This window comes from Caretta caretta, chromosome 1 (assembly GCF_965140235.1).
Source record: "Caretta caretta isolate rCarCar2 chromosome 1, rCarCar1.hap1, whole genome shotgun sequence".
Lineage (NCBI taxonomy): Eukaryota > Metazoa > Chordata > Testudines > Cheloniidae > Caretta > Caretta caretta.
Genome location: NC_134206.1, coordinates 254,763,688 through 254,890,310, shown reverse-complemented (window position 1 = coordinate 254,890,310; position 126,623 = coordinate 254,763,688). Strand labels below are relative to the sequence as shown.

At 43.4% G+C, this 126,623-nt stretch overlaps 1 protein-coding gene and 1 long non-coding RNA gene across 2 annotated transcripts; both read left to right on the top strand.

Annotated features, from left to right (window-relative positions):
• The first annotated feature begins 16,528 nt into the window (after nt 1-16,528).
• Nucleotides 16,529-21,269, top strand: LOC142070675 (uncharacterized). Its single transcript, XR_012666638.1, has 2 exons — nt 16,529-16,628; nt 20,407-21,269. It is a non-coding gene; the product is annotated as an uncharacterized LOC142070675 (long non-coding RNA).
• A 22,600-nt stretch (nt 21,270-43,869) lies between these two features.
• NUAK1 (NUAK family kinase 1) lies at nt 43,870-103,688 on the top strand. Its single transcript, XM_048832079.2, has 7 exons — nt 43,870-44,298; nt 74,092-74,212; nt 87,356-87,507; nt 89,250-89,315; nt 97,861-97,980; nt 98,318-98,450; nt 99,569-103,688. The coding sequence occupies exons 1-7, from the start codon at nt 43,942-43,944 to the stop codon at nt 100,720-100,722; spliced, it is 2,103 nt and encodes a 700-aa protein (XP_048688036.1). The 5' UTR covers nt 43,870-43,941; the 3' UTR covers nt 100,723-103,688.
• The last annotated feature ends 22,935 nt before the right edge of the window (nt 103,689-126,623 follow it).

The following is a 126,623-nucleotide window of genomic DNA, read 5'->3' as shown; positions in this document are numbered from 1 at the left end:
AGATTCGAAGTAGGAAAAGTGGCAATAGGCACAGCATTATGATCTCTGGCTCAGAAAGCTAGCCTCTTTCCAGTAAGCAAAGCTCATGCAAGAATTTGGGTGTCTGTCATCTTTGCCCCTCTCCCCTTCCTAACCAGGTTAAAGCTGGCCTAACAAGGACTAACATTTTTGAACCCAGGTGGTTGGAATCCCGTTTGCTAAGGGGAGACCAACGAGTCTCTGATCACAGAAGGCTTTAAATACTCCATGAATTCCAAACCCTCCCCTCGCTGGACTATAGACACGTCCATCAGTTGGATTCAGATATTTGTCTTTACTTTTTCCCACTCTAACTTGACTCTGGAAGGATCTCCAATCTTCTGGCACTAACCCAGTCTCCAGCTCTTTTCTCCTGTTCTTAAGGTCATCTTTGATTCTATTGAATTTCCCATGCCTCCTCATCATTTGCACACGGATTAGAATAAGTGGCAAGTCCCAGCTTTCTTTGCCTCCTAAAGTTTGTGAATCCTGGGTTCTCTTCCTACTGCCCACACTGACATGCCATGACAAGTCACTTAACCACAATGCCTCAGTTTCATCATCATCATCATCCCTCCCATAACCGGATTGGTCGTTGGGTCACCATCACTGAAGAGCAATCAACCAATTGTCTCCACCACTGATGGTTGTGTGTCAGTGCTTGAATCTCTGCGAAGTCCATTCCTGTCCACTCTTTTATGTTGTCAATCCATCTCTTCTTCTGTCTACCTCTTCTTCTCTTCCCCTGTACTGTCCCTTGGAGGATGATCTTGGATAGGCCAGATGATCTTGTTACATGGCCATACCACTTCAGCTTGCGCTTCTTCATGGTCATCAGGAGGTCTTCATATGACCCAGTGCACTGGGTGATGATACTGTGGACCTCTTCATTAGTGACGTGGTCGAAGTAAGAGATGCCCAGGATTTTATGGAAGAATCTCATTTCTACTACCCATATTTTTCTGTTCAAGTTCTGCCGTAAGGGTCAAAGTCTCGCACGCATACAGAAAAATGGAGGTGACCGATGCGTGCAGCAGTTTTAGTTTGCATTCCAGAGAGATGTTCTTCGTACTCCAAATTTTCTGGCTTTAGCTTTGCCACTGCAGCTGTTGTTTGCGCAGTTCTTGCCCAAATTTCTGCCTTGGATCCTTCATCAGTGATGATTGCCTCCAAATACTTGAACTGTTTCACTGTCCCCAGCTCTTGTCCACTGACAATGATATGTGAGCTGATCCCGTCATGTTTGTTTGTCATCAGCTTGGTTTTCTCTGCACTGATTTCCATGCTGTATTTTGCTGAGGTTTCATCCAATCATTTCACAAGGTTGGCAAGTTCATCTTCGCTGCCTGCCAGGCTGTCAATGTCATCAGCGATCTGAAGATTTGAGATTGTTCACCCCCCAGTGCCTACTGTGCATTTGTGATCTTCTAGGGCATCAATCATTATGTGCTCCAAGTAGATGTTTACCCAACTGTAAAGTGGGGATGGAAATAGCTGTCTACTTTTCAGGGGTGTTGTGTGGTTTAATTCAGTGGGATCTTCAGCTGTGAAGCAGTGGGATTGTCAGCTGTGAAGGTGTTATCAGACAGTAAGGCATGAATATTGTAATGGTGTTACTGTATCATACTCAAACCCAATATTCGTCAGGGGTTACTGTACTTAAAGCAGGGCAGGGGTGTAATCTCACTGCAATGCATAGGGCGGTGCTTATGTAAACGCATCGCTGCATGGGGACGGCTCTGTGAGTAGAGTTAGAGCACGCCCTCCTCACACTGCCCCTTTTGGCCCAATACAGCTGGCCAAGTCTCCAGCTCCTCTGTTCGCTGCTCTCTCCTCCTTCCAATCAGCCTCTCCTCCTCATGCTCTCTGACCAGCCAGCAAGCAACTCCTTCCCTGCAGTCAGCACACACGACCAGCTCAAGGGGTCTGACCCACCAGGTATGCATCTGCCAGGCTCCCAGCCCAGCCCCAACCTGCTTACTTGGCAGCTGCTCCCCCTGCTTATCAGCCTGTGTCTCCTACTTCTCCCCTTCTTGGCCATGTCTTCAGCAGCTGCTCTTTCAACCTACTTCACCACCCATTTGCCTCCCTCTTGCCTTTCCCCCATTGATCTTGCTTCTCCTTGTCTTCCTTTCTGGTTTCCTGTAACATCTCCTTCCTCCACCTGCCCCTCCTGACCACACTGGCTCTGATTGTCTTCCCCTTGCCGTCACTCATCTGACATCTCACTTAAGATCAAACCTCCAGCTGGCTTCCAACATTAAAAAGAATTCCAGGGCGAAGGAGCTGAGATGAGAATGTACATGACTGAGTGTCAGAGTATTTTCCCTATGCAGTGTAGCACAAGCCTGATCAAACAGTTGAAACCTGCCATCTCGTGGCAATAGTTTGCAATAGCAACACTTTAAAAATGTGTTTTTAAACACTGGGCCTTTGCTAAGTACTCATTTAGCACTTATATAACGTTTGTCATCCATCCATAGCTCTTAAAGTGCTTGACAAAGGGAGGTAAGCATTATTCCCAGCAGTGCCTGCAAAAATGTGGATATTCCCTCGACTATTAGGACCAGATTTTTCAAGAGCTCAGCAGCTATAAATTGGGCCAGATTTTCAAAAGAATTCAGTTCCCACGAACGTACTTGAACAGGGACCAAATTTTTCAAAAGGGCTCTGCACCCTTCTAAAAATTTGGGCCTTGCTTAGATGCTCTTGAAGATTATCTTTAGGAGACAAGACACTAATAGTTATTCACTTTTTTAATTTAAATTTAACATTTATTTTAAAAATAAAAGTAAAAAAGCTGCAGCATGTGTGGGGAATCCAGATAATTGCACATCAGTGGCTGATGCCTCACAATGGACACTAATGTGGAGGTATTTGGCCTAATCTCTTATTTTGACACTGGACTGGGGATCAGGAGACCTGGGTTCTAGTTCCATCTCTGCCACATACCAGCTGAGGGACTTTGAGAAAGTCACTTCATGTCTTTGCATCTCTGTTTATCCATATATATAATGGAGATCAAGTGGCACTTCCAGCTGCTACCTTGGAAATGTATTAGGGTTCTGCGACCAGCCCCCAGGCATGTGAAATGCACATCTGGTTGCTGGAAATGGACAAGGTCATTTGTAAGCACAGAGTTATCTCTGTGCAAATTAAGATGCAGGAGGGGGGCCTCAGACAGACTTCCATAATCCAGGCAGGACATTTGGGGAGATAGGCAGGGCTTATTAGCAGGGAAAGGGGAGTGACACTTATTACTGGGGGAGCACTGATTCCCTATATTCATCTTTCAAAACAGAGTGGCATAGTGCACCTGGAAGTGGGGAAGGCTTTAATGGAAAGTTGAGGTGGAGTTGACAGACAGTGGGCACCATCTACCTATACATTGACACAGGCCTAGGGGCCACCCTGGGCACACAAACTAATTAGCTCCATCCTGTCCCCTCACACTTTATTGAATAAGTATTAAAAAGGACCTAGAAGTGACCGCAGTGGGCATTTCCTGCCTGCAGAGAGGTTCCATTCCCCATGGAGTACAGAATAGCCTCTTCATCTACAGAGCCTAGGAAGCCTCCCTAGATACTCTGAGCCTCACAGCTGTGCAGGCTCCTTTTGCCTGGCTTATGGCCCTTTGTCGCCTCTTTCTTATGTGATGAGATCCTTTTGAAAAAACTGCCTTTATTTCTGACCACAGCATTCTCTTCTTTGCCTGGAAAAGGGCCTGTCTTGGCCCTGCTCCTGCAATCAGCTCCATGCAGGTGGATCCCTATGCTTGTATTAAGTCCCATTGACTTCCTAGCAGGGTCATGGGTTTAGAAACTACCTGTAGTGCATGGAAACAACCCCAGATAAATCCCAGCTCTGGTGCTAAAGCTACATATAGAAACGACTGCTACTTATTATTCTAAATACAGTCGTTGCCTGGTGCCTGCCCTGTTTGCTGTCTCTCATCATATTCTCAGGTTGTCAGCTGTTTGAGTCAGGGGCTGTCCTTTTTCATTTCATGTGTGTACAGTGTCTAACATAATGGGACTCAGGTTCCTGGCTGGACCACTAGGTGCCCCTTTGTCCTACACCAGTGCCTCATTCTGACATCAGCGTCACTGTGTGCTGACCAGGAGCAGGTGTCCAGGTGTCCTTCCCTATGGAGGAGAAATCAGTGACACAGAGCCTGGGTATCCTTTCTTTGTAACTTCCTTTATTTACAGCCAGACATGAGTGCTGACATGATATAGTCAAACAGCATGCTGGGCAATCTCTTCCTCCAGGAATCTCAGCCCAATATCAATGTGCAGTTCCCATGGAGCAACTCTGCCTCAAAAGTTGAATCTAATCAGAGCCTAAGGCAGAAAGCAAACCCTCCTGCTACTCACACAGCTCCTTCTCTCTAGAATCTGCCACTGTACAAAATTCAAGAGTAGTTCAAATAACTGTAGAACCCCATACACACATATAGTTCCATAACATTGCACCAGGCACCTGAAAGGATGGATGCATAAACCCAACATGGCATATCTTTCCAACAGTCAAAACTTGCTCGCAGGCTAAGAAAAGAACTTGGAGGTCTATATGTAACAATGCTACCTGGTGATACCTACCATAACAATACAAACACATAAATAACAATATAATTATGAACATGGCAATTTATCAGGTGTAGTCTATTATACTAAGACAAAAAAAATCCCTTGCCCCTCATCTCTTTTTATTGATTGAGACTGTGGGGCAGTTTTCATTTGGCAAGTATGCACATTTCGATACTTGATCCAGAAATCCTTGCTGAGCCAGTGCTCTCAACAGTTTTATTTATGGGAACATTTATTCATGAAAGAGTCTAGCTTTGCTATGAAAGAAATGAACCCGCAAAGAAACACTTTTCTATTTTACTACGCATCGCTTCGGAAAAATGATTTCGAACAAAACATCAGCTGTCTCCTTCCTTTCCTACCTTCCACCCACAACTCCAGAGGAAGAAGCTAACTGAAATGGGCCGGGCCTTACTCTGCTCAGAAGGGTTTTCCCCTTGGCACTATCCAGACATAAAGAGACTAAACCCTGTGGAGAAGACTTTCTTGTCACTCCTGGTTGGGTCGGGGTAGAGATGAAATCCTACAGTTACGAGTAAGGAGGGAAAGCATAACAAGCAGACCGAGAATCAGAACTTCCTGGGACCTCTTCTGGGCCTCTGAAGTTTTGTTTTGAGATTCGTGAGTTCAGAATGAAGTTTTTTATAAGGTTTTGCTGCAAACAGTCCCTTTCCTCATTTGGTAAAACATCCACATATATGTATGTGGTTTGAGGGAGGGATAAAAGCTATATTTATGATGTGTATTACAACAGTGCCCAGAGGTCACCACCAAGATTAGGGCCCCATTGTGCTAGGCCCTGTACAAACACATGCTTAGGGACAGTACCTGTAAAAGGCTTTACAATCGAAATAGACGAGACAGACAAAAGGTGGCGGATTCTTTAGAGTAGTGCAGAGAAAGGTAATTCCATTCCATGGCGGATTTGGCTATCCCAAAACATGACTTTGTTCTGAATGAAAACCAGAAATGCTCTGCAAAGGAAAGCTCTGGCTCAGGGGCAGTTAGTCAGCTGGGCTGCCTTGGAGCCACAGAATCTGGAAGTCCTGGCGTCCCTGGCTCTTGAGCAATCTGCATGGAGGTGAGGGGTATTCTGGGGCTCACAGATCCTGGCAGCCCACCCGTCCGGCTGCTGAGGAGCCATGTGGGTGAACTGTCTGGAAACCAGCCTCGCAAGAGGGTTTCAAAACCTGCCTGTGTTCTTTCAGAACATTGGGGAAATCAGTCAATCGCCACACAACTTGTCAAGTCTGCAAATTCCAATGAAACATTGTTTTTTCAGAATTTTTCCAACCAGTTCTATTATCATCCCCATTTTACAGATGGGGAACTGAGATACACAGATTATGGGCCTGATCCAGTTCCCACTGAAGTCAATGGCCAACTCCCATCAACATCACTGGTACAAGAGCGAACTGAAGCCAAATGGCCCTCTTTACCCAATCTTTACCCTTCCTCTCATTACAGTAAGTTAGAGCCATTGGTAAGCATCTAGAAGCTGTTATCTTCCCCACTTTGCAAACCCTATGCAGGGACTGGCTACAACTGCAGCCCCTGTACTTCTCCGCATGGAAGGTGGTGTCCCACAGCCTTTCCACCAGAAGTGGGGCAGAGGCAAGACCATGCCTCCCCTCCAGGGATTGGCCAGTACAGCTGGCTGGAAACAGAGGAGAATGTATGCTGCACCCTCCTAAGGGGTGATGCTATGCTGCTGAGCACCCACTGGGGTCAACCCCTGCTCCGGACTGTGTCTTAATGGCATCCTCTGTCATTAAGGGCCAAATGCTGGTACCATTGAAGCCAGAATTTGACCATGAAATACATGCCTTAGGGGTATTTAATGCTCAAATCAGCTATGTATGTTAGGAAGGGCAGCCTTGTATTGAGAGTCTGGTATCCACATCCCTTGATCAGCTATTGACCATATCTCAAAATGCAATCCTTAGGGCTCCTTTCATGGTAACTAGTGCCCAGAGCATGAAGCTATTCTTGCTAAACCTGCCTTGGCCAGAAAAGCTTCTTTTGGCTTCTCTTTAGTGGCTTTCAACACAGAGCCAAAAGGGGGTGGAAAATGACTAATACATCCCTCTTCAGCAGCCCTTCACCTAGCTCCACCAAACTTACATTATTTTCCCAAAGGAGCAGTTCTAAACTATTTAAAGTTGATCTATCCCAGAGCGCATGCCCAACTACAAGCATGAAGTCTCAATGTTTTTGCTAATCAACACTATGTATTGTGTGGCAAACTGGCCTTACATTTTGCAGGAATCTGTGGCATTGGGGTGCGGTCAACTGAAAAATTCTGGGGCAGCTTCATTTAAATGGAAAACCCAAGGTTTTTTTAAAAGAAGTATGGAAATGAACAATGCAATCACTATAGTATTCAATTGATTTTGTGCTGTTCCCACACTTCCAATAAATCACAGATTTTTGCACTGACAGTGCATCACTACATCCTGGACATTGTCAAGGGGAGAAGTTGAGGGCTTTACCAACTGGATAAGTGACAACTGGGGATTTTGGCACCTGAGGAGGTAGTTTGCAACTGTGGACTACGCATATTAGCTGGAAGTTTCTATCAAATGATCAGTAGTGAAACAGTTAACACAGACATTTAAATGAGCATCATTAGACTCCAGAGTTAACACCCAAGTGGGATTAAACAGGATTGTTCACACTTCTCAGAGTTACTGTTTCAAGATATCTGGAAACTTTGGCAGACAATACTGCATCACTTTAAATTCAGCTCATGCTATCAAAGTTTTCTGCACAACCACAGGAGCTAGAAACACAAATGATACTGACTATTCTATTTCCATTGTCCTATGTGAATGAAGTTACTGCTATCGCTTCTTTTGTTTAGTGTTGTAGTGCTCAGAGGCCCCAACCCCACCGTGCTAGGCACTGAACAGATACAAGACAAAAACAACGAGGAGTCCTTGTGGCACCTTAGAGACTAACACATTTATTTGGGCAAAAGCTTTTGTGGACTAAAACCCACTTCATCAGATGCAGATGGAGTGAAAAATACAGTAAGCAGTATATATATCACAGCACATGAAAAGATGGGAGTTGCCTTACCAAGTGGGGGGTCAGTGCTAACGAGGCCAATTCAATTAAGGTAGAAGTTGCCTATTCTCATCAGTTGACAAGAAGGTATGAGTATCAGCAGAGGGAAAATTACTTTTTGTAGTGATCCAGCCACTCCCAGTCTTTATTCAGGCCTAATTTGATGGTGTCCAGGTTGCAAATTAATTCCAGTTCTGCAGTTTCTCGTTGAAGTCTGTTTTTGAAGTTTTTTTGTTGAAGAATTGCCACTTTTAAGTCTGTTATTGAGTGTCCAGGGAGATTGAAGTGTTCTCCAACTGTTTTTTGAATGTTATAATTCTTGATGTCTGATTTGTGTCCATTTATTCTTTTGCATAGAGACTGTCTGGTTTGGCCAATGTACATGGCAGACGGGCATTGCTGGCACGTGATGGCTTATATCACATTGGTAGATGTGCAGGTGAATGAGCCCCTGATGGTGTGGCTGATGTGGTTAGGTCCTATGATGGTGTCCCTTGAATAGATATGCGGACAGAGTTGGCAACGGGGTTTGTTGCAGGGATTGGTTCCTGGGTTACTGTTTTTGTTATGTGGTATGTAGTTGCTGTGAGTATTTGCTTCAGGTTGGGGGGCTGTCTGTAAGCGAGACTGGCCTGTGTCCCAAGGTCTGTAAGAGTGAGGGATCGTCCTTCAGGATAGGTTGTAGATCCTTGATGATGCGCTGGAGAGGTTTTAGTAGGGAGCTGTGGGTAATTCTGTAGGGGGCTGTAGGTGACGGCTAGTGGCGTTCTGTTACTTTCTTTGTTGGGCCTGTCCTGTACTAGGTGACTTCTGGGTACCCTTCCGGATCTGTCAATCTATTTCTTCATTTCACCAGGTGGGTACTATAGTTTTAAGAATGCCAGAGATCCTATAGGTGTTTGTCTCTGTCTGAGGGATTGGAACAAATGCGGTTGTATCTTATTTTTCACTCCATGCATCTGATGAAGTGGGTTTTAGCCCAAATAAATTTGTTAGTTTCTAAGGTGCCACAAGGACTCCTCATTGTTTTTGCTGATACAGACTAACATGGCTACCACTCTGAAACCTGTCACAAGACAAAAAGACAGACCCTGCCCCAAAGGGCTCACAGTCTAAGGATAAAAAATAAACAAGGGGAACAAATGGTGGAAAGTGAATGACATTTTAAAAAAAATATTTAAATTTTGATAATGAACTCTGTTTTCAGTAATGCAGGGACTGCCGCGTGGGGCTTTTCATATGATTTTTAATCCAATAGCATTTCTTTGAGCTGTAGTCAACTACACACTCATTCATTCCAATCCTGCAAACAGGCATGTAAGTATCTTTACTCATGTGCATCCTATCATTAGCGTTAATGGGGCTATTATTTGTAGTAGCTCCTAGAAGTCCCAACCAGCTCCATAGTGCTAAGCACTGGACGAACATCTACTAAGAAAAGCTGTCCTGAAAAGCTAACAATCCAAATAGGCAGGCAGACAAAGGTTGGGATTCACAAAGAGGTGAACTGCCATGCCCACAATCATGCACCACATCACTGGCAGAATCTGGAACAAACCCCAGCTGTCCTAGCTCCTAATTGACTGCCTCTTTCCTTACAGGAGTACAGTTACCTACATGTGTAAGTGTTTGCAGCAGCTGGCCCCTAGCGATGAAACATATACATATGGTTAGAAATCAAAATCATGTTAATGACAGGATGTTAAAATGACAAATGTAAAAAAGCCTAAAACATGTATTCTATCATCATGTTGTGACAGACAGTAATTTCCTGCTTTATCCCAGTTAAATCGTATTGACTTAAGTGTAAGTATTTTAGGAGTGCATTGAATTAAAAATGCAAATGTTGACTTGTTATTGTGGGATTGTATATAACTTCTTTAAAGAGAAGACATGGCTAATGTTAACCCAAGGACGTGTTATGCACTTCAAAGGACTCTTTGAAAGAATGTGCGAGACGGAGAGGGGGGATTCCTAGGAAATACTTGGGAGGAGAGGAATGCAAAATAAGCCACCTCCAGATCCATCCTTTTGAAGCTGCCCCTCAAGCAGAAACCCATTTTCTGGCCGATTAACTATTTGCGGTCTCTTCAAAGACTCAAACTGGATAAAGGAGGGACTCACAAGTGTGCTAGTTCTGAGCAAGAGCCATGATGAACTTGTGACCACAGGAGAAAACCCCGTGTGAGATTTGTTCGCTGGCCAGAGTCCTTGCTGGAGTTGGGGTGATTTCTGGTAAGCTTTTATCTTTTATTGTTCTTAATATGTTTTTTTCTGTGATGCTTTTACCTTAAGAATAAATGGGCTTGCTTAGAAAGAGCTGTGTGGTAACTATAACTGTGGCAATTCACTGTTTACCATCTCCGAGGAGACAAGAAAAGCAGGCCTGCTGCGGCAGTCTGATTTCCTGAGGCGGTCACAGTACAGGCAGGGATCTATGCAGTCTGGAAACATCCTGGTCAGGAGAGAGAAACAGGCCTCAGACCAAGAGAGGTGATGGCTGAGGAGCTGGGAGTCTAGAGCGGGTGCCCTTACTGGACCATAGAGGGAGAATACAGATGCATTTGCTCTGAACTATGACATGTTATTTTGTTCTGTCCCTTTAAAGTTTTCTACATAGTGCTCCTTAGTAAGGTAGATCCACTAACGAAATGCTTGTGAGAAAGAAACTTTTGCTGCTGACAAAGACAGAAGGTCAGTCAAAATGTCCAGGGCTGTTTTAATAAAGTCATCATTTTTTTGAATTCTAAATTTATGCTTCAGAGCTCCACTGAAGTCAACAGAGCTAAGCTGGTTTATTCCATCTGCGGACCTGGTCCTCTGCATTTCACCTCTTGTGTGGGATAAGTGGATGAACAATCAAATTCAATTTAATGGTCACTTTGAATCTGGGACATTGTCCAGACAGCATCAAGCTCTGAAGCTTTATGTTTTGACTGCATTCTTGCGCACACCTGTAAGGTCTGAAGCCTTTTTCTGCAGCCATATTCGGAGAACAGCAGTCACTAGCCAAGAAGCCACATCCTCACATTCCATCTAAATTGCATCAAACCAATATAATATCGGGCTGGTAAGAAGGTGCTCCTGTCCTCATAGAACCCACCATCACCGGATAAAGAAACAGATCTTAAGATGTCTAAAGAAAACTTTGTTTGATAACATTCTGTCTGGCAAGGAACCACTTATCAACAGTTGTGGGTGTGAAATCCTGACTTCGTTATTGTTTTGCTTTTATGGTCCCCACTTCTCTATTGTTTATCTGTACGGTCTCTGTCTGGTTCTTTGATTGTTTCTGTCTGTTGCATAATTAATTTTACAAGATTTAAATCAACTAAGGTGGTGGGGTATGATGAGTGAGTAAAGAATTATTACACAATATGTTAGGATTGGTCAAAGAATTATTTTGTAACATTTTAGTAAAATGATTGGTTTAGGGATAGCTAAGCAGGACTCAAGTTTCACTATATAAACTGAGGTCCAAGAAGGAGACCTGCTGGGAAGGAAAAAGAATGGAAAAGGGAAAAGAAGAAGAATAAGAAGGAAAAACCTGGAAGAAGAAGAAGAACTCACTCTCCCAAGACACAGCCTAAAATCAGAGCTGCTAAGAATCCTCTGCACGACCGTGACATGCAGCAACCAGAATCCAGACGAGACTGACCTTGCCTGGACAACAGGGATAGTCCACCTGTATGATCAGGATTGGTAAGCATGTCATTGTATGCTTAGCATGTGTATTTTGCTTGGTAATTGTTAATAAATAGTGGATAAGGATATTACTGTGTAAGGTTCTTTCACTGGTAAAAAGATCCTACAAACCTGCAGAGAAGTATGCCCTGAGCCCTAGGAACTGGGTAAGGTGGGGGTTCCTAAATTGACTGGGTTATGCCTTGAGCCCTAGGAATTGCGTAAAGGTGGGTGTACTAGAGTGTGTGGGTAACGCACACAGTCATTCTAACGTTACATACAAACATGCAATAGACATCACCATTTAGGGAGAAATTCACAGCTAAAATACACAGCTCTTATTTTTCTCATTTGTTAATTGAAGGGAAAGAACACTGTAAATAAGTTTAATATATAGGAAATTTTGCATACATGTGGATCTCGGTACGAACTAAGCACCAGGCTGTGTTTGAACACTGAAGTCTTCATGTTCAGTTTTGTATTGATATTTTCATGGACATGCCTGTCACAGTTCAGGATAACTGCACCTGTAATTCCGCCTTGTGATCCAGCCAGGGCGTCCACTCTTAGGCTTCCATCTCCCCAGCCACCAACTTTCTTGGGTGAAGACCTGCATCTCTCCCTCTCCTGACCTGGGTTTCCAAATTGCACAGTTTCCTGCCTACACTGTGAACTCCCCTGCCACACAGACTGCCTCAGCAGGCCAGCTTTGCTTTCTCTTCAGAGGCTGTGAACAGTTACCATACATCTGTTTCTAAGCAACCACATTTATACTTACATAAAAGCATTACAGAGACATATTAGAAACAATAAAAGAACCTACAAGCATGCTGATAACCTTACCAGAGATCACCCCCAAATCCAACAAGGGCTCTGGCAGGTGAATAGTCCTTCAAACCCACACTGGGGTTTTCTTGTGGTTACAAGTTCATAATTTTTTCCTCAGAAGAAGAACCCCCGTGACAGTCTGTACCCTATGTTCACCCCTTTTACAAGACTGTGATAAATTTTGTACAAAGTATGCCTTGTGAGGTATCATTTGAAGACTCATAATTTGCTGATCATTATTCTCCTGGCAAAATATGTGTGGCAACATTGTATGTAAAGTTTTAAGATTCTACTATATAATGTTATTAAGACATTCCAAATCTGGGGAAGCAGCCACAAACCAGTTCCTCAGAGACAAAAGGCAAACTGACACCTCAGCCAGGTGTCAATGAAATCAAATGGACCATCACCTGGTTAAGTGGCCATTCTTTGGCAGGAAAAGGGGTGTCAGTGAGACATTTACATCTTGGCAAAGGAACAGCGGGAGGCTCCCATCCCCACAGACTTCCTGTCTCCTGAGCCCTAGCTGGAGATGATTCTCAAAGAAGAGGAAAAGGTATAAGAATGGGGAACAGATGCCCCAAAATATTCTCTCCCTTTATCTCTACTCACGGCATCGACAACACTTGAAGGACAGAGGAAGCATCATTGGACTGGGGAAGGATCCTGGCTGAAATGAATTCAGCTAGTAAGACTGCCAGCATATGTGGTGAGAGAGACCTTTTGTTTTGAATTCACTTAGCTTGTTAAATTAGGTATTAGTTGTGTTTTACCTTTTATGTCTTTGTAACCAGTTCTGACTTGTATGCCTCATTACGTGTAATCACTTAAGATCCATCTTTCTGTATTAATAAACTTGTTTTATTGATTTACCTAAACCAGTGTGTTTGGACTGAAGTGTTTAGGAAACTCCATTTGAGATAACAGGACTTGCGCATATTATTTTCTATGAATAAAATGACGGACTTTGTCTGAGCTTGTGTTGTCCAGGAGATGGCTGGGCAGTATAAGACGCACATTTCTGGGGAAAAGCCTGGGACTGGGAGTTTGCTGGTGTTGCTCTGCAGTGTAATTCAAGAGTGGCTGGCCATAGCGCTCATACAGTATAGCTGGGAGTGATTTACGTGCTGGAGGCTGTGTGTGAGCAGGCCAGGAGTCATTGCTTTCACAGCAAAGCTGTGTAAAAGGCTGGAGAATTGAGGGGATACAGCTATTCAACAGTCCAGATTGTACCCTGAGTCATGTCACACTCCTATGAATCTGTGAGTTACTCCTTTATGCTCTTTGGGGCTTTGGATCCTGGGATTAGGTAATTTGTAGACAAAGGTCCCCTCCCTAGGGCAAAGCTTCAAAGGATCAGGTCTGGTGGTCGACATTTGCATTCCCCTCCTCCCACATATTTCCTAGGAAACCTACTCAACTAATAGTTCATTCTTGTCTTAGCCCATTGGTTTAGCCTGTTGTGTAAAAAAGTCCTTTGAAACTCATAACACCTCCCAAGGTTTATGTTAGTCATGTCTCCTAGACGAGTTACATACAATGCCACACCTGAACACCTCACAATCTTTTAATGTATTTATCATCACAACACCCCCATGAGGTAAAGAAGTGCTATTATCTCCATTATACAGATGGAGAACTAAAGCACAGAGGAGTTAGGCTCCCAAATACCACTGGGGATCTGGGCCTAAGTTACTTGCCCATGGTCATACACCCCATATCTGGTGAAGTAGGGAACTGAACCTGAGTCTCCCAGGTCCATTGGCCCATCTTTCCTCTCATTACATTTGGGGAACATTAAGGGAACCCTTTTATAGTTTATTTAGCACTAGTACATTTTCATCAATGCTAAGCAAAGACTCTGTAGCATGATTCCAAAAGCATCAGGCCAAAATTTCCAAAACTAGATGCATAAAGTCAGGGTCCTAAATACAGGTTTGGGCTCCTGCTGCATTTTCAAAAGTGTTGAGCCCTCCCATTAGGGCATGTTTTTATACACTTAAATATGGACTCATGAGCCTAACTTTAGGCATCCAGTTTTGCTAATCTTGGCTTTTGCCTTATACAGCTCTTCTAATGGTTGAACATTCAAATCTTGTTCAGCTTTTACGTTTATTAACATGTCTATAAACTATTTATCAAGGCTATTTACATTCCTATAACTTTTCTGTACCCCACAGGAAAAGAAATTATATTATTTCTACTGTGTTGAATGTTTTAAAACAAGCCAGGCTAGATAAAAAACAGTTCAACCCTACAAAAAGGAGAAATTTATAAAACCAGACTTGTTAGGCTTTTGTGAACATGAGATTGGTGAAAGGATAATTAATGGTTTCTACGGAATCTAGGATCTGAATCTTTATAGTTAATTAATAGAGGTGATAATAACAGTGTTCAGATCCTGGGATACTATCTCTGTACTTTACTCAAATGCTGTATTAATTTTTTACATTAATTTTTAATCAAACAACTTTACAGCATTCCAGAAGAACTAGTGGGGCTCCAGTGATTGCAGGTTGCATAGTAGGATTTTAAAGAGAATTGTATATATGTCACATATTTATTATTGTAGCAGAACAATACCCAGAGGCCTCACTCAGAATCAGGGCCCTATAATGCTAGGTATCATATATACACATAGCAACAGACAGTCTCTGCTCTGAGTAGCTTACAATCTAAATAGACAAGGCAGATGAAGGTTGAGGGTAAATGGATGATGCAGGCAAAGAAATGCACCAATCAAGGTGATAGCTGGCAGACATCATGCCAGTTAAATTTTTTTTAAATGTTGTTTTTAAGGGTTTCTGTCCCTCTCCCACTTTCTATCAGTCTGTTATGAGGCATGATCCAAAACTCTTTCAAGTCAGTGAGCCCTCTTCCATTGGTTTCAAGGAGGTTTGGAGCAGCTCCATAGGGAACAGGCTGATGCGACGGTGGAGGGGATGAGTTAGTTACATAGCACAGAGAGTGGGCGGAGCCAAAGTGCTAGCCATTCCCCCTCCACCCCAGCCCAAAACTATGGCCCCAATTCTGTAAACCACTTAAGCACATGCTTTAGCCATGGGTACATTTAAATTGAAAGTTAAGCTCGTGCTTAAGTACTTTGCTGATACCACCGGGATAGGCTTGATGTAAGGTGCTGAATGTAACAGACGGAACTTGACCTTTTTGAATGAGAACAGAGGAGCCTCAGTGGAGCGTAATCAACATATCCTTAGGACAAAATTATCATTGAAAAGGGGACAATAAATGCTATACAGACTGGGATTTTTAGTCTGCAGAGGAAGAACATTGTTCCTTGAGTTGAAAAATGACTTCCACTGAGCAATAAATGATGCAGGCCTCAACCTATGGCTTTGGGCATATCAGCCCACTATTGGTCATTTTCCCATAAAATCTTGCAGTTCTTTACTTTTCTTTTCTTACATTTTGCTGCCTCTTTACACATGTTTGTAATTAGCTTTTTTAAAAAAATGTTTCCTTATTACAGCCTGCCCTGTTCCATGCTGTCAGCTATGTGTTTTGCCATCTCTAAGGTAGTAACCATTCCTCACCAATATGCCCTCTTATGTTTTTACTAAGGGAGACCTCCCCTTTCTCCAAATTGTTTCCACTAAATTAAATGCCTAGCAAGTCTTCTACATTTAAGGAAAATTCTCCCCTGGGAGTGGCCCAAGGTATGGTTGAGGACTTTAGATTGCTGATTAACCTGCTTCCAATAATAACAGTGACATTTAGAAAACGGTTGAAGTTCTCATTTTAAATATTGATCTTAGTAATTACATGCACCCTTCTGATGATGAAAATATCCTAGTGACGGTATTTCTGATTCTCCTCTGTAGCTGGTCAAAGAGAAATGTCTGGTGTTACAACAGTTCTCTCGCAAAACTCATCAGAAATCCAAGCAGTCTATTTTTAGCTATTTTATTAACTAATTGTGGAATCTTGAGGCACACCATGCTTTCCATGCTGACAGTGAAATACTGCTGACCTTAGTTGGCACTAACCATCAATAATTAACTGCAGGAGACTGGCTACTCTTATCCTGAGCATGCATCATCTTATTACTTGCATTAGAAGTACCAGTTTTGGGAATTGGGCTCTTTTGCAAAGACAAAAATAAATGTTAAGACAGAGCAGCAGCCCTTGAGAGGGCTGCCAAAAGGATGAATGTACCACTTTGTCCCAAGATCTTGTCAGATCTTTAAAGCTGAGCAGATATGGTAGCTGGGGGAGAGACCTGCAGGGAACACATAGGCTGTGCAGGCATTGGTGATTTACATGTAATTCAGTTTGTGCATGGAGATCCTCTTATAGCCTCTAATTCATCTTTTCTACACAGCAGTAACTCAGTGATGTGGGAGCAGCAGTGCATCCTAGCTCATGCAAGTGACAGAATTCAGCTTTGGACTGGGAATTTTCAAAGGAGCCTAAGGGGAGGTAGGTATTCAAACTTTTTTGCAGTTCAGTGGGGAAACGGGTACCAACCTCCCTTAGGCTCCCTTGAAAGTCCCAGCATAGGTCTCCATACACTTCTGTAAGTGCACTGAACCCTCTGCTAGATGTGATTAGTGCAGCTGGGTTGGCACCACTCTCATAGGAGGCCACTTGCCCTTGACTGCCCCGAATAGCTTCATGGTGATAGATGTGACGGAAGAGGGAGACGAGCTTTTCACGAAACACATCAGACAAGAAAGAGAAAGAAATAGAAAAAAAGGAGGAAGTCTGCTAAGGCCCCCCACCCCCACTCCCCCCGCCAGTCCTTAGTCGCAGCCTTGGGAAACCTGAGCTAGTGGCAGAGAGTAGAAGGGAGAGCCATCAATAGAATATTTGAGAATACGAACTTGACAAGATTTAGACAGTGGTAACATGATGAATGCAAAGCTTTTGAGATACAGATTTTGAATCCCTGTGCCAAATTCTGCCTCAGCCACGCCAGTTTACGTCTGGATTAACTTGGTTTAGGTCAGTGGTATACCTCCTGATTTTCATTATGAGCAGAGCAGAACTGCAGCTCATAGTTTCACTGACCACCAGGTTCTCATTAATGTCCTTAAGTCTGTGTCTCAATTAAAAAATATGGTTTTATAACCTGGCACTAGGAAAGGCCATGAAGCACAAATCCCAAACCTAGCACCTGCTGCATATATTTTATAAGGTAAGGAGTTGATTGCCTCTACAGAGGGTTTGGGAATAAAACACATCTAATAGTCTCAGAGGGGATTTAATATTAGTTTTACGTCTTTTTTACTTCAAAGCCCAGGCCCGCGCAACTTGTATGTGCTGCTTGCCACTGTTTCTTTTTTATATATATCAATCATTCTTCTCCTTTAGATGCAGTGCCAGATTCTGCTCTCGCTTACACCCATGTAAATGCAGAATAACTCTTTTGAAGCTAGTGAAGTTATCCCAGGTTCACACTGGTGTAGCTAAGAACAGAATTTGTCCCTTACTGGCTCAGATTCATCCCTGATGTAACACCACTGAAGCCAAAGGAGCTATAGTAAGACTGCATCTGGCCCAACTTCTGAGTGACCCTAGTGTTTCCTTCAGGTTGTAAGCAGCGTAAGTTAGAGGAAAGTGTGGATAGATAGCAGAAGGCATATGCTATGTGCTAGAAACCTCTAATAAGAGTTCCGTAGTTGTACTGGGCCAATGGGTCTACACTGACTCACACCAGCTGAAGATCTGGCTCAAATTAGGCATTTACAAATGGCAAAAATATATACGCAGTGCAATGACAGCCTTCTAAACCTGTAACTGGGAGCAACGAACAGCAGCCAGAGTTCCTTACTTAGATCCCTTATCGGAATTCCATGATAATAACCCCCTGGGGGAGAAAGCCTTTTCTGGGCAGCTGCGAGGTTCGTTTTGTTCTTTGTTTAATCAAACCAGCTAAGAGCTCTAAAGGCGTGGATTTATATACAATAGAACTGGGAGGCACTGAAGCATGGAGAGGAGGCGGAGCACCAGGTGTCTATGAATGAGCTAACGAGCAACCAGTTTCTGCCTCTGTATCGTTCCTCTGCCCTATCCTCAGAATATAACACACAGCAACACAATGAGTCAGTATTAGCCCAGGCACAGCTGCAGAAGGTCAGGCACTGCCCTTTTCTATGGGGTGTCTTTAATTTAGGGTCCTCGGGGACTCATCTTTCAACCTGTTAGAATGCTGAAACTATGGCTATGAAGGGGAAATGACATCAGTTGGCGAGAGGACAGTCGTCTGAGAAAAGCAGTTCTTATTTTAACCTTTTACACCACGCCCTCCAGCGTGACACTCAGGTAGCCTATCCCGCTGTGGTTTTGTTTTAAGAGCACATAAAAAGCCAAACATGAACCCGGCTCCCTAAAGAGAGAAAAATGGCTTTCGGAGGAATGTGTTGCATGTTAAAATCTAGTAGGGGAAGAATAATAATAAAGGAGGCAAAGATGAATGTGTGTTTACATTCGCCAGCGGTATTGTACATAGAGATAAGATTATCTTCACGCCACTCTACGCTCAGGCCCATAGAGCCTTACATCTTTTTGACTTGCTCTGACAAGCCACAATGCTGTCTTTTCGTCTGGACTATTATTTCCACCTACTTATATTGACTTGGCCTGTGCAGTCTGGTTTGGCAGTGAACATTAGATTGCACAGCCAGCCCCTGCGGGTGAAGTCAGTGCCTTGCAGAGGGTTAACCCCCCCACCCTACCCCATCCTCCACTTTTGAACAATTAACAAGTGGCTTTAATGGTCTATTGAAGGGAGTCCCCATTTAGTGTTTCTCAGCTGGAATGGTGGCTGTCATTGTTGGCAGCTGGAGCTGCGGGGACTGAGCCCCTCTGAAAACCAGCCCCATCATGTTTGGCTGTTGTATGTTTGCTCCTGAGGGGTGATGGGCTGCTGGCATTTTTTTTTTAAATCAAATATAGCACCTATCAATTATTTTTTGGTAAAGAAATCCCACCTCAGATGCTGTCACTTTGTATGTGTAGCGGCACCTCGTTGTCCATGGGACTCCGCACCACAGGAACACATTGCAGCATATCGCCGTCCAGCAACCACAGCATCTGCAGCTGCTGTTTTGGAAACACTAATCCCCAAAGCTTCACCTTTGCTTCAAAGGGCCTCTTTGAGCCTTGCCTTTTATGCTGAAAACGTCCTTTCAAACACGTGTTGCTGTCATAGCGGCTCCTAGGTCTCCTGCTGCATTTCTAAATGGCAAGTCACTTCAGGCTTCTTACACTTCGTTTCAGACGCACTTCTGTATGTGGGCAAACAGAGCAGCCAGTCAGCACCTGCTTTATTAAGCAGAGGAAGGTGGTCAGGACACAGGGAGCTGTCTTTTATACTTTCCAGGGATTCTTCAACCTGGTCAGCCACCTGTGATGGGCAGAAAGTCCTTTGATTTTACATGTCGCTGGAAGCAGAGCGTGTTTAACAATGCAGTGGCAAGGGGTAACTGTCAACATTGGCCATGATGAATGCAAGTTCTGGTGGCCAATTTAAACCTATGATCTTCTGACCAAGAGCCAAACTGCCATCAACTGAGCCGTAATGATATTTACAATTGGTTAATGTAGAGATTTCAGGCGACGTGTAGTAGCTGAGTGACATGGTACATCAGAGGTGCTGCCTCTGTGGGTGCACCGGGACTTATGCACACACTAAAAAAATAGCGGGTACTCAGCACCCACAGGGCCGGATTAATCTTTTGTGGGCCCCAGTGCCTGGACCATGGCCCCGCCCCACCCATGCTTTGCCCCAAAGCCCTGCCCCTGCTTGGCCCCTGCCCCCAATGCCCCAGCCTCACTCAGCTTCTTCCCCCCGCAAGGCCCTGCCTGCTGCTCCTCCCAAGGCCCCGTCCTTGCTCGGCCTCTTCCCCCTGAGGCCCCGCCCACCACTCACATGGGGTGGAGGGGCAGAGAGGAGCACTCACTGGCAAAAAAAAAAAAAGTCAGCACCTGTGTGTTACATAATAAGCTTGAATGGATTTTTGAAGGTTTAAATGTTGTTAAAAGCTTGAGGACTTTGGCCCTGGTTCTGAGCTCACTTACACTAGTTTTCTACTGGTGAAATTCCATGGTCTGATCCATAGTAATAAATTTTATGCTCTTTTGGGGGCAGATTTTTTGGTTTGACTAAGATGCTCTTAGCACAAGAGCAAGGGGGACAAAGGCTGCTCTACATCATGTTAGAAAATGTTGATCTTGTAAAATTATTTCTTTCCAGGTTCTGCACCAAGTGAAGTGACTCAGGATGCCCCTCAATGATGACCAGAACAGTGATTTTGATTCTTCAAGGCTATCTGAAAGCACAGGTTCTTCCAGTGACTCTCAATATTCAAGGCAGAGTTTTGCTACTGAGCACAGTGGGATCCTGCTCCATGAGTGGGGCTCCTAGGGGCCACCACAATAATCATTTGGGTTTTATTATCTCCTTTCTTGACTAATAGCTGTTTTCTTTGAACTCAACATGCTTGAGTCTTCTCTCACTTACAGTGGTATAACTCAGTTGGCTTTAGTGGAGTTACTCATAATTTACACCCGTGGCAGTGACATAAGGATCAGGCTTGATGCTTTAAAATGCTGAGAAGGGTTAAGAAGGGTTGCTGTAAAAAGATCCTGTATGTGTGTGCTTTGAATCCTATACTTTCATACACAGATACTCCACCAGTTGGTGGTGCTACTGCAAGGTACATTTCTTCTTCCAGTGTGAAGAATATGCAGATACCAAACCAAACTGGGTAACACTGTGGCAGTGAACAAGGTTACTCCAGTCTCATTTCTAAACCTTATACAGCCTTCTCTATGGGAGGGTTAAAGATTCAGAAATCCATCTGAACTTTTTTGCTTGCAAATGTACTTAAAGTTATAACCTCTGCTAAATCATTTCCCATATAACAAATAATACCTAGCTCTTATATAGCGTTTTGCATCCATAGATCTCAAAGTGCTTTACAGCAGAGGGCAGTATCATTGTATCATTTTACAAATGGGGAAACTGAGACAAAGGGAAAGTAAGTGACTTGCTATTCAATTTATGCATTTGTAATAGACGTGGGAGAACACTGGAAAGTGTCCCACAAGCATTTACTTGAATTTAAAAATGCATTTGTTTCATGCCCCCTTTTGTGTTTACTTTCCACAGACATTCAAGCCACCCCTTTTTTCTTGCACCAGCGCTAGCAGGAAATGAATTCTCAGCTTGCACACACAGGTATTAACACTGGAAGTGGGAGTTGGGCACCTAACTATGCAAAATACCAGCCACATTTTATTTGGGATAGGATGGCACTTGACAGGCTGGGGAGGGAGTGGGGCATGGGGGGGGAGGGGGATGCAGGTAGGTTCCAAAGCCCCTCCTTCACATCGAAGCCTTGGCACAGAGGCGGTTAAGGTCCTGAGTCAGCAAGCACTTAAGTCTTGGATCTAGGTGTGAAGGTAGAAATGAGTGCTGCATACCTTACTTCTTCTTCCTGGAACAGGTGGATGAAGAGGGAATGAGCAGACCAACCAGTGGACCGGAGGCAGCATAGGTGGGTGGTGGAGGTTAGTAATTTGCAGTGGCCTTGTGGCACAGTCTAGCCTATTCTGAAAAGGCTAACTGGTGTCATGTGTGTGTAGGCATACAGTCACTTTAAGTTGACAAAGGGACCAATCCTGCAGGCTTCCTTCTCACAGATCTCCAACTGAAATCAGGAGATGCAGGACTAAAATGAGCAGGATTTTGCCTCATTCTGCCCGAAACCAGGCAAAAAGAAAAACAGCCTATAGATGACATTGCTCTTCTTATTAGCATTGAATACTTTCGTTTAAACAGACCTTCAAACACGTTCTCTTTAGACACTAGTGTCTAAACAGTAAATCTATTTAATTACTGTAACACAACTAGTGTCAGCTAAACATTCTGCAGGTCTGACAAGGCTTTATTTTTGTTTAATTCTTGTGAGGCAGGATAGACTATTCCAGTTCTGTAAGAGTGATAAGGAAAGCCAAATTTAAAGGCAGTTTTAGATCCTGGCTTAGTTTCTCTGCTTCACCAGATTTACACAGGCATGCATGGCTCCGTAATTCTCTGCCAGTGCAGGTTAGAGACACCTAGATTAGGTTAGAGACACTTATATACTCCAACTGGCAACAATTCTCTAGAAATTGCCCATCAGCTAAGCATAGCTGGAACACAGCATGCCCCCATCACTTCTTCTTGTCCCTGCCATACATCACCCCATTCCTGATATTCTCCTTGCATGGGCACTCCAGAGATGGTGGTGTCTGAGCCAGTGACATTGGCTCTATGCCTGCTGGGTACACCCCCACACTGGGGGTATCCCCAGCAATGGGGATTCATCTGGTGTCCACTCCCTTTGTACCACATTAGCAGCACACAGGGAGGGTAAGAGAATCTATCTCATTGCATTTACCCAGTCAATGAAATGCAATTGTTATGCATAATGACTCTTTGATCCTTTTTGTCATTTATTAAAATTGCCATTGATTAAAGAGTTAACTCAGCTAAGCAAAATGCATAAAGGATGACATTTGAGTAAGATCTGAATGGAAGATTGCATTTGATTCTTGTGCATCAATACATAAACAGATTAATTTACCATTTAATTTTTTTTCCAGCTCACTGCCTGAGATTTTTAAGAAATGTGTGCACTCTCTCTTTGGGATTTCTCTGTCTCTTTCGCCCTATCTCATTGCTACATACCCCAAAGCCATAATATCCTATTTGCCTCGCTGTAATCATGTCCCATAAAATGATTATGTTGCGATTAACAGATTTTATGACTTTATCTGATTTACAAGATGTAGGCAGCCACAGCTTTTAAAGCAGGAAATGGCTACAGACAGATGAAAAGTAAATGGAATTAAGTTAAATAAAGCAGGCAGCCTTTGCTCTGACTGATCATGAAAGTATTTTCTAATTTAGCTTTGTTTTGACCTTGACAAACTAATTTTCAAAGATGAAATCATGCAGACAAAATTACAGCTATGCAAAGAAGCCATGATGCACATTGTGTTAACTTCTAAGGTTCCCAGGTTCCAAGTATCTTTAGTAAGAATTTGGGGTGGGAAAAGGTTGAGGGAGGATTTCATAGGGCTGGACTGTCGCCCTAGGACATAGCCCATAATAAAAGGTGGCACTTTGCTAGACTACCCCATGAGCATCCTAGGGAATTGATTGTGATTCAGGATGCCACTAGTCCCTCCCTGCTCACTGAGGGGAATTCATTTGCAGTTGGCCAACCTGCTATGTGTGTGTGGAGAGGAAGAGGGAGTATGGGCCAAGGCTCCACTTCTTTCCCACCCGCATGCTCCATAAAAGGAGTAAGCAGGTGTGCGATGTCCCTTACTCATAAGAGTCCAGTGTCCAGGTGGCTCACATTGAGGTGGGGGGGCGGGGCGGGGAGTTGCTTATTTGACCACATAATTATAGGGAATGCTGGAATTTCTCCATATATGGTTACAGTGGACATTACATTCCATGTTTTACATGGTTGCTTTTTCAGTATCCATGCAAAACATGCTGATGGTCTCAAATAGACCAAAATATGCTGGATGGCTCAGTGGATAGACAACTGGTTCCATTAGGAAGTACAAGCTAGGTCAGGTGTCAGGGCCAGCCTTAGGGAAACTGGCAACCTGGTGGTGTAGCTAGGCGGGGAGCGGGACCTTCACCGACACAGCTTCCTGGGTGAACTTTCTTTGGCGCCCTTTACCTACTGCTCCCTGAGCCACGGGCAGCCACTCAGCAGGCAGAGCAGCAATGGGTGGAGCCACTGCAGGGGAGGGCAGAGAGGGGACGTGTGTGAGTGCCAGATTCCCGCCTCGCAGCCCCCTTTATCTTCTCCCCCGACTTACCAGGTGGGCATGGCTTTTCTGCAGCCTCTTGACCCCAGGTGTCCCCCCAAATGTGATGCCCTGGGCAGTTGTCTATGTCACCCACTAGTAAGGATGGCCCTGCCCATTGTGTCCAAAATCTATTATCATCCAATGGCTGTGCCATATGTGAAGAGAATTTTAGGGCTAGATTCTTTGCTCACCTCTAAAAAAATACATAATTAAAAAAGATGGAAAAGGCTGCAAACATGCCTTTTCTACACCAAAGTCGCTCCTTTTTCTAGACCTACAATTGAATTTTAAAAGAAAATTGGCTATACATATCATCACTGGAATCCTGCCGTGGAAGAATTATACAACCTGACAAAAGTCCACAGGCAAATCAAACTTTCCAAAACAAAGTTTGAGTAAAATTTACATTTTAGTTTCTCCATCAGAGGCATCAGTGCAAAGTATCTTTAGTAAAAATTTGGGGTGGGCAAAAGTTGAGGGAGGATTTCATAGGGCTGGACTGTTGCCCTAGGGATAGCCCATAATAAAAGGTGGCACTTTGCTAGACTACCCCACGAGCATCCCAGGGAATGGACTGTGCGCAATGTTTGAGTCACAAATGAATCTGGACCATAGATTCTTCAGGGATCCACCCAGTGGATATGACATCATGATTACATCAGGCTGACCAGGAAATCCCAGATTGTCTGCTTCATCTCATTTATGAGTCATCAGGATGCATGGGTCAAAATGACAAAAATTCACTCTTCCTCATTATATTTCCATACAAAAGTAGTTTGCTGACTTTGTGTTAAGGTTATTAGACTACACACCCCACCAAAACAAAGCAGAAAAGAGCAAGGAAATAAGCAATTATGGCATTGGACACCTCAGCTGCACTCCATTTCCCTTTCTGAGCTCAGCTATCTGCTTTCCACAACCCATAGGCCACATTATCTTCACCCTTATGGGGAACAACCCACAGGCACCCTTGAACTCTGCCTGGTTTTACTGGTTATATGATCATGAGTTACAGGATTGGTATGGTTTCCAGTAGTCTCACCATATATAGCATTGTATTGTCAGCAGGCAAGGTACAACATCAGATTTTAAATGGTGACTGTAAAATAAATTTATCCGTAATGTTTAGGAACAATTTTGTGCACAGGTGATTTCTGTTGTTAGTGATTGTTCTAAATTTGGTATGCAAATCTAGGCAGAATGTAAAGGTTTGAAGTCTGTGCACATGCACTAGGCAGAATGTAAAAACATGACCAACTGAGTGTGCTGGTGTACTATATTGGTGGTTGAAGGTAAAGCAGCCTGTTGTTCCGGATAAGGGTAGAACTGTGGAGGTGATGGAAGGGAGGTAATAGAGGATGAGAAAGGGAAGTGATGAGTGGAGTGTGAATGGGGTGCTGAGTGACTTAACTGCTTATTTCCTTGCTTTGTACATTTGTGTATTGATGGGATGTTGCAGTCTAGCAACCTGAACTCAAGGCTAATGACGATGAAAGATGAAATGTTGGTTTTCTGTTACAACCTGCTGATATATATGACTTTAACACTGAGGATTAATACTCCTTTGGATTGTTTTATGCTTTGTACTGTATATCTTATTTCCATTGTAAAAATAGTATTTAAATAAAGTAATAATCCCTTGTGTCGTCATAGAGATTTATAGGTATTGAAAGAACACTTAAACTGAGAGGAGTGGGAGAAGGTGGCAGTCCCACTGACTTCCGCTAGAGTTGGGTGGGCTCAGCACTTCTGAAAATCAGGTTCTGTGCATCTTCATAGGGCACCTAAAACCAGATGCACCCACAATTAGGGAATGTTTTTGAAAATTGGGGGGCCTTAACCTCTCTATACCTTAGTTTTCCCATCTATAAAATGGGGATAAAAATCCCTTTCTTCACAGGGCTTTGTGAGGCTAACTTCATGAATGGTTGTGAGGTGCCCAGATACTACACTGATACAACTATAAATAAGTACATACTGAGGCATGGGATCCTTCCAAATCCAGCTGATGACTGGCTTCTCCCATGCAGAACCTGTGACAAAAATAGTAACAAACAATTACTCGTCAGAATCAATGATAATATATTCATATTTTAATCCCCCATTTCAACCTGATGGAGCAGACTGAGACTAGACCTTTCAAAGAGGTCTCATGGAGTTAGGCTCCATCTTCTGTGGGCACCATTATACACCTATGGAAGTCACGGCCTAAATAGCCAAGAGACCTCCCTGCCTCCCAGCAACCTCTTCCCATAACCACTCCTCCTCAGCTTCAGTGGTCTTTCATGGCCCATAAATCTCTGTGATCAGGCATTTATTATTTCACTGAAATATTACTTTATTGGTGAAATAAGATACACAGTACAAATACAAAACATTCCAGTTGAGACATAGCTGAAAGCAGCACTGTGTAAGGGACCCAGATGGAGGCTGTCTTGCCAAGCAGTCACAGCTGGGCTGGTGTCCAAAAGTCATAGAGAGCCAGAAGGCTACAGTCAGCAACAGGGATCAGAATAATTGCTAGAGCTGGGATCAATAGGCAAGAGTCAGGGTCAGAGACCAGAGATAGTTACCAGGCTGGAATCAGGAGGCAAGAGTCAGGCTGGGGTCAGAGACTGGCAATCAGACAGCAAGGTGAGGTGTGTGGCATCATAGAAAACCAGGTATCTGCATGGTTACCAGCCAACTTCCAGGGCCACCCTCCAGGGTTAAATAGTGGCCCAATCAGAAGGTCACAGGGTGCTAGTGCTCTGGTTCCTTTGGGTGGTATGGTCTGTGGTGTCTCAGCTCTACAGAGCTCCTAGGCTAAAAACGTGACTTAGCCTGCAGATAGTGGTGTGGGAATAGGTAGTGTCCCAGGCGTGAGAGAGCTGGGTTCTAAGCCCATAGATCCTTACGCTATATATATATAGACACACATTGTTATTAAGAATATTGACATTACATCCTTCATCTTGAATCTCATCATTTTGATGAAGTATTTATATAAAGAACTTAAGTGCAGGATAGGATATGACCTGTCAGGGCAGATAATACACAGTAATTTGCAGCAAGTGACAGATGCCAACTACCTCTGCTTCCAAGAGATATTCTGTTACTTTAGTGTAACAGGTTTCCCTGTTTTCATTTCATCCTACCAAAAATCCATTTATTAGAATGCATTTAAATGGAGGATGAAGGTGTGTTGCTAGGTTTCCCTATTAAGAATATTCATGTTGGCATACATGTAACTCTTTAGGGGCTTGATCCCGCTTGGTGGTGAGCTCTAGCCTGAACCAGCAAAAATAATATAGTGGTATTTTAGTCTAATCCAGGTTATTTGCCTATATGTAGAAGTAAGTGAGTGGGGTTGAGCAGCCTGTTATGTACAGGCAGGCAGATTGGCTGATGTAGTGTTCCCTTCTGGCCTTAAACTCTATGATTCATGAGCATGTGCTTAACTTTAAGCATATGAATGGTCTCATTAATTTTAATCACATGGCTAAGTGTTTTTGTGGATCAGGACCACAGTGCTCAGCATCTTGCAGGATTGAATGGTAGAAGACCAGCCCATCAGTTCTGCTATACACACATCCTTGTCTAACATTGTATTGTATCCATGAATTCCCGTAATAATAATACCTACCGCTTCATAAACATTAACTGTGATTGTGGCCAGACAAGTGATTGTGTATAAATTACACCTACTTACTTAACAGGTCTGCAAGGTACATAATGTACATAATTGGAAAACACTTGGTGTTGAAAAGAAGAATTTGTAGGAAATTGCTTTGAGTTCTGATGTTTATTTCCTCCCACAGAAATACATGAGAGGAATTAAACATCAAAATCTATGCCTCTGATGTATAATTCCACCCACATGCTGTATTTTTATGAGAGGATTTAAACATTAGGTTGAAAGCCATTAGGCCAACATTTTCAAACTTGAGTGTCTAAAGTTAAGTACTAAAATAAGTGGGATGATTTTCAGAGGTATTGAGCATCCACAACTACCACTGATATGTCCTTGTATCATTAGTGTCCATTGGCCATTCTGGAAGGGTAAGTTAACATGCAGAATGGTAGAATAGGAGTAATATGCCCATTGGGTAAGATCTCCCTATTTTCTAATAAATAAATAAATTAAATAAAATCCAACACTTTTATTTTTAATAGTATGCGTATCCTTATGTTGCTCCGGAAGTTTGGATCTTGTCTAGGCTGTGTCTTCCTGTAAGCTCCTAGGGTCTGTTAGAAGACTTCAGACCCACAGTGTTGATGCTGAATGTGGCTGCCTGCCTTCTTTATGGTTAGGCTGCCGTGAGCACATCAGGCCCATGCCCAAGTCCTTCCACTGGGTCCCAGTCAGCTTTCAATGCTAGTGTAATGCTTTGGTCATAACGTTCAAAGCAAGTGATGGACCCCACCCCAGCTGCATCAAAGACTGAATTTCAATTCATGAACTGTTGTGGCACTGCGATCCTCTAGGAACTGCACTCCTCTAGGACAATGCTGATCACAAAGCCCAGGATGAGATGTGTGAGACCTGGGCACAAAGCATGTTTGATCCAGGGGATCTGGCTACAGAAGAAAATCCCAGAGGAGATCAGCCAAATCCAGAGTCTAACCATCTTTAGGAAATGCTGCAAAACCTTCCTCTTTGAAAAGGCCTTCCCACCATAAGAATGAAACAACACTGACACCCCTTTCTACCCAGTAAACCCCAACACACCAAAACCAAAGGAAATTAACAGTCTAAAACACCAAATACACACCTCCCACACCTCAAAAAAATGCACCCCCAAGTAGTGTCTCTACTTTACTATTGCTTTTGATTTTACATAGAAGGTTCTCAGATACTGCAATGATGGGTGGCAGTCTAAAACTCTTAGATAGATCTGGGGCCAAATTCTGCTCTCACACCAGTGTAAATGTGGAGTAACTCCACTTAAGTCTTCCATTAAGAGCAGAAGTTGGTCCATTAGCATTACAGAATTACCAAATCCTCTCCTGGATGAATGTCAGGAATCAGTGACTGCAGCAGAGCTAGTCTTCAAGCATCCTCATCAGCACAGCTAGCCTGCAGCAGGCTGCCTGATTGGCCACACCACCTGATTGGCTGGAGGGACCAGCACGCCAGCTCTTAAGCCAGCAGCAGCTTACGGGCTGCTCAATGCTCATGTTCACCACTGTGACTGCTCCTGTGTTACCTTGTTCTTGCTGCCTCTACTTGCTCCAGTTCCTGATCTCTGGCTTGACTCTGGTAGCCAGTTCCTGCCTTCTAGTTTGACCCTTGGCTCCAAAACCTGACTACTGACGCCAAACCTAGTCCTTGGTGCCCGATGCCTTGCTCCAACAACTAGCTCTGATGCCTGCTCTACCACTAGGCTAGACTGTTCTTGTCCCACATGGCTGACAGTATAAAGGAATTTCTCTCCTTACATTTCCTCTTTTCCCATTATAGGTCTTAAATGCTAATCTCTTTAATTTTATAAGGCACTAAAGAATATTCGTTTTGTATGGAAGCTTTTATGGGTGTTGTCTATTGTTTTCTTGCAAATTTGGGCCCTGATCCTACTCCCTTTGAAGTTAATGGCAAGATCTCCTTTGGTGTGAAGGTGAGGACTGGGCCATTTGAGAATAAGGAGATGGTACATAACAGAATATCAAATGTGGAAAAACTCCCTCTTGGTTTCTGTAGATACAGAAGGCCAAAATCATGCAGAATCATATTTGACTTAGAATCATAATTATTTGAATAATCAGGAATGTCTAAAGTGTCTAAAACAGGCATTAATTTCAGATTATCTTCTACACCCATTTTATTGCTTTCCTTTCTCAGTATCTATAACAACCTAAAGGCCTAGAAGCAGGGTCTGGGGCAACCGTTTCCTCATTACTACCAAGGACCCAGGTAAGGTTGCCTCTGAGAAATACTGAGAAGCTAAGCCCTGCAGGAAGTCATGCCCTAAAGGGGATGAGTGACAGCTCTCTGTGATACTGGCTGGCACAGTCCATATAAATCAGAAAGCCCTTTCTGGGATTTGTCTAGCAATGCCTCAGATCCCACTTGTTGTAACTCACCTGAATCCCAGACTCCCAACTTTGGCCTTGTTCCTGACCCTGACCTTGGTATAACATCTTTGGTGTAGGACCATTGCTGACCATGCTGCAAGATCCTGGTCCGGCTTGACCTGGATTCTCGCCTCACACTCTCAATTTGGTAATGGACTCTGACTCTGTGGTTTTGAGATGAGCTGCCACAGACTGATCTTTGTCTGTGCAACCCAGATACTAAGCAGCTCACCGCATGCCCACAGGCTGCCTGTGACCTGGCTCTGGCAGTATCCTCACACCAGCTGCTGCTGCTGAACAGTGATTTGCTGTTGTTTCATTACTTTCAATTTTGACAATGACATAAATGTAAAATTGACCATAAAGCTGACAATACTTCCACAACAGAAAGGAAATATTGTCATATTGTGATATTCTTCATCTTTTATGGGTACCTTCGTGTCTCTCATACTATATATTTATTCCATAATAGAAAGGCATATTCTCTATCGTCATTGCTATTACATGTGGATAGATTCAGTACACCACATCTTAGCTGTAATTTACATATCTGATTTGTTCAATGCCCCTCTAGCTTTTTGTTCAATAGGGTGGAAATTTAAAGCAGAGAATAGTATTTATGATTGTATATACTGCATCTAATTATGCCATTAAGAAAAGACATTTTTTAATTTGGAGTTTTAGTTTGGAGCATTATTACATTATATATCTGTCCATTCAGAATAAATAACAATTATTGATGACATATGAAGTCATATAAGTGTGATTATGGTGTATACTTATGGGAAGGTCATAGAGAACATTTTCTTGTGAAGATTAATAACCCTCCAGGAGCAAAACGCAATGGGCAGATTCTCTCCCCTGGAATTGGCCTCTCTGTGATGCTCAAGATGTGTAAAGGCTCTGGATACTGCCCTGAATCTGGTTAGCTAAGAATTCACCCAGTCAGTCTGAGACTGGCATAGCTAGTTCCTATGCCAGCCTGCCCTCCTGGCCCTAAGAAGCATGCCAGTGGTGGGAGGAGGTATGCCTGGAGTGCTTCTTGCCTGCCTCCAGCAATTTTCAGCTGGCAGACAAGCCCTAGACTGCGGTAACTTTTAGCAGAGCCAGGGCTGGCGCTGCACAGGGAAGAACAGTCAGAGAGTTGTAATTGCTCCCTAATAGCCTGCCCTCTCTCCTCCACTCAGCAAAGTTTGATGCAGGAGAGAACCTGACCCAATTTTTCTAAACTTTGTTATTAACTTATTTTCCTCCAAACTATGCCAGAAATACATATCTTGGTCCATTCCGCTTCAAATGAGGTTGCACCAAGTTGGCCAAGAATTTTGGGGCAGGCATGCAAAACAATTTTTTACTTCTTCCCACACCTTCTCAAACGTAATCAGCTCATGTCCAGGCCACTATGCATAGCCCCAAAAATAGGATTTGCTGGAAGTTCTTCTCCGACTTAGCTAACTTATTTTACTTAAAAGTTTGTGTGAGAGGAACCTGTACACTGATAGATTTTAAAGCCAGAAGAGACCATTATGGTCTGATCCAAATAACACAGGCCATTGAATTTTCATCCTCCTAGGGATTCCAGTAGGAACATAGCTCCTCCTTCTCTGCTCAAAGAAGAGGGTGAGTTCCCATTCCCTTTCTTTTCCTCTCCTGATCTTGTGGGAGCTCAGCCATCCCCTCTCCTCTTGATTCCTCACTGGCAAATGAAGTGAGGACTCAGCATGTTGGAGAATTTGAAGTTGGAGAAGCAGGAGGAGCTGGTGGCTGGTGAGGGAATTTGTGAAGCTTTTACTGCCTATGTGTAGTAGAGCACCAACATGACAAATGATGGGATGAATTGTTTCCTGCTGGGAGTCAGTCGCCTACCTGTTTCCTTATTTCTACAGGCAAATCTCTGCCCCTATTGGCCAGGGGGCAGAGCAGGAAAAAGAGAGAGTCTACAGCCTCCTCCTGTCCCTCCTCCTGCCTCCAGAGGAAAAGGGAGACTGTGTCACTTGCCTCCCCATTCCCATATGTAAGCAGTGTCAGGATGAGCTCCACCCTGACATCTGGTGGTGAGGTGTGGCAAGTTGTGGAAAAGAACTTCAGGGGCCGATCTCATTTGCATAGGCACACCCACCCCACCTAGAATGAGACCATAGCTGCCCAAATGGTCACTTTGGCTGCTGTGGGGTCCCCAGTGTCTCTGTTATTGGGGCAGGAAGAATAAATTGTTATTACCCTGATTATGGGAACTGTGCTTGGAACGGTACGTGGCCTTTTGTTATGATGGAGGGATTCACCATCAACTAAGTAGCACTCGCTAGGCAAGGGTCATGGGTTCCAAAACTGTGTGAATGGAGAGATGCTGGGGCATCCATGGGAACGTTGGTGGCTTCGAACTTCCCCAGGTCACCGGCTAAAGTGACCCCGCTCAGTTCGATCTCGAAGGGGGGAGAGATGTGACGAAGTGGGACTGTTCTTAATGTTTCCTCTGAATAGTGTGGGGGTGCCTCAGTTTCCCCTAGGCAGTTCTTAAGTATCTAGGGGGTGGAGTAAGGGTGTCTGATCATTGCAGAGCCCTAGAGGGCAGGTGTGTGCAGGGGTCTGGACACAGAGAATGGCTGACACCCTGTTTCCTGGCAACTGATGGCCTGGGCCCTTCCCCCCCTGCAAGGTGAGAGCTGAAGGGTTGGAGAACAAAGGAATCAGGTGACCACCTGGCCCGGGAAAGGAACAAAGCCCAGAGCAGGGGGGGCTGGAGGGAGTTTCAGTTTGGGGCTGGCTGGGACATGGAGTGAAGTGCAGACGTGGTTGTCTGACTCACTGCCCCCAAAATGGACCCAGCTGAGGGGTCCCGTTCTCTGCACCTGCAAGCTCTGTTTTAGACCATGTTCCTGTCGTCTAATAAACCTTCTGTTTTACTGGCTGGGTGAGAGTCACGTCTGACTGCGAAGTTGGGGTGCAGGACCCTCTGGCTTCCCCAGGAGCCCCGCCTGAGCGGACTCGCTGGGGGAAGCGCACGGAGGGGCAGAGGATGCTGAATGCTCCGAGGTCAGACCCAGGAAGGTGGAAGCTGTGTGAGCTGTGTGTCCTGAAGACAGGCTGCTCACAGAAAGGCGACTGCCCCAGAGTCCTGACTGGCTTCATGGGGAGCAGTTCCAGAGCATCGCCCAGGGACTCCGTGACAACTGGTGGCAGTGGTGGGATGTACTGCACCCCGTGGATGGCGCTTCCTGCAGTAAGTGACTGGGGAGCAGTAACACGAAGGGGGATTGCCGAGGACCAGGCCTGCTGAAGGCTCAGAAAGGAGCGGTTTCGGGGGGCGGTTAACCCCTGGGAGTGTGTGACCAGCGAGAAGGACTGTGCAGTAATGGGGTCCCCCTGGGGACTGCAGTGAGCAGTCTCAGGGGCGGAGGAGTCTGCAGCTCGACCCTGGCAAAGAGGTGGTGACCTCGAAAAGGGCTGGCACACTAGGGGTTCTCCCTGGAAACCGTGGGGAGCTGAGAACACACGGGCCTGTGAGTCCACAACAACTTGGGAGGAGCGGAGTGATGGCCTGTCACCGTCTCCTTAAGAAGGACATTGTAACCCTGTGCAAAAAGAGAGGGTTGAGCGTTGGAAAGTTCACCAAAGCAGAGTTAATCGTGCAGCTGGACGAGGATGACCGCTCTAAGGAACAGATTCCTGACCCCAACTGGGGCTATAGCAGGATCTGGGAGCAGCTGGAGTGGGAGCCAGGCGTCGCCAAGACTCCTGTCCCCGACCAGACGGGGGTCTTCACGATCGGGTTCCCCATCGGGGGATCGAGACGGACGGGATTGGAGCTGAGTCTGAGAGAGCAAGAGGACCCTGGGAGACAGCGAGAGCCCGAGAAAGAGCTGCAGAAGCAGCAGCAGCATGAACTGGCGGTGGGGGAGCGGAGAGGCCTAGGGGACCTCCCCGGGGTGAGTGGGGATAGACCCCGGGGTGCCAGTTCCGCAGGGAACCTCGAGACTAAATTGCTGCCCCTGGTTAAGGAGGGGGGATGTGGATGCCACCTCACTGCCTTTGAGCAGGCTGGAGATTTGAACCAGGGGGACCCTGCGGAAAAGCCCCGGTGTCTAGCTCCCTTGCTGGGTCCCAAGGCCATAGACTCCGTCGGCCAGATGGGTGGGGATGTGGACAGGCTCCCACTCCTGACCCCAACCTATATGTCTGTGTGGAGTTTCCTGGGGCCAGGCCCCTCGGACCTCCAGTGGGAGCAGAAGGTGATGGTCAATGGGGAGACATTCTTGGGGTGGCCAAAGGGCATGGGCTGCAAAACCTTCCCACATGCGGCCTGCGAGTGCTATCGACCACCCCTGACCTAAGGGAGGGCGTGAAACTGCTAGGGCCTGGTGTAACTCCTACCAAGGGTATGTCATCGTGCACCTGGAATTCCCAGAGGAGGTTGCTGGGGTAAGAGAAGAGGTAGACACAGCTGCCTTAATATGCCCTGACCCTAAAGGGACTTCTGATGTGTCTGTGCTGATAGGGACCAACTCCAGTCTCTTCAAGGTACTGGCGGATTACTGCAGAAGGCGGGCTGGGGACCAATACCTGAATACCCTGATGATCCATACGTTTTGTGCTGAAGCCTATAGGAAAATTGAGAGCGCTAAAAGGGACACATCTGAGCTACCGCTTGGGGCACTGAAGTACGCGGGCACAACCCCCTTAGTAGTGCCTGCAAGGACGGAGCAAGAAGTGCTTGTCATGAGTACCTGTCTGAAAGGCAGTAAAGGGACGTTAGCAATGATAGAGCAGCCGATGGGAGGAGAGCTCCCTGAAGGAGTGCTGGTCCCCAGTGGAGTCATAACCCTACCTGCTGAAGCCCAGGAAAGGGTGACTATACTGATTGCTAATGAAACGAGTCGTGATATTTTTGTGAAGCAAGGACAAAAGATAGCAGACCTCTTTGAGCCTGAGTCGATTGTAAAACCCCAGTGTGAAACTCAAGTTCCGACAATAGACCCAGCAAAGTTTGACTTTGGAGATTCACCAGTGTCCGAGGACTGGAAAGATCGTCTGAGGAAGAAACTTTGTGAAAGATCCAAGGTGTTCTCACTGCATGAGTGGGATGTGGGATGTGCAAAAGGAGTAGAGCACAATATCAGACTACATGACTCTCGACCTTTCAGGGAGAGATCTAGGAAGATTGCTCTCTCTGAGATGGAAGATGTGCGACATCATCTTCAGGAGCTGGCTGCGAATGGCATCATTACAGAGTCCCGCAGCCCATACGCCTCACCCATTGTGGTAGTCCGCAAAAAGAATGGGAAAATCCGGATGTGTATTGACTACCGCACCCTAAACAGCCGTACTGTGGTCGACCAGTACACTATGCCTCGAGTGCAAGACGCCTTAGACTGTTTGCTGGGAAGCCAGTGGTTCTCTGTGTTGGATCTTCGAAGTGGATACTACCAGATCCCTCTGGGAGAAGAAGATAAGGAGAAGACAGCCTTCATCTGCCCATTAGGGTTTTATCAGTTCGAACGCATGCCCCAAGGGATTTCTGGAGCACCTGCCACCTTTCAACGTCTCATGGAGAAAGTTGTGGGAGACATGAATTTACTGCAAGTGTTAGTTTATTTGGATGACCTGATTGTGTTTGGAAGAACCTTAGAGGAGCATGAAGAAAGACTTCTTAAAGTGCTTGATAGGTTGGAGGATTATGGTCTGAAGCTTTCAATTGACAAATGCCAGTTCTGCAGAACCTCAGTGAAGTATGTGGGTCACATTGTGTCCCAAGAAGGTGTGAGTACTGATCCTGATAAAATAGAAGCACTCACTACGTGGCCACGTCCAAGTAACTACAGAGAACTCAAGACCTTCCTTGGATTTAGTGGCTACTACCGCAGATTTGTGAAAAACTATGCTACGATTGTAAAGCCTCTGAATGATCTTACCAGGGGACATCAGTCCAGCAAGAACAAATCTAAGTCCAAGAATAAGGAGAGGTCCCCAAAGCCTCCTGTGCAGAGACACAATGGCCCCTTTGCACCATTTGGGCCACGGTGGGATGAGAGATGTGAAAGGGCTTTTCGAGAAATCATTACTTGCCTAACTCATGCTCCAGTCCTAGTTTTTGCTGACCCAAGCAAACCATTTATCCTGCATACTGATGCCAGTTTGGAGGGTCTGGGAGCAGTCCTGTACCAGGAAGTGGAAGGCAAATGTAAACCTGTAGCCTTTGCCAGCCGAGGATTGTCTGATAGTGAAACTCGCTATCCCACCCACAAGCTGGAATTTTTGGCCTTGAAATGGGCCATCACTGAGAAATTTCGAGACTACTTGTATGGTGCTCAGTTCCAGGTGTGGACAGACAACAATCCACTGACTTATGTGTTAACAAGTGCTAAGCTGGATGCTACAGGGCAGAGATGGGTGGCCGCCTTGGCTAGCTATGAGTTCAGCATTCAGTACCGATCAGGGAGAAGCAATGTAGATGCAGATGCATTGTCCAGGCGTCCGCAGGCTCCAGAAGTTGCTGTGATACCCACAGATGGAGTGAGAGCTATTTGCAGTGTGAGTCGCCGAGAGCCAGAGGCCCGTGAGGGCTTTCAGGGATGTGTTGCAGAAGCTTTGGGCCTGCCCCCTGAATGCATGCCTTCTGCTTCGGTGAACTATATTGCATTAGACCAATCTCCTTTGCCCATGCTCAATGCGGCTGACTGGCAAGAAGCCCAGCGGCAAGATATTGACATTCGTGATACACTACTTGCCAAAAGGGAGGGGCGAAGCCCAGCTGCGGTTGTCCCACCTAACCCGGAGGGTAAACTACTATTGAGAGAATGGACCAAACTAAAACTGATTCAGGGAGTGCTACACCGAATGACCACTGACCCTTTACAAAAACAACGAGCACAACTAGTACTGCCAAAAAAGTACAGAGCCCTGGCCATGAGGGCCCTGCATGATGACTTTGGGCATTTAGGGATGGAGAGGACCCTGGAACTTATTCGTAGTAGGTTCTATTGGCCCCGAATGGCTGAAGATGTTCGCAGGAAATGTGAGACTTGCGCTCGATGTGTTCACAGGAAAACTCTGCCCACGAGGGCTGCATATCTCAAGAACATCACCAGCAACAAACCTTTGGAGTTGGTATGCATTGATTTCTTGTCTGTAGAGGTAGACAAGAGGAATGTTGGAAACATTCTAGTAGTGACTGACCATTTTACACGGTATGCACAAGCATATCCCACACGTGATCAGAGGGCCACCACCGTTGCTCGAGTATTGTGGGACAAATATTTCTCAGTCTATGGATTCCCGGCTCGGATACACTCTGATCAGGGGCAGGATTTTGAGAGTCACCTTCTGAAGGAGGTGCTGAAGATAGCAGGAATTAAAAAGTCTAGGACAACGCCTTATCACCCCCAAGGTGATCCTCAGCCAGAGAGGTTCAATCGAACCCTATTAGATATGTTGGGAACTTTGCGACCAGAGCAGAAGGCAACCTGGAGCCAGCATGTCGCATTTCTGGTGCATGCCTACAATGCCACAAAGAACGATGCTACGGGAGTCACCCCATATCTCTTGATGTTTGGGCGAGAACCAAGATTACCCATAGACTTGTGCTTTGGTGTATCAGAGGATGGAGATAGCTATGAAACTCATCAGCAATATGTATCCCGACTAAGAGAAAAGCTGCGGGATGCTTATCGCTTAGCTACCGCTGCGGCTCGGAAGAACGCAGACCGCAACAAACATCGATATGATGCTAGAGTGCGTTCACAGGAGCTCCAGCCGGGGGACAGAGTCCTGCTGCGAAATTTGGGTATTGCTGGCAAACACAAGATAGCTGACAGATGGAAGGCAATACCTTACCTGGTGATGGAAAAGCTGGGAGATCTGCCGGTCTACAAGATCAAACCTGAAGACGGTCCAGGGCAAATAAAGACGGTGCATAGAAACCTTTTGCTCCCTGTGGGGAATTGGTAAGCACCCCTTGTGAGATGGGCCACGGCAGGGCCGCCGGGCAGAACAGAGGTGCTAGACCAAAGCCACCATCCAACACAGACAGTGGGCCCCCTGCAGCTAACTTACCCCTATTCTGCACATCTGAGAGTGAGTCTGAGGAGGAAGACACAACCCTGGTGTATCCTGGGATGGAGACAAGATTTCAGTCTCGATCAGCTGAACCAAACGAGAGTTTTCCCTCTTCCGCCCTAAACCCAATGGCGGAACTATTTAGGCCCCTTTCTGATACCCCGGTGCTGCTGATGAGACCCCCCTGTGATGACACACACAGGTTATTGGACAATGGGGACAGACAGGTAGAGGATGTCCTGGGCACCTTGGACCCTCCAGCGTTAGAACTAGGAGTGCAGGGGCCTACGCCAGTAGCCGAGGGACCCTCCAGGGAAGCCTCTCCATCCGTCACTCAAGAGGATGTTCCCCCTACCTCGACAACAGAGATTCTCAATAGACGAGACAGGGTGATAAGACCAGTGAAACGGTTAACTTATGATGCACCTGGGGTGACTAGTGAGGAGCCAATACATTTAGCACACAGGCTTGTGGAAGCTAAAGTGGGCTTCCTGAGGCCCTTTGGAGGAAACCAATGAGTTGGTATAAAGGGAGTGTGATTTGTCGGGACGACAAAGTCTCGGCTGGGGGGAGGATGTAAGCAGTGTCAGGATGAGCTCCACCCTGACATCTGGTGGTGAGGTGTGGCAAGTTGTGGAAAAGAACTTCAGGGGCCGATCTCATTTGCATAGGCACACCCACCCCACCTAGAATGAGACCATAGCTGCCCAAATGGTCACTTTGGCTGCTGTGGGGTCCCCAGTGTCTCTGTTATTGGGGCAGGAAGAATAAATTGTTATTACCCTGATTATGGGAACTGTGCTTGGAACGGTACGTGGCCTTTTGTTATGATGGAGGGATTCACCATCAACTAAGTAGCACTCGCTAGGCAAGGGTCATGGGTTCCAAAACTGTGTGAATGGAGAGAGGCTGGGGACAAGTATTAATACTTGGTGGCATGGGCCCCTTGGTGAGGGCCTTACATGCTAATTGCACTTCCTCCTCTCTCCACTGTGGAATATCAGAGCTAATTTTGATTTCATTAGAAGTCTAGTTATAGGCTGCTGAGCTCACTTTGGGCTGACAGTGCACCAGCACTGGGGCTTCCCTACTACAAGCTGAATTCACCTAAGAGCTGAAATCACTGAGTGTTGTGTTAAGTAGTGGGGGAGCCTGAAGATATATTGTGGAGCAGTTTGCAGGACGGCTGGTGAAGCAGTTCGATGCGGAGCAGTGTGTGGATGGCAGGAGTGGCTTGTGGGCCGTGGAGCTGAGCGAAGGAGTTCGTGGGGCGGCTGGCGGAGCAGAGCGCAGCTGAGTGAAGGAGTTCGTGGGGCGGCTGGTGGAGTGGAGCAGAGCGAAGGAGTTCGTGGGGCGGCTGGCGGAGCGGAGTGCCGCTATGGAGCTATGGGGCAGTCAGCTTCAGATCACGTAAGGTGCCTCTTACCCCCGTCCCATTTCCACCTAGGTTGGGAGGTAAAAGCTCCGCAGATAAACTTTCGAACTCTGGGGCTGCCCTGACCAGGGACAGAGACTTTTGGGGCATTGGACTTTTGGGACTTTGGGTGATTTGGGGTTGCTGGACTCAAGAACCAAAGGGAAAAGGGCATGCCCCAATTTGCCTGGGGTGGGTTCTTTTTTTTTGCTCATGGGTTGTGTTATGAATCCTGTTGGTGGTGTTTCCCCAACATAATGCCACATTGTTTCTCTCTGTTATTAAAAGGCTTTTGCTACACTCAGACTATGTGCTTGCGAGAGGGGAAGTATTGCCTCTTGGAGGCGCCCAGCGGGGGTGGTATATATTTGTCCCAGGTCACTGGGTGGGGGCTCGAGCCGGTTTGCATTGTGTTATTGGAATGGAACCCCTAGATATTGAACCCGGCCCTTGTTGCTGCCAACTCTGACGGGCAGAAGGGTTACACATAGAAAGAATCTAGGGTAATGGTCCTGTCAGTTTCCTCTCCTCTCCTGACACTCCATAGTAGGGCATCCAGGCAGGGTATCGAGGGTGGATTGGAGCACAAGGGTTCCCTTGCACAGAGCCACATTTGGCATGTGCACATTCACATTTATTTGGTTGGCTAAGGGCCTGCTCGGAGATATGGACTCCAGTCAGATACTTTTATTTATTTTGCCCCCGTTCTCTTCACCATGTCCCATCACACTAGATGATGTAATGTCACTATTCCACATGATGTCAATACTCAAAACATACCATCACCACAACTTTGAGCTTCCTCTGCTATACTGATCTTCTTTAACCATTGGTGTTGAGCTAGTGATCTCACAGAGATCTGTGCGTTCACATCTGCCCGGTTTGTTAAAGTCAGTGAGCTAGTGACCTCACAGAGGGCTCAGCCTTATCATCAGCCAAGAAAGCTAGAGGTCCTAAGCCAGTGAGCTCACAAGTCCTTTTACTTGATACTAGCCAAGCAATGTGAAGTGTTGAGCCAGTAACCTCAAAAACGCCTGTTCTTTACCATCAGCCTTCTGCACTAGATAGGGTTAAAAGAATGTTGACAAGAATGATCTAGGGTATAGAAAAACTCTCTTATGAAGAGAGATTGAAAAGATTGGAATTGTTCACCTTAGAAAGGAGAGAAATAAGAGGAGACATGATAAAATCCATAAAATGACTCATCTACAGGAGGTAGATCAGGGGTTCTGTTCTCCCTGTCTCATAGCACAGGACAACGGGCTGTTCAATTAAATAAAAGGTGGGAAATTAAAAAAAAATGATAAAAGGAAATACATGTTGTGTAATGTGTGATTACCACCTGAAGTTGATGAGGCCAAGAATTTAAGATTCCAAAAGGGACCGGGCATTTATATGGATATCAAGAACATACTATTATTGTTGTTAATGATAAATTTTGTGGAAGGGATATTAAACCTCAAGTATCAGGGCTTAAACCAGTCTCTAACCATTAGAGATGAGGCTGAGACCCAATGAGAGGGGGCACATTATTCTATATCTGCCTGCTGTGGGGTTTTTATACTTTCCGCTGAAGCATCTGGTACAGGCTATTGTCAGAGACAGGATACTGAATTAGATGGACCTCAAGTCTGATCCAGTCTGGCAATTCCTTTGCTCCTAAGATGAAGCTGCAGAGCCAATAACCTCATAGAGACCTGTGCTTTCACATCAGTCCATTAAACTACGGGTGCAGAGTCATTAACATCACCAAGACCCATTCCTTGTCATTATCTCGGCAAGCTAGAGATGCATCGGCAGACTTTACAGAAAGCTAAGCTCTCACATAAGCCCAGCAAGCTGGAGGTGCTGATCCCGAAACCTCACAGAGCCCTGTGCCTTGACATCATCCCAGCATTCTAACACTGCTGAGCTAGTGTCCTGAGCTTTTGCATTAGCCCAGCCAATTACACAAGTGGAGCCAGTACATGCACAGAGAGCTGTGCCTTAACATCATCCCAGCAAGCAAGAAGAGTTGAGTTAGTGACTTCACAAAGTTACAGACATTGACACCAGTTTAGCAAGACAATGCTACTGAACCAGCAAATTCAAAAGGCCTGTGCCTTGTGATTATTCTAGCAAAGTAGAGGTACTTAGCTGGTAACCTTGAAAAGGCCTGAACCTTATTGTCAGCCAGCAAGATGAAAATGCTGAGCCAGTAACCTCAGAGAGGCCTGGGTCTTTGTATCTGCCCAGCAAACTAGTCATGCTGAACAGAGGATAAAGTAAGGGGCCAACACAGCTCCCCCACCTCTGCTAAAAGCAGGAGGTGCCCCCCACCCTCTCCAGGCTTCAGGGGACATGCAATTTTTTGGAAAGATAAGTGATAAAATTTCAACCCTGGCAATCAGTTGACATATCTATTTTGGTTTACGTTTTCTAGGCTATCTTTGCAAGGGAAAGGACCTAGAAACTTACTTAAAAAAGAAAAGAAAAGAAAGTTGATTTTCTCCTTTATATTTCTAGGTGCCCCAAACCAGGGGTGAGGGCTCTGCAGGTCCAAAGATTGGCTCTGGTTGCATGGAAAATTTGGGTACAGAAACCAAAGATTTTTCTTAAAGGTGAAAAACACTAGCCTGGATCATAAGAGGGATTATATGTGCTGCACAACGCCAATGCAGAAAGCTGATGGGTGTGCCCAGTGTTTTTCTAAAAGTTCCAGTTACACAGAAATCATATAGAGCTGTTAGGATACTGGGGAATATAATAGTTGTTTGGAAAAGCCTGCTAGACATAAATGGGTACATTTTCTTCTGGGCCTCTCTCAAGCCTGTGTGTGGTGCATTTGTGCACACAAAATTGTGCACGCACACATTTATGCCTGCACATTGCGGGTGCAAACACTAAGATGTGCTATAAAAATTTTGACATTGGTGTGCACATTTTAAATAATCCAATACCTGTGCACGCACAAGTTTTTGCAGTGTCAAATTTGAACACTTATGCATGCTTTGGTGTAAGTCCATTTAAATTGTATGTGCATGTGTTTGCACCTGTATAGCACAGGCAATCTTCAAATGCCTTGTGTTTGAAACTGTGGGCCACAGTACTCTGCCTAATCTAGCTAGTTCTCTTACTAGAACCCAATTTGTAAATGCCTAGAGATTAATTTTACTTTTATATGAAAGTAAAATTAATAGCACCCTGTCTATCCACCTTTAGGGTACCTGTCTGTCCATAGGATCTGTCCTTCTATTGTCCCACTCTCTGCCTGTGGCATCTGTCTGTTCCTCCATTGTCCTATCTGTCTGTCCTGGTATCCGTCCATCTGCCCCCTCATCTCAGTTTCCTTAGCAGCAGGTTGCAGCTGACTCCCTTTTGTGCCATGCTTTTGTCCTTGCCTCGCTTCATGCCGGCTGCTGGGCTGCGAGCTGAGTGGCTGGCTGGGCATTGCCAACCGCACCCTGCGAGCAGCGTGAGTCCCGCTTTGTGACCTGCGGGGCGAGCCACCGCCCCCCACGCCTGGCTGCCTGCTTCCCGCCCCCGTTCAGCGCCCGCACTGGAGAGGGGCGGCTCCCGTCTGCAATTCCGCTAGGCGCTGCCCGCCCCTTCCCAAACCCAGCCGAGCCCGCAGGGAGGCGAGCGAGGCAGGCGGCGAGCTGCCCGGGGCATGTGCGGAGCTGCGGCGGAGGAGGGACTGTGGCTTCCGCTCACGGCCGCGGCAAAGCGGCTGCTCGCCACAGCCAGGGCCGGGCTGAAGGGAACATGAGGAGGAGGCTCCGGCGCCTGCTCTGCGCAGAGAGAGCGGCTCGGCCGCCTAGCCCCGCCGCTGGCTCCGGCCCCAGCCCGGGCACCCTCCGCCACCAAATATAGCCTGGAGCAGAAGGGCACCTTCCAGCCGCACATGTGCGGCGGGGCCGGCGGCAGGGGCAGCCAGCTCGGGGCCCGCGGGCTGTAAATACCGACCCCCCCCCCCCCAGGCCGGGCAGCCCGGCTGAGTGAGGGGCCAGGCGGGGCCAGTCTCCTCGGCGGCCGCACAAAGACGGGGCTGGTCTCCCCGCCACCCCCGGCCAGAGCCGCTTCCCAGCCCGGGGCCACCGGCCAGGAAGGGGCTGCCCAGCACAGCTCCAGCCAGGGGCTCCCCGCCAGCGGGTGCCCGCTGTCCCCGAGCCTTGCCTGCCCCTAGGCGGGGCGGAGCGGGGTAGCTTCGGCTCGCTTCGTCCCGGGGGGGCGGAGGGGGGACTTGCCAAGCGGGGCTGCAGCGGCGCCTGTTCCCCGAGTGCCAAATGTGCCTCAGCAGCCGGAGAGGGGGGTGAGGAGGAGGAGGAGGAGGAGGAAGGAGAGGGGAGGGAGGGGGTCGGGGGCGCTGCGGGTCCCCACCCCAGCGGCGCAAGGGCTGGTGCCCAGCAGATGTGGGCAGAGCGGAGAGGCGGCGGCTGCGCTCCCGCGAGTGCCCCCCGCGCCGTGCCGCCGCCGGAGATGGAGGGCGCTGAGCTGGATGCTGGCCGCGGCCCCGCTCCCCAGCGCTGCCTCTCGTGCGGCTCCCAGCCGGGCGCCGCCGGCAAGGGGGCCGCGGCCCTGGAGGAGCCGGCGGAAGAGGCTCCATCCTCCGAGGTGACAGCGGCGCCGGAGCTGAGGAAGCAGCAAGGGGTGAAGAGGCATCATCACAAGCACAACCTGAAGCACCGCTACGAGCTGCAGGAGACCCTGGGCAAGGGCACCTATGGCAAAGTCAAGAGGGCCATCGAGAGGTTTTCGGGCAGAGTGGTAAGGCAGCCTGAGCCGTTTTTCTTATAGTTTCCCAGGGGGAACACCGCTCCTCGGGTGCATCCTCCCAGGAGCTTGTTAGAGATCAGGCCCCTGAGCGTTATCTCAGAGGAGGTAGAAAGGAAGCTGTGGCATTCAAGAGGTGCCCAAGCCACAAAGCTTCGAGCTGAAATCTCCCCAAAGAATGGGAGAATATGAACCCAGCTCTTTGGCGGTACTGGTACCCATTATACAGCTAGCTAAGGAGTTTGGGACTGGATCGGAATAGCCTCCAAGTGCCTTTGGAACCAGTGTTTTGACTCCAGCCAAATACTTACGATGAGGCAGTTATATACTTGGGCATATTTACCTGGCGCCAAATGATATTTATGATTGGAATAAAATGTGTGTTTTTGTTGGCCTTCACAGATGTGGCCGTCTTCACCAGTAACCTTACCTTTATTTCTAAGGGTGGAAATGTATAGTGCAGTGCAACTTGCAGTGTTCCCTAGCTAATTGAAGTGACCTTCAGAATGGTGTCAGAATATTAAGTGTTATTTTTAAGTGATACAGTGCAGTGATTTGTTGCAGTTAACTTTTGTGATCTGAACTTGGCTGACACCTAAAAAATGCTGGGACTGCAATCCAGCCCCATTGATTTTTACAGTCCAGTTCATGGCTCAGTTTTGTGGGATGGCTCAAGACCTAACACAGCCCAGAGGCCACCCTATAATAACTGGAATCCAGCAAGTCCTCCCACATCTCCTTCAGCCTCATACACAGGGGGACTTGTAATGCATCTGAAGTAACACATACACATTGCCATTTGATTTTCAGTTGAAATACATCTCCACTAGTAGGGTGATGGTACAAGATGCAGGGAGTGCATTAGCGATTGACTGCTCAGAGACATAAATGCTTTTCTGAAGACACCTTAACATAAATTTCATTTGAGGTTGACTGATTTTCAGCAGACTGTACAAAAGCAAGACATTGCCCTAGTGACATACAAGTTTTGTTTCATTGCTGTTTTTGTTTTGGTTGGCTGCAAACCTAGCACATACCCAGAGGAAGAAACAGAAACTGCCAGTGAGGTGGCTTGAATAAGGGACATTTACTTTACAACTAGAGCTATGTGTCAACAGTTAAAATGAGAGTTTCAACCAAGCTGTACAATTACATTATGTGTTCTTTCATTTTACTAGCTCATTTGGAGGCTGGCTAAACAGAAACCAGAGATGAACATCTCTGCACATGCTCACTTCAAGTACAAGATTTTTAATGTTTGCTGTCTTGGCTGGTCTAAAATTTCAGACTAACAGAAGCTAATGATCTCTATTATGGAGACTGATTTTTTTAAAGTCTGATGTTTTTTAGTTGCAAAAAAGTAAGAAACATCTATTTTTAAAACTTGAATAACTTAAAGAAAGATGTTGAATGGGCTTTAATCAGATTTGTTTAGGGGAAAGTCCTCTTCTGAAAAGAGATGAAGTATTTCAAATTTCAGTCTGATCTGAATGTTTGTGGCTGAGGTAGCAAAGCTTGGGGAAATAGAGAGAAAGGATGAAAATCAAAATACAGCTGGATTCTTAAATGAAATAAAAATGTTGCATGCAATCTGTCTACCGGTATTTAGAATACTTACTGGAGTATATTATAGCTTAATTTTATATTGTAAAACTTAATCCTTGCCACATGGCATTTATTTTTATTAATTAAGCTACATTCAATTACAATATAATGTTTTTGCTTGAACTCTCCTGTTTGAGCACATGTGAAATATCTGCATTTTGTCGGTTCTAAAGAAAGAGCTAGTGGCCCTGAACCCAACCAGACATGAAGTTAATAGAAATTACTTTTTTTTTTCAGTTTCCACCCCCGACTCTCGTACTTCGAGCACTAATTTATCTCACAGACCACTTCACCCACAAGAGGAGAATGCAGCAAAAGGGGGCTGGGTCAGGAGAGACACAGGGTTTTCATTCAACTTTTTTTCATTCTCATTTCTTTCTTCCCTTCTGTTCTCATTAGTCATCAGTATTTATGGCATCTTTGAAAAGGCTTGAATAGATTCATACTGTGACCAGCAGGGGATGCACAGAGAGCAGTGTGGCAGGCACCATTCCATTATGTCTTAAGCACAAATTGTCCAATAACCAGAAGCTAGGTTTCAAGAGTCCCAAGGTCACTCTCTAACCTGGTTGTTTGCTTCCAGTCATCTTTTTTCACTCAGCAGTATGTAAATAGTTCAAGCTGTATGGCAACAGATTGCAAACCTGAACCTTGGAAACAACATTACATTCCCAGTTATTAGCCCTGTCCAAGTGATCTGCGCTAACATATTTGGCCTTTAAAATTTTTTATTAGCCAACAAGCAATTTAGCTATACAACATTTTGCTAAAGATTATTGCATGAGTAGCCAGACTTTAATATAAAATGTAAGCTTTGAATTTTGCATTCAATTGTTTCTAAGTGTAATAAGCAACTTAACAACAAAGTCAGTCGACAGGTTTGACAGGCTAAGAGTCTGATTCTGATCTCACATTGCTGTAAATGAGAAGTAACACCACCGAAGTCAATGGAGTAACATCAGTACAAAACCAGCATGAGAGGAGAATTGAGTCCTATAAATGGCTCAATCCTGCCCCAACTAAAGTCAACAGCAAGTCTGTATTGACTTCAGTGGGAATAGTATTTGGCTTTGATTTAACAGTCTATGTGTATTCAGTTTATCTTTTTTTTTTTTTTTTTTTTTACCATTTTGCACTGAAACATGTTCACAAAGTGTTCTGAAAGTAAAAACTGCTAGGTGGATTGTATGATATATTTAGTTTGTTGCTCAAAACAACTTATTTGAATGTGTACTAGTTACGACAGTTACTACATACAACGTTGTGTGTTCCATGAAACAGATAAATTAATATCCCAATATGATGTTTTGGGGCACGCTGTTTTCCAAACAAGATTTCCTTATTTAGTACTGGTTGGGTATAAAATTCACACCTTATGATATCTTAAGTGAAAGTTCCTATAAGTGTAAGGGTGATATAGGAGGATATAGAAAGACTGTGAAGTAGCATGTACATTGAAATTCCTGTAGGTGCTTTTTCCGCTTGTCCTCTTGCACATGAAAGCAGCAGAACAAAACTTTGCTCATGTACTATAATCAGTACGGGTTAGCCAAGGAATCCATAGTTACAATCATATAAGTGCAAGGCATGCTAGGTAATGGTCATATGTGCCTGTACAGTATACGGTGCATAATGAAAGGAAATCCTGCAAGATGCTCATGCTAGAAAATGCTTGGTTTGAGGATAATTACCCTAAATTGCTGATAGGGCCTTTCAACCTTAACTCCATCTTTAAGTAGTTTTTTTCTGGGATTACATATAAGCCAGTGAATGGGATTCTGCTGATACGGTGTATGTTTTGGTTAATATCGGCAAAAGAAGGTCTAGTATTGTGAAACATGGCAAGAATCCAGATGAAAACTTGTTACATTGCACGATGCACTCAAAGCAGAGTAGAACTTGATTTTTTTAAAAGGAGGCACATCCAGAGCCCCCTGCAGGTCCACTCATATAGGGGTTCCCTCTTGTGTCATCATTCAATCCCTGCTCCATACCCCAATGTCCCAATTATTAACAACACTATATATTGTATGTAACAATTTCTCATGCACCCACTCTCCAAGCACCCAGTGTCTGACCCCTTCAGCATTCACTCACTGGACAGATTTTTCTTTCTGCAGGGGCCAGGGGTGGGCTAGGGGAGTGGGAGCAGCAGCAGGTAATTTTTTCTCTGGTCCCCTCCTGAGAGTCAGGGCTTTTATCTTCCTCCTGGCCAACAGAGGGCAAACCACCTAGTTCTTCTCTCCCTACCCCTAAGACAGGCTTATTAGTCTGAGAACTGATGACAAGGTGCAGCACAACATAAAACACAGGCATTTCTCGTTTATATCTTATTTACACTTATGTATAAAAGTGCACCATGCAGCTCTCAATCATAGGGATGCTGCCAAATTAAATTTGGCCCCAAATTTACATCATATAAAAGCAATCTCTTGCAAAATTTTAGATTGTTTGAAACATTTGCACAGTTGAAAAAATTCCAATGAAAAAACCTTGTTTCAAAACGAATCAGCATTCCCCTGTGGTGTTGGAAACTCAGACATTGCTTTTGAGAACCTGAAAGTGAAATGGTGTAAACAAAGGGAAACTGGCTTCATTGATTGTCATTGCCCTGACAGAGAGAAGTGAAAAACATAAATAGTGACAAGTAAATTGGATTTTTTTTAAAGTTTGGTCATTTTAATAATTAGGGTCTTATTTGTAACACAGATACATTTGTTTATTTACAACAAGATTTTTTAAGTGGAGTGTGTCCCAATTAACAAGATAAGAGCGGTTGTGCAGATCACAAGGAGTAATGCCCCGATTCTCCATTCTGCTGAGCTGATCTCAGTGTAGGAATGGAAGGGTGGGAGTAAAGGGGTTGTGCACCACTTCCAAGCCTTCCAGTATTCTTGGCTCAGTCAACATTCTGCCCAGTCCTTAGGGCTATAGGGCTGCTCTAACGTACACTGTGCTCTGGTTGCAGTGGCTGTAGGCTGAGACTCGCAGCGCCCACTCTTCCTTCTGTCTTCTGGCATGCCCCATACACAGGGAACTGAGAAGGGTCTGGTGCTTAGCAGTTCCAGTAGAGCTCTGTGGCAAGTGGGGAACCACTTTATGGCAGGTCCAGTTTATGGAACTTTTACATCAGCAAATTACATAACGTGTCTGTCAGACAACCCATAATTGAGCCCTTTAGGGGTAGATCAGTAATCTATTACAGCCAGAGGAAAAAAACCTACATTAAAAGCAAGTTAATGTTGAAAAGTCAAGGACTCAAAAGTTAGGAAATATCAGTGGTAAAGTTGTCTGTGGAACCTTAATTCAGCTCTCTTGTATGCTTTATTTTAATTATGTGATCAAGTACTGTTTTATCCACAGGACTCCTCCCTCATACAGTGAATGGGCAGGTCAATATTTATTTGTATTCTCATTGTTCCTGTGAGGCCCTATGCATTATTTACTACACATTATTCAAACCAAATACAGAATTATAAATTTCCTTATAACTTTTCTATAATGCTCTCATTGTAGTAACTTAGTTCATGACAAACATTCATTAATGTGTCTTTGGAACACTGTTGTGATGTGAAGTGGTATGATTATTATTCCCATTTTACGCATGGAGCAGAGGTTAAATCCAAAAGTGTCAACATACTTTGGGTGCCCACTTTGAGATGCTGGGACCTGACTTTTTCAGAGTACTTAGCATTTTATAGCACTTTGTATGTTCAGAGTAGATCTCCTGTAGACTTCTGTTGCTGTTCTGAGTGCTCAGCACTTCTGCAAATCAGACCCTAATATCTCAAGTCAAGCACCTAGAAAATGAGGAACACACAGTGGCCACCTGTAAATGTTTTGGCTTCACTGACTTGCCCAGCATCACACAGGAACTCTGTGGCAGAGGCAGGGATAGAATCCAGGTCCCCAAGGCAGCATTCAAGTGCCTTAGCCATGCGATCATCCTTTCTTTTCTTGCAGTTCCCTGCCTCTTTCAGTATGTACCTTACAACTTCTGCAACAAATGAGGCAGGGATCCAACAGACAACCCCCTTTACTACTCAACCCTGATTCATTCCTAGAGCAGTCTCTCTCCCACTTGGCTCCTGCGCCTCACACCTCTTCCTTCTCCTCTCCCTGTTCCTTACACATTTCTCAAATGTGGCCACTGTGGCCGCATGCAGCCACCAGGGGGGTTTCCTGTGGCCATGACAGCCTTCTGGGGGAGAGGGCAAAGCAGTGGCCCCTCCCTGCAGGGTCCAGGGACTCCAGGGGACTTCAGCCCCTCCCCCCCTTCAGCCTCAGGACTCTGGGGATGGGCTTAATCCCCCTCCCTCCCTTCTTCAGCCTTGGGGCTCTGGCAGTGAGCATCGTGCATCAGCCCCCCTCCCCCCCCCCCCGTTTCAGCTGGCTCCAGGCTTCAGCCTCCTGGGGTGGCAGCAGGGCACCAAGCTTCAGCCTCCCCCACCTTTGGCTCCAGCTGTGGGGCTCCAGCTTTGGGCATTAGCAAGGCTGATCTTACAAGGCACCATGGTAAAGAGGCATGGTTCGGGCTGAGCCTGGGGTGTGAGGCCACAGAAAGGAGCTTGGGGCAATGTGGGGTGGGGGAAGCAGCAGGGGCTAGGGACATCCATGGAGGGCGGGGGGAGGCAGCAGGGACCAGGGGCATCAAAATACAACTATACCTTATTAAATCTGAAAAAAAAAAAAACCACCTTACGTAAATAAATTACAATGATTTGGACAAGTATATGTGCATATTTATTTGTTTTGCCTAAAGTTAATTAAGTATGTTAGGAAAATTTGTCAGAGCAGCCACCAGCAAGAGTTGGTGGCCACACTTAGAGACCACCAAAAATTTTGTTGTGAAAACCCCCTATCTGCATTCCAGTCAAGCTGTACTCTCCCCTTCTATACTGATGGGGAACAAGCTGGGGGAGCATTGAGAGTGCAGGAGAGAGAATCTTCCTGCTCTCAGTTCCTGTGTCTGGTGCCACAATGGGACCTAGCAGTTGAGTGAAGCAATTGCAGGGAAGGTCTGAGCTCCTGCAGTCCCAGGATGGAGTATGCTCAGTCTTTCTACGGAGACAGTGCATACACGCTCCAGTTATCACACAAGAGCTGCGAGGGGTTGCAGCACGCTCTGTGCAGATGGAATCTTTGGCAAATTTAGCTCCAAACTCTAACAACATTCTATGGAGCATATGCAAACTGAGATTTTTCAGAGGCTTATGACTTTGATAAATTTGGGCAAGGTTCCATGGAGATGAGAGAAGGTACATTCCTGACACCAGGGAGACCCCCTGCTAAATTTCAAGTTCCTGCTCCAAAGCATGGAGGTGTTAGAGCTTAGTGAAAAAGTTAAGATTTTTTTTTTTTAACATGGGCAAAACAACATTTTTCATAACCTCCTTCTTGGAAATGGCTGAACTGCTAAAACTTTCCAGCAATATTCATCCTGAGGCAGATACCCCGCATGGAAAAAATTGGCAGTCCAAACAATTAAAATTTGGCAAAGATATAAGTAACTGAAAACAGAACCTTATAACAGAAAGTGTCCGGCATTAACTCTGGGAATTGCTACCTGCACTGCCTATAATAAGCCTAAGCAAATTGGCTTTGGGGACTGATTTTTGTTGTTTTGTTCCATCCCTATTTATTACATAACTTTGTTCTAAAACAGTGGTATAAATATTTCCTAATTAAATCCAATGGTGTGTAGTTTATTTTTGCTTAAAGTCCTTCTTAGAAAGTACCACAAATTTATTACAGTGGGAAATATCATGAGGTAAGTGTCAAATGGCTACATCTAACCCTCACTTGAGTATCTGAAATGTGCAGGAAGGGGTTGAGTTTCAGGAACTGAAAGCGGAAATTGATTGTCCTGTATTCTGCCATCCTTCCTAAAGCACAGCTTTCCAGATCCTCAAACTAGAGAGATTAGATCAGAAGGGGTGCTCCTACCTAAAAATAACTTAAACAAATGGCTGAAAAATGTAGAAGCAAGTTAGTTTGGTGAAGTAAATATTCTGTAAAAGTCTGCGTCAATGAGTTGCGAGTAAGGACTCAGAGTTGTCTAAATATGTGAGTTTTCACAAATCTTTTAGCTCTTTTAACTCAGTCAGAGGCAGATGCTCATTCTGATTCCTGGGTGGACGTCTGGTGGGTGGCATTTACTGGAGGACTTTGGATCTATAAACAAGTGAATGGATTTCTAGGCTCTGGGATCCTATTTCTGGCTCTTCCGCTGACTTGCTGTGTGATTTGGGGCAGTTCAGTTAACTTCTCTGTGCCTCAGCTTGCCCATTATAAAATAGGGATACTGCTACTTTGCCACTCAGAGAAGTTGTGTTAATTTATGGGCCAAATTCAGCCCTGATTTACACCCCATGCAACCTCACTGAAGTGAAATTCATGATAGAATTTGGCCTACTGTTTATAAAGCAACTCTCAGTTAAAACATGCTACAAGTGTTGTTACAAATGGTTTCAAAACACCATGTGTGAGAGAACCCAACAGAATGAAAACTGTACAAAATCTCTTTTGGCACATATTGTTCAAATGTATTGTGGTGTTCGGCTGTGTGTGATTTTATTTTTGCCTAAGAATTACAATTATGATATGACATGTGGAGAGTGTTTTCATACATATTCTAGTTTGAGCTCATCTATGTTGGATAAAGATGTCTGGAACTTGCAGTTCATGCTAAAGATTGTTTATTCGTTATAGAATTCTAATCACAGTTACTCTGTGAGTCTGGTTTTTTTTGTTTTTGTTTTTTGGTAAATAACTAGAAAGTTTTTGCTAGATTGTAGAGCCAATAAGCAGCAGGTGGTAGCCACAAAATACCAGAGGAGAAAGTCATACATGGGTTAAAAAACACTGACAATATTTGGTAAACCTCGGCCACAGCAAGATCCACATGCACAGATCCATGAAAATCAAAAGGAGAGAGAATGTGGGAAACATTATAGTGCCCTTATAGCACACACAGATCTGTTGACATTTTTCTCTTGTTCTTTTCCCCCAGAAGGCAGAATTTGGCCCTACATTGCCAGGGCATGCACCTGACTCTTTAAAAAAATATTCTTGTTCTACTTCTTTGTTTGAGACACACTTCTTTGCAACTCCAAGTATACCCCATATACTGACCAATCAGAAGTGTAATACTAGATATGCAAATTAATTCGTTGATGCATCTTTTAGCTATCTTTTAACAGACAGGGATACCATATGTGTCTATTTAACAAACAAAACCAAAAACTGTTTCCACAATTTGCTAGATATATGGCCAACAGTGAAAAAACTACAGAGCAAGGTAAAAACTGCATCTGTGTGTTGTTATATTTTATGACCAATTCACTAAAGCCATAAGTGTATCCAGGCTTTCAATAGTGTTCTCCTGCTGTTGCTTCCTGTACTCCCTGGCTATAGAATCAGGCACTGTGGCTGTCATTTGTCTTACCCACATGAAAGCCTTTAAGCATCTGTGAGTTATGATTTGAGAAGGATCTGCTTTTTAAACAGATTATATTTATCACCATGTCTGCACAGACAACATTGTACATTGTATAAATTAGAAGATCCTAGACCTTTGAACACTAGGGGGCTGGGTGAGGTATTCCATGAGAGTACAGCGTCTGGCCATACTGATCAAACATCCTGGACTCACACCAAAAATACCAGATGTTTAATTCATGTAGAGGCCCTCCCATCACCTTTAACTACATGTTCAAATGGGGAAAAAATGCCTGAATGCAGTCGTCCCTTGCTGTGGTGCTGTCTAATTTCTAATTGCAGCTAAATATGATTTTTATACCAATCACCATGTGTACAAATTAAACAATCCCCAAGTCATGCCATTAAACTAATATGGTTTATTGATATTTGTAATATCCCTGCTCTCCAAGGACAGATAGCACTCCTAGTTTTGATTGTTCCCAAGATATCAGACCTTGTAACTGCCACTGGTCCAGGATTGAATACATGTCCTGGATCTTGCTTGAGTGTGATTTTTCAAGTCCTGTCCTGACACACGGAGGAAAGGAATAAAATATTTTTATGGTTAGGTCCTTTTATTTTAAAAAAATGGCTGCTGTGGGAAAAGTGCTTGACAGGATTGGAATGTTAGGAGCCGTCCTGGTGGAATTAGATTTGTGAGCCAACTGTAGGTAAACTCAAAATTGCAAATTAAGTGCAGTTCATTCCATGGTTTGTAGCTTATTTCATGGCCACAGTCCATTCCTTGGCGAAAATGATCATATGACCATCATCCTTCTATCCCAGACCAAAAGCTTTTTTAATAAAGAGTTAATCTTCCATTAATACAACAATTAATCCCTAGATAATTCCCCAGTCATCCCTCGCAACCTACAACAGTTGTTCCTTGTCCACGTTACTTCAGCAACATCCACACCACAGCACTCTTCCCTCCACAGCCCCGTCGCCCACTGCACACCCCACATTTTTTCACCTTCCATGTTGTCTCCCACATTCCTGCTCAGCCTCTCATGGTCTCCTTAAATGGGCCATTCACCACCTCCTCACTCCCAGTGGGGCAGTTGTATAGTGCACTGGGGAACCAAGGAGGACAAGAGGTGCGATGTGGGGGGGCTTGATGGTGATTGAAGATTCGATGGGAGGCAGGAGAGTGACTAGGGATCCCACTGTCTCTGTGATAAGGCATCAGTGCTTCAAGGGCTCCCTCAGGCCTGTTACCTTGGCTACCTGGTAGACCAAGTCAGCAGCACTGGGTAAGCCCTTGATGTGCTGGTATTTTGGCATAGAGGCCTGTAGTGACCTTGGCACTGCTGCTGGCATACTGGAGAGCTCAGGCAGTAGTACTGGAGGAGCCAAGTGCCTGAGCTGAGGCACTGGTGCTTGAAAGACTCCCCATGGTGCGAGTGCTTCAGTGTGTTGGAGAGCTGAGTCAGCAGTGTTGGGGGGGGGGGGGGCGGGGAGGGCAGGGTGTCTTTAAGCACCAATGCCTTGGCACAGACACAGTGATTTGTACATACTTGACTGAAAAAAATAGAACATTTGTTTGTCCTACAAAGGATTATTGTGCCGAAGTTGGAGACTAAATTCAGTCATTAAGATATAGAGCAGAGAGATTTTGGTCCTGCTTTAGGTGGAAATCACAGTGCAGTTTTGACAATGGAGTTGCTATTGACACCTCCAGACTATATTTCCCATACACAGAAAAGGGATCTAATCCCTAATATAACTACCAATCTTGACACAATCCTAATGATGGACATTCTAGAGACACCTCCATAATATTCACTGTATTTGGAAGAGATTTGTTTAATTTAAAAATGAGTCTGAATATTTTCCTTGTAGAACCTACTTCATAATCTAGCAATGAGTTTAGATAAAAACATCTCTGCAAGGCAGCATGAACTTTAGGATTAGTGTTTGCTAACGATAATAATTGAAAAGAACTGTTTTGTTTGTTATTGATGCAAATGATTATCCCTATTTAAGCAAAAGATAAATGAAGAAAAATGACCATGCATCATTTGTTTAAAAAAAACAACACACTATCATACACATTTGGAATTGGAATTTGTTTTGTTTTTGTTGGGCTTTGCAGAAATAAAGTCATAATGTGTTTTGGTTCCATATTGGGGTTTTTAATTATGTTTGTCACAAGGAATGACATGCTTAAAATAGCGTAAATAGTGTAGTCCTGGAATTTAGAACCCTTGCATCTGTAGTTAAATCTGAAATGAAGACATACCTCATAATCACCTTAGCAGTGTTCTGCGGTTTGTTGTTCCAAGTGGAACATTTTGGCATAGGAAAAAGTGACCATCGGGAGAATACTGAAGAGTGAAACCTCCTTGGTAGCTGAATGCTCAGCAGGAGGGTAGATTGACTAACACTACACTCCCTGAGGCTTGAAGTAGTTGCATACCGATATGAAATATTATAGCCTGTAAAAATACCAGCTAAAATACAGTACTACTACCTTACCACAAGAGTATTTAAAATACATTAGAAAGCAGTACAGTTGGACCTACACCAATGGGTAAAAACATTTGATAACTCTATTGTGATAGCAGTGGTTAGCTAAACATTTGTTTGTTTGACGTCTGGGCTATTTTTATGGTTCGTTGGTCCCAGTCATCTGAGAATGAGCTTTAGTTGGCCTTAATTAACCCAGATAAGGGTGTACATGAGGGGGGTACTCTCCTCCCTCCCACAAGCAAAGAATATTTGAACCTTGTCTCCATTGCGTTTTCCTGAGCAGCCTTTTCTTTATATAACCCAACTTTTCTTCCTTCATTTTTATGTATAGGCTTTTTCTGTGGTGCTTGTCATCACCATAATGTCAGAGCACCCCACAACCATTAACATAGCCTTGCTACATCCCTTTGAGATAGGAAGGATTATTTCCCCTGTGTTACAGAAGGGGAAATGAGGTCTGGTTTGTACTGAAAAGTTTTGCCAGCACAGCTCTATCAGTTAGCAGTATGAAAAAATAAAAACATACCCTTAATTCACACAGCTATGCCAGCAAAAGCCCTACAGTAAACACAGTTATACTAGCAAAAAAAGTCTGTTTGCTGGTATAGCTTATTTCATTTGGGGGAACTGGACTGAGCCATACTGTCAAGAGGTTTTTTTTGCTGGCATAAGCTGCGTCTCCATAGGAGGGTTTGACGGTATAGCGATACTGGTTTAGGTATACTGACAAACCCTTCCTAGTGAAGACAAGGCTGCAGGCAATGAGAGATTAAGTGACTTGCCCAAGGTCACATGAGAAATTTGTGGCAGAGCAAGAAACAGAAGCCCAAACTCCCAAGTGCCACTCCAGTGCCTTAATCATGAGCCTAGCCTTCTTCTACTTGACTGTATGTGGCAGCTTCGTACATCCTAGGAAAAGGCTGCACTTCCTCTGTGACAAGGAAAAGTGAGTATCTTCCTTTGAGGCTGTAGTTGTATCCCCTGAGCACTGCAGATGTTAGCTTTTCTTCCACCCACGGACTGTCTCCTCTTCTTCATGCCCACACCCTACCCCATTATCTGCTTAAGTTGTTAAGACTTGTAATGAACAAGGGGCCTTCAGCAAAAAAAGTTGTACAACATATTGGCAGCCAAGTGATTGGCTGGCCCTTTTTTTCAGCAACAGTCTTATTCTGAGTATGATCCAAGAGTTTTCTATGCATCTCTTTATGTCAGTGACATAAGTATCGTCTCAGTTCATCCTGTCTAGCATTTCATTATAAAAATGTGTTCTAACAGGACCATGAAATGCTTCATTGTGGAGTGAATATTACCATAGAGGAATTCATTAGAGAATTTCATTATGTACTTTAACCTCCCTCCTTCCAGCCTTCCTCCAATGCAAAGAAACCTATGTAGTTATGAATGTTACCAGTTATCATTATTCCCTCTCCCTGAATGTAAAACAGAAAATCACATTCCTCGAGACAGCTTTGGGCCAAATTCTGCCCTTGGTTACACTCGTAAGCTGAAGAATTTTGGCCCTTTTTTTCAGTTGATGTATTTGTTTAATGCAGGCAAGGGCTAAATGACACACTTGAAAGCAATCTGTGTTATTGTCTGTAGAGCAGAGCTTGTGTTTTATGAACTGGCTGATCATAAAGGCAGCATAAATCATGTAAAGCATTCTCATTTGCTTTTTCTCTTTTTTGCAGATGGGGCTTATAGAGTAGAATTGCAGTCAAATGTCTGCTCCAGGATATTTTAGTTGAGCTGTATGAGTCCATTAAACAAATGTAATGGCTTTTTGGAAAGAAGTGCTATGTGTTTCAAACCAAATGTTTTACATAGAGAACATCTGGGTATTACTGGTGTTTGTGTGTACAGCACATCAGACTGCAGCCTTAGCAAGCTCAGTTGGGAGGTTGCCTGGGATGTGGTTGTAGGATATGACAGTTCAGTTGTTATAGGGAATAATTTGTATGAAGTATTGCCATAAACTGAATGTTTGGCACAGGCAGCTGTGTCTTTGTTTCACTGTACACCCAAATTCTTCTCATTATCTGCCCAACAAAGCCCTCTATGACACTTTAACAGCCTATTATATAAGCTAATTTAAATGTTGGCTCATTCTGAACTATGGCATGCACATTAAAGCACACTTCAGAAAGCAGTCACAGTAAAAGGAGGGCTAAAATTGCTTCATTTTCAACAAGGCAGCTCTGTTAATCCTTGTCATGGATTATCTGATGCAATTGAGAGGTTAATGCTGTTCTTGCACAAGTTAATATAGGATTGAGCTGGAAGTTATCAGTATTATAGTGGTAGCCATGTGCATTCTTGTTTTTAGGAATGTAAAAATGCAAAACTAGGAAAACACATAATTTAATACAATGCATGGTTTTATCCAGGGGCTAAAAAAATGGACTTAATTGCTGGTGTAATTCCAGTGAATGTAATGTATTTGGTTTTATTTTAGCTAAATCAGGATTAGTATATTTCTAGGACATGGAGCCAATAATTTATGCAGAAAATGTCACAAATGTTTTTATTTAGGATCTGTTTTAAAAGTTAAATTATTTCTGCCACTTAGCAAAGGAATGCCTGGCTCAAATGAGATGAAAGCAGTTCTGAGCTCCAGAGTAGCAAAATGCAACCTCCTCCTTCAGGGAAGTTTAAGTAAAAAGTTAAATAAAATGGGTTAGGCAGTGGCTAGCTCAGTCCCTCATGGACAGCAATTCACATTGCACAGCACCACTTAAATAGTTCTACACAGTATGACATGATTTGTGGTATTTGCTGAGATGAAATTCTGGACCAAGTAGAATGAGAGGGAATTGTTCTCCACTCTGGGGACCGTGGTACATCCAAGTCTGTGTTAAGGTCACTGGCAGGGTGAAGTGGGAAGCCTGCGTTGCTGCTGGTGCTCTACCTAACTTTTTGGCAAAAGGATTCCAGAAATCTGAGTACGGACTCTCCCTTGTTCAATTGACTCTGGCTAAGGCAGCTGCCAAGAAAAGGGGGTGTGCGTGTGATGGGGGTGGGGGCTACAGTCTGAGTGAGATTACACAGTCCGAGTGACTACATTACCAAAGGCTTTTTTACCCGTTCCTTTGTTCTGGGTTGCCTCTTTTTCAAATTTCATTCTCCCCCAACTGTTCAGAACAACCACCTTGATTTCTGAACAGGGAGAATAGGTACCCTTCTCTGTGGCTGTAAAATTGCTTGGTAACCAGCTGCTAGATCTTGTGAAAGAACAATTCATTCTTCACCCTCCCTGTCACATCTTTGTCCACTCCAGTTCTACTGTTCCAGGAAAACCTGAGCTTGGTTGTTTCTGTATTACCCTTCCCACTGAGCCATTAGGTGGCCCCTCTTATTTACTTTTGATAAATAGAAAGGAGCAGCAGCAGGTCCCTCTGCTTTCAGGGATACAGATATTTCTTAGAAATCAGAGAAGGATGGAAAAAAATAATGTTAGCAATTCCCTTCCTCCCTCTGTAATAATTCCATGGAACTCTGTAATAATTTCCAGGATGGTCCATAACCAAAAAGGGCAATTAAATTAATACCATTCAGGCTGAACAAGATGAAACCAAAGTAGAATTATTACAAAAACAAGAGGGGAATTTAATATTACAGAATGATCTGCAGACCTAAAACAAAAGGAAACTGGGTGAGGTTTAACTGACAAAGTTGCCAACATTTGAAAATATTTTCCAGGGTCAGTTCTCCAAACAGGATGGGGGACTGTGGGTTACTAGGCCCCCAATAGAGGATTGTATCTGCAGCCTGGTCCATTTTAGATTATTTTAGAAAATTATAATAATTTAGCCATCAGGGCCTCAGAGTTGATACTCCTGTGTGATAAACTGAAACCCCTACCCCTCCCTCTCCATTACATACCTTTATGTACCTTATATTATATTCCCTGTACAGTACACCATCCCTTGTATCATAATTGCTACCCACAATTGGCAATCCTAAAGCCTGAATTTCCTGCACATCCAAAACTCCCATTGACCTAACTGGAAATTTTAGATGCTCACGAAATATAGGTCTGGGCCTTGATTAGCACAATCATATCCCAGGAATATGGATTCTTTAAAAATAAACTTTCCAAAGAAAACTTCTCCATGCTGTGGCGCTCAGACTGAAATATTAATCTCTTTTCCCTTTTAATTAATTCTCATCCTGCTTCCAAGAAGAAGAGTGCCGGGGGAATAAAACAAAATCCATATAAAACCCAGGATGAGCATTGTAAAAGTGTATGCATGAGCACATAACCACCCCCTTGGCATTTATACTGTAAAATTACCTCTCATTAATGATGGAGAAGAGAACCCCCAAAAGTCTGTGGTTTGATGAGCATACAGCAGTCCTGATGCTTCTCTGAAGCTATAGAGGCCCTGTGAACTGGTGCCCTATTGCGTCAGGGCCTCCTTTTGGTCAGATGGAGTGTTGCACGTAGTCTGTTCAGTTCAGCGGGGCAATCAGTCCACCCTTCTTGTCTGAATCTCTGTAGTCCTACCCTGCAGGCAAAGACATTAAATTCTGTCTCACTGGAGTGTATGGGTTTCCCCTTATGTTTGGCAGGGGTTAGCTGGTCCTTGTCCTCAAGAGGCCTGGAATCCCCTTTGGTTCTTAAGTTTCTGTGGAGGGATAGGTTGGAAAACCCAAGCCCACCCACTCAATTGGGTTCCAGCTCAGGGCCCTCAACCCTGGCAGGCAGAATCAACCCTCAACAATTCTTCTCCTGTACCCTGAGCTCCATCCTACCTTGGTTCTATCAGTTTCTGCAGCCTGTGGTCATCTCTTCTCTAGGGTGTTGTCCCTCTGGGACAGCTTCTCACCAGCTTGCTAGCAGGACCTACTTTCTCTGGTCTACAGCCTCCTCTGGCAGCCACCCCACCCCTGTGCTTCTCAGCTCTTTTATTCTCCCAGCTGCTGTGAGGCTGCCAATCAGCATTGGCTGGTAGTTCCTGCATTAACTCATTCGTTGCCAGGCCAGCATGGGGTCTATACACCCCATGACATGCCCCAAAAAGGGCCTTGGGTCCATTATCTTCTCACACCATTCTACCTGCTGTGGGGCCTTATGGTAAACCTTAGGCTGCTGCAGGCCCTCTTTAGTGCATTAGGGGTGTGGCCAATAGACACGTTTCCCTCTTTGTGACATACTGAGGGGAGGATGGCAGACCTCTTCTCTTAGTAGTGTCTTCAGGGAGTACGTTTTTCCTCTCAATGGTCCTGCTCCCATTGAAGTCAAGGGCAAAACTCCTACTGACTTCAATGGGAGCTAGATTTTGATTGTTCAGAGGAGCATTCAGTGCTTCTCCCCTACGGTCTTTATTCTGAGAGAATGCTTTGTAGATTACTCCTTTGTTATCGTTCTGTCACAGAAAGCCAAGTATTTTTATCATCATGCCCATGTAATGGGCCTTATTATTAAGATAGGTTTAATGATCTTAGTGGCAGTATACAGTAGAGAGAGAAAACAGGGTGAAGAGTTCCCTTAATGTAAGCGGTGTTAAACTTGTTGATCCATATCATCATCATCAACTGGACCTTATGGTTGAAAGGAAAATGTACCTGCAGGTCCATTGGAAGATTCTAGTTAATTGTAAGAAAGAGTTTTAAAATCATCCAAAACGCTTCTCGTTTTGTGTGTCATTTATCCAGCGTCTTTCACCTAAACATAAGCCAACGTATGTTACAGACATTGCTAACTGATGGAGTGCATTGTTGCAACTGTTTAACACACACAACAACAGGATGCAAGTTTCTAAGAGGATGTGAACAATATTTACGTTTAAATTATGGGATGGGGCGGAGGGGGGATGAGTAGTAGACAAGGAGAATATACTCAAACTGGAGTTTTGCCAAAACACCAAGACTAGGACCCTTGTGCTTGAGAAAAGTGAAGGGATTTTTTTAATGACCACAAGTGACCAGCATCTTGCTTTTACATTTCATCCCAAACCAGCACCTCCAAAGGGAGAGTGCCCTCTAACACTATGCTTCAAGACCAATTCACAATGAAGATGTTGCCTCCTGAATCACTAAAGATCCTTTCTATTGCTTCAGTTTGGCATTTTTCATTGTATCATTGGCTATGGTAGCTGAAAAATCTAGCCTCAAAATTAATTTTGAAAACTGTCTTCCAGTATTTGGAGGAAGAATCTTTAGTAACCATGCAAAACTGAGCACAGTGATCATGGGACTTGTGAATTATTTCACTCCCCTTTTCCCTGATTTGCCAGTATTTTAAATTAGTAATAAACATTCTGCACGTGGACTTGCAGACCTTAAAGGACTGGCACATGAGACACTTGAAGTAAGTTTTCCTCCCTTGCACATGTTCTGGATGGTGCTGTGCTGTGTTTGGAAGCTGATCAATAACAAAGATTTCACAATTGTAACCTTATTCAAACTATGATATAAACAGACATTGAAACAGATGCTACTAGGTTTTTTTCCTACTTATAAGTAAAGTCAGCTTTTTTTTGTTCCAACAAAATTGTAACCTGGAAGGAAAGCAGTTAGACATTGTGGAATCCCAATTCCTTGTTGCGTTTGGCTTTAGTAAATGTGGAAGCCAAAAATAAACATTTGCTTGGCAACTTCACCAGAAGTTAATATAAATGCAGTTTTTATCCTTTCAATGAAAATGGCATTCAGTATTGGTTAACATTTCTTAAGGAGTAGTGACTGTGTCATTAAGGTTGTAAGACAGTTTTTATTTTAATTCCAATTACGGACCTATGGTGCTTACCAGAAAAAAAAAAACCAAACCCTCTCCCCCCATCTTTTTTACAAGGCTTTCATGTGTCCAGAGGTGAACTTTCTTTGAAAGTTTGAAGGTAGTTGAACAGGATGTTTTTGAGTTATGAGACTATGGAAACGAGGTGGTTATTCACTTTTTAGAAATTGTTCTGTTATTTTGTCCATTCTCAACCTAAAAACAACTGGATGTAAAACTTCAAACTCATTTTTTTTTAAACTAATCTCCTTAGGAAGTATAGCATATGACTTTTTTTTCAGGCTGGAGTGCACAAGGTTTTAGGTATTAGAAGTAGCATTTTTGGATGTTCTGACAGGTCTTGGCAACAGGTACAGGTTTCATTCCAGCTAATGTAAGAATTCATTTAAAAAAAAAATCCAGCCGTTTTTATTAGGAAGCTAGGCTTCAGAATTCATCTTACAGTCATCAGGTCCAGGGCACCTACCTTGAGTTATCGCCCCTGTCAGCTCACACCTTCCTCACTAAAGACGGCACAGGTAATGTTGGATCTCTACTCTTCAGTAGCTCCCCACACAATTACACTTAGAGAAAGTAACTTCCCCAGTTCCTGAACTGTCATTGCTCTCCACCACTCCCTCTTGGGGAGACGGAGTCTTTGTGAATGAGGTGGGATGGGTATTACAGAGTTCAAGGGAAAAAAAGGAAAATGGCAGGAACTTCTGTAGGTACCACGGCAAACTTGCTTCACTGTTGACTGTGCCAGAGTGGAGTGTTTCTGGAACTGCAGTGGTATACTATAACTGATATAACATGGGTGGATATCGAGAGGACGGATTAATGTTGATCCAACATTTGAAAAATTGGATAACACTTAAGTCCTAAGAATGTTTATGATATATTTATTCTTTCTTTTGAACATAACTACTGCAATATAGAAGTGTATTATTGCCATATTTAAAATAATACTTTTTGGGGGAAGGTGGCTTTCTTTAGAGTTGTAAGGTCCATCAATTTATATGTTGGTTTTGGGATGTGAAGTCTTCTGTGGCAACTGGATTGAGACTACCAAATTTAAGAGCTATCAGATGGTAACTGATTTAGGCTGGATTTGAACCAGCAATAATCTAGAAATAGAAGGTTTTACTGCTTGTTGACTGAGCCCTCCAGACACCCCTTTCCAAGATCCACTACATAGGGATGGAACACGAGTAATCAAACTGCTAACCCATATTTTAAATCCTGTTGGGAAGAAGATTTATGCCAGACCAGATGAATTGCCTTTTATTTCTGAGGGTAAATCAATTTTGAAATGGTTGATGCAGAGCTGTCATTTCCAGTTAGAAATAATGAAAAGACAAGGCAGGGCTCCTTCCGAATGCCAAAAGAATGGGTCTGTCCAGGGAATTTTATTCGAGGATGCACAGTAAAAATATGCCAAGCAGCATTTACACAGCAGACTGAGGACAACAGGTACCAAACAATGAAGGGATGTAAATTTTCCAGCAGGGCATTACTCAGGAAATACGCACATAAATCCTGTTAACATGTACCATGGACAAGGATGAGGGCAGAAGGGGAGGAAGGGTGTTGCACAATATGCCTCCTGTCACACCACTTTGTAAATGTATAGCATAAATCTCTTGGTCTGATTGCTTCTAGTGCTCAGTATACCTGGTTACTTACACAGGCAGTTTTTTGAGTCTGTGAATAAAAGAGGCATGATAAAGGCAATGAAAATCAACCTAATATTTGTGAGTCACAATTCCTCTTCTATTGCTGAGTCACCACTCATGATATGATAATGGCATTTACAGCCAACAAAATTGGAAACGAAGAAGTAAAACACAGATAAAAGTATCCTGGCTCTCTCTAAAGGCACAGGCACACAATGTCTCATCTTATGCAAATAAAATTTTGATTTGACATTTATCATCTAGACCCAGGACTTCCAGTGCCTGAGCAGGAGAGAGTTTCTCGACAGGCGGAGATATGGTAGCCGTAAATCAGCTTCAGATTTGGAAAATAGAATCTTTTTATATGACACATTGGGATGTAGAAGATTGAAGCAGATGGTTACAGATGTTCTGTTTTTACCATACTGAATGAGGTTTCTGTAAAAGTTACCTCACCTTTTAAGAGAGAGAAATCAAAGGTGCCTACATAACCTTTGATTGGCACATGCATGCTTGCCCTTCTGGGATTGTTGATGCAGCTGCTGGCTCTCAAACAACAGCATTCGTCTTTGGAAACATCCATGTAATGACATGAACAAACACGCAAAAAAAAAAAAAAAAAAAAAGCAAAAGCCCTGAGGTTTAAATCAGCAGGGTTCCATTGGGTACAGATTGCACCATTGCTTGCTTAGAGGAAAGAATTTAAGCAACTTCCCTGATTATGACACAGTTTGCCAATCTGCTAAACAATAGAGTTGGGTAGCTTATAAATAATTAATTAGGATTTTGCTGCATGATTGTCTCCCAGGCGGTAATCTCCATGGAGATGATTTAGCTTGCAGGATCTGAAAAGTAACAGACTCCAAGATGATGGTACTGTGATGGCCTCACTCTCTCTGCCCCGCAAAAGGAGAACACTCGGAGATGTATCTGTCCAACGTACAAGGCCAGGCACTAATTTTACAGCAAATCATATAATGTCTTTTTATCCGACTTTCCACTCAGCACATGAAATGGTTTCTGTGTCTCTGCAGAAGCCTCTTGTAAAACAGTTTTTCGTTTATATTTAATATGGCTTGAAGTCAGATTGCCAAGAGAGCTGTACTTCTGCATCTCTGGCTAAGAGCAGGAGTATGGCCCAGGAGTTTGGGAAGACACACAGGAGGGGGCTCTAGGAGAGGAGATCTCCACAAGGATGCCCTTGTGGAGTTCTTTCCTGATTGTTCACCTTCCCCATGGAATAACCCAAGGGATCTGCCCCCAAACCTAGCAGATCCAAAAAAGCCCTTTACCTAGCTCTGATCCCTGGTGCCTCCCTGGACCCTGGCAGAGCAACTCCAATGGAATCACACTTGCAAGGGCCCCTTCCACCCCAATCGACTGCAGCTTCCCTGGGGGGAAGCGGGGGGAGGCTCCATGAAAAATATAATACAGTCCCAACCTTTATTATTTTTTCTGACTAAGCTCCAGGGGGCTGGGGGAGGAACATGTCTCCTCCTCCCTCCCCCTCCCACACACACTGGCTCTGCTCCTGGTCCACCTCCTTGCATTTGGTCCACCCAATCTATAACTCCACACATAGAACATAAGAACGGCCATGCTGGGTCAGACCAATGGTCCAACTTAGTACTCCCACCCAGCCACTCCCCTGTCCCTATGTGTCCCTGTCCCCCTTCTCCCTGTCCCCGTGAGTTTCTGTGCCCCCGCTCAGACACCTTCTGTCCCTGTGTAGCTCTGAACCCTCTCCCCAATCACCATGTGGCCCTGCACCTGCCTCCCCACTGTGGCCCTGTGCCTCCATTCCCTTTCAGCTCCTGTCCCAGTCTGTCCTCCCCCACTAGCCCTTATGAGCCCCTGTCCGACCCCCCAGCAGCCCCACACTGTCTGTCACCCAGTAGCCCCTGTCTCCTGGCCTGGCCTGACAGGAGCTGAGTAGAGGGCAGGCCTTTTCTCTTCCCTAGCTGGCTGGGAGCTGCTGCTGCGGTGTATCACCTCTGGTGGGCAAAAGGCAGAACTGCAGCAACATTTCGGCAGAAGCTTTTTTGTGCGCAAAAACTTAAAAATATGCATAGCTCATTAATTATGCACACGCGCAGTAGCACAGAATTCCCCCAGAAGTAAACTAGCCCAGTATCCTGGCATCTGACAGTGGTCAATGCCAGGGGCTTCCAAGGGAATGAACAGAACAGGGCAATCATCAAGTGATCCATCCCCTGTCACCCAGTCCCAGCATCTGGCAGTCAGCACTGGCTCTTGACCTACATCTTCCATGAAGTCCAGAGGAGGGGAAACAGAGCCACAGAACTGGCTTGGCCTGACTACTTCCCATCACACAGTGATGATCCCCTCTGATCACAGATTTGAGGAAGTGTATACTTTAAAGTGTATACTTGAAAATACCGCCCACCCACCCACAGACCCCAAAAAAGAAGCAAACCCTATTCTGCTTTAAATAACCCTTTTAAGCTGCATTTTCAACATATTTCCTAGTGACAGTAGTTGGTCTTCCTCCCTCAGGGGATTGCATTCTCTCCCTGATGTCATTTCCCCTGCACTCTTAGAATGCTGTTGCAGTAATAAATTGGAATTTGCTCCACAGCCTAACTGGGACGCCTAAGAGGTTGAATCAGCTTAAAATTCCCAGCCTCCACAATGAAATGGAACAGCTTGTGAGCACACAGATGGATCTTTCTTTGTTTATTTTTCAAACATAAAAATATTCTACAGAATAGAAGATAAGTTTGGCTGATAAGAAAACACATATTATCTACAGAAATTACGGGGGGAGATTCTATGGCCTGTTATGAAGGAGGACAGGCTACATAATCATAATGGCTCCTGCTGGCCTTAAAAATTTATAAATCTATGCCATAGGGCAAATTCTGCCTCTGTTTACATTCTTGCAATCCCAATGGGGAATGTGTCAGAATTTGGCACATTGTCTTTAAAAATCAGTTAGAAACAGCCAAAAGGAAATGTTTGATTCTTTCAGGAAAATATAGCTTTATTGTTCAAGATTAAGTCTCTACAGCTTTTTCTCCACCCTCACCTGCCAATAACCTGATGGCCAGATTGGTCCCACAAACCAATGAGTGCCCAGGAGGTGGACACCTACTACCTACTTGTATTCTTTACCAAGTGTTTATAATATGTCATATTTTGCTGTGCACAACGCTTTTACTGTATCTTTATGGAAAATTCCATCCATTTTGCTTTGCCCAGAAGTCTGGAAAAAGTGAAACATTTCTCATGAAGATAGCACTGAACGTACAGAAACCTTTGTAACTATCATGAACCATCTATGAAATATAACTCGATACAAAGTATTTGCAACAAACAAAAGCCAAATAAGTATGAAACATACTTGGGAAATTCTCCATCATCCCTCCAGGCAGGCCCAGAGAGTGAGTATAAATCCTCTTTCCAGCAAACTCAGACAGGTAATTTATTGTAGCCCTGCAAAGGGAGTAACTTTCTTCCCCACACTTCATGCCCATCCAACTTTGCTAGCCATTGCTTGGAGGAGTGCCGCCATGGCTCTGCCCCATCTTTGCCTTCTTGTTTATTGGAGAGGGAACAATCGGTGACAGGACCCAGTGTCATGATGTGATCACTGGTGGCACAATTGCACCAGACTGTTGAGGGGACTGTATTTCCTTGCAGGGCCATGTGGGGGTTAGTGACAATCTAACCCAAAATGTTTAAACAGTAAAGTGGGGTGTTGTGGTATTTTTATAATTGAAAGCTTCATTTCCAAATGCAGGGTTATCCACAGTGCAGAAGTTTCTACTTTAAAGTTATACTTTTAGATACATTTTCTTTTCCTGTCAGTAGATTAGCAAAGAGTGGGCAAATTATTAACACTTAAAATTGGAGTTAGCTACTTCCCTGAAAAAAGGTTCACCGTTGGTTAGATGTTTTTGTCTCTGTTGTTACTTTGTGTTTCTGAAGAGTGCAGGATTTATTCTGTTTACTTCTGGCTATCCTCAGAATGCGGGGGGGGGGGGAATTTTTCCAGCTCCTCCCCACAAATGAACTCAATCCTGACCAATTGTAGGACTGAAAGGAAAGTTCAGATTCTATGCTCATATAATCCTTGGCCTCAGTGTGTGACTAACAAAGATTCTAGTTAGTGCTACTTGTGATCCTTTTGTGTGCATATGTGCAACGGACACCTGTCCTCTAGGAAATGAACTAAGACCAAATCATCCTATTGTGGTCCCCAAAAAAGCCATCTTGTGGCAACTGCTTTTGGACCCAGTTCTGGAAATGCACATGCTTAACTTTGCACTTGTGAATAGTTCCACTGAAGTCAGTGGGACCACTTACGTGCATAAAGATAGCCATATGCAGAGCTGTCCCTTGTGTATGGCGAATTGAGGTGACTGCTCCGACTCTGCGCTTTGGGGGGCCCCACGGGCTGGTGCGATTGGCTGGCGCAGTCGGTCCCAGAAGTGCCGGGTCAGCCCCGGAAGTGACAGATTCGTCACTTCCTTCCCGGGCCCCGCACTCCCCTAGGGACGGCCCTGACCATGTGCTTAAGTGTTTGCAAGATCAGGGCCTTTGTCTCTATTGATCTTGAACCTGTGACATAGGAATGAAAGACTTTGTATCTCTCTATTACAAACCAGATATGTTATTGTGTCTGCAACTAGGGTTCTTAGTTACCCAACACATCTCATCAGTTCAGGAGGCTGGGAAAAATTAAACTGCTCTGATCGTAAAGTTACCAAAAATACCATAATTACATATCCTGAGATATAAAGCTAGAAATGTTTTAAAATCAGCAAAACACAAACAAAAAGTGTGGTAAGAATCATGTACCATTTTCTGGGATTACCATAGGGGCTAATCACACTTCTGCAGTCAGAACTAGAACTGGGTTGTCCTGTTGATAAGGTTGGCATAAAATGCATATTGTATTTTATCCTGCCAAATTTCATGTACTTTGACACTTAACATGTTGTGATGATGAACAGAATAGATCTGTTGCTTTCAAAGAAAGGCATCTGCAGGATGAACAAATAAGTGCTTTTTAAAATGTATTTTTCAATTAAGATAATAACTTCTTAGGCCTAAGTTTTTCAGGTTCCTCATGTACAGTCTCTGGCATCAGTCCCATAATTAAGATTCTGACAAATGCAGCCTACAATACCTCTAGTGCTAAAAGAATAAACACATTTTAGAAAAGCTGCTTTTTTCCTGAACGTATTTTTGTGTAAAATAAATTTCATAAACAGAAATCCGTTAGCAGCATTTAGAGTGCTTAGAAAAGACTTGTTTTACATTTTGATACTGTAACAAGCAGATAGAGATCTTGTTTTGTTCACTGAGACCAAAACAGTGACATATACTATAATTTCCTAAAATGCCATCATGGCACTTAAGAGAAACCATTGAACATGTTGCAATGAAATACTTCAAAAACAATAGAACTGAAAGAGATTGGGTCAGATCCTCATCTGTGTTGATTCTTTCAAGTCAGTGGAACTGTGCCAGTTCATACCAGCTGACGATCTGATCCTATCTGTGTGAATTTGGTGCTGGTGAAAGTGACAGTTTTGGAGACTGAAGTTTTCTCTATCCACAAAAAAGCAACACCATGGATGTCAATATAACCTTCTGAACACTGTAAGTCTGAAGTGTGCAGTCTCGACTTGGGATACTGCCTCTGTGGGGGAAAGATCCGTGTCCACGCCCAGTCAATACTTGGTCTTTAAGATGAGATTGCTGACAAGATTGCTAGTCTTTGTGATATTGAGTCTATCCACTTGGAATTGGGCAGACAACCATACTTGTATAGGACACCAAACAGACATCAGATGGTAACAAGAAAAGGAGTACTTGTGGCACCTTAGAGACTAACCAATTTATTTGAGCATAAGCTTTCGTGAGCTACAGCTCACTTCATCGGATGCATACTGTGGAGCTGTAGCTCACGAAAGCTTATGCTCAAATAAATTGGTTAGTCTCTAAGGTGCCACAAGTACTCCTTTTCTTTTTGCGAATACAGACTAACACGGGTGTTACTCTGAAACCTGTCAGATGGTAACAGTATTCAATCATTATCAACCTAGGCTGTATTTGATCCAATGACCGACAAGTGAAATGTTCCTTATTCTATTAGAGCCAGGTTTTGACGCCTTTACTCATGTAGAGTAGCCCTATTCATCTCAGCGGAGCTCCTCATGGAGGAAAGTGAAACTCACAGTGGGTGAGGGTGTCAGAATCTAATAATCCCCCAATTCCCTGAGCAATCCATTCCTCTTAACACAGCAGTTTGGGCGGGAAAGTAGACTTCCATGTCTGAGACAGAATGAGTGTCACGATCCACATTGTGGAGTACCTGTTCTTGGGAGAGGCACGCCACCTTTCAGTCTCAGTTTCATTATATGTTAAAATGGGGAAAATAAAGCTTACCCTCTTATCTCTCAGGAGTGTTATGAGGCTTAACTAGGTAATATCTGCACAGCACTTTGAACATGTAAAGTGATATGTAAATTCTAATCAATATTATTCCTACTTAGCATAAGAGTCTAGATTCTGCCACCCTCACTCACACTGAGTAGTACCGGAATATGCATAGAGTCCTATTAAGGGGCAGTACCTCACTCCACAGGTAGTATCCAATAAGCTAATGCTCACTTTAAGAATTGCAGAATATAACCCAAAATGTGCATAAATACTCTGAGAAAAGATCATCAGCTGACTTCAGTGGAGCAATAACAATTTATACCAGCTGAGGAGCTGTCCCTGTATTCCTGAGTATCAGTCACTGAGACCAAAAGAGCCTGAGGGACAGGTGAAGAAGTCAAAGTCTGTGTTACTGATTTGCATGAGAGATGTTTCTTCCCTCATATGGGGTGAACTCCTGGACCTAAGAAGTCAGTGGCAAAACTCCCATTGACTTCAATGGGTCTAAGACTTAAATATACAGGGTAAAATTTTCAAGAGAGCCTAAGCCTAAGCCTTAGGACCCCAATTCCCATTTTCAAAAGTGACAAGCACTTAGGAAAGAAAGTGATAGTCAGTGAGACAGGCTCCTAAGTGCCTAAGACTCTTTTGGAAATTGGATTTAGGATTCTAAGTCACTTACTTGCTTTTGAAAAATTTAGCCACAGGAAGCACATCTCACTGTATTCCAAGGCAAGTTCAAAGATACATTTTAATGTCTATATGCAACCATAATACTTAGTCCTGCCATGAATGCAGGGGACTGGACTAGATGACCCCTCGCAGTCCCTTCCAGTCCGATGATTTTATAATTTGAACCACTGTTGTGTATTTTTCATATAAAAAGCATATACTTCCATGTTTAAAATAGAAACTATTTATGAGAGTTAATTTTCCTGTTTGTCAAGTATAGAGTTAGGATGCTGGCAGGCTGTCATGCTCTCCTGGATGCCATTATTCCTTTCCTGACCCAGAATGGTGAAGAATCATAGAATCATAGAATATCAGGGTTGGAAGGGACCTCAGGCGGTCATCTAGTCCAACCCCCTGCTCAAAGCAGGACCAATCCTCAATTAAATCATCATCCAATGAAGAATTTGCTACCTGTTATATGCTTGACAATAAAATCCTTCTTAAATTCTTCTTGAGAGCCAAGTGCAAGACTGTCTTATAATAAAAGGCAATGGTTCTCAAACTAGGCCTGCCGCTTGTTTAGGGAAAGCCCTTGGCGGGCCGGGCCGGTTTGTTTACCTGCCGCGTCTGCAAGTTTGGCCGATCGTGGCTCCCACTGGCTGCGGTTTGCCTCTCCAGGCCAATGGGGGCCGCGGGAAGCGGCACAGGCTGAGGGATGTGCTGGCCGCCCTTCCCGCGGCGCCCATTGGCCTGGAGCGGCGAACCGCAGCCAGTGGGAGCCCGGCCCACCAGGGGCTCTCCCTGAACAAGCGGCGGCCCTGGTATGAGAACCACTGATAAAAGGCATGTTTCTACCCGTGTCTAAATTTACTTTCAGGAATGCGTGTGCTGCTCCAAGAGCCACCCACATCCTCCTTGTAAACAAGGTATGCACTTACAGCCTGCCCAAGTGCAGAAAAATTGAAAGAGAGAAAAATCATGCAATGTCTGCTAGTGTTAGCCGCTTTAGCCCTCTGCTTGGAATATCTTTGATGAGGACTTTTTCTTCTTACCTTTACTGGAAAGGTGTGAATCCGAGATGAAAACGTTGCTTTGCACTGTTACTTTTCGAACTTCGATCCCAAATGTTTGGGTCAAGCAGCAGAAAAGAATTGTTTAGCTTTTAGATATGACTCCCCTCATCCTTTACTGCCTGCTGTGTTCTGTTGTTCACTCAGGCCCTGAATCAGGATAGCATGTAAGCACATGCTTAAAGTTGAGCATGAGTTTAAGTCCCATTGACTTCAGAGGGATTTAGGATCATGCTTAAAATTAAGCATGTGCTTAAGTTTTTGCTGAATAGGGATGCCTTCCCAATTTGGGGACTCTGTAGTTCCCATTTAAGCACAGTTCATGTTAATATTCTTTAATATTTTTCCCTTTCCCTCCAATGTCCTTGATGCTACACATAATAATTAAAAAGGCACCAATAATGCCATTCACAATTATTGATACATGCAAACAGTGTTTCACAATAGACTGGAGCATTGTAAACCTAAATACTTTTTCACAAGGCAAAATGTTTTCTCAGGAAAGTTCCATGTTATAATAAGCTTGTGGAATAACAAAAGTGTTATTCACCCACAAAAGGGTGGCCTCCATAGTAGGAACAAGGTCATTGGAGGAGCATTGGAGGATAATTATGTTAGACAAAAGGCTAATGTTTGATTTTAAACTAGCTGATAATGTATTCCTTGTGCCCTGGCTTTAAATAAAAAAAACCATTTGGGGTAAGTATCTGTGATCATAAAGTCAGTGTTGCCATTTGCTGTTATTCAAAATGCGTATTCCCCCTATCAGGGTCTTCCCATTGTTGATTTATGCTTTTTTTCTGTAGCATGATCTGACCTCAGCAATTATTTATGAGCTTGCTCATATAAGTCCTCTCTTTCACAGGCAACTCACACACTTGCTAGGGCTTTTTGAATCTGAATTTGTGCTGCAAGTTCACCTATCACTTCCTCTGTTCCCACCCAGCTTTTTGGAAAGATACCCAGTCACACGATGTGCTTGTGAAAGGTAGCTGATTGAGGAAGGATGCAGGAAGGATATGGTTTTGGAGTGATTGCATAAGTGCTGTATAGGACATGAAAGTACAGGATTTATACAAGAGCGATTTTCAAGGCAGTGGCTGCAAATATTAAGGATTTCTTTATTTTTTACTGAGGCCTGCTCAGGACTTAGGACTTGTATTGTATCTCATCATGTAATAACTTGTATTAATATCGTGCTTATTGTGTGAGCTTGGCCCAATATATTTTGTTATCAGTACCCTAAAATATCGGTACCCTAAAGTTTCTCTGAAAAACTAATAGGATTTGTAAGGGGAATGGGCTAAAGCTTTTGTGTGAGATTGTCAAAAACAATCAACTCTGACCAAATGCTGTTCTCATTGAAATCAATGGGGGGCTTTACCATTGACTTCAGATTTAGGCCAATGCTGAGTCCTTTTGAAAACCCCACCCTTTTTTTGAAAGATAAAGCTGTACAAATAAGTCTCAAAACTTAATGTGATTCACTGCAGTAATGAGAGTGTACGCGTTGTAATGAAGTGGAGGGGGCATGGGGTATGTATTTTAAAACTTTGTTTTGGTCATTCCACATTCTGCCAGCATCTGACATCTGTATTTATTTTCAGAACTCTCCTAATAGATTATTTGCATCTGTTCAGTTCCAAGAGTAATGCTCGATTTCCTGAATTTATAGGTTGCAATAAAATCCATTCGTAAGGACAAAATTAAGGATGAACAAGATATGGTTCATATCAGACGGGAGATTGAAATCATGTCATCCCTCAGCCATCCTCATATCATCACTATATTTGAAGGTTAGTGACTGCGATTCTTTTCACCATCTGTACTGTTTGTTGTCTCAGACCTAGTTTTCATATGCTTTTAGGTTAGGTCTTATGCCATCTCTTAGTTTTGTGCACCAATTCCCCTTCAAATCGTATTCCACTTTGCAAATGTACACCACCTCTCTAGCAACCACAGGAATTCCTTGCGTGGGGGAAGTTGTTAATGTGTGGCTGAAATGCTTCTGTCTGAGTGTGAGGAGAGCTGTCACACAAACCATCCAATTTTCCCTGTCCCAAACCAGAAAATCAATTTCATTTCCCCCCTCCCACTCCAATTCATTTCCTCCCCCCAACAAAATAAAATCAATTTCAGTTCATGCCCCTCAACCACATAGAAAGTCAAACTAGATGATCTGATCATCCTTTCTGGTCTTAAACTCTTTGAAACCCCCAACCATTCCTCACATAGTTCATTGCTTTAACTTCCTTGGAGCCCACCTGGTCAGTCTTAGTCTCCTCACACCGTTTCCTTCATTGCTGCCAGCCCCTCTTGACAGCTGTCTTCCCAGGCCCCGTTCCTCCCTGAATCCAAGGTTCACCTTCCCACTGACTTCTCAAGCCTTGCTCCCAACCCAGTCACTAGCTCATCACTCCTGTCTCCCAGTCCAGTCCCAACTCCTTCCCTTGGCTCTGCATTCCTGCTCCCTAGCTCCTTTCCCTGCAGCATATGGCAATGGGGCTGGTAGCTTTCTCCAGCTTATAGTTCCTGGCTCCAGGGCTGCTACTGACTCTGGGGAGGAGCTGGAAGTAAAAGGCAGCCTAGAATAGTGGCCTCTAGTGGAAGCTCCTCCTTCCTTCCTTCCTTAGGCTGTGACGTCCTGGCCAGAGCTAAACAGGTTCGGAAGTGTACATGCTGTCTGGTCCTGAGTAGGAATTGAGCCACAGAGGACCTGTAGAGTGCAAACTCCAAATGTGTTGAGGGAGCTTTGCCCCACTTAGTCACTCTTCTTTTCTCACATGCTTATATTGGGAAGAGGCACCTGAATTTGGCCCTAAGTATTAACTCTACACACCCGCTGTACAGGCTAGGTGATGATAGGTATATGGCAACTCCATTCTGAGAGTTGATCTGACTGATTAAAACAAGGTCCGGCTTGGAATAATGTTACAATATCACATATTGAGTTATTCAAAAGCATGTTCTTTTACTTGAAAGGAGATGAATTCATCTGTCTTTTTATGGAATAAACTCGTAACAGGATCTGGGAACAGAAAAGGGGAGGGATGCTGTGTCAGCATGTGGGTTGCAAATGGAGCAAAAGTTATTTCCAGTGTGCACTGGAACTAAAAAAATCAGGTATGCTACAGTGCTTTGACCAAGTGGCCTTCTTATGTCCCCTGCTCTGCTTTAAATAATTTTACTGAGTTAAAACATTTTAAAGGGTTAGAAAGATTTTAAAAAGTAGAAAATAACTTAAAGTTACCTTGAAGCAAAACCTTCCCCTACAACCCTCAGTTCCTTGGCTCTAGCTGAAGATGATCTCTTCCCACAGCAGAACCAAGACAGGTTTTTAGTTCAGGGTTTTTCACCCCTTCCTTCCCAGTGAAAGTGCATATGGCACATGGCAGTGTTACCCTCAGTGAGATCCCATGCTGTTTATTCTGTTGTGATTCCTTAAGCATGAGTGACTCTTTTCTACATGGAAGCTGGAGGCAGCTTTCCTCTCGTCTTTATAGGTTTTCAAGGTGTTCATTCCATTACCATTTGCTTCTATCCCTGGTGAAATAGCTACTCTGTTATTGAAACAAAATAATTATTGAGAAACTAAAGCAGTCTGGCATGACCCTCTGTATTTCAGTCATGGCCTGTGGAGAAGGGCAATGGGAATTCAGATGGACAGTGTGATCCTATCCATTATAAAATCAATCATGTGGCACTGGGAACAGAGGCATGGCAGCTGTAGCCTCACAAACTCCAGGAGGCCAAAATAAATATTCTCCAACACCTGACATCATACCATGGGTACTGAAGTGCAGGGCAGACCAGCTGAGACATAGCCATATTCACCAGGGGAATAGTTACATACTGCAGAATAATTAGGATCCCAATTCAGAAAGGTACCTCTTCATGTGTCTCACTTTAAGAATAAGAGGTGGTTCCAATGAAGTTAATGGGACTACTTCCATGTTCGAGATTAGGCTGGTACTGTAGCTTGCTGCATCAGGGCCTAGATTACAAAGCCATCTTCATGAATAAGCCATAAAAGTGATTATAGTTATATTGTTATATATAAAGGTTAGTTTTAGTTCTATGTTGTCTATTTATAATTTCTCTTTTGCTGTGTGTATTCAAGAAGAGATTTGAACTGCCATCAAACGCCCTAAAATCCATAAACAGAGGTGCAGGGCTGCACGGAGTCTGGCTAGAATGAGTACTGCTCTGTCTGACTGGAAGATCTTTAAAAGATCTTTGAATTGTACTTACAAAAACACATGTTTTCCTGAAATGGGATCCATGTTTTGGTATCCTTTTGACCTTGTTGGCTAAAGGTGATTAACCTCTGAATTTGTCAACTCAATATAAACATAAGCCATTGGTTTTTAATGCTAAGCAAATCCAAATGCATGTAAACAGGCTTTCTGGTTTAATGATACATTTTGTACCCAAATCAAAATGAATTTATCTCATGTGCTATTTGCAAGAGGTAGACCTCCAGTTCTGAGTCAGAAGAAATTCCATCCTCTCAAGCAGGACTGTAATTGGCAATCTTTAGAGTGCAGCTGGAAGGGAAGTGTTCTTTTGAGTGACTTTAAATTCCTTGAAAAGGACTGAATAGATGAAGCTGACTTTGCCAGAAGTGTTCTGATTTCAGGGCATAAATTTTAACTCAGAAAGCAAAGCGCCCTCCACCCCCTTTTCTCCCCCTTGCAAACTCCAGGACTTGGTATCTAAAGCTTTTGAGAGCAAACATATTATTCCATGGGTAGCCTGACTGAAAAAAAAAATCCCATCTGGCAATACTTTATTTTATAAAAGTTAAAACATGGGGAGCGTATAGGACCCAATCCTGTAAACACTTACACATGTGTAAAACTGTTCATGGGGGTAACATTATGCACAGGATCAGGCCCATGGGTCTCTACATGGTGACGTACAGTGTTTGTGTAAGAGTTTCCATTGCGTGTCCCGGGTGTTGTCCCGGGTTTCAGTAAATACAAACAGAGAAGTTCCTCCATTTATGTAAAGGACACGTTATTTTAAAAAAAGTAAACACATTGTTTGCAAACACCGGGGAAATTATTTAACAAAGATTTTCCCTACTGAAATATAAGATTATGAACCCAATGCAAAGCCCATTGAAGTCAATAGCATTGGTTACTCCTGTACGTAAAGTAAAGCATGTATTAAGTGCTTTGCTGGGTTGGGGCCAAGGCACTCAGCACCTTGAAGAGTCAAGCTCCTTTAAAACATCACAGTACTAAAATTGCATTTCCCTTAAAAAACACACTTCCTTAGTTCTTTGCAATTGCATTTTATTGATTAATAAAAAAGAGAATAAAAAGATTCTTCCCACATCTCCACAAAGTGTAAGTTACAAATGTAAACTGACTTGAATTAGGTTTCCTACCTTTGCTAATCACGAAATAAGTTTAGTTCTTTTAAACCTTTTAACTTCAATGTAAAACCTTTTAAATCTAACATATATTTACAAAGATGGTGTATGTTGCCTAGTTATAATAGTTGTCTTCTTTACAAATACATGTTAAATCTAACATTTCATATCATGCCTCTGCAACAGTAACAGGACATGATCGGTTAGTTTTCAGTCATTGCCAGTCAATTCCACCTTGCATTTTTACAGACAGAATCAAAATGGAACTGAGTGCAAGATCATGTGAGCCTCTGTGTGGAGAACTCAGTGAAGTCAATAGGTGTCCTGTAGCGTGAAGCACACGCGGGACTGAGCGCTTAACATGAATGATAAAAACTAGAAAGCTGAGATTTTTCTTTTTAAAATTTAACCAAGGAAAGTATTTCAACGGTGACACCATTTAACCACATTGCTAATTGGCTTCCTCTATTTATATAGCTTTTTGACCTTCAAGTATATTATTTCCATTGTTTTCTTTTGATAACATCCAAGAATATAAAGTGATTTTTCTATAGTCTAGTGATTAGTAATGAAACAAGTATAAACAAACTTAACTCCTAGGTTATCATACTCCACCCACATGAATTTCCTTGCATTGAGTATGGTTTAACACCTAAACACCACCACTTGTGAGATGAACCCTCAGGTTCCTGAGAACACTGGCAATTTCAAATCACATTCTAACATGGTCTCAGGCTACATTATGTTTAAAAAATAAAAACAAATTTCTAACTGCCACCTCATGGCATATGCTTGCTTGTCTGAGGTTACAAAGCGATCATAATTTAAAAATGTAATTAGCAAGTCTCTTCTTCACTCAGGCAAAATTGGGATAAAATAGTGTAACAGAGAGCTTAAACGTTATGGCTGATTTAGTGATTCTCACATTTTTCTCCGCTTCTTTTTAAATGGTGAAACATCAAATTCTATGTTTCTTCATCCATGTATACATACAATTGATATCAGCAAGGCGTATGGTTCTCATTTTGATTTAATCCACTCAGTGGGGATTAATTTTTAACCCACAGACTGATTTAAAACGATTATCACAGGATCTTAACTACATTCCTTTAATTTAAGAAGAAATGCATTGCATTTCCACTGTATACAGCTGTGATTTAGGAAAGCAGTTTAGAACATGTTTAACTTTAAAGCATATGCTTTAAATCCCATTGACTTCAATGGTAATTAAGCTTATGTTTAAAGTTAAACATGTGCATAAATACTTTGCTGAATTGGACCCTGAAAGAGGAAGGCTACCCAAGCCCACCATGTTCTTTATTTTTAAAAATTATATAGCAATAAACTAATAAATAACACCTTGAAGATAAAAAGAAAAGGAGTACTTGTAACACCTTAGAGACTAACAAATTTGAGCATAAGCTTTCGTGAGCTACAGCTCACAAAAGCTTACGCTCAAATAAATTTGTTAATCTCTAAGGTGCCACAAGTACTCCTTTTCTTTTTGCGAATACAGACTAACACGGCTGCTACTCTGAATCTTGAAGATACTGATTTGGGGCTTTAGAACAAAGAGCTACACATTGTTTTTCCAAATAGTCATGAACTGATGAGATAGTTAGGCTATAATTCTTAGAAGTTATTTCCCATTATTCAGGTGTCTTTCTGAGGAATAATTTGTCCTTTATAACATGAGTGTACCAATTGGACTTTAAATGATTTTATTGAATGAAAGGTTATTCCAGCCCATGTGCCTAAAATTAAAGATAAACTTGCTTGTTCTTTTGATTTGGCTGACCTTTAATAAAAGAGCACTTTGTAGCAGAGGAAAGGTACTTCTGTCTGCGGCTGTTAGGAGAGTAATAAAAATACCGTGGAATGGAAAGACACCAGATGGAAGGAATGTCAACATACTGGAACTAATTTAGGAGATTGCTCTGATAGAGAGCAAAGGCATGAGGAGAATTCAAATGGTTCCAGTGGAAGGGAGATTGGCTGCCCCTCTTAAACCAACAAACTAAAATTCTTACCCCAAGGTTACATATAAAACAAAAGGAATCAGCCCATGAGGAGGTAGTCCATTTAAAACAAACAAACAAACAAACTCCTGCTGAGCCTGAATTAGCATTCGGTAAACACAGGAACAAAGGGATCAAGGTTTTTTTTTAAATTAGTCAAACAAGTCCAAGGAAAACTATCCTAATAAAAAAATGTCCACAACGTCACTGAGTCGTTTTGACCAGTCTTTGCAAAGGCATATTCTTATGTGTTTCACGTATCTAGGGCTAAATTCTACACTCAGGTAGAATTTTGTGTAACTCCCATTTCTTTAAATGGATAGTGAATTGTGTTCATCCAATAGCAGAATTTGGCCCATAGGGTTTCTGTAGAAATGTAACTCTTGTGTTCCTAGAGGGGAATATTGATCACTTTGGGTGTAATAGACTCCCAGTGCTCTGAGCAGAGAGAGGTCTCTGCACTGCCAGTCCTATCTGGGAGTTGTAAAGCTCTGAATAGAAGCTGAGGTCATCATTTCAAGCCCTAAGTAGAGAGATTACGTCCAGGAATTATTGCTATAGTAGTACAGAGTGTGATGGAGAACGATTGTTGATGTTACAAAATGTATTTCGGCTCAAATATATCTTTGGTATTGAGAAGTTAAGTATATGTCCAGTTTTACGTTTGTATTCTTCAGTGAGCTCCCAAGCCAAGGGATTTGGTTTCAATTATCTGCCCAGAAACATGGAGCTTTCGTTTTAGCAAACAAACCTTTCCCTTAGAATTAACAGGAAAATTAAAGAAGAGAGAACGAGAAGCTGCAACACATATTTGAATATTTGAACTTAAGCACTTTTTGCTCGTTGTGCACAATTCTGCTTTTACTTTTAGGAAAGGCTCTTTGGAGTGGGAAGACTGAAACAAATGTATAGCTCAGTGAAAAATAATTCTTCTCACCTCCTGATACATTACTGCAGCGCTCCCTCCACCTCCCGATACATAGCTTGTCCCTCCTGGCGTGTTACTCCAGTGCTCCTGCCCCTTCCTGATACATTACTGTAGAACTTCCCCCCCGCCCTCCTTATATGTTACTGCAGTGCTCCCTCCACCTACCGATACATTACTGTGGCCCTTTCCCCTACCTACTGTGGCGCTCTCTCCACCACTTCCTGAGGCCTTGCTACATCTCTCCCAACATAGAATATCAGGGTTGGAAGGGACCTCAGGAGGTCATCTAGTCCAACCCCCTGCTCAAAGCAGGACCAATCCCCAATTTTTGCCCCAGTTCCCTAAATGGCCCCCTCAAGGATTGAACTCACAACCCTGGGTTTAGCAGGCCAATGCTCAAACCACTGAACTATCCTTCCCCCCCCAACATCACCCAGCCTACAAGGTGTTGGAACTAAATAAATGCAAAGTCAGTGACTCAAAAATAAAAATGACAGACAGGTTCTAACAAGTATTTCTTCCTTCTGTCCTATAACAACGGGGCCCCTCGCTTCTCTCTACACAAATCATGTCTCTTGGTTTCTTATTGACAACTTATCTCCCCAGTCCATCTGTTGATATTGACAATTCTCCGGTTTTTGCTCTTGATTAACTTGCACTGCTTGCATTGTTTCCTTCAAAGGACTTATGCGTAGCTGTCCCACTGCTGTTATGAATAAATAACCTTTCATGCTCCGTGACCCTCATCAGCAGTTGAGGAGCAGTCCAGGGCAGCCTTTCATGAACGGGCCTCCTCCTCAATAGCAATCCATGGAGCATTCCTGGAGCAATCTGTCCTAGCTAAACCCGCTTCCCTGAAATTGCCAGCTGCAGCAGAAGTGCAGAAGCACTTCAGAAGTGGAGTGAGCTTCAGAATGGCAGAGGATGGCAGATAATAAATCAAACACAGTGAAAACACATTGTGCACCAAACATTCACAGGAGCTATGCAGAGGCAATCAGTCCATCAGCTTGCAAGTCACAGCCCAGGTGTTAACAGGGTAGCATATTTATTACCTCATTATTATTTGCAGTAAATAAATCCTGCATTTAGTTAATGCCCTCCTCCCTTCCCCCAACTCACAATCACATTATTTTCTTGGGGCATATATTTCTAAAACTACATTTGGTGCATGTGCGTGCACACACCCACACACCCAATGTTGTATCATGTATGAAGATACATGTAAATATCTAGATAGATATTCCCATACAAACACTACTTTCAGAGAATGTTTAATGTTGGACTTTTTATCTCTGAGTTCAGATTGCATATCGCACTCATGTGAACCCTAGAAAGTAAGGAAATAAGTAACAAAGCCATGCATTTCCGTTCCACTCATTACTTCCCCTTCTCAATCTAGCTATGTCCTTTCTACCACCATCTCCACCCTCATCCAGAGCAACCATTGTACACTCCTGTTTATTGGGTATGTGCTCAGGTGTTTTGGTGATTAATGTAGGGTAGGTGTGGCTTTCATTACACTGTATAGGACTGTGTATTGGTGTATGTAAGCAATAAAGTAGTGGCAGACTGCAAATGGAGCATGGGGCCAAGAAGGTGCTATGCTTCTCTGTAACGTTCAGGAGAACTTATGCAAATGGGTGATATGTGTTGGTGATTGTTCTAAACTGGTAATAATTTTTTATGTAGAAATTAGAGCATTGAAATCTGAATGCAGGGGGAGAATAAGGATGTGAGGGCCAAGGTGTGAGTAAAGATGTGGAGGCCAAGGATGCATTGGGGGGGGGGCAAGGATGCATGCAGGGATGTCCCAGGTGGGATGGAAAGGTCTGTATGCCAAGGAATCTGTGCTTGAAAGGTTTCCTCTGTGTTGCAGTGGGGAGTCCTTGATGTACTGATGCCACAGTGCAGAGAGGTACTGCTGCCTATTCTGTGCTTATTCCGTTTTGGTTTTGTTGAGAGAGCTTCTACAGTGTCAATGTAAGTCAAAGGGTTATGTCCCTATGAAAAGTCTCCTTCATGGAGATAAATGATATGCATCAACACATCCTTCAGAAGACAGTGCAGTGAATCCAGGATGCTAGGTATTGAAATGCTCATATATAGATTGAATCCAATATGTTTTTCCTCCCAAGGCAGAAATTCATAGTAGAGATTTAGTATTTCCCAAATTTAGCTTTTAAAATATAAGCTCTGCTTGCTAGAGAAGAATAAAAAGCATTTAAAATGTTATATAAATAATAATGTGCCTTTCTCAAACCAAAGACCGTCTGTATATGCTTCTGTGTAATTACAGGGAAATATTCTTGGACCAAGACTCAAACTGGATGTCAAATTTTAGTTGAGAGGGAAATTTGGTCATGGAATTAGAAATATCTGAAACCTGAATGTAAAGGAAAATTTGACAAAACTTAAATGGTCAAGTTGCTAAGGCACAACTTCAATAAATCCATGTATCAAAAGATCAGCCATGAGACACCAGGAAGTTACCATGTTTAGTGGCATCAAACCGCTTTTGTGACATCCTGAGTCACAGTGGAGGGTGTCCCAAGGCAAAAGGAGTCTTTCCACTTATGCCCCTGTGCCATGGTTAACATTCTCATGGGTTCAGTGTTCTGCCTGCTAATTCCCCTTGGAGTGCATGCCCCTCAGACACATGCTAGCTGGCTGCTCACAAAGGGGTGCCCACAATGCTTCCTGGAGGCAGTACAGCTACAAACCACCCCCTACTCAGAGCTGCTAGCCCTCAAGCAGCATGTATGCACAACAATCTGTTAGATCCAATATTATTAGTCAGAAAAAAGTTGCAAACCCATTGGGATTAATCAAGCCTCATTGTATGCTTGCACATTCATGGGCAGAATTCACTCTTGTTTTGAGTGAAACTCCATGGAGATCAGTGGATCTTGGCCCACTTATATCAGTGGTGAATTTGGCCAGTCTAATCGTACATGTAGTACACAATAAAGCCTGGTACATTGTTCAATAGCCGTTTGTGAACTGACTTCTGATTCAAAATGTTGAATTCATGTATTTTTAGTGTATTATCTAAGCGTAAAGGATGATTCTTTTCTCCCTTCCTGGGCTGAATAGTGATTAGTTAGCAACTGTCTCTGTGCTTAGAGATATGGGTGCACTCATTAATGCTGTATCAATAACACGTCAGAATGCTTTTGTATAGAACACATATTATGTTGGGTCCTTTCCAGAGACTATCAGTCTGTCATTCTTGGAGAGGATATTGTAGTATAATCCATCCAGAGACAGCTCTTCTAGTTTCCGAAGGTTATTGTTAATGAGGATGCATGTAGGATGTAATCACTGGCAGGAGTCTATGCTTCAGGGTACTGTAAGGCCAGCAGACAAGTCAGTGGCCAATTTTATCTGGCAGTTCCCTTTCCCTTTTATCAGAGCCATTTGGCTGAAGTCTAGGGGGATTTAGAAAGAACTGCAGAGAGGTTTTGGCTTGTAGAATTTAATGACAAGGTGTGAGGGGACAAGAGACAAAGCCCAAGAATAAAAACTATCTGTGTGTTGGGAGCTGCAGCTTCACACTGAGCTGCAAAAGCTGAAGTCTGTTCCTTAAAATACTAATGGCCATGTTGGAAGACAACATTTGAGTTGTACGGGTCCAGAATAGCACTGGTTTGGAAGACCCCCTGTAACCTCGTTACTTTGGAGGAAGTTTCACTGCCAGCGTGGTCTTGCCCCATAGTATGATATAAAAGGAAATTCAATACCTTCTAAAGTGAACTGTGGTTATCTAGGCCAGATACAGTGTTTCCTGCGTGTACAGTAGATTGTCAGAGTCAGAGGAAATTTTATGTATCAGCCAAAGCAGTGTGGCAATTTGAAACTAGTCACGGCCTGTTTTGTTAGTTTAAATGTTTAGTTTTCATGAACTCTCAGTGGAGTCAGTGGCAGTCGATGGCACACAGCACAGGACCTTACAGGATTGAGCTCTGAAGGAGCAGTCATGTCACATACTACAGTGAACATACAGGTGTGATAGTATACACTGTGGGCCAGACTGCAGTTGGCCCTGCACAGGTGCACAAGAGACAAAGGTGGCACAAACCCGACTTGCAGGATGGTGAGCACAGGCATTGCTTGAGGCTAGTGCCGGTGGCATTCACACAGAGGAGGCAGGGAAGAATGGGTGAAAGCAGAACCGTAGCCATGTGCCTGTTCCGTACCAGCCAAAGGAGCTGGATGGGCCTAGAGAGAAGTGCACACAGGATGGCAGAGCTTTCAAAGGGTGGCAGAGCTCCTATTTTCACCTTCCCCAAGGCCCCAGGAGATGTCCTAGCTGAGTCAGCCAGAATCCCTTCCAGGGCTGTGTGGCAGCTCCTAACTCACACCCAGTACAGAGCTGATCACTAAAGGCACAATCTAGTCCTTTGTAAACTTTTATGTCCATGAAGATAAGCTTTCTGGAGTTCTTATCAGTGGCCATGCATTTGCCTTTACAGAATGTTGAGTTTCAAGGCAGTCACAAATATTTGATAGCCAACCTCCCCCCCACACACACACACACATACGCACGCTGTATGTGCGAGAGCTGTAGGTGCTGAGCAGCCAGCCCTCCCACTGAAGTTCAGAATAGTGCACACATGCAATTAAGTAATAATTAACAAAACCTAGAATTGTGATAGTAAAGTCAGTCACAGGCATAGCCTCTTCCTGGGAGAAGGACAGGCAACAGTAAGGAAATGAACTCCTCCTGCAGACATCCCAGACTCCCCCTGTATGCTAAATATGTAATACAATTGTTAAACAAAAATATTTCTACATTATACATAAACCCTTAAGGCCAGAGCTTCAGCTGATGGAAACTGGCATTGGTCCATTGATTTCACCAATTTAAACAAGTGGAGGAGGGCATGTTTCTTTGTGACTGTGAGCTCTTTAGGACAAGAGCCAGGTCTTTGTCTGTCTGTGTTTGTACAGCACCTAGTGCAATGCGGCCCTGGCTCACTACTGTAATGTATCTAATAAAAGTTAACAGTATAACTTCAAAACCCCTTTGAAGTGGCCTTTAAATGTGTGCTAGCGTGGCTGTTTTCAATTCTAATGAAAAACATCAAACATATGAAATATTTATGGTAAATAGAGGCAGTAAAATAATTTTTCATGAATTTGACACATTTAAGACCTAACTGGTTATTTATGTATTGTTTGATTTATAAAATCACATATCCAATAGTCTCTAAGCATATTATGAGTCATGGTTACAAAAGACTTCTTTCAGACCAGGAAAGCAACAGATTGATAGTGTGACTGAGGGGTCTGGACTGTATTACTACTGGAAATAAATAGAAACCTGTTTGCAGAACTCTTTTTGGTTAAAGATATGACTCCTAGAACTCTTTGGGCCTGATTCTTCACTGCCAAACTGGAATGGCTTTACACTCATTTTGCATTGCTGTAATTGATGACACATGGTGCAGGGAAACAGAATCAGGCCCTTTTATCTTTATGTGCTATTCAATGGCACTGTTAGTACACAATAGTAATAGTAGGGAAAAAGCTTGCTTTAACTGAACAAAATGATGCCTAGTAGCAGTAATGATTTATAATATGAACAAGTGTAGAACATTAAGTGCCTTTGCCTTTATCACAGGTCCTTTAATTATGCCTGCAGCAAACAGCTCAGACCTAATCTTTCTTGTTGTTTAACTAATACTTAATATATGTCTTAAGTGATCTGTATTTTTGAATAATCATAGTAATGATGAGTGCTTTACACTGTATCTCTACAAGCAGTAACTAATCTTTATGACACCCCTCTGAGGTGGGTATTGTTTCTGTCTTTAGTGGGGTTATTCTGGGATTTACATCAGTGCCAGTGAGTTGAAAATTATTTGTCCCTAAGCAAATGCTCAAGGCCACAGTGAGACTTATGGTCAGAGCTGGGACTCTAATGCCAGGAATTCCTGACTCCTAGCCCTGTGAACCAGCCTCTCTCCCTAGGCAGCTCCTGGAGTTACATGATTTGTTTGGGTAAGCATTTGAAAAGATAATTTAGGCAAGGGTTGAATCTGGTGCAGTGTTGGCTCACGGAAGATGTCCGGGCATGAAGGTAGTTCTGTGGGCTCATCACTTGCATTTCAGTTCTGCCTTGTTTCTCTAGCATGCCACATAATTTAGGTTCTTCAAAAGATGTGCAATACCAGTCTTGCAGATCGGTTAAGTGTGTTTCACATGGATACAGAATGTCATTGTCAAACCTGGGATTAGAACTCAGGAGTTCCTGGCTCTAGTACTTTGCTCAGACTGATAGAGCCTAGTGGTCTTGTTCATACCCCATATTACAGTGTCAGGATCCTCCTCCCATCTAGCTGTAGAGACAGTGAGGGTAGTTACAACCCTCCTTCCCTTGACCTGTTCATGATCCCCTCAGGATTGTGACCTCCAAGTTGAGAACCAATGCACTTGACTAGTCCATACCTTTGCCAAGCATGTTGGTGGCAGTATATTGGAAACCTCTCCATGCTCCAGTGACGGTGCATCAGATACCCCAGATCATTTGTATTCTCTTCCCCCTTTTAAGTGTCAATTTTAAATCTATCAAATGAACAGTTTATTATCTTTTTTATTGCCTCTGCAGTGTTTGAAAATAAAGATAAGATTGTGATAATCATGGAGTATGCAAGCAAAGGGGAGTTGTATGATTACATCAGCGAGAGGCGGAGGCTGAGTGAGAGGGAGACAAGACACTTCTTCCGGCAGATTGTCTCTGCTGTACATTACTGTCACAAGGTGAGCACAGCATTTGGTGTTAACGTAACTATTTGAGGCTTTAACAGTGACTCTCATGCTTAAAAGGACCAGTGAGGTAAAAATGTTCAGCTGCTGAAGTGGGAGAGTCCAGCAGCAGGTATTTTATGTGTACAGCAAGATATCACAAGTGTAAATATTTCACTAGTTCACCACACATGTTTAGAGACTAAAAGCCATATCCGCACCTAGGTCCATTTCCACCAGCTAACTCCCTTACACCAAGCCTAACTCCCATTGGCGCTTTTGAAGATTTTCTCCTTAGGTAACAGAATACTCCACTAGCTTTCTGTAGAAGAAAGACCACTTAGTGACACAGCTCATAGAAAAGGATTGATAGTTTTCCTGTAAATTGAATTCAGAACAATTTTTGACAGAAGAATAAGGTACAATTTATACAATTAAAAAAACAAACGCACGCAGAGCAGAGGTGTAAATGTGCAACTTCAGAACAAGGAAACTCTTTTGAGAGGGGAAGAAAGTGAGAATACCTGTCATGGAGTCATTTAAGTTACCCAAAAGTAACTGCTCCAGATATAATAGGAGCATCAGAAGGATTCCCTTTGTTCTTGCCTTTATCCTTCATGGCATGCCTCTGAAGGACAATTTAAGCCATGAAAACAAGCATCAGGCTGATTAACTTCATGGGCCCTTCATCTTCCCTTACAGGCCCTGGTTGTCCACATACCCTGTGACTGATACAGTCATAAGGATGTTATGTTCATGACATTTCAGCGGGTGTTGCTTTTATCTCAGCAGTGCCCATCTCCTCCCCGGAACCTACTGAGGCAGGGAAGCATAATCACCCCCATTTTTACAGATGGGGAACTGAGGCACAGAGAGGTTAAGTGACTTGCCCAAGGTCACACAGGAGATCCGTAGCAGAACAAGGAATTGAACTTGGGTCTCCTAGGCCAGTGCCCCAACCATGGGACCATCCTTCCTCCTGTGGGCCTTGGAGGTGTAGAGCCAAAATATGCACCATACTAAAGCCAACAAGCAGCTAGTGCAGCCTTTTTGTTAGAATTTTAAAACATTTTAATCTCCCTTTGAATTCTGCTAAGTAAGGGAGGTTTGCAAAATCCACATTATACAGCACAGAAAATACATTGAAGCCTTTTGTGCATGGTTAGTTTTTAGAACTTTAGGAATAAGATGCTGTGACTTAAATCCTTTTTGTTAATTTCCATCCCTAACATTTGCAGGCAGTAGCAGTCTTTGAGGATTCGCAAAAAGAAAAGGAGGACTTGTGGCACCTTAAAGACTAACAAATTTATTTGAGTGTAAGCTTTCGTGAGCTACAGCTCACTTCATCGGATGCATTCAGAGGGTTATAACTCCCCTTGCCCAAATGGCTGCACACTGGAGGAATTAGAGCTTTTCTAAGGACTAATGTCATTGACAGATTCTTTTTTCTGGTGCCTGGGAAGAATATATTTCTTTCACACAGTGGGGGTAGGATAGGAGTTGGAATTAAGTTCCGAAAAGAATCCCCCTGCTGTTTTACAGGCTTTGTGGGAGGACAGATTCCAGTCATTCTTCTCTTAACCACACAGCAAGTGACTAATACATCTCCTGTCACTAGTCACTGGGCCGTGAGTGTTATGACAGCAAACTCAGCCCTGAATTGTAGATACTAAGACCACCCTGATGATTCAGTTCTTTAACCTGTCCAATATTCTCTCCCCCCCCCCTTTTTTTTTTTTTTTTGTTCTTCATTTCAGAACGGTGTTGTCCATAGGGATTTAAAACTGGAAAACATCCTTCTTGATGACAATTTTAACATTAAGGTAAGGTTCTTTCTGTCCTCTTCTCTGAATGGATTTGCAAGTTCCATAGCAATTTTTATCCAAGGTGTGATAGAGTCCAGTATTATAGCAACAGCAACTGGCAAGTAACTAAGCAGATGGGAGGTTGAGGAGAGAGAGGACTGTGTATGGTTAGCCTGAAGTGCTAAATGGAGTTTTGGATAATTTTGCGGAGAAACCCTTCTTGCCACTCAAGGGGCTCAGTTCCCAAAGCAATATTAATTTGCCAGTGGAAGACGGCAGAGTGTTTAAAGCGGTACAGTTTACATTACAAATGGTATTATTGCTGGCTGCTGCTAAGGCTCGAAAAAACTTTCTTAGCCTAGAGGGTTGAAGTGCCTCCTACAGAACACTCCGAATGTCCTTTTGATCACGTCTGGAAAATAAGCAAATAAGAGTTTCAAAATAAACCTAGTCAAGCACATGTGCTTCATTAGGAAATGGTCTTAGAACTCCAGACACAAATGTAGCTTTTTGACTGGCGACCAGTGATGTCATATCCATGTCAATAATCCCCAGTGAAAGCATGGGAATGACCTTCTTTCCTTTCTTCTTCTTTTTAATAATAGCCATAAGACAAGATAAGTAATGCAGTTCTGAGAGATTAGCGAAGTTCCCAGACGGTGAACCTGCTTCACCTTCAGCTTGGTGTCAGTTCACATGCATGAGGCATACAGTCACCGTCCTCTCCTGATGCAGCATAGATTGGTTAGGTGTATAGATCTATGGACAGACAGAGAGGCAGATGATAGATACTGCCCACTGGCTGTTGTGCCTTATGGCTTAATTAACAAAACGAAGCAATCAGGAAGCCATCTACACAGCCTACTATCCCAACAGCTCCAGTTTTGTCTTCGTCAGTTCTCTGTCCTGTCTCTCTACTGATTGTCACTGTGCTCTCTGCTCTGCCTTTTGTGCATCATACTGAAGAGACCCTATTCAGTTTAAACGTATGCACAATGGAAATGGAAATAGACAATAACATACGGTAGTTACCATCTGTGTAAAACTGATGACAGAAGCTACCTTGGATCAACGGGTGGATTAAAGACACATAAATATGCAGTTTCTAAAAATAGTATTTTACAGAGGGCACGTCCTATGCAACACGTGAACGTTTGTTGTTAACATCAGGGTTGTCGTGCTCGAGTCAGTCTCTCCCATTATGCACCAATAGTGTCCCCAATGCTGGCAGCCCCACCACCCCTTTTAATAGTACTGAAAACAAAAAATAGCCTTTCTAGGACATTGCATGTGGTCCAGGCTTCTGCATGCAGGATGGCCTCTCTTTCAGCATTACGTACCAAACTATCTTCCCAGCTCATCACAGATTTTTTGAGAGAGAAGAAGAATTTGGGGAATTTGTTAAATGGAGTGGGCTGGGTTCATCCCATACAAAACAGTCATTTTCTCAAGTCTGTAGGAAATTGCATCAAGACAAAAGGCCTGATTCTCTCTTTATGTCTGTTTTATACCACTTCAACTCTTCTGATTTCAAGAGACTTAATCCTGATTTACACCCCAGTGAGAGGTGAATAATACCCAAACTCAGTGTGATCCAAGCACTTCAAAATCACAGATTTTTTTCCTCAGATACTACAGTGGTTGATGCTATTTTTGGAAGCTGGATAGATGCTAGTCAGAAAGTAAATAGGGGCCTGATCCTGCAAGTCCTCACTGACATGAAGCATCCTGTTGACTTTGATGGGTATGAGCCAGGGCTGCTCTTGTGAGCAAGAGTTTGCAGGGTGGGGGTGAAATCCTAGCCCCACTAGTGTCAGTGGAAAAACTTGTGGCCAGGATTTCACGCTGGGGCTCCAGACATGTCAAATACCGCAGTGGTGCTTTAACATAAATCTTGTGTTCATAGAATACCTGAAGAAATGTTAGTAGCTGATGAATCTTTTAATAATTTCCTACAGCTCCCAGTAAAGAACAACTTGGGGTATTCATAGCCTGTTTTCTCAAGGACCCCCTTTGTTGGATTAGATTCTGTTTAGCCTACCATCTGTGTGCCTTTTGCATATTTTCAGTTCTTCCTCACTCATTCCTTTGCTAAAAGTAATGCACATCTCTATATGTGCAAATATGCATGGGCATGATTATACACACAGGTGGCTATAAGCTGTCTTGCTTTCTCATGGTGCCTATATTTAAACAAAGAAGCTCTTGAGGTTTAAGGATTGGGATTTGGAAACGGCTTATATTTCACAATCCCACTATCAATGGTGTTTGAATTTGGATTCCTCTGAGGGAGGGTTTTTTGTACCTTACCTACCACATTGAGAACTACTTCCAGTACTTGATGTAAAACAGACAGTTGCTATTTGCTTTGATACTTTGGGGTTAGAATTTGTTATTGTGGTTTCTATGTTAGTGACACAGGGTTTTATTTCCCCTTTTTTTTCTGTTTCATAAACAATGTTTGTTGGCAAGGAAACACATCTGGAGCTGTAAATTATTTATTTTCAGTTGAGTCACTCTAACAGGCCCTGATTCTGAAAATATTTATACATGATTTATGCAGAAAGAGAGAAATGTGCAGTTTGGGGCTTTAGGAAGGGGCAGCTGGTTTTGGATGCTCAGTGGAAACACGTCTACTAAAATGGGATGAGACTTACTGTTTTCTGTCTTTCTAAGACGCCCATCCTCATGAACTAATATTTATATTTTTTATTTCATCAGTAGATCCCAAAGCACTTCACAAATTTTACTAATTGGTTGTAAGAAATGTATATAAAAAGGAACCACTTTGTTCACGGGGTTGCAAAGTATAAACTTTTCAAATAACTAGTGACACATATAGTGCAGATTACACAATCGTCCTATTCATCCATTATGTTAACAGCTTACATCTAATAAAATGTCATTATAAGAAACCAGAACAATGTACAGTAGCACCCTACAGTGCTTTTAGGACAGGAAGTGAAGAACATTTTATCTATTAGAAATTACTCTCTGAGCTCAAGGAGTCACTTAGCTATCCTTTCCATTTGATACGCTGCCAACTTTGGAGCCATCCTTAAATTTGATCTGATTAAATTTAAGTCATGAGGCAGATGAACAGTGTGCATAGAGGTAATTGGGTTTTTGAGTTTAATTAGCTAGTAAAGTCTCTGGAAACTTAAGAGTCGTGGACTGAAGTACAACAAACAGGAAGCATCAATGTTTGAAGACTGACAAATCACTGGAGTGCAGACTGTTGGGAAGATCCCCACTGTTCCACAGACCAGAGTGTGTAGGGGCCTCTGGTCTAAATTATGTGGTTAGATTACCAAAGGACTTTCTGAGGTGGTGCTGTTCCCTGAAAACCATTTCTTGAACACTCCCTGAAATGGGGGGAGCTGATACATATTAAATCATAAATAATGTCTTGGTTCAGTCACTCATGAGAAGAATTGTGTGCTCAGATCCTTTGGAAGTAAAGAAAAACAACCTTACTAGTTTTGGCTTAGAACTGACCAGTGCAGTCCTATAGCTTAGTACTTAATGTCCTTTGCAGTCAGTATTATGTTGCATTTTCGGAGCAAATGGCTGCATAATCAGTTTCTTGGTAAATTGTGCCTTACCACAGAATCTCATGGAGAAATCACATAACTCTGTGAAGTATGATGATGCTAAGACCTCTGAACTGAACCACAGTGTTATTTGGACCCAAAGTGTTACTATTCTGCATGTCAATAATGGTGCTGACATCACCTAGCACAGCGGCAGTCCAGATCCATGAATGAGGCCCTTAGACACTACCACAGTACCAATAAATGATCATAACAAATATGGACAGTCTGTTATGTCAGGAAATATATATATATAAACTAAGCAAGGAAACTGATAATGATGAAACCTGTCAGATTTCACCAAAGTGTTACCAGCAAATTGACCACTGAACTTCCCTGCCTCTGGAACAGAGTCACAGGTCCATGCTCAAAAAGGATTCTCCCAGGATATTGACCATCTGCATCCTGGAGCAGAAAAATGGGGTGGAATCCCATGAGTTGATCCCACCCAGGACTTCCCAAGTCAGCACAGTCTGCTATGTTGAAATTATTTTGCAATCTTTATTGCATTGTATACCGTGTGATATACATAAAGCAGTAGTCACTTTAAGTCACGTGGTAATGAAGCGTGAGTTCGTGCAACAAATATTAGCCTCTCCCTGTTCTGACTCACTTCCCAGCTGCTAGCAATACAATTTACTTTAAAATGACTTTATTACTACTTTGGGCTTCAGACCTTGGTCCAAATAACAGAGCTCCCTCCCTCTCACTGCTGCTCCTCCAGCCCTCATTAATTTGAACGTTGTGTGGAATGTTGGGACCTGAGAGCCTCTGTATGTCATATGACATCACCCACCTTGCGAGGATCTATCTTTTATTGGATCAACTTCTGTGGATGAGTCAGATAAACTTCTGAGCTACACAGAGCTCTTCTTCAGCTCTGTCTAGCTCGAAATTTGTCTCTCTCACCAACAGAAGTTGGTCCAATAAACAATGAATCCTCACCAACTTTGTCTCTCTAATATCCTGGGACCAACATGGCTGCAATAACACTGTATACATAGATCTTCCCAATCAGCTACCCCTTCTGCTGCTCCCCTTAGCTCTCCCACCAATGCCTTTTGTACCAATAGGGAGGGGGTCACCCTCTTTCACAATCATCCCCCATATGTGCCTGTGCAATAAATGTCTAGAAAGACAGTAGAGCTAAGGCAGCACCAAAAGACCAAAACTCCTGTTGATATGGTAAACTTAAAATGACACAGAGTGACAGCAGGAGAGAAAAATGTAAGTGTAGTAGTGACAAGAAGCTGCTAACTGCACCTTCTATTGGGCTTTAAAATGGAAACAAGTCAGAATAAGTGTTGGTAACCCATGGGGATTACATATATGCAGAACAGGCGGTTTGTTCACAGTAGATACATGTAATTCTTGAAAATTTCACCCCTAGCATGTAAATTCTTCAGTCATTCATCTGCTTCAGTGGACCAAATATATTTTAGTCTGCATTGAAATACAAAGAGCCAGATCCTCATGTGATGTCAATCAGAATAGCTCCATTGAAGTCGTTGGAGCCATGCTAATTTATACCTGCTGAAGACCTGTTCCAAGTTCTTTAAATGAATGCACACTTCATGGAATTTACAATCCATACTTATAACCAACCAATAAATTACATCTAGCTTATTGTAGTTAACAGTAAACATGTAACACACACCTCCTGAAGCTAAGGGAAGAAAAGCCTGCTGCCAGCACCTCCCAGTTTTGAAGGTTTTTTGACTTAATGCTTTATCTCCATTTAAGTGCCAAGAACATGAAGTAATCTTGGCTTCTATTAATCTTGTTTTGGGGGGCACTACAGCTTTTACGGGAAAAGCTGATAAATATCAGTCTGTGACTATGGGAGTGGATTGTAATATAAATACCCTTTTCCTGAATGGCCAAAATGAAAACATGAATGCCCAAGTCTAGGAGTTCCTTGGTGTGAAGAGTGGTATGTGTATCCTATATATGTCAATGCACATATACACACATTTTATACATTCCATGGCCTTAAGGGAATGTATTTTCTTAAGAAAGCATACTGTGCAGTGTCTGCCCCTGTCTTAACTGTATCCTGAACTAAACCAAAGCTCAGGGACTAGCAGGAAAGTTTTAACACTGAATTGGTTCCACTCTTCTTCTGATTGACAGGACACACTTCTTAAGACTTAAAACCAACTTCCTGCAAACCAGTCAGGGTGACATGATAAGAAAGTGGAATTTAGGACAATTAAGTGCAATTTGAGCCATGAGACTACGTCTGCAGATTGCAGTAGTACACCCCATTCAATGGTATTCCAGCCACCCAATGAAGATTTTACAAAACACACTTATTTAAGGGTTGATTTTGCTACAACAGATGGATAATACACTAGTTGGGATATTGAGTAAATTCAAATGATCATTATATTGGAATGGGATAAAGTACTATTAATGAACAGAAATCAGCTACTCCTTCAGCACTACCTTAGGAGCTGCAAATATCTGCAGGACTCTTGCTCTCTCTCTCTCTCACACACACACACCCCAGCAAAATATTAGAGGTGGAAGCTTGAAATGGGATAGATATGATTTTAAAGGTGACCAAGGATTTAAGCAAAAAATGGACATGACCCCCCCATTTTTTTCCTTTATGATATATCAAGAAAACCTGGACGTTCTCCCCCACCCTGCTGCTTATTTTTGGTTTTTAGTCTGGCATTCCCTAGTTTTGCTGCAGAACATTTGGGGGTGGGGAGTGTTTCGGAGAAAGGCAAAAGAGTGAGGGGTGTCAAAAATGTTTAACAAGGACATCCTTTTTCCTAAATGCTGATTAGACATTGCCATTATGTCGGTATTTGCAATAGCAAACAACAACAAAACGTTTTAAACGCTGAAAAAAAAATCCTCTTTGCCTTCTGATTACAGTACTCTGCTTTTACTTTTTTGTCTTTTATGGTGTCATAATATCACTAGTTTTTTGTGGTAGAAAAGGCCTGCATTTATAAGGTGGGGGAAAAAAAACTCAACAGAAAACTCCTTCCTTTTTAGTTTTTTTGGTTTTGGTCTGAAAAATACTTTTGAAGCTTCCTGTATACATCATAAAGAAGCAAAAACGGGCAAACCCAATCTATTGTTTGTCTATTATATTGTTTAAGCCATCTATTATCATGGCAAGAACCATGATACAAGTTGTCAGACTAGCCTCATGTCTTCTCTGCATGCTTTCTACCCTTCTTGCAGCACTGGCAGCCATTGTTGTGTGTGTTTATCAGCTCCACTCCACTGCACCCCTAAACCATCTCCTGCTGGCTGATCGGGCTTTTGCATTATATGGTCCCAACCCTTTGCCCCATTTTTTGCTATGCTATTTTTCTACTATTGTGGGAGGCTCAGCTTCTGTGCCTCCATTTCCCAAAGATTTGCAGAAGGAGAAGAGGAAGCAGCTTCTGCTACCCTGCTACTATGTTGGGTTAATTTTTATAATGTAATTTAAATAACTAAGTAAGAAAAAATGTCAAGACATTTAAACCCAGCAAAGCCCCAGCAATGTAATTGCTAGCAACATAATCCTAGATGGTAATCCACCCCCTCTACAGAATCTCATATGGGTTGGCAACTACTCCCCCCGCCAGGTTCTCAAAGGAAGCCACACCCCTGACTCACATGATAGTCCCAGTGAAGCCACGATAATAAGGTGAGCAGAATTTGTCTCGTGAAGGGATAGCTTGACTGTGCTCGCAGCTGCAGTGTGGCTCAGGGGACTTCTGGGATAACTGCACAGAAAGCTACTGTGCATATCACCAATTCTAAGTTTTGTGAGCCAGCATTTTTGTGTCCATTTTTGTGTCAATAGTGTACATTAATAAAAAAGAGGATCTCTGTGACACAGACATTTGGGTCAAAAACCAGATAAAATTGTGAGCTACGTGGCCTTGTTCTGGGGAAACAATGAAAATGTAAGGGATGTGAGTTTTTAAGCCACAGTGTCACAAATCCTCAACTTTTGTTTGATAAGAACAAGAGCAGCGACTAGACCAGGGGTTCTCAACCTTTTTCTTCCTGAGGCCCCCCCAATATGGTATAAAAACTTCATGGCTCACCTGTGCCACCACCACTGGTTTTCTGCAGATAAAAAAGCCAGGGCTGGTGTTAGGGGGTAGCAATCAGGGCAATTGCCTGGGGCCCCACGCCACAACGGGCCCCGCAAAGCTAAGTTACTCAGGCTTCAACTTCAGCCCCAGGTGGCAGAGCTCAGGGCCCCGGGCTGCAGCTTTGTACAGCGGGGCTTCGGCTTTCTGCCCTGGGCTCCAGTGAGTCTAACACTGGCCCTGCTTGGTGGACCCCCTGAAACCTGCTTGTGGCCCCCCAGGGGTCCTCAGACCCCTGGTTGAGAGCTGCTGGACTAGAAGAAATAAATAAATGTCCCAACAAACTCCAGGGGCATTTTGTCTGTGCTGGGAAATGTAGGAATGCAGGATTTGGTTGATCATTCAAATCCATAATGGCATAATTGATGAAAGTCTATTGAACTTGGAAAGGTTAGACAGTGCATCATTCTCTTTCTCTCCCTACTATAATTGGCTCCAAATGACTTCAGATGCCACTTCCTTCTGGAACCTTATCCCCGGGTTCCCAGGACACCACTGCCTCACTTCTCCTGTTGAGTTCTAAGGGCCTGACTCTCAGTTTGCCTGCACCTTGTGTAGGCTTTTAGACCAGTGCCACCACTTTATGCTCACTTTGCACTGGGGTAAATGACTACCCATGGTGCAGGGCAACCAGAGGACAGTAAGGTCCAGGTTCTTCCAATTATCCTTGCAAAGATATGTGAGGTATCCAAGATTAAATGACTTACTGATGGCTGCCCAGGGAACCAGAGACTGAGCTGTGAATAGAAACCAAGAGTCCTGGCGCCTAATCCTGAAGATTTAACCAGCAGATCTCACTCCATCCCTATCTTTTCATAAGGTAAATGTCAGTACTACAGAACCCTTTTGTCTTTACAGATTGCAGACTTTGGTCTTTCCAACCTCTATCACAAAGACAAGTTTCTGCAGACCTTTTGTGGGAGCCCACTGTATGCTTCCCCAGAAATTGTTAATGGAAGACCCTATCGAGGCCCAGAGGTAAGGGGACACAGGGGAGAAGGAAAGTGAAATTAAAATTAATCTTATGTTGGTGGCACGTATACGATCTGTACTTGGTAATAATGAGCATGAACATTAGTTCTGTCCTGATAGTATCTCACACATAGACTATGTTGGGCCTCTCCTAGGTTGGAAGTATTCAAGCTGCCTTCTGTTACTTTCATTTGCTTTGCTTACACTTTGTCAGTTGTTAAATACCTGCATGCCGGTAACCAAGCACAGCTGGGTGTTCCATTGCTTTTGTGGTGCTAATGGTCTGGAAGACTGCAGGAATCGGCTTTTCTAGCCTTTACGCTTCTTGTCTATGTCTTTTTAGGTTGACAGCTGGGCCCTTGGTGTATTGCTTTACACTCTGGTTTATGGAACGATGCCCTTTGATGGCTTTGATCACAAAAATCTGATCAGGCAGATCAGCAGCGGAGAATATCGTGAGCCAACACAGCCCTCAGGTATAAAAAAAGAGCTGGTGTAATGCGTTGAGATGACAGGAGTTCAGAATGGCTGGCTGACTTGGCCTCTACCAGCATTTTCTGGAGTGTCACTTTAGAATGACAAGTAAAAGGATCTCCCATCCCCTCTCAAAACATCATCTGCCCTCAGTTTCCATCTGGATAGAGCCCTTACCAAAAGCCCTTTTTAAATGAAAGTTTTACAGCAGATAGATTTTATTGCCTTGTGGAAGCTTTAACAGGGTCTTTTAACTAGATCTATGACAGTGGAAAGTCTGTTAGCTATTGCAAGTGAAATTGTTCAGACAAGCTGTAAATTGATACAAGGTCCTGATACAGATCAGTCTTCTAGTCTTACTACATTGTGCGATATATATCAAAAGCAGAAAGAAGAGGAATAGTCATGGGCAAGCAACCACTTGGCCCAAGAACCCATTCTGAAGTCTGAAGTCAATACCAATATGTTCACAATTATTATTACACAAGGGGATGCCACCGTGATTAGAACTCTGATAGAAAGGCACCGAAGAATTCTAGTCAAGCTACATGATCATAATGGTCCCTGGCCATGAAATCTATGAATCTATCAGTAAATTTCACTAGTCATTTATTTTGCATCATTTGTTTGCCACCATTTTTCATATTCTCCCTCCTGGTTATTCCTACCTAATTTGCTTTGTGGAAATGTACCTTTAAAAATATATAACAGACTATATTATAATTGCATTTTACTTTCTCTCCCCCTCTTTAAAAAAAAACAAAGATGCAAAATTAATAATGTACATCATTTGAAATACCTGAGTGCCCTTTTGTTTTCCTCTAAGGCTTATATGCTTACATCTGGTTGATGTAAAGTTCAGTGTCTACACCAGATTTCTTCACTAATATGGAAAAATACTCATCTACTTGACAAGCCAATGGTACATTTGTTTGGATGTATCATCTGGCTTCAGATATGAAATAGCACTTAATTTCATTTCCTGAAGTTGACTTGATGGTCAAAGTCTTCCCACATAGCACATTCACTTCACCTGTTTTGAGAAGCATCTGTTCATCTGTCTTGTCCATATTTCCATGTCTATATTTTGACTATTTTAAATGTCATTCTTTGACCATAGATGCTCGTGGTCTGATCAGGTGGATGCTGATGGTGAACCCTGAGCGACGAGCAACCATCGAAGACATAGCCAATCACTGGTGGGTTAATTGGGGCTACAAGAGCAGCGTTTGTGACTGTGATGTCTTGAAAGACTCAGAGTCCCCACTGCTGGCTAGGTTTATTGATTGGCATCACCGTTCGACAGGTCTACAGCCAGAGACTGATACCAAAATGAAGTGCCTTTCTAAACCCAAAGGTTCTGAAGTTACGCTGGAGCGACAGAGGTCTCTGAAAAAATCAAAGAAGGAAAATGACATTGTGCAATCGATCCAGGAAGGAGGGGCTGAGAATGCATCCAAACCAACCTCCAAGAGGCCCAAGGGCATCTTGAAGAAAAGGAGCAACAGTGAGCATCGGTCTCACAGTGCAGGATTCATTGAAGGAGTGGTCAACCCAGCGTTACCCTCCACTTTTAAGATAGAGCAAGAACTGTGTAGGACTGGTGTAGTCATTAAGAGTGCCATGGAGGGAGAGATAGCAAGTAAATACGGCACTAAAGCATCTTCCCTCATGCCAAAAAAAGGAATCTTAAAGAAGACTCAGCAGAGAGAGTCTGGCTACTACTCTTCTCCAGAACGAAGTGAATCTTCTGAATTGTTGGACAATAAGGATGAGACAGAAAACAGTGATACATCCCCAGGCATCACTGAAACATCAAGAATTGGGTCTCATAGCCATTCCTATAGACGTAAGGGCATCTTAAAACACAACAGCAAGTATTCCACCAGCAGCATTGATTCTGCTTTGGTCAGTCCTGAAACACCGATGGTGGAAGCCATGGAAGAAGGGGACTTGCCTGGGGATAGATTATCTCGAAGTTACAGTCGCCCTTCTAGTGTGATTAGTGATGACAGTATTTTGTCCAGTGACTCCTTTGACTTGCTAGATTTGCGAGAGAGCAGGCCAAACAGGCAAAGGATACGGAGTTGTGTCTCTGCTGAAAACTTCCTCCAGATCCAAGATTTTGAAGGACTCCAGAACCGCCCACGCCCACAGCATTTGAAACGTTATCGAAATCGGCTGGGGGACAGCAGTTTTTCCCTTCTCACGGACATGGATGATGTGACTCAGGTCTACAAGAAAGCTCTGGAGATCTGCAACAAGCTCAACTAGCACAGTGGAGAGGGTGGGAAGGGAAGGGAATTGTCATGTGTACCTTTATGATGGAGTTAGCCTGGTTACCAATTTGCTGACAGTGGTAGGATCATCAAAATGGGGTTGAATGCGCATACTCAGCTGAAAACCTTGAGATGTGTAAAAACCCCAAAGAATTCTCTTGAGCATTATGCAAACTCTTTTAGTTTGCTTTATTAAAGTATTACCTCGTTGCCCAAAGAAAACATACATACGTGATGCAAACATACAGCACCTAACACAGTGGGGTCCCGGTCCATGATTGGGATTTCTAAGTGCTGCGATTGTATAAATAAATAAATAAATAATAATACCAGAATCTGGCAGACAAAGGCGTAATGTAGACAAATTCAGATTGGAAATAAGGCAGGTATTTTTAATAGTAAGTGTAGTTTACTAGTAGAGCAACTTTCCCAAGGGAGGTGGTGGATTCTTCATCACTTAAATCTTTCTCAATATTGGATGTCTTTCTAAAAGATATACTCTAGTTCATCCTGAAGTTATTTGACTTGATGCAGGAATTATGGGGTGAAATATCTATGGCCTGTGTTATACTGGAGGCCAGACTAGATGTTCACAATGGTCCCTTCTGGCTTTAAAAGTCTCTGAATTTGCTTTAGGAAGGGTAGTTTTAAATAGTCACACTTGGTGTGATGTGCCTAGAAAATTTGAGGCATGTGGCTACAAATTCACATCTTCCATCTACCATATCATTCTCCGCACTAGCAAGGGGCACAGATTCGTATCTGACTATCAGCACTAACAGTGAAAAAATACAAGAACTGAAACCATAGCATGAGCTAGAAAAAGTTGACCATTGCAAATGGCTAGTTGATTTCTGCCCCGCACCCTCCAACATATTTACTAGGTTTGTGACATTTTCCAGATTGCCAGCCAAACAAATGCCTAGGAAGGGGTGTGTTTATCACATTCTCTCAAGGGTTAATTAAGCACAAGACCCAGATTTCAGTCACTTTCACTGTCAGCAAATGGTGCCGCCTTGCTTATTAGCATGTATCTGAGAGTGGAGACTAGTTTGCTTCTAGAATGTTAGCTTAAGAAAAGGTTGTAGCATGTAGTAAATGGAGAGAGGACTGAGAATCAGTGAGAATGTGCCTTTTCCCCAAATAAGAATGTTTTGAAGTAGGTAGCAGTGGAACAGAAGGAATTTGACTATGAGTGCTGGAATGAGAACAGTAGACTCGACAAGGGATTTGTTATAAAAATGCAGGTATCTATCTCTATTTGTAATTGGTACTGCATGAGCAATGGTATCAGTCTGAAAAGGAGAAAAATGTATGTTTCCTTGGATATATCTAAATATCCAGACTTGAGGCTTCAACTCCCATAAAGGTACCACTTGGGTCTACTGGATTACCTGAATGTAAGTAAGCCTCAGTTAGCAAGGCACTATGCGTTTGACAGGCCTGGGCAAACTGGAGTTGTATGGCCAGTTTCAGATCTCATTTACATGAACATATGGCCCTGGGCTTCATTCAGGCTGCACTGGTGTGACTGGGGGCAGAATTTGGCCTGTGAGGTCAAACTGGCTACAGCTCTAACAGTCCAAACACACAAACAACTGGAGGTTAAAGGGCCAAATTCTGCTCTCATCTTTACCCCAAGACTTCAGCTAGGAGCAGAATTTGGGCCACTCTCTCTGGGCATGCTCTAAAATCCTAAAAGCCACAGAGAAATAGTACCAAGTTCCATTTGGATTAGCTGAGAATCCAGAATAGCAATGTGAATAGATTTAAGAAAGAACAAAGAACTGCTTTATTGCTCATTGCTTCCCAGCTTGCAAACTCCTGATTTTGTGTGTCACAGTACTTCACTCAATCCAGCTGATTTTAAGGAGGAGCTAACAGGCATCAAGGTGGGTGAGTTTTAATTCCTGAATTGCCTCCTCTATCTCAATGGAGAGGTTTTTTCCTCCAGGAGACACTTGGCCAAAATTCAGCCCTGGTGTAAAAGGCATCCGTGGTGCTGTGCTCACACAAAGCAAGGCTAAATGCTCACTGTTTGTTCTCTTAAGAAGGGAGATTTCAGTCCATACTTTTATTTATGGATATGTTTCGGTATGATAATGAGGCATCCTGTCCTCCTAAGGGCTTACATGTGTTGTTTCTGCCTCTTCAAAAATCCATGTACTATTTTGAAGGGTGCAAAGTTAACAGGTTTGCCATATTCCATTTTAGGGAAATGTGAACTAGAGACCACATGGTTTCAGCAATTCAGGTGAGCTTTGCAGCCTTGGGCAAAAGATGTCTTTTAACTATATGCCCTGGAGTGTCAGGTGCCAGACCCTGAGCTGGTGTAAATCAGCCTACTTCCCTTGACCTAATGGAGCCTGACTTCAGTAGACCTACACTGATTGACACCAGCTTTGAATCTGGCTCTAAATGTGTAAATGATTTATACAGGTTTCGAGATGAAGGAGGCGGACCTCAGCTTGCTGTTGTGAGGAACTGAGAAGCACCCCAAAGGCTCAGATCTCCTTAGATTTTTGCCCAGGCCTGCCATCTTGTGTACAAATGTGAATGAATGATTGACTGCTTGCTGCCAAACTGGAAATGTCATGTAGGGATTTACTGGCATGTTATCATTCCTAGAAGAATAGAAAGAAAAAAAACTTGACTGCACATTATTATTAGTGTTGTGATTTTTATTTAATTTTTTTGTAATACAAAGTTGACTTTTTTTTTATTTGAATTTGTCTTTATTTATTGGTCTGAAAGCCATTTCAAATAGGTATAATAATATATTTGGTGTAATTTAATTGGTGCAACATTATTTTACAGCTGCAGCCAAAATGGTTTTGTTTTGTTTTCCACTCATTGGTTGGCTCTAGAAGGCACACAGGGAAAACGCTGGATAATCACCCAAAGTGTTTGTATTTTTAATCTGATACTGTTTTTTATTAAATAAAAATAAAATGAATGGAATGTAAGACTTTTTTTCTCTTTAAATAAATGTAGATCAACTGTGGCCAAATACCAATGAACTTCTCATGCAAAAATACAGCAGCATCTCCAACAAACTGTACTGAGTTGTTTACTCAAAGCTTTTGGCTTATTTGTGTATTTGAAGAGAATATGGGTGGCCACTGAGACTTACATGCTGAGAGAGATTTGGCACTGTGAACAAGCCATGGTTTTCATCTGTATTAAAATAGCACAGAGAAGAATAGCTAACTGGGATCTCCTTTCTTCGAGATTGAGATCCATGAGCCAGGTGTGTGGCAGGTGAGGGCAGAACAGGCTGTCTCACAGCCAGGCAACAGCAAATTTATTTATGCCAAGTAGGGTGATCAGACAGCAAGTGTGAAAAATCGGTACAGGGGGTGGGGGGTAATAGGAGCCTATATAAGAAAAAGACCCAAAAATCAGGACTGTCCCTATAAAATCGGGACATCTGGTCAACATAATGCCAAGCAACACCCACAACAGTAGTCCCTTCCCCTCCCTGGTCTGGGCAGGAAATGTATTATTATTTAAAATCTTCCTGCTGATGTAATCCAAGGCTTGTTTGGACAAAAAGCTATCAGCCATATGTTACTATCAGATGTGCTGTGGTTTTAGTCATACGGCTTTCAGCAGGCCGAGCGGTCAGCTGGTGGAAGACAAAAAGGGGGTTTCCTTTTGATTTAATTGGTTGGAGTCCACTTGAAAATTGGAGGCTTTTGATGCTCAGAGATTAAATCTTGGTGTTTTGTATTGGCAATATGGGGTCACAGTGAGGGGTCTCCCATCGGTGTCAAGGACCTATTTCAATAAAGGGAATGGTGGTAATGGCCTGCCATTGGCTCTGACTGAGGCTGCATAAAACCTCTCGCTTGATGTAAGCGGGGGAATAGTCCCGCTCTTATGGGGAACTTTCCTGGCTTCTGCACTACCCCGGTGAAGTGGGCTAGCGAAAGGATCCGAGTCCTCACTCCCACTTCCTTTACCCAGTGGCCTCCCTGCCCTTGAGGACTCCCCTTCCACTCTCCTGTCTGGCAGAGTCCTCGTAACCCCAACAAGGTTGGGCCCAGGATTCCTAGGGGCTCAACCCTCAACCCTGCTGTGGTCACCTAGGACAGGGGCTAGGGTGTCCCCACTCCGGGGTACTCTCTCTGCAGTGGGCACTTCTCTGACCCACTGACCATTACATACAAGTTAAAGCAAATGCAAGTTATTTAATCAACAATTAATTTTAAAAAGAATAAGGGAAAATGGGAAAGGTTAAAGGAAACACTTCAACCTGCTCTGTGGCAGGGAACATCACAAACAGTGTCCCTGGAATGTCCAGGCAGTTCACAGTCTGTTCCTTGTAAGTCCCAGGCCGCCTTCTCAGGTCCTGGCTGTGCTGCAGGGATGCTGCGGGTTGGACACTTGCTCTGGTGGTGGCCACACGCTCTCAGGCTCTAAGTGGTAGGACCCTTCTTCCCAGTGTCGCCCCCGCCCCGTCGGGGTTACGATCCAAGCCTGGCCTGCAGAGCCTCTTGGCTAAGGCGTCTCCCTGTGCTGGGCCCGCTGCCCAGGGTCCCCCTCGCTCTCTCCTGCTCACCACACCCAGCTCCGGACCGCTCCAGCCCCAGCTCCACCGCTCTGTATCTGCACTGCTGCTGCTGCTCTGCCTCCAGCTCCCTGGGCTGCTTCTCTGGCCCCTCTGGCTCTGGTTGCTGCAGCTCTGCTCCCAGGACAGTTCTGCTCTGCAGGCTGCTTCTGTGACCCTGCTCCCAGCACTGACCTGCTTCCTGGGCTGCTTTTCTGGCCCCTCTGGTTGCTGCAGCTCTGCTCCCAGGACAGGGTCTGCTCTCTCTGGGCTGCTTTTCTGGTCCCTCAGGATCTGGCACAGCTCTGCTCCCCAGCTCAGCTTGGACCCCTGCTTTCTCCTTAGCTCGGCCCCACTCTGTCTGACCCAGGCAATTCCAGCTCACAGGGAGGACAGGACTGCCCTGGCCTCCTGACTCTCTGATTAGCCTGCCTGCCCTGTCATTCAGGCTGACCTGGAGCATTGGCCTCTCCCCATTGTTCCTGGGGGCTGTCAGTCTCAGGGTCCTGGTTTCCCATAGACCCCTCCCCTTTGAGTACTGGGAGCTAGCCAATCAAAACACCCCCACTGAATGTTAGTAACGGGGCAACAGTCCCCTTACATTGAGTTAGTCAGTCCAGGTGCCTTTTTTGTTTTTTCCTTATAGAAGGTTTGGGTGCCATGTGAATTCATTCTCTAATTAATTCTACCCTGATCTGGTTAGAACTCAGGACTTTCAGTGCAGGACCTATGTGACACAACACTACTCAGCAGAGCAGGGTAATAGTGACCACAGACCAATAAAGCACAAAAGCAAACATACATTACTCCACTGCAAAGGGAGCAATTAAGCCAGCTTTACACTAATTGACACAGGAAAGTATTAAGTGCATATTCAGAGGCAGCCATAACATTAATGTACCTGATGCTGATAAGGACTAAATTGTGTGGTGAGGGAGAGGGCATGTCTTGGCGCCTCCTTACCAATAAAGTGGTGGGGGGAGGTGGTTGTGATGAGAGGAAAGCAGACTGGGCTGTGACAGCACTGGGGAAGCCTTGTCAGGATTCCCTCCCTCCCTTCCCCATTTCCCCCCGCCAGACACGCTACGAAAAGGGAAGTTGGGGCAACCTTTTTTTTAAAGTATTGACTTTTGGAAGATAAAATCTAAACACTTTGGCCGTGGGGCAAGGAAGCCAAGAGCATTTAGTACGAATTGCAAGTGTATTTATAGATCTCCAAGCACGTACACGTCACAAAGATGGGTATTTTAGCCCCATTTTAAAATCGGGGAAACTGAGTCACAAAAGATGAGTGACTTGCTGAAGGTAAAGCAACAAATCTGTGATTTAGCCAGGAATAAAAACCCAGGTTGTCTCATCCCAGTCCTCATGTACTAGATCAGATTGCTTCCAAATAACTATTAGCATTTCGTTGAGTGGATAGATGGGAGAAGGTCATTACTGCCCTGGGAGATATGTAGCACTCAGACAAAGTTTTACCTGAGGAATTTACAGTCTAACACCCTGAGCCTGAAAAGTAAATGCATAACTCCACTCATGTGTGTAGTCTCAATGATTTCAATGTTACTACTTACCAACATCTAGAGGACAACTCACAGGAGTAAAGTATAAACATGTGTCTAAGCTTTTTCAGGATCAGGGCCTAAATGATGGACCCACAAATGAGGATGTAACACACCCCAGGAAGTGGGAGGAGCAAATAAGGCCTGGGCTACATATGTAGCAAGAAGAAAAGGAGGACTTGTAGCACCTTAGAGACTAACAAATTTATTTGAGCGTAAGCTTTCGTGAGCTACACCTCACTTCATCGGATCCAAGGCTACTCAGTTTAGGTAGACATATATCTTGGTGGTTCAAATGTGCTTCTTTAATGTGCAGAGATAGTTTCTGTCAGTGCTGTTGCAGAAGTATAGGTCCATTACTACAGATGGATGACAATTCTTGAACAACTGTGCTTGATAGTGTCATCCCAGGCTCCACTGACATCTTCAGCAGTCCCCATTTCAGGATGTTACATAGAAGGACTACTGAGGCTTCTTCCCTTGAAGAATGACATTCACTATCTAGCTATGTATTGGCTCTAGTACTCCATGAGGGGCTTTCTGCTTCTGCCTCAAGACAACTTTGTCATGAATAACTAATGAATTGAACTTGGGTTGGGCCAGAGCTTTTCTGGATTTCCTCCCTAGCTCTATTTCTGGCCATCAAGATCTACTCCTCTTTTTGAAACATTTTATGGACTTTCCCTCAGAACATACACTAGTTGACATACATATCAGCAGAGCATACACAAGCCCGCATATCTTTGGCATAAAGAACATTATACTCATTCCTATTTGCATATGCATATAACTGCTCCTTGAGATGGCATTTAAAGGTGCAATTTTATCCAATACGGGATGGAGCCTTCATGAAAGCCAGCTCTCTATAGGTACTTATATGGGTCTCTTTGCTAGTATCTGAGAGCCTCTGGGGATTGGTTACATGGATAACATGACTGAACCCCCTGCTCATTCCACGGAGCATCCAATAGCAGCACTAGGTGCTCAGTCCCTCTGAAGTGCACGCCCAAGGTCTCACATTGAACATCCAAAACTAAAGCATCCAATAGCAGAGGCTATTTGAAAAATTTGGCATTAACGGCCCTTCTCTTTTGGCTCTCCCCCCTTTGTATTACGCTATATAATTTACACAAGTAATGGCATTCCCTGTTGAATTAAATCTAGCTTGTTATATCCATTAGTTTTCCAACATGGACTCAGTGACATCCTGTCATATATTGGGCTGGCTTTTACTAACTACATTCTTTTTGGGTACTCAGCATGGCTGTGGTATTGAATCAGTAACTGGCATCTCTTTAGACCATTAGCCTATGACAGGATTCTGCTCTGCCAGGTTTGGCTCAATTTCTGGGGGCCAGTATCAGGTAATTTTTCTTTCTGGATGTTGAACTTAGGGAGGACAATTGGAAGACACCTTGCACTAATAGTGGCTTGTTCTCTACAAATAATGAGACCATGTGGAGGAGCAATTAAAAAGCTAGACAGCTAGGATAGATAGACCAACAATCTAATTCTGCAGAAGTTATGATGAGATTCTACCATCCCCAGCAGGAGTCTCCTTAGAAAAACTATGTTCTTTTCATACACAGAGACAAAACTGTTGCATTTGGAAAATACTGAAAGTTGAGCAAGGAGCTGCTATAAGAGAACTGGCTAGTAAGTGAAAGCAGGAGCGACTGGAGACAGTTTATACTATTGCACTGCAATGATACAGTTTATTAACCTCCCACACCCCCAGTCCCACTTTCAGCCTCAGAGATAATAGGACAAGGCATACTGTAAATAGAAACAAAAGGAGAACAAATTCAAACCAGATGCCAGGAAATTTTTGTTTGTTTGTTTGCAAGATGCCTTAACTACATGTAAAGGCCTGCTGGGAAAGCTTGCTGGAACTAGCCATATGTCAGCATTCTGTTTGCCCTGGGATTTATCAAAGAAATAAGCCTGGATAGGCTGGATTTTTTTTCATGTTTCCTGTTTTCTTTAGTGGTATGCACCAGATATTGCTAGGTAAATCAGAAGTCTTCTTCAACAGAACCTGCTGCCTCACTGGGAGAAGGCGGGGTTGCAAAGTTCCAATATAACCCAGTGCTGCATGTGGTTTGCAGGCTTACTCCAACCATACAGTAATATGAAGCTTCCACCTGTACTTCCAGGAGCGATTTATGTCACAGTGGTAAATGCAATGGATAGTGATTGAGTGTGAGAGCCCCAGCTGAGGTAAATTGGCATCATTCCATTGACATCAATAGAACTATGCTGATTTGCACAAGCTGAAGATCTGGCCCTAAAATATAAATAAGTATACCATTGTAAAAAGTCTTTTGGATTGAACTGGGAGCAAGGCACGCCCTAAAAGTTGGTTGGCAAATTCCCGTCTATGGGTCCAAATTTTCACAAGTGATCACTTGTTTTGGAAAAAGAAAAGGAGGACTTGTGGCACCTTAGAGTCTAACAAATTTATTTGAGCATAAGCTTTCGTGAGCTACAGCTCACTTCATCGGATGCATATAGTGGAAAATACAGTAGGGTGATTTTATATACACAGAGAACATGAAACAATGGGTGTTACCATACAGACTGTAACAAGAGTGATCAGGTAAGGTGAGCTATTACCAGCAGGAGAGCAGGGGTTGGGGGAGGGGAGGGGACTTCCGTAGTCATAATCAAGGTGGGCCATTTCCAGCAGTTGACAAGAACGTGTGAGGAACAGTAGGGGGGGAAATAAACATGGGGCAATAGTTTTACTTTGTGTAATGACACATCCACTCCCAGTCTTTATTCAAGCCTAAGTTAATTGTATCCAGTTTGCAAATTAATTCCAATTCAGCAGTCTTTCATTGGAGTCTGTCTTTGAAGTTTTTTTGTTGAAGAATTGCCACTTTTAGGTTTGTAATCGAGTGACCAAAGAGATTGAAGTGTTCTCTGGCTGGTTTTTGAATGTTATAATTCTTGATGTCTGATTTGTGTCCCTTTATTCTTTTACATAGAGACTGTTACTTGTTTTGGGTACCTCAGTTTCTGGGTGTCCCGTTTGAGACAACTTGGACCTGATTTTCAGAGTGTTGAACACCTTCTGGTCCTGTTGATTTCAGTCAAAGCTGCAGGGTTCAGCACCTCTGAAAATCACGTTCCAGGTGTGACGGACAGGACAGCCAAAAACTGTGGTACCCAAACTCAGTGACCACTTTGAGAAATGTTGGCCTTAATTTCAGACTCATAAAAATGTAGGACTGGACGGGTCATCAACCTCAACTGGTCATCTAGTCCAGTCACCTGCACTGAGGTAAGACTATCCAGAAGATCCCTGACGTGATATTTTAACTGTTCTTAAAATCCTCCAGTGATGGAGATTCCACAACCTCCCTAGGTAATTTGTTCCAGTGCTTAACTACCCTGTCAGTTAGGAAGTTCTTCCTGATGTCTAACCTAAACCTCCCTTGCTGAAATTTAAGCCCATTGCTTCTTGTCCTGTCCTCAGTGGTTAAGAAGAACAGTTTATCATCCTCTTCTTTATAACAGCCTTCTACTTACTTGAAGACTGTTATCATGTCCCCCCCTAAGTCTTCTCTTCTCCAGACTAAACAAACACAATTTTTCTCAATCTTTCCTCTTAGGCCATGCATTCTAGACCTCTAATATTTTCTGTTACTCTTGTCTGCCAATTTGTCCATATCTTTCCCAAAGCGTGGGCCGCAGAACTGGACACACTACAGTTGAACCCTTATCAATGCTGAGTAGAGTGGAAGCATTACTTCTTGTGTCTTGCTTACAACACTCCTGCTAATACATCCCAGAATGATGTTTGCTTTTTTTTGCAAAAGTATTACATTGTTGACTCATATTTAGCTTGTTAGCCACTATGACTCCCAGATCCTTTTCTGCAGTACTCCTTCCTAGGCAGTCATTTCCCATTTTGTATTTGTGCAATTGATTATTCCTTCCTAAGTGGAGTACTTTGCATTTGTCCTTATTGAATTTCATCCTCTTTACTTCAGACTATTTCTCCAGTTTGTCCAGATCATTTTGAATTCTAATCCTATCCTCCAAAGCACCCGCAACCCCTCCCAGCTTGGTATCGTCCGCAAACTTTATATGCGTACCCTCTATGCCATTATCAAAATCAATTGAATCTTGATTCAGTTATCAAGATATTGAATAGAACTGGACCCAGGACAGATCCCTGAGGGATCCCACTTGATATGCCCTTCCAGCTTGATTGTGACCCATTGATAACTACTCTCAGTATACTTTTCCAATCAGTTGCACACCCACCTTATAGTAGGATCATCTAGGAGGCTATATTTCTCTAGTTTTTTCAGTATCAAAAGCCTTACTAAAGTCAAGGTAGACCATACCATCTGCTTCCCCCGCCCCATTCACAAGACTGGGTTACCCTGGCAGAGAAGGATGTTAGGTTGGTTTGACATGATTTGTTCTTGACAAATCCATGTTGACTGTTACTTATCACCTTATTTTCGTCTAGATGCTTACAAATTAATTATTTGCTCCATTATCTTTCCAAGTACAGTACCAACATTAAACTGACTAGTCTATAATTCCCTACATTGTCCTTGTTTCCCTTTTTATAGGCAGTTTTTATATTTGCCATTTTCCAGTCCTCTGGGATCTCTCCCGTCCGCCACGAGTTCTCAAAGATATGCACTAATGGCGTAGAGATCTCTTCGGCCAATTCCTTAAATATTGCAGGATGTATTTCATCAGGCCTTGCTGACTTGAAGACATCTAACTTGTCTAAGGTTTCAGAGTAGCAGCCGTGTTAGTCTGAATTCACAAAAAGAAAAGGAGGACTTGTGGCACCTTAGAGACTAACAAATTTATATGAGCATAAGCTTTCGTGAGCTACAGCTCCGATGAAGTGAGCTGTAGCTGACGAAAGCTTATGCTCATATATATTGGTTAGTCTCTAAGATGCCACAAGTCCTCCTTTTCTTTTAACTTGTCTAAGTAATTCTTAAGTTGTTCTTTTCCTATTTTAGCTTGGGATCCTACCCTGTTTATACTGATGTTCATTATGTTAGTCATCCAGTTATTGCTTTTTTTGGTGAAAACTGAAGCTAAAAAGGCATTTAACACTTGTGCCATTGCTGCATTATCTGTTATTGGCTTTCCCTTCTCATTGAATAGTGTGCCTACCCTGTCCTTGGTCTTCCTCTTTCTTCAAATGTACTTGTAATATGTTTTCTTGTTACCCTTCATGTCCCTAGCTAGTTTAATCTCATTTTTTGTGTTGGCCTTTCTAATCTTCTCCCTAGATGCTTGTGGGTTTTGTTTTTAATATTCTTCCTTCATAATCTGACCTAGTTTTCATGACTTGTATGACTTTTTTGAGTTTCAGATTGTTGAAGATCTCCGGGTTAAGCGAGGGTGATCTCTTACTATACCTCCTATCTTGCCTATGCACTGGGATAGTTTGCCCTTGTGTTCTTAATAAGGGCAGGTTTTTAAAGAGGCAACTCTCCTGAATTCCTTTTCTCTTAGACTTGCTTCCCATGGGATCTTACCTACTGATTCTCTGAGTTTGGTAAAGTCTGCCTTCCTGAAGTCCATTGCCTTTATTTTACTGTTTTCCCTCCTACCATGCCTTAGAATTGTGAACTCGTCATTCCATTTTCACTCAAGCTGCCTTCCACCTTCAAATTCTCAGCCAGTTCCTCCCTTTTTGCCAGAATCAAACCTAAAATAGCCTCTCCCCTGCTCACTTTCTCCATCTTCTGTAATAAAAAGTAGTCTCCCATACATTTTCAGAATTTGTTGGATAATCTGTGCCCTGCTGTATTATTTTCCCAGCAGACCTCTGGGTCATTGAAGTCCTCCATGACTACCAAGTCCGGTGCTTCGGATGATTTTGTTGTTTAAAAAAAGCCACCTCCACCTCTTCTTCCTGGTTAGCTGCTCGAAAGTCGACACCTACCATGACATCAGTCTTGTTTCGTACCCCTGTTATCCTTATCCAGAGACTTTCAACAGGTCTGCCTCCCACTCCTATCTCAACTTCAGTGCAAGTGTGTACATCTTTGATATACAAGGCAAGACCTCCTCCTTTTTTCCCCTTCCTGTCCTTCCTGAGCAAGATGGACCCTTCTAAACCAATATTCCCATCATGTAAGTTATCCCACCAAATTTCTGTGATGCCAGTTATGCCATAATTGTGATAATTGACTACTTTTTAGTTCTTCCTGTTTATTCCCTGTACTTCTTGCATTATTATACAGACATCTAAAATGTTCATTAGATTTCTCCCCTATATTCCCTCTTGTCTCTCCTTTGTCCCTGCTGCGATTGCCCATGTTCCCCCCAGAGTCTGACCCTTCACCCAGGTGTCCATGTTTTGGACATACCTGTGGGCTTTTGTCTCCTGCCCTCATCAAACCTAGTTTAAAGCCTGCCTTGCTAGGTTAGCCAGTCTGCATCCAAAGATACTCTTCCCCTTCCTTGATAGGTGGACTCTGTCACACTGTCGAGTGATACATGAATACCAGCCTCAGGGCAGATGCTTAAGAAGCAGGGCACAAACCCCAAACTGGTTGTGAGTTCTATAATTAGATTTCACCAACTACGTGTAAACTCCTCAGACACTATACAGGCTTAAGATGGAGTCACAGACAGTCCCCTTGGGCATTCCAGTCTATTTTGCCACGCAGGCAAGCTTGACTCTGCGATAGATGGTCACTTGACACCACGGATCATAAAATATTCAGATTACTACCAGTCCCAGAGGTCCTGTCACTTACCCCAGGTCAATTTGCACCTTAGATCTCACCCCAAAGACAACACTTGTAGCCAATCCTGTAATAAACTAACTAAAGGTTTATTAACTAGGAAAGAGAAATAAGAGTTATTTACAAGATTAAAACAGATAAACACACACACACACAAATGAGTTGCAGTCTTAGGTTTCAGATGGTGACAGACCAGCTGAAATATGCCAGCTCTATATGTCCATGAGGGCAAACTCAGGTTAATCTTGGGGATCTCCTGCTTATATTTAGGAATCTTTGCCCCATAGAGCCCAAACAGTATAAAAAGATCCTACTTCCTTCTGGTCAGAAATTTTTTAACTCCCCTCCCTAGAGTCCAAGCTGATGGGATGAGCACTTCCACACATAACCTCATTATAGGTGGGTGGGGGGAGCAATCTTCAAAGTCTTTGTTCCACAAAGGCCCATTTGGATTTAATAGTCCTTCCTGAGGGGCAGGAGATAACACCTTCTGTAGCAATCCAGAATTTTGCATTAGGTGTATTTTTTTCCTGTTTTGTGAATTACAGAGTTTCATAACAAACATTTTACAGTTACAGAGGAAACACTTAAGTATTACCTTATGGCATGGGATACAGATGTAAGTAGGATTCATACATGCAGCATCCTACAGGCATTGCATAAAGTCTACAAACTAAACACATTCTTATAACACTAATATCTCTTTTAATTATACTAACCCACAGGTGAGCCAGACTGGTTTCCAGCTATGCATTTGTCAGTGTTCAGGGAGGCCAAGGGCTTTGGCATGAGCTGGCACCTGGTCTGCTGGCACCCCAGACCTCATCTCTGCTCAGCAATCCTTCTTCGCAGTACACTTCACATTATTTATACAGTAGAGTGGAGCTCTAGTGGAGCGCTATATAAGCTCCAGTAGCTTCTATAAGTTCCCTCCACCAAGATTTTGGATATTTAAGTAATTTTTCAGTTGCATATGAAAAATCATGATAAATATTTTTCAAGTAGCAGGACCGGGTGGCTGAGGGTACTGGTAATGGGATGCAGAGCCTTTCACCTCTGCAATTCCAGTTCAAATGATGGCCAGATTGCTAGCAGTCCAAAGTCATCATTCTGCCACTCAAATGAAGGGCAGGTTTGGATACTTTTGCTCTTTGGCAGCCTTCCCCCCTGCCCCCTTGCAATTCTCCTAAATTATCCCTGCCAGAGATAGTCTAAAAATACTTTTGAAGAGCACGTTTGCCTCTGGAATGGACCAAATGGCTTCAAATGGCAGAAATGCTAAAACAATTTTCCTGGGAAAGGAAATATTCCTGGTGCACAGGGCACAGCACAAGCTGAGCTGGGGGGAGGGGAGAAGGAACATTTTTGTGGGAGCTCCTTGTTAAAATATTGGCAGCACATCACTGATGCGACTGGCACTCTTCCCAATTAGGACCATGCACCCACATGCAATTACTTTGTGCTGATCTTTGCGGTGCTGACATAAAATTCCAAACAAGTAAATGCAATAACGCACTTCGTCTATTTTAAATGGGATGGGATGCTGCTTATTAACCCAGCGGGGGGCCATGACGCCCACCACCCCTCACCAGTATCCTTGCACAGAGGCAGCCAAGGGTCCGACCTCACCCTGTGTAAGTGGAACTGCACATACACAATTAATTATATTTAATGAATGTGGATGAGACAACATTAAATTAAAACTCTGCACCCAGCCATTAAATCTTACAAGGGTTTGATTTTCTTAGGAGTCATACCTTGGGCAAGGCCTGTAGGGCTCCAAAGGAAAAGGGTTAAAAATGTCTTAACACAGCCTAATCCTCTTTATCTGCCTCCACTTCTTAAACTGCTCCTTTTCCCAGAGAGGTTCAAAGCCCCAGTCAATAGCTGCTTCAAGACCACCAAAGTTATTAAAGTTATGCTCACCAGTTCGGGAACTGAAACAATACCATGTGACTAATGTGGCCAATCACAACTTTTCCAAGCAGCTCAAATTCCGAGTAGTGAATAGTTAGTAGTGAACTGTTCATGATCAATTCATAGAATAAAAAATCCACATGAAAACTGTCAAGCAATTCCAAAACACAAATAAACTGGAGGAAATTGCATTTGGATCCCCAACATCCTGAGAGCAGACAAAGAGGCTACATTAATTCAGTAAATTACCCGCTCTAAATTATTCTCTCAGCTCTACTTGGTACACACCCTGGTATAACCTTTCATTGGTTGATTTCTGAAATGACAGCAAAATCTGCAGTGATGCTACAATTAGCTCATGCACTCCAAAATTCAAAAGAAAGGTTTGACCTTTCATCACAAAAATATCCACTTTGCATTCAGATCCATGTGAAATAGAAAGACTTTGTTCAGATCAAGCAGAGAAGAAATAAACTAGTGTTAAAGGTCATTTCAGTTTGCTTTGAGGGGTGGGAAAGAATGACAAAAAATAACCAAATGTGGGCTTCTGAGAGGTGATCACAGATACTGTCTTTCAGCAGGACAGACATGTTTTTGCTACAGACCTATTCATTAGTAAAACAGAGTCTTTATAGGTATGGGCCAAGACTTTCAAAAATGGCTACTGATTTTACATGCCGCAATTCTTGAATGCCCAATTTGAGAAACCTATAAGGGGCTTGATTTTCAGAGAGTGAGTGACTCAGTACTTTCTGAAAATCGGGATCCCTTTAAGTTGTCTTATGTTGGACATCCAAAAATCAAGGCACCCCAAATCACTAGTCGCTTTTGTACATCTTGGCCATGATAGATTTCTTTCATGGTATATTTTATTTTCCAGCACCTACAGAATTAAGGGTAGAGTTGCTGCCCCCCCATTAAAGACTGCTATTTTGTGTGGCTTTGCCTAGAATAAATAATGTATCATAACATACGTCTATTATAAGAACATTGGGAAGGTAGCTGCCAAGTTTAGTCTGTCTCCCTGCAGAACCATAACTTTGTAAAGTAGCGTTCTGTTGCTGACCCACAGCTGATGTGTCCTTTAAAAAAAAAGGAAAAAATGGGAATACATTTAACATTCCAAACTCAACATCTATAGGTCTTTTCACTATGTCAGGCTTCTTATGAAGTCTCCATCTTCTCGCTCTCATGTGGGCCCTTATTCAGGGAGATGCTTAAGTGGGTGCCTAACTTTAACACAAGCAGATCCTCTTCAAAGCCACTGGGACTTTTCACATGGTTAAAATTAGGAAGAGGTTTAAGTACCTTGCTGGATCTGGGCCATGTTTTCTAAATTACAAATAAATTATATTCATAAAATATATAAAAGATTAAAATTAGGAAGAGAGAGAGAGGAGTTTCACTTTTTTTAAAACGTAAACGAAGAGTCTGGCAAACACTGTTTAGAAGTGGCTTTCTGGAACTGACCGAGGAATACTACAGATCTGTCTTTCAGCAAATCCCAAACATCGAGGGCCAACAAGAGCTAGCGTAGTTTTATCTTACTATGTTCTATTTTGAATATTTCTTTCAGTGGAGAAATGGCCCTGAGGAGGTCAGTCCTACCAATGGTTGTGCTATTAATAGATAAACCAAAGGAGGGATTTTGAAAAGTGCCCAGTAGTGGTCTACTTGTTTCCACTGAAGTCAGTGGTAAAGCTCCCATTGACCTTGATGGGAGCAGAGTAAGGGCCAGTTCCTCAAAGGTATTTAGGAACTGTCATAAATATAAAGGGAAGGGTAAACCCCTTTGAAATCCCTCCTGGCCAGGGGAAAGCTCCTCTCACCTGTAAAGGGTTAAGAAGCTAAAGGTAACCTCGCTGGCACCTGACCAAAATGACCAATGAGGAGACAAGATACTTTCAAAAGCTGGGAGGAGGGAGAGAAACAAAGGGTCTGTGTGTCTGTCTATATGCTGGTCTTTGTCGGGGATAGACCAGGAATGGAGTCTTAGAACTTTTAGTAAGTAATCTAGCTAGGTATGTGTTAGATTATGATTTCTTTAAATGGCTGAGAAAAGAATTGTGCTGAATAGAATAACTATTTCTGTCTGTGTATCTTTTTTGTAACTTAAGGTTTTGCCTAGAGGGGTTCTCTATGTTTTGAATCTAATTACCCTGTAAGATATCTACCATCCTGATTTTACAGGGGAGATTTCTTTATTTCTATTTACTTCTATTTTTATTAAAAGTCTTCTTGTAAGAAAACTGAATGCTTTTTCATTGTTCTCAGATCCAAGGGTTTGAGTCTGTGGTCACCTATGCAAATTGGTGAGGCTTTTTATCCAACATTTCCCAGGAAAGGGGGGGTGCATGTGTTGGGAGGATTGTTCATTGTTCTTAAGATCCAAGAGTCTGGGTCTGTAGTCACCTAGGCAAATTGGTGAGGCTTTTTACCAAACCCTGTCCAGGAAGTGGGGTGCAAGGTTTTGGGAAGTATTTTGGGGGGAAGGACGCGTCCAAACAGCTCTTCCCCAGTAACCAGTATTAGTTTGGTGGTGGTAGCGGCCAATCCAAGGACAACGGGTGGAATATTTTGTACCTTGGGGAAGTTTTGACCTAAGCTGGTAAAGAGAAGCTTAGGAGGTTTTTCATGCAGGTCCCCACATCTGTACCCTAGAGTTCAGAGTGGGGGAGGAACCTTGACAGGAACCTTAGGCCATGTCTACACTAGAGTTAAGTCACTTTAAGCAATATTGACATTCATAAACCACTGTAATTATATCGCTTGTGCATGTTCACACAATGCTCCTTGTGTCGGTGGGGTGCGTCCACAATTGGCACTCTAGCACCTACAGAGAGAGTGTTGCTTAGGAAAATTCCCCCCCACCCCCCATGACTTTTAGAGGACTTTCCCTGTTAAGACTTCAAAAGCCAAGTCTTTGTCCTAAATTCAGACTGATGAAAATGTGTGAGGTGTGCTACACAGGGGTTATTGCATACAGAAAATACACTACTGCCTTCCTTGGAAACTGCAAAATAAGGACATTTTAATTATAACTGTATCTTAGAAGTTCCTTTTTTAGGTGTGTTTAGAGACAATATCAACAATATCAATATCAAAGCCGCTATGGTTGTTTGGTTATTACCCAGAATTACCTACTGTGCGTGTTTTCATTTGCATGTTATCCAGTATGGTTGCAGCTGCAACTCAAATCAGGGCTGTCAAATCAGGTTTTACATGAAGATTTTTCTTTCCTAAGTGACACAGAAAATCTCCTCTGCTCTTAGTTTAAACTTTAGAAAAATGTAAGGTGACCTTTAACCTGTTCCAATTTTTTTAAAAAAAGTGCCCAAGTAAAGCAAACAGAAAAGAAAGGACATAAAGCTAGAGGGCAAATAAAAATGGTTAGTTTTACAGATTACTTTTTTCTCAGCTTCTACATTCCTGAGGGTGTCGCTGTTCCCATCAGCCACTGTCACATTTCATAAGACGTTAGCAGCTTTGTCAAAATTATCAGCCTGTGTCAGTCCACTTCTAGGAGAATGCTCTTTTCTAACCTCGCTCCCCGCTCAGGATCTCTGCACACGTAGTAGTCTCACAGCTTTTAATTTTTTTTTGCTGCTTCGTCCATTCAGTAGGCTTTTGATTGCACCAGTTGTACTTCCTGGCTACTGGTATCCATTTTGTGGATTCTTTGTAACACTAGTTCCTTAATTTTGTTCTTGTTATTAAGGGCTTGTCTACTGCTTTTCATTGTCTAACTGATGGTTCTTACTTTTGGACCAAGTTCTTTCCTCACTTACTTCCAGCTTAATCTCATTGAAGCCTACTTAATTAACAGAGATGCACAGGCGATAATTGGGTCAGAATCTGGCTTTAGTTGGTCATCAAATCCATTGGTTTATACATTTTGGCTCCCCTAACATAGAGCAAATTCTGCCCTTGCCTAGAAGCATGCAATTTTCTTTGAAGTCAGTAGGCCAAACACTGGAATCCAGGAGCAGTCAAAGTTGCTGGGTTGTGGAATGAGGATTTCCTCATGGCCAAGGAGACGTATCTCCCTTCTCCAGGCCACAGAGCAGCAGCAGACAAGCCACTTGGTGACCACTTTTGGAGACTCAGACCTAGGGTGACCAGATAGCAATGGTGAAAAATTGGGACGGGGGTGGGGGGTAATTGGCACCTATATAAGACAAAGCCCCAAATATCGGGACTGTCCCTATAAAATTGGGACATCTGGTCACTCTACTCAGACCAGCAGTAGCCTCCACAGCCAGCGTGCCCCTCCTCCACTCCCTAGAATCTGTGTTGCTTCTCTGACCGTCAAATTCTTCCTGAAGACTCACTTTTTCAGTCCACCTTCCATTCCAGCCAGGCCTTCTCTCCATCCACAAACCCTTGTAATGTGACACTACATTTTTTTCCCAAAGGCAAAGATGAGCTAACAAAATGAATCCATAATATGATGTACTTGATAGTCACTGTTGAGAGCTGCACCTCCCCAGACCCCCTGGCTTCTCATGTTTTTTGTCATAGAATCATAGAAACGTAGGGCTGGAAGGTACCTCAAGCGGTCATCACATCCAGGCCCCTGTGCTGTGGCAGGACCAAGTAAACCTGCACCATCCCTGACAGGAGTTTGTCCAACCTGTTTTTAAAAACGTCCAATGATGGGGATTCTACAACCTCCCTTGGAAGCTATTCCAGAGGTTAACTACCCTTATCGTTAGAAAGTTTTTCCTAATATCTAACCTACATCTCTGTTGCTGCAGATTAAGCCCATTACTTCTTTCCTATCTTCAGTAGACATTGAGAATAGTTGATCCTCGCCCTCTGTATAACAGCCCTTAACATATTTGAAGACTGTGATCAGGCCCTGCCCCAGTCTTCTTTTGTCAAGACTAAACATGCCCACTTTTTTTTAACCTTTCCTCATAAGACAGGTTTTCTAAAACTTATCATTTTTGTTGCTCTCCTCTGGACTCTCTCAAATGTGTCCACATCTTTCCTAAAGTGTGGCACCCACTGGACACAATACTCCAGTTGAGGCTTCACCAGTGCCAAGTATAGCAGGACAATTACCTCGTATGTCTTATATATGACACTCCTGTTAATATACCCCAGAATGATATGGGCTTTTTTTTTTTTTTGGAACTGAATCACACTGTTGATTCATATTCAATTTGTAATCCACTATAACCCCCAGATCCTTTTCTGCAGTACTGTCACCTAGCCAGCTATTCCCCATTTTGTATTTGTGCATTTGATTTTTCCTTCCTAAATGAAGTACAATGCACTGTATTTCATCTTGTTGTATTCAGACCTAGTTTCCCTGTTTGTCAAAGTTATTTGAATTCTAATCCTGTCCCCCAAAGTGCTTGAAACCTCTCCCAGTTTGGTGTCATCTGAAAATTTTGTAAGCATATTCTCCATTTCATAATCCTAGTCATTAATGAAACTATTGAATAGTACCAGTCTCACAATTGACTCCTGCACAACCCCACTAGATCTGCCCTCCCAGTTTGACAGTGAACCATTCATAACTACTCTTCAGGTACATTTTTACAAACAAGTTGTGCACCCCCCCTTATAGTAATTTAATCTACACCATGTTGTCTGAGTTTGCTTGTCACCAGCTATGTAAAATATAATATAGATTTTAGACTCCTTGGGGTAGTGACCTGATATTGTGCTTGGTTGTGAAACATCATGCACATTTATGAAACTGTTTAAATAATAATGGGGCAAACTCTGCAGTCTCCAAGCACAACTCTGACTGAAGTCACTGGTCCCTACTCCAGACTTCTCCTGAGAACTTGTAGGTTTCTCTTCCCTTTTCTTGGTGACTAGAGGGCACAGTGTAGGCCAGATCTCATAGGAAAGAAATCTGATAGAATTTTGTTTCCCCCAGCTGTTTGAGGTATTTGGGACTGTGATAGATAGAGAGACTGTTCCCTCTCCATTGTATTTCCATTAACTCAGGACTGTGATCTTACCCCTAACAGCTGCACACACATATTCTTATGAGCTCATTGTGTTCTAAGCCAAGTAACCTGCTGGAGGCCCTCACAATAGGAATGCCTGTTTAGTTGACTATGAATACTCACAGACCAGCCACAGTACTTGGTAGATAGACCATGATGGGTCATCATGGAATCACCTGACTGCCCATTATGTCGTTTGTGTACGACACAAGAAAAGAATGGATCAACATGAGGCATTTGCCCCATCCTTGTCAAACATGCCATTAAAACAATACAATCACCGGAGCTGGTTGAAAAATGGAGAACGTTTTTCACAGTTTAAAAAATTTTTTTTCATGAAAAAATGTCGTCTAAAATTTCAAAAGCCTTCAACCAGCTCTCCTGATCACTCGCTCTGCAACGGCAGTTACATGGAGATTCAGCAACATGTCAATAAAGACGAGATGAACAAAACATGCTGGCCCAAGGGAATAAAAATGGGACAAGGCATACACTTGAGAATGCCTCCACCCGTGACTCAGATCATGTGCGCTGGGGATTTTCCATCGCTTTGCAACTTTCCCCAAGAGCTATTCTCACTAGCCTGGTTCTTCTCTAGACATTTTCTCTTAGGTGTTGCACTTGAATGAGGCCAACACTCAATGTAAAATGTATGAAAACTATCCACATACAATTATATAAGGGGGTGCAGACATCAAGGTTGTTCAGTCAGCAGGCTTCCTGGTCAGGGGCTGCTGCTCTAGACTTTCTTTCAGTTCCGTGTGTTATGGATCCCTTCAACAGGGTGCAGCTGGGTCAGCTGGGAACCCGCTCATCCTGCCCATTCCAGGGCTAGGTATAGGGGAATCTGGGGTGGGTAGAAGTCCAGGCTCAGTGCTCTGACAATGTGACAGCATGGGCTGGCCTGTGCTTGACCCACCTCCTACCCCACCCAATGTCTCAGTTTGGGGAGTGGCTGCTGTTTGATTATAGTCCTTTGCTTCAAACTCCCAGAATGTCAGGGCTGATGCAGGTGACCTTCTGGTGACCCTCATGTGGTTCTCCCTCCATCTGGGGTGATGTCTCAAAGGAGCAGAGGAAAGACTCACAGCCTTGGTAAGAGCTCCTTCTTCTCCTTCTGTCTCAGAGCAGTGCTCCTCCTGGAAATGTCTTCTCTCCTCCCCCTGCCCGGGTGGCTGGTGCTCTTTTAATACTGCTGCTTGCCCCAGGAACATGCTCAGCAGTGCCTGAAGGGCAGAACTTTCCTGGCTCAGTCCTGCTCCCATACGTCCCCTGCCTCAGACTTAGTGAGGGGTTTGTAAACCCCGTTACTGTGAGTTATTAAAATACTTTTAAGGGCAGAAAGGAAGAACCTCTAATCTGCCCTTCCTGTCTAACACAAGCCATAGAATTTTACCAAGTGATTCCTGCATGAAGCCCATAACTTCTGGTTGAGCTCCAGCAACTCTTTTACAAAGTCATCGGACCTGGATTTAAAGCTTCCAATGGACGGCGACTCCACCACATCTTTTAGTAAGTTGTTTCAATGGTTTATCACTAATATACAAAGCTGAGCCATTCAGAGACACCTTGAAGATTGAGCATCCAAATCCCTTAGGCAGTTTTGAAAATCTCCGCCTGAATGTGTTCCCTTACCTGTTCAATAAAGCTCCTATGGAACAGGTCTGAGTTGGAAAGCATTATCGGTACCCCAAAGTTGTTGTGGCTTGAGGAGAAATTTACAAACAGGTTCGGTGATTAGAATAGTTGGATTTATACCGCATCGCTCATCTGAAAATCCCAAAATGCTTTACAGAGGCAGGAAAGCATCACTGTGCCCTCCTACACATGGAAAGCCAAGCACAGAGGGGTTAAGTGACTTGCCCAAGATCTCATCAATAAGTCAGTGGCAGGGTTGGGATAACTTCTCTACCACCTCCGGTTCTAGTATTCTCCAATGATCTACATAAAGGTCATGGGCCAGCTCCCATTGACTGATGTCAATAGTGTGACACCAGTTTATCTATCTAATTTAGGTACATATCTATTTTAGCCCCAATATCCAAGTGTCTCAATGTACTGTGCCTTTGTATATTTATCCAGACATTATCCCTGTGAGGTAGGGGAGTGTTATCTCCACCTGAGTCTCTGAGAGGCTAAATTTCTTGCCTAAAGTTACACAGGGAGTTTGTAGCAGATCAGATACTTGTACTCAGGTCTTTCAAGTCTTAGGCTAGTGCCCTAACCATCAGACCATCCTTCCTCTCCCAGTTTATGCCACCTGATGAGTTGGTGACATATGTTAACTCTCTGAACAATGATTGGATAAGTAAAGGGATGTTCCTTGACACTACCTCTGCGCTTGGTGCAAAAAATCTAGTTTAACATACTCCGACCCTATGCGGCTGACAACACACAGGAGTGGATGTTTTCTTCTTATTTACACAGGCCTGCCCTTAAGCCATAAGAAATTTGGAGCTGGGAAAGCATAACAAATGTTCCTGCGGCCGTGTGAACAAGTTCTGTCCCACATTGGTACATGTGTCACTCATTGAAATCCAATCACAATGTAGGTAACATTTTCATAAGCTCCTAAGTCATTTAGGATCCTAGTCCCATTTGAAAGTCAACTTTTACCCTATATGTTAACATACCTTCACAGCAGGCAAGTGAAAAAACACTCATGTGTACCCTATGTTGGTTACACTGCTGTCTTTGAGACAATGTGTCCTAGTGAACAGAGCACTGGACTGGGACTCAGGAGATCTGAACTCCATTCCTGGCTCTGCCACTGGCCTGCTGGGTGACTTTGGGCAAGTCACTGCCCCGCCAAGTGCCTCAGTTTCCCCATCTGTAAAGTGGAGATAATGACACCAATCTCGTTTGTAAAGTGCTTTGACATCCGCTGATGAAAAATGCTATTTAAGAACTAGATATTATTATTATATTTCACACAATAAGAATTAAAACAGCTAATTTGTTACCCTAAGGGGTTAGTTTGCAAAGTGATGCATAAGGTTTCAGCTGCAGAAATTCCCAATGTACCTTTTAACCTTCAAAGAGATTCCAAAATCTGATGGTCACCGAGGCCATGGGCATGATCCAGAGAGCAGAGGATTCAACCAGAATAGAAGCTATCCCAGATCTGCTTCCCAACCTCACAATGATTCCTTCCTGTCAGTAGTGGGGATAGCTGGTGGAATTAACCACAAGGTATTTGACTTCTTCTTTCCTAGGAATGGGTGGATAGCAAATTGAAATGGAAGGGGATTAGATTTCAAGAAAGCAAATTGGATTTATGAAGAAAGATGAAAGAGCTGATTATGTTTAACTTGGCTAAATGACAATTGAAGTGTGTGTGTGTGTGGGGGGGGGGGGTATGATAACTGTCTAGCAGTATTTGAAGGATGCAACTCACACCAAGGAGGGAGAGGAATGGTTTAGGATGAAGCTGAGTAAAGGAAAATTTAGGCTGGATGTTAGGAAAAGAATCCTGGGGAGATCTATCAAACCACAGAATAATTTCCCAAGGAAATTGGTAGACACCCTATTTAGCAGTAGACTAGACAACACCCACAACAATACACCACAGAGAGGAACCCTGCATCAACAGGGTGATGGGACAGATAACCTAACGGGTCATTTCCTTCTCTAATGTCTATGGAACTGTCAGTAGCATGGGATCTTAAACAGTCTTTGCAAAGATATTTTTATTGCGGAAGCTTCGGAGCTCAGCTTTAATAGCAGCAAGTACAGAGGACCTCTCTTGCAATGAAGTCACTCTTTTCACAGAATAATTGAACTAATAAGAGGAGTTTCCCTATATACGGGCTCGAAATGACTGCCACACACAAAACCAATATTGGACTTTTATTCCAGTTCATCTCTGGACCGTCACTCAATCTGAGGGGGTGCAACTTGTGTACCAGGAATGCAAGCGTGTAATTTTGCAAGGTGCATGACCTACCATAGTAACATTTTGCACAGCGAGAGTATGGCAACGGTGGGTACACATACAACCTTATCCTTGTTCTTACTGAAGTCAGCGGCAACAAGTCTTGAGCCTTGAAAAACAACATGGACCCAATTTACCAGTGCGCTACCCCACTTTTCTGCTGGTGTAACTCTAATGCGTTTACATGGGAGTAAACTGGAGTGACACAGTGGAGAATGAAGCTGAGGCTGTCTAGTATTTTTGTGCTTAATTTAGTCAACGAAATTGATAAGCCAAATGGTGAAATTTCCTTTATGTCCAGTTATCAGCATTCCCAGTGGGACGGTCCAATTACTCACCAAGCTGCTTGTTACAACCTTGCGATTTCTTCAATGATTTTTTAATGTTCCTTGTGACCTTCAAAATTGGTTTAATCTATGTACATCGCAGTAAAGCACCTATATGTAGCAAAAGAATAATAGGGTTTTCACACCACACGTAGCACAATGTATCAGCGATGCAAGGTTGCGTTGTTTTTATCTTTTGGATGTCAACCAGAGGAAGCTGGGCTGACTCACATACCAGAACAGTTCTGTTCACCGAGTTAAGTGACGCAGGAATGCATCAGAGGACGTAGAATTTTCTCTACAAATTTCCTCTGAGCGACACTGGTTTTCTGTAAGCCTGAGGTCAAAAGAATGGCAGCTTTCAAAATGGTACGCTGGACTGAAAAGGCAGGAAAGGCCCATGGAATTTGGAAACCAGGAGAGAGGTGCTATAGTCAGTGTAAATCAAAGTCGTCAATTACAGGAAGTGCTTTGCGTGCCACAGTTTCCTGCTTTCACATTGTATTTGCCCTAGTGGGAGTTTCAGACGGAAGCAGCTCTCTGTCTCAGAGATGACACATTTTTTTAAAGAAAGGAAGAAGGAGAAAGGACAGAAAGGAGGAGGCTTTCAGCCTCCGCATATGGTGAGAGCAATAGGGAAAGGGGTTTCAATCTGCTAATGAGTTTTTTAAAACAACACCTTACCAGTATCCCTCACCCGAGGCGGCTGGGGAAAATAATCTTCGCGGGTGCTAGGTGCACAGGGTGGGCGTAGGTCCCCACCCCTGTGTGTGTGTGGGAAGAGCTCACTCTTTGGGGGTGTCAGGCTCTACTCTCCAGGGTATGTGCGGGGTTGCTCTCTCTATCCAGGCCTGGTATGGACGGGAGGCCGCAGCGTGTGGGGCGTTGGAAAG

Coding starts and splice junctions, on each gene's coding strand:
- NUAK1 (XM_048832079.2), top strand. CDS start 43,942: ATGTGGGCAGAGCGGAGAGGCGGCGGCTGCGCTCCCGCGAGTGCCCCC. Junction 87,508..89,249: donor CTGTACATTACTGTCACAAG/GTGAGCACAGCA, acceptor TCTTCATTTCAG/AACGGTGTTGTCCATAGGGA. Junction 98,451..99,568: donor TGAGCCAACACAGCCCTCAG/GTATAAAAAAAG, acceptor CTTTGACCATAG/ATGCTCGTGGTCTGATCAGG.